This window comes from Mustela erminea, chromosome 2 (assembly GCF_009829155.1).
Source record: "Mustela erminea isolate mMusErm1 chromosome 2, mMusErm1.Pri, whole genome shotgun sequence".
NCBI classification, from domain to species: Eukaryota; Metazoa; Chordata; class Mammalia; order Carnivora; family Mustelidae; genus Mustela; species Mustela erminea.
In genome coordinates, this window is record NC_045615.1 from 10,097,829 (window position 1) to 10,242,007 (window position 144,179).

Sequence of the window (144,179 nt, forward strand, 5' to 3'; positions counted from 1 at the left end):
GGAAAATAAGATTGTTTTCTAAAACTTAACCTTTTCAGGAACACATCAATTTCATATATTCTAAAAATGATTATCCAAATTTATTACTAGTACGATGTATCTTCCTAAAAGATGATGAAAAAGAAAGTGTTTATGTTCTTCATAAAGAATGTATAAATTGAGGGGCACCTGGGTGGCCCAATCTGTTGAACATCAGACTTCTTAGTTTTGGCTCTAATCATGATCTCAGGGATCCAGCCCTGTGTTTGGCCCTGCACTTGGGGAGTCCACTTGAGGATTCTCTCCCTCTGTCCCTCCCCCTACTCCTTTACACTCTCTCTAAAATAAATAAATTAGTCTTTAAAAAAGAAAAGAATATATAAATTATAATCCAGCAAGGGCTTGTGGTTTTGAACAGTACACTTAATATTTATTTCTAGGCTTTTGACTGACAAACTATAAAATGAGATTTGGGGGACAATCTCTAAGGTAACATTCAGCTCTTAAGCTGTATGGTTTTATAATTCTGTGAATATTTGTTCATAATGTGAGAAAATAAATGTTAACTTTTGCTATTGTTAGGTGGTCAAGAGATTATAATTAAAATTTTAAAAGATAAATAATTCAAGATCTAGGAAATCCTTTGGTTTTAAGAATACCAATTAGTTGTGAGCCTACTTGTTTCAAATAGTATTTGTTGAAATAAGAGTTTATAGCTGTTCACATGTAATAAATTATATAGACCAAACTTTAGATTACACAATATTACTCAATCTTCTTAGTCTTCTAATAAAACGATTTAACCAGGGGATTCCCCCTAGATGATATCAAAATAAAATTTGATTTGTCAAACTTTGCCTAAATTCAGCTTCTCACAAATTGTAGCAATGCAAATATTTAGCAATAAGCTAATTCTGGGTTAGGACTGAAGTTGTTTCCAAAGTAGGTCCTCATCCTACATGTATGAATAGTTATTCTGCAGATAAACTGGAATTTATCTATAATGTCAATCTGGCAGGATTGGGTAGAAATGATCTTAGTTGTATCAACTAATGCAATTCTTATTATTTTTTTCATTCAGTTATCCTAAAAATTTGGACTTTTCGTAATCTGATCATCAAACCACATTGGAAAATCCTGATGAAAGAGTATATTATATATCCTTTTTTTGGTAAACTACCCCCCCCACACACACAAAGCAATAAATAATAAACTCAGTAATTTTTTTTTTAATTTCTTGATTAACTCTTATAGTTAGCTAAGATACTCTACATAAGATTAGGTACATATAAGATCATTCTTTTTCTTTCAAGTTGCCTAGTTAATGTAAAAAACTGAAAACCGGGGCACCCGGGTGACTCAGTGGGCTAAAGCTTCCGCTTTCGGCTCAGGTCATGATCTCAGGGTCCCGGGATCAAGCTCCACATTGGGCTCTCTGCTCAGCGGGAAGCCTGCTTCCCTTCCTGTCTCTGCCTGCCTCTCTGCCTACTTGTGATCTCTATCTGTCAAATAAATAAAATCTGTAAAAAATAAATTAAATTAAAAACTGAAAACCACTACCCTGCACACATATTAGTTTCTCAAATATTAGTCTTATATTGAGATTTAATATTTTTAGGTTGTTTTTAAAGGCGTAGGAGGGCAAGGATAACCATACTAGAGCATTATCAAATAGGCACATCCACTTGTGGGGAGACCACTGGTTCTGAGGCCTAACTATATACTAACTCCAGAGATTCAATGTGGTGTAGTAGTATTGTACTTAGTGATATAATTAGTGATATAGTTCAACAGTACATTTCTTTTCTTTTTTAGGATTTTATTCATTTGACAGAGAGAGAGAGCGAGGGCACACGCAGGGGGATTGGCAGGGAGGGGAGAAGTAGGCTCCTTGTGGAGCAGGAAGCCGGATGAGGGTCTGGATCCCAGGATCCTAGGATCATGACCTGAACCAAAGGCAGATACTTAACCGACTGAGCCACCCAGGCACCCCTCAACAATATATTTCTGAAGAAATGAAAATGCAGATTAAGAAAAAACAAAAACCTTTCATTCTACTGCTAGCAATTTCAATGAAAAATAGTAAGAAAAAGTTATTCTGTTTTTCTTCAAAAAAAACTATTTTTGTGACTCAATTTGAACTAAATGTCCACCAAAAAGTTATTTACTTTTTAAAAGCCTCCACTGCCACAATCAGGATTAAGAAAATGACAAACTGCAAAAATCATGTTTTTAAATACACTATAGATCTATTAAAGCAATCAAAATAATTCAAACTGAAATTCTGGACAGGTGTGCTGTCTACCCTAGGTGTGCTGATGATATTTGAGAAGAATTTATAGGTGAGGAATAGAGGATCAGTTTTGTCCCAGGTAAAAGGACCTTCACAAAGGGAAAGAGAATCAGCAAGCTTTTGGTAATTGTGCGGGGTTAAAACAACCAGTTGGAAACTAGGGGACCCCTAGATATACATAATGATCTATTTTCCACCTACATGGACTGAATTCTGAGGTGGTATAAAAGGACAGAAAATTGTGCCAGAAAAGTCTAAACACAAAGTGAAATCTCCCAGGGTTTCATGGTGCTTAGTGGACAAAGTCTGGCTGGAGGGAGAGGGTCTGTCACAAACATAAGACTGATCGCTTCCTGAAGATATTTCCCATTTTTTGAAGCTGTGTAGATGGAAATGTAGAGAAACGAGCTCAAAACCATCAAAACGCTGAAATGAATCTTCTATAATCTTTCTGGTCTAAGGAGACAGAGACAGACCATCAAGCCCTCAATCAAAAACCCATCAAACAGTCTCTGAAGAACAGGAATGAGCCAGAGGTGAACTGGGTCTTACTGAAATTTTACAGCCCAGCCTGTATACACACAGCTCATTCCTTCATTGGATTAAGATAAGTCCTTATCCTTCTACCTATTAAAAAGGGGTTGATTCTGCCTAATAGAGGAAAGGTCAAGTCCTCTCTGGTATAATATATCATCTGGAGCACATCATAATACAAAAATTTGAAAACTAAAGATAAAGAAAATCATAAAAGGACCAGAGAAAAAAGACATGGTAAATTTTAAAAAGCAGTAAGTGAATGCTGACCCTTCAATAGAAATATGAAATCCAGAAGGCCAAAGAATGACATCTTTTTTTTTTTTTTAAGATTTTATTTATTTATTCTACAGGCAGAGAGAGTTGGAAGCAGGCTCCCTGCTGAGCAGAAAGTCCATGCAGGGCTGGATCCCAGGACTCTGGGATTATGACCCAAGCTGAAGGCAGAGGCCTTAACCCACTGAGCCACCCAGGCATCCCAAGAATGACATCTTTAAATTGCTGAAGAAAAAACAAAAACAAAACTGCTAACCTTGAGTTTTATATCCAGGGGAAAAGCTTTCAGGATCAAGGTAAAATAAAGATGTTTTTGGACAAACAAAAGCTGAATGAAGTCATGGTCGCAGTCCTGATAAAGGAAAATGATCCTAAATCTGCAGAAGGAAAAAAGAATAAAAGCCAGGGTAATTATGTACATTTTAAATGACTATTATTTGTTTAAAATTACAATAATAATACTGTCTTGTGAGTTTTTATAATGTATAAGTAGAATATATAACAACAGCAAATGGTAAGAAAGTGATTGTTCAGAAAGTTCATTGTTCAGAAAGTGATAAAAGTTAATAATATGTATTAAACTGTATGCCTTGCATGCTATATTTTGGGGTGCTAGTTTTATAGGTATGTTTATATATATACCTACATATGAGATATGTACGCATGTGTGTGTGTGCAAAAACTCACCCTTCTGCACATAGGCTACCAGTTCTTAAATTAGTCTATGATAAAAAACTCAATGATGAATGGCTACTAATCATATGAAATATATTTAACATCATTAATCATTAAGAAAATGCAAACTAAAACCACAATAAGATTACCATTTCATACTCATTAGGATGGCTATAATTTAAAAAGAAAATAGCAAGTGTTGAAGATGTGGAAAAAGTGGAACATTCATTCATTACTGATGGGAATATAAAATAGTAAAGTCACTATATAAAATAGTTTGGCAGTTTCTAAAACTGAAACATATAGGGGTGCCTATGTGACTCAGTGGGTTAAGCCTCTGCCTTTGGCTCAGGTCATGATCTCAGGATCCTAGGATCAAGCCCCGAATTGGGCTCTCTGCTCAGCAGGGAGCCTGCTTCCCCCTGCCTCTCTGCCTACTTGTGATCTCTGTCTGTCAAATAAATAAAATCTTTTTTTAAAAAATTGAAACATGTATTTACCCAGCAATTCTACCCCTAGGCATCTTCCCAAGAGAGATGAATACCTATGTCCACAAAAAAGCATAAAACAAAAAAACCCAAAAAACTTGTATGTGAGGTTTTACAGGAGTTTTATTTCTAATAGCCAAAAACTAGAAACAAACTAAATGTCCACTGTCTGATGAATCAATAAACAAAAATGTGGATATATCCATATATTAGAATACCATCTATTAATAAAAAGGAGTATAGGGAGAAAAAAAGAAATGAACACTGATACAAGCTATAATACAGATGAACCTTAAAAGCATGCTAAGTAAAAGAAGCCAGACACAGAAGACAACATATTTTATGATTCCATCTATATGACATTTCTAGAAAAAGCAAATATATAGACTCAAAGCAGAAGTGTTTTGCTCTAGGGCTAGAGGTGGGAGCAGGACAGACTGTATAGAAGCATGATGGAAAGTCTTCAGGTAATGGAAATGTTCTAAAGCCAGTGACTTATTTTTCCAGTTGGAGAGCACTGTATCAAAATGGTCAACAAATTAGACTTTAACAGTGAGAGCTGCAGAATACGATATGAAAATATAGGGATCGCTTGAGAGGAAGTGAGTATGACTTTTCTATTTTAGGAAATGGTAGTTAAGCAGCTCTTGAATTGTAATCGCATTGCTTGGCCCATATTTGGTTGAGTATCTATTGTTCTCATGCAGTAAAAAAATAATCCTTTTGTAGATTCTTTTCAAATTATCTAATTTTTTTGTAGGTGTTTCCACTTAGAGTAAATCCGTGGTATATTAATACTATACTGATCTTATATATAGCCAAAGATAGTTTTAATTTTGGTAATGACTAAAAATTTCAAACTCTGATGTAAATGTTAATATGAATATAAAGGTGACATAACTTTGTCCTCTAAATAATTTTGTTATTATGCTTAGTAGTTTGTATTTAAAAAAAAAAAATTCGAGGGACACCTGGGAAGCTCAGGCAGTTAAGTGTCCATTTCTTGATTTCGGCTCAGGTCTTGATCTCTGGGTTGTGAGTTCAAGCCCCACACTGAGCTTCATGCTGGGCATGGAGCCTACTTTAGATAGACAGAGAGACAGATAAGAAAGGAAGGAAGGGAAGAAGGGAGGGAGGGAGGGAAAGATATTCAAAAGCAATATGAGATTTTCAGATGTACTTTTACAAATACCCATCTAAATTTAAAGCCTAGAATTCTAATTAGACTAAAAAATACACTTACGCATAGTTGAAAGTTGGACTTATAAAGAAAAAGAAGTACAGATTTCCCTATTGTCCAAAAGTAAAACATTTCTATAAGACCTTACATAAGCTGAAAAGGCATACTGGGAAGAGTATCCCTGACTTTCTGAAAATTCAAGTTACACTTCACTTTTATGAAAGGCCTGTGGTATAGTAATGGCTTTTTTTGTGAAGCAAAAATCCTCTTTGGGTTTCTTTTGCTCAGTGAAAACAGGTAGTGATACAGTTCTTTCCTAAAAGCAAAGTTGTGTAACCAACTTTTTGGAAACCGAGGGATACCTGTATAAAACATGTGCCTAGTAGGACAAGCTGAAAGTGTACAGGACAGTAAAAATTGACATGATCTTAGTTTGTGGAGAACTTCAACAATCATTCTAGGAATTTCTGTGACCAGTTCTCTGGACAATGATCCAACACTTATATAGACACCGCAGTATTCTCTTTATTCAGTAAACTGAATAATTTATTCAGTATTCTAGGTCTAACTCATTCCCACATTTTTTGTTTTGTTTTGTTTTCTGGAAGGTTTTGGTCTCTAGGATCTTGGGAATGGAGTAACTGTAACCCGAAAATCTGAATCGGCTTTCCTTATTGAGTATGAAATAAAAAACAGCACTGTTCTCAAATCCCTAAATTGTAACCAATGAAAGAATTCCATACAAATGTAAAATAATCTTACTGTGGACAAGATTTAGCCAAAAGAATCTGTATTTCTCAACATTTCTGGTACACAAGGTCCCTGACATTCCACTCTGTAGATTCAGGATTTGTCTTCAGGTTCTCATGCTAGTCTTCCACTGCCAGTGCTGCTTCCTACCCTGCATACCCTCTCTCACCACTGCACATCCTACAATACAAAACTTCATAAAAACATTGAAACCTATGGGCCTCCAAAATGTCTGTGTCTAAAGCAAACGAGAGAAAAGGACACTGAAAAACATACATGCTGATTTAATGACAGAAGAGATGCAAAAGAAGATATGGCATAGAGGTCACAGGCAGGGAAATGATAGCAATAAGCAGTAAGGACAAGAAATGGTGGGGGAGGCAGGTGACAGAATGTGACAGATGTATGGAGAGGGACATCAGATTTTATAAACTTAATGGCTAACACCATATGTATTTAACAACAGAATATGATACATGATACCACTTACTTAGCAAACATAGTGTCTGCTTTGTGCCAGGCACTGTTCTAAGTACTCTAAAAACATTAGCTCATTCAATCTTAATAATGCCAATGAGACAGATTACTATTTTCATCTATCTTCATTTTATAGAGGAAGCTACTGATGCAAAAATTACTTGCTCAAGGTCACATTATTAGTCAGTGTCCAGTCAGGAAAAGAAAACCACTTTGGGTATTTCAGAGATAATGTATCACCTCTATTGTTGAGGGAATCCTTATCTGGAGGAGCAAAAAGGAGGAAGGTATAATCCAAAGGGAACTGCAAGCAGAGCCAGCATCCTAGCACTGGAGGAACAAAAGAGAAAGCAGTGTTATCCAAAACCCACAAACACTGTGCATCAGAAGCTTTTGGAACTTAACTATTGCATTATTAGAACTATTACTGCTACCTGTTTTGCAAGAAGCCAGCAGCCTTCAGAGGCCCCCCTCCCCACTATTCCTGGAGCCTGAGTAGAGGAGCACAGTGTGCCCAGGCCACTGGAGCCTAAAGAAAGGAAAAATGCCTCCCATCCCCTTCTTTCTTTTTAATCTCCCATTAGCAGAATGGAACTGGTGACCACTTGGCAAGTGAATCTGGGGAATGATTTTTATGACTCCAGAACCCTTATGATACAGAGGAGAGGGTAGAAGGAGCTGGGAGGCAGTGGACATAATTAGCATAGTCAAACAATTGGCAACTGGCAGAGCTTAAATCTCAGGTAGTCTGGCTTCTGAGTCCATGCTCTCAACTGCTATACCATGCTGTAGCACTGTGATCTACTATAATAAGAGTATTTTATATGTCTTAAAATTAAGATCTGCTCATAAATACAGTTGGCAGTAAAGAAGTTATAGGAATTTTATTTATTAAATATTCAGCAAATATTTAGCAAGATCCTACTTTATGCCAGGCACTATTCTGAAAATACAATGATGGAGAGGACGAAAAAAAAAAGAAAGAAAGAAAGAAAAGGGGGAAGAAAGCTCCTTTCTCCCTGTTTCAGACTGAACGAAATTCCCTGGGAAGGATTCCAACTGGCTTGGCTTGAATCATGTGCCATGCATTGAACTAAGCATTTTAGCTGAGGCGTGGGTATTGGGGAAATAACGGGGTGGAAATGCCCACTATAATCCTGAGACAAGGATTTGAGTGCAGGTAGTTTATCTGGAGGATTCAGGAAACATCGGTAAGAGGTGGGAAAGTAAGACAAAGAAGGAAGGCAGTAAATAAAGGGTGCCTTATCAAGCCAGCAACCACACTGGTAATGACTGGAGCATAATCCCATGGGAAAACTCTAGGAAATGATATGAAACACATTCCCCAAAGTTAACCACCTGAGGGTCAAGAGGGCTGGGGTATCTATATAATAAATCCCATCAGTCCTTTGGTGAGTGCTGTTGAGATGGGAAGTTAATAATTCTCAGGCATTTGTAAATTGCGCTGACTACACAGGGCCAGAGCTGCCTCCCGTGCTTGGGAGAAAAGAGGTGCAAGTACTGGTAGCTAGAAATCTGCCTGCGAATGCTGTAGCGGTAAAAGCCAGAGAGGTATAGGTGGGAGTCTACAAGGCCTACTACTCTTCATTTTTTCATCAGATAAAAATTTTCCTTGTACATAGTAGTTCTGACTTCAAAAGAAATAATGCCTTTGCAAGAGTTATAATGAAGAAAGTATAATACCAAGAATTATTGTTTAGAAGTTTCCTGAAGACTGGGAATGGGTATCATGTTTTATATCTCTCACAGAACCTAGCACACTGCTATATATATGTCCTAGGCTTAAATAGTCACTGAGTGGATTTGTCAATTTAATTACTACCTGAACATATTACTTTGTAGGTTTACGAAGGTAGAATTATTTTTAAACTGTCATTATGATCAAAAAGTCACGTTTTCGTCTGTTTCAAGAATTTGTTCTGTTCCTTCTTCTATCATTCTTCTTAAATCTAGACCATTGTAGATAATCTGTTAATTGTCTACCCAATAACCATTTTCTTCTTCCATCTTCCTTTAAAAAAATATCTTGATTACAAAAAGGGTATTGATATTGCTGGTTCAAACCAATCATGAGAAAGCTACTCTGATTAGTATGACGAAAGGCAAGAAAACCATAGATGCCAACCCTGACACTGTTGAACTACTGAAGTGATACCAACAGCAATCTTCCTTCAGCCTTTCTTATTACATCAGAAAAATAAACTCCTATTAATACTGTTAAACAGGGGTGCCTGGGTGGCTCAGTCCTTAAGCGTCTGCCTTCAGCTAAGGTCATGATCCCGGAGTCCTAGGATCGAGCCCCGCATCAGGCTCCCTGCTCAGTGGGAAGCCTGCTTCTCCCTCTCCCACTCCTCTGCTGTGTTCCCTCTCTTGTTTTGTCTCTCTCTGTCAAATAAATAAATAAAATCTTTAAAAATATATTTTAAAAAATACTGCTAAACCGGCAATCTGTTACACATAGCTAGTGATTCATAACTGTTTAAATAGCAATTTTTTTCCCTTTTGCATAGCAACCCCAAGACAAAGTCATTTTATTTCTGGAGTAAATTATTTAAGATAGTAACTCATCAGAAAACCCAAAAGAGCAGCAGGTATTTGGGCACACTAGTTTTAATTCTTCTGGATTCCCCTCTAAGGAAGGATCCTGGTATTCCTCACAGCTCTCTACCTGAGCTCTACCCTTCAATATTAACTTTGATGTTTTAAAACTTACATTTAAAGAAGCTCAGGAGGGCTGTATCACTGAGAAAGTTGTCATGAGATGATGGCCCTTCAGATATGACGTAATGTAGCATAACCATTTATGCATGATCTCCTCCTACACAGCCACTTTGCTTGCTCAGCTATATTTAAAAAAACACATTCTCTTTTCTCCCTTCAGAATATATTCTGAATCTCTCTATTTCTATCTCTATTATCATCACACAAGTTCACAAGTTCAAGTTCAAACAAAGTAATTTCTTACCTAGAATATAGCAACAGACTCTGAATTAGTGTTCCCAATTCCAGGAATTCTTGCCCTTAACAACCGATCCTCCATGGAATTGTAAGAATGATCTTCTCAAAATATAAATCAGATCAATTACTTCCCAGCATAAAACCTTTTGATGACTTATCATTTACATAAGAGAAAATCTAACAGCTTATCATTGCACACATTGTTCTGTATGATTGGCCCTCTCCCCATCTCTTTACCTTCAGCTACGACCACGCTCCCTCTCACTCACTATGCTATAGCTGTATAGACAATCTTTCAGTTCCTCAAACATATCAAAGTATTTTTTGCCTCAAGGCCCATGCACAAGCTGTTCTTTCTGTCTAGAATGTCCTGACCTTTTTTTTCATCATGGCTGGTTTAAGCTTCAATATAAAGTCACTGCCCAGGCACCTGGGTGGCTCAGTTAGTTAAGCGTCTGCCTTCAGCTTGGGCCATGATCCCCAGACCCTGGGACTGAGTCCCACATCGGGCTAAACAGATTAGAGAGAGCTGAAAACAAAATTAACAAACTGGAAGTTATTATTGAAATTACCTAGAATGAAGCACAGAAGAATGAGAGGAAAATATAAATTACGAAACTGAGAAAGTTTGAAAATATAACAGTGCTCATCAATATTCCAATATGGTTAGTCCTGGGTAGGGGAGGGAGAGTAAATCACAGAATGGTATTATTTTAATTTAGTGGCTGAAGTTTTAAACAATAAATGACATGAACTTAAAATTAGGAAGCATAAGGTAACTCAAGTAGTTTAATAAAAAGATACTGTATAATATCAAAGATTAACAATTTTGAAAGAAACAAGAGAGGAAAGACAGCTTACCTACAAAGACTGATAGCAGTTCTCAATAATAACAATGGAAGACAGTGAACTAACACCTGTCAAGTGCTCAGAGAATGACTGTCATCCTAGAACTGCACAACCAGCAACTTAAGTTTCAAGATAAGGGCAAATAAAAATATTTTAAGGTTAAAGAAAATTGTGGAATCAGTAGACTAGCTCTAAATGGACTTCTAAAGTATCTACCATAAGAAGAAGGAAAATAATCCCAAAGATACAGTATGAATACAAGAAAATATAATGAGCATTAAAAAAAGGGGGGGTGAACAGAGTTGCCAGTATGAGAAAAAGAAGATAAGAAGAAAATAACCAGTCGGGAGCACAGAGAGAAACAAGGGAAAATGTAAAACAGAAAAGAGCATGAGAGATAAATGTAACAAAGTGAAAAAGCTAACATTCATATAACTCTAGTCTTGGAAGGTGAAGACAGAAAATGGGGGAAAGGTACATCTAAAGACATAGTAGTCAAGAATTTGCACAACTGATAAAAGACACCCATATAGGTTTAAGAAAAAGAATGAACTTCAACCTAAGTGCCCCACCTTACACCCTTACAGAAAAATTAATTCATTTTGGATAACAGAATTAAATGTAAAATGTGAAACCATAAAACTTAAGAAAAAAAAAAGGCACAAGAAAATCTTTGGGATCTAAAGCTAAACGTTCTTAGAGTTAACACCAAAAGCACAGTCCATTAAAGGATAACCTGATCAGGCGCCTGGGTGGCTCAGTGGTTCAAAGCCTCTGCCTTTGGCTGAGGTCATAATCCCAGGGTCCTGGAATCCAGCCCTGTATCAGGCTCTCTGCTCGGCAGGGAACCTGCTTCTTCCTCTCTCTCTGGCTGCCTCTCTGTCTACTTGTGATCTCTGTCTGCCAAATAAATAAATAAAATCTTTAAAAAAAAAAATGATCAACTGAACCTCATCAAAACTAAAAAGTTTACTCAGTGGAGAACATAAAGACAGGATGAAAGGCAAGTTACACACTGGGAGAAAATATCTGCAAACCATGTATCTGACAAAAGACTAATATCTATATTACATAAAGACCTCTCAAACCTCACCAATTTTTTTTTTTTAAATCCAGGTAGAAGATGAAAGAGATGAACAGGAACTCATCAAAGCAGGTATTCGGATGGTGTACAAGCAAATGAAAAGAGATGTTCAACATGATTAGCCATTAGGGAAATGCAAATTAAAACCATAATGACAGATCACACTACATACCTATCAGAATGGCTAATATAAAAATTGTGAAAACACCCAATGTTCATAAGAATATGGAGAAGCTGGATCACTCACACATTGTTGGTGACAATGTAAAATCGTACAGCCACTCTGAAAAACAGCTGTAGTTGTTAAAAACCTAAATATGAAACTACATACAGCCTATTACACAGAAATGACTTTGGCCCAGAAAAATGACTTGTGTTCACGAAAAACCTATACACAAACGTTTATAGCAGCTTTATTTATAATAGCCCCAAACTATAAAGAACCTAGAGGTCCCACATCTGGTGAAGGGCTAAACAAACTGTTCTACATCCATACTATAGTACTCAGCAAAAAAAGGGAACAAATTATTGATATATGCAACAACCTGAATGAATTTCCAGAGTATCGTGTTGAATTAAAAAAAAAAAATTCAGGGGCACCTGGGTGGCTCAGTGGGTTGGGCCTCTGCCTCCGGCTCAGGTCATGATCACAGGGACCTGGGATCGGGCTCTCTGCTCAACAAGGAGCCTGCTTCCCCCTCTCTCTCTGCCTCTCTGCCTACTTGTGATCTCTCTGTCAAATAAATAAAAATCTTAAAAAAAAAAAATTCCAAGTGTCACATCTGTATACTTCCATGTATTTTTGTATATTTTGTTTTGAAAAGATAAAATTATAGAAATGGGGAAAAGCTTGGTGGTTGCCAGGGGTCAAGAAGTATGTGGCTATAAAGGACAAGATGAGAGATTCCTGTAGTAATGGTGATGGAAACATTCTGAATCTGACTGTAACAATGTCAATTCCAGTGGCAAGGTTGTACTACAGTTTTGCAAGAGGAAACTGGGTAAAGGGTACACAGAATCTCTCTGTGATAGATCTTACAACTGTACCACAATCTAAAATTACCTCAAAATAAAACAACTTCATTTTAAAAGCTATAATAAGCTAATGGAGGGGGAAATGGAATTATAAATATTAAATTGGTTAGAAAAAGGCAAGAAAGAAGAATGGTAGCATAGAACAGATGGAACAAACATAAAGATAAGATGGTAGTTTTAAATTCAGAAACATTTAGGAAATGTACTAAATGTTTCAGTTACAACACAAAGATTGTCAGACTGATTACAAAAGCAAAACCTAATCATATAGCTTAAATAGACACTGTAAGTATGGCACATAAAAAATGAAAGTAAAAGGATGGAAAAAGATATATCATAAAAACCTTAACCAAAGAAATCTAGTATAGCTACTCAAATGCCAAAAGTCAAATTTGTGTTAATATTACTAGAAGTAAAAAGAACATAAGAATTGACTTATCAAGAGATTATAATGATCCTACACATTAAAATATAAGAAACAGATGGCCAGGGCACGTGTATCCATTAAGCATCTGCCTTGCACTCAGGTCATGATCCCGGGGTCCTAGGATGGAGTCCTGCATCAGCCTCCCTGTTCTGTGGGGAGCCTCCCTCTCCCTCTCTCTCCCCTTGATCGCCCAACTCCCTGCTCATGCTCTCTCTCTCTCTCTGTAAAATAAATAAGTAAAATCTTAAAAAAAAAAAAAAAGAAAAGAAAAGAAAGAAAGAAAGAGAAACTGCATGGCCAATCAACTTGAAAATTTATATGAAATGGACACACTCTTTGTAAACATCCTAACAAAACTGACAGGAGAAGAAATAGAATATCCAAATGTTTATCTATTAAATAACCTTAGTCTGTATTTAACCTTCCCATGAAGAAAACTCCTGGCACATATTGTTTCACCAGTAAAGTTTATCAGGCATTTAGGAAGTTCACAAATTCCTCCAAAGAATACAAAAAGAGGAAACATTTTTGAACTTGTGAAGTAAACAAAACCTTGATAGCTAGGGCTCCCCAGTTAATCCAAATTTCAGATAAACAATGAATGATGTTTTAGTGTAAAATATTGCACAGGATATACACAAACTAAAAAAATATATATTGTTTATTTGAAATTCAAATTTAACTGAATGTCCCATATTTTATTTGCTAAATCTGGCAACTCTATTGGTAACAGTACTTTGATAAGGGCTTTCCAAGAAAAGTAACTTATAGGTCAGTATCTCACGAATATACAGGCAGCAATCCTAAACAAAATACTGACAAATTAAATCTAGCAACACATAAAAAGGACCATGTCCTGATCAATTTGGCATTCTTCCACAAATACAAGATGAGTTTAATGTTGGAAAAAAATAAGTAAAAGAACTAGAAACAAATCTAACATGTAATGTATAAAGTAAAATTTTAAATATTGTTTAAAAATCCAAATTGAGGGCGCCTCGGTGGCTCAGTGGTTTAAACCTCTGCCTTCGGCTCAGGTCATGATCTCAGGGTCCTGGGATTGAGTCCTGTATCAGGCTCTCTGCTTGGTAGGGAGCCTGCTTTCTCCTTTCTCTCTCTACCTGCCTCTCTGCCTACTTATGGTCTCTCTGTCAAATAAATAAATAAAACCTTAAAAAAATCCAAATTGATTTGTAGATTCAACACAATGGCAATATAATTCCCAGCAGGGTTTCATAGTGAGAAGCCCTAGCACTGTTTTCTTAGGTCCCTCAAATTCTAAAAGTATGGTTTCAGACATAAGATGGATATGGTAGGTGAACAGCACAGATGCTTTAAACAGTATGATTTGTTCTGGGTGGCTGGCCAATATAGAAACATTGTGTAATGTGAGAAAAATGGTATCAAAGAAGCTACAGAGACAGGGGCGAGTATATAAAAGGTTCAGATTTTATGCTGTAGGTCATGGGAAATAATGGGGGTGGGGAGAAGAGTTTGAAGCATGGGAAGTGATCAAAGGCAAAGATGTGGATATAGTAAGTGTACATACACCACTCTTTAAGGAGCTTGACTATTAAGGAAATCAGAGCTTAGATAAGTATCTAGAGTTAAAGGAGGGTATTGTCTTGTATGAGGTGTTTGTTTTAATAAGGGAGAAACTTGCAGCTTGTAGAAAGAGGCTGAAGATATAGGAAGGAGGGAAAGATAATGGAACAAAAAAATTTGGGAGACAAGAGGTAATAAAGTAAACAAAATAAAATAAAACAAAGAAGTCTTTGTGAGTTTTGTTGAGAATGCAGATTGTTTTGTTGGTAGGCACAAGACAACAAGGGAATTTCTGACAGCATCATTTTTCTTTGTAAAATAGAAGACTGGTCTTTGGGTTAAAATAAGAGGGGAGATGGTGGGATGGGAGGTCAGATAAAGTACTGACAATTCAGTATTAACTAGAGATGGGCAGAAGAAGGACCTACAGTGAAGCACTCTGGGGGAAGGACTCTGCAGTCAACTAAGATTAGATGGAAATAGGGTTGATTTTTGCTTAGCAGGTGAGAAGGGAAGTTTTCAAGGGAACTGAAGACACTGAAAGTGGCTAAAGTGAGAGAACACAGGGTAAGTATAGGAGAAAAACCTGAAGAATGTTACTTTCTCATTATGTCCATATCCCGAAATCACTGTTGCTAGGTATAGGAATAACTTTCTCTAGTTGTTCTGAATTGTATATTTTACATACTAATGGCAAAAAAAGACATAATTATTTTGTCTTTCACCTTATCAAAACAGTATCAATTTGCCCTCATTTTTTTAAAACAGGAAAAGAGGCTTTTCTATGGACCAAATATATTACCTAAATTAAATATAACATAGGATTAAAATAAATGGAGCAAGAACTATAGGTATTACAAGCAGAAATTCACAGAGGTACACAAATAGTCCACACATAAACCCATCAGGGGCTTTTTTTCTTTTTATGATTTTATTTATTCACTTGACAGAGAGAGAGAGCACAAGCAGGATGACCAAGAGAGGGAGAAGAAGACTCCCCACTGAGCAGGGAGGCCAATGCAGAACTCGATCCCAGGACCCTGGGATCATTACCTGAGCCGAAGGCAGATGCTTAACTGACTGATCCATCCAGGCATTCCAACAGGGTTTTTCTGTATAAACACAAAATATACTTCATCGCTAGGCATGACTTACAATATCTAATGTGTTTTATGGCCAAACTTCAAAGCTTTCCTGCAAAATTAGGGAAGCAGTCCTTATGAGATCAACCTCACTTTGACACCAACTTCACAGTTTAAAGTTTCCCAGGATCACCCTTAGATTTAATAATCTACTCAAAGGGTTCACTGAAAGCTGTTATACTCACAGTTATGGTTATAGCAAAAGAATACCAGATAAAATTAGCCAAGGGAATTGGTACACGGAGCTTCCAGTTGTCATGTCCTTGTCCAGTTGTGGACATTGTTACCATCCCAGAACTTATGTGCAACAATACACAAGAAACACTGCTAACGAGGGAAGCTTATCTGAGCCTTGGTTTCCAGAGTTTTTATTGGGACCCAACTACGTAGGCATGGTTGGCTGCCCTTCTGGCAGTTTTAGCACCCAACCCCTCTGTGAGTAGAGATGAATCCATGTGGTCCAAAGCCCCCATCATAAATCACATTGTTAGACTGTAGTGTGGCCCAAAGCCTCCAAGTAAATAAAGCCACCCTTTTGGAGATCACCTCCTAGAACGTGAAGGCAAAGACCAGACCTCTCTTTGGGTAAGGTTAATTCTTTACTGTGCATTCCTAAAATGTCACAATCATCAATTCTCTGATTGCATTCTTATGAAAAGTAAACATTAATAACCTGTTTTCTGGCTCCCTGCTACCTCTTATATTACTTTTTTGATTTTTAATTCACGGGATGATTGCTTCAGTTAAGTTTCTCAAATTCATGTTGGGATGCAGAATCACAAGTTTCATTTATGATAACAATTTTTTGTTAAATTTTTATCTTCCAGGGGCGCCTGGGTGGCTCAGTGAGTTAAAGTCTCTGCCTTCAGCTCGGGTCATGATCCAAGGGTCCTGGGATCAAGCTCCGCATCGGGCTCTCTGCTCAGCGGAGAGTGTGCTTCCTCCTCTCTCTCTCTGCCTGCCTCTCTGCCTACTTATGATCTCTTCAAATAAATGAATGGAATCTTTAAAAAAATTTTTTTTTCATCTTCCATAGGAATATTATCTACCCAATTTCAGTTTTCTCACTGTATTTTTGAGTGGATGTTGTACATATGACTTTCATAATCTTCATATTTGAATGAGTTGAATTTTCCTGGACTAGAACCAGGAGTAGAAAGGCCAGGGTAGCTTTACAGAATTCATCTCTCATGGGTTCTCCTCTGTTGCTATAGCAAAAGATTACTTCTTTAAAATATGGCAACTCTATGAAGCCACACTTACTCTGCTTCTCATTACCTAACCTAGTTCTGAAGAGATTATACACAGCATCCTGGACTTCCTGATTTATGCACAGGCCACAGGGAGACACAATTTGCCTTCAAAGATACTATTTCTTTTAGAAAGTTACTTTACTGGTGCATTCTAAGGTCTGCTATCTCTGATTAGTCACTTTCTATCCTTCTCTCTCTCTCCCTTGTCAGTGTTTGGACTCTGTGCAGTCTCCGTTCTTTCTCAAAATGTTCTCTTGATTTCCAGTATGGGCTTCCTGCCCAGTGCTTCTGGTCTCAGTTGCCTACTGTAGCACTCACATGTGATTTTGGAGTTTGGGGGATTTTCTTAGTCAACTGCTTGCTGAAAATTCAGTTTCTTTGAATTTATTTCCATTCTCCTTTTTGCTCTCAATCAGTCAATGGAAAATGAATGAAAAAGTTTAGGACTAAGCAGACCCTGTGTTCTTACAGAATGCTAATATACTTAATTTTTCTCCCACGTTTCCAAAAGATATGAAGAAATTCTCTGAAAGATTACTGGCTTCAGATAATGAACAAAATTTTATAGTTGTCAGTAGCCAAATTGAGCTGATTATTTAGATGTTCACATCTGCTATGACATTAAGATTATGTACAGAAGTAATGCAACAAAGTAGTTTTAATGAAAAAACATCTGAGGCATACAATGAAGAAAAAAAAATTAATGGAAGCAGCTCAGAGAGAAGCATCACTTTATTCTGCTATGTTTAAAAGAGAATTTTTAGTGAACTATTCTTCCTGAACCCACACAACTAAAACATTGTACAGGAACATTTGAGAGGATCTTATTGGATTATGGATGAGGGGATGTCCCAAGAATGCTTTTCTGATCCTGGGGATTTAAAGCTATGTTCAGATTCTTTTTGATGGTTAATATCATTGCATCTTGGTGATCAGCCACAGATAGTTTTCTACCCAGAGCAAGCTCCAGCATTTTCTGGGTACTACATTGATTTTTATATGCTTCACATTCTGATGAGAGGAAAATCACAGTGGAAGAAGCAGAGATATGACAACCAAAATATTACACTCCAGACAGTATCAGAATGTGAATGTTATTTTAACATGAACAGTACTAGTTATAACCAGGCAACTTAACAAAGGAGGTGAGAGGAAAAACTGAGCATTTGGCAGTCAGTTGGACATAGGGCTGGAATCCAGGATGTATTAACCCTAGTGAAACACTCCCACCCTGCGACAGGACCCTAAGAAACAGCCCAAAAGTGAGGATATGGACTGGAATCATTTGATTGGATCAGAAATCCTCCAGCATTGATTTGGGACTACTGGCACCCTTTTTATGGAGATGAGAGAAGGAAATGAAACTCTTCTCTGGAGGGACCTAACAGTATCCAATGCTTCATATTATTTCTATCATTAATTTTTAAAATAACATCCAGAGCAAACAATCAAAGATAATAGAATGCAAGAAGAATCGAGTATGAGCCAACACCAGTAGAAACAACAGACAAAAGACAAACATAATCTAAAAACCACTTTGTTCGCTATGGTCAGGGAAGTAAAAGTCAGGCTTATAAATTCTGTCAAGGAACTAGAAACTACAGAAAGTGATACATTTTAATCAAAGATAAATTATAAAATGAAGAGGATAACTAAAAGTATAAAAATTATGGGTGAATCCTAGAGCAGATTTGGCATACCTAAAGAGAATGAATAACTGAAGGTAGGCTAAAAGAAACAGTCCCCAATGAGGGAAGGAAAAGTAAAATAAAAAATATTGAAGACAAAGCAAGAGACATAGAGGATACAGTGGGATGGCTTAATATATATTGGATTTCCAGAAATGCCATGAGAGCAGAAATTATGTGTGAAGAGATAATGGCTGAGAATTTCTGAAAAGTGATTAAAATATTCATCTATAATTTGAGAAGCCTAGTGAAGTACAACAGGATTCTTTAAAATAAAAAGTATATTACTGAAGTGAAACCACAGAAAATCCAAGAGAAAAACTTAAAACAAGCTGGGGGAAGACATCACCCTCAAAAGAATCTTGTACTTTGTGGAAAGAAAAGAAAAGACTAATTAATTAATTAAAGAACAGCAAAGTAAAGTAAAGATTAATATTGGACTTTTAAAAAGTAAGGATGTATGTTATACATTTTAGGATCAGAAGAATAGAAAAAGAATTTATAACTTCCAAACTAATTTCAAGGAAACTGAACTATTTTAAAATACCCTAAAAGAAAACAAAAAAGGAAAATAAAACAGTGTAGGTACAAAAAATAGAAAGCACAAAAGATTATGAATAGTAGGTGTAAACCCAAGTATATTAGTAATTCATAACTATAAATAGACAAAATGTCCTAGTTAAGACACAAAGATTACTAGACTAGATTTTTTTAAATGCAAAATCATGTGTCCTACAGACACTTTTAAGTTTCCAAAATACAGAAAGGCTGAGAGTAAAAAGATGGAAAAATTTGGTTGATCCTTGAACAACATGGGTTTGAACTTCACAGGTCCAATTATATGGAGACTTTTTTTTACAGTACAGTACTGTAAATGTATTTTTTCTTCTTTATAATTTTCTTAATAACATTTTTTTCATCAGTTTACTCTACTGTAAGAATACCCTGTATAGCATATATAACATACAAAATATGCATTAATCAGTTGTTTATGTTACTGATAAGGTAAAGTTTTGGGGGAGTCAAAAGTTATACCTGGCTTTTTTTACTGCATGGGGGGTATGGTATGCCTAAAGCCCACAATTGTTTAAGGGCCAGCTGAATATCATGCAAACACTAAGTAAAAGCAGGTGGTGTAACTATATTAATACCAGCCAGAAAAAATAGAATTTAAGGCTAAAACCATTACAGAGATAAAGAAGGTCATTTCAGAACGCTGAAATATTCAGTTCCCGGTTCATATAACAATTCTAAATTTGTGTCAACTAAATAACATGGTCTCAACGTATGTAAAGCAAAAATGGACAGAATGAAAAGGAGAAATAAACAAATTTATAAGCCTGTGTAGGATATTTTAACTTACCAATTTATAGAACATGCAGACAAAAAGTCTGTGAAGATACATAAATGTGAACAGCACAGTTAATAGGACCCAATAGACATAAATAGAATACTAACCTAAAAGGAGAATATGAACTGTTTTTAAACATAGAATATTTTAAAAAATCAACCATGTTAGGGGCACCTGGGTGGCTCAGTCAGTTAAGCACTGGACTTAGGTCATGGTGTCAGGGTCGTGAGTTCAAGCCCCTCCTCCTGCTCCATGCTTGGCAGTAATCTGTTTGAGATTCTCTCTCCCTTTCTCAACTTGCACACGTATCCCCTTTCTTTAAAATAAAAATCAAACATGTTCTTCGCTCAAAAGCAAACCTCAGTAAATTTTAAAGGATTTAAATATATATTTCTGTAACAACAGAGCAAATGTGTTGGAAATCAATAAGGGTAACAGATCATCTGCATATAATTGAAAATTAAGAAATGGACACCTAAATAATTACGCATCAATAATAATCCTGAGGGAATTTAGATAATATTTTGACCTCAATGATAATAAGAATAACACATATTAAGACTTGTGGGTGCAGGCAAAACAGTATCCATAAGGAAATATACAGGTTCTAATTCCCTTATTTGTAAAGAAGTTAGTAAAACAGCAAAATAAAAATGAAGGAAATAATAAAAAAAGAAATAGAAAAAAGTATAATAGAAACTAAGAATAAAACTAATATTTGTCCTTTAAAAGGTCTAATGTAATTGATAAAATACTCTGGTGAGGTCTGATCCAAAAAAGAGAGAAGGTACGAATAATTGAAATCAAGAATGAAAGGAGAATCAGCAGTACAAATCTGACATACATTAAAAACACAAGAGGATATTATGAGCAAGTAAACAGTATAAGAAACAAAAATATCTGTCATAAACACTACATATAGTGGTGAAACATAGAAAGTCCTTATTTTGAGACTGGGAACAGGACAGTAAGCCTGCTAATACTACTTCTCTTCCAACACTGATCTGGAGTCCTAGCCATATAGCAGAGTTAGAAGGAAAAGTAAATAAATTAGGAATAAAGGAACAAAACTCAATATTTTCAAGTGATGTGATTGGGTGTTTTGACAATCCAAAATGAATACAGAAATAAATTATTGTGAGTAGGAAATTTTATAATAGGGAAGTTACTGAATTTAAACATTATTTTGGGGAAAAAAATCAGCTTAATTTCTATATATTGGCAACAAAGAAAACGAAATATTAAAAAGATGCTATTTATAATAGTATCAGAAATATCAAGTATGTATGAACAAGTCTAATAAAAGATATGCAAAACTTCTGCAAAATGACAAACTTCTGTCAAGAGACATTACAGAAGATCTGAATGAATTGAAAAATACATCATGTTCATGGATTAGGAGTCTCAGTATTGTAAAGGTACCTGTTCTCTCCTAGTTTGGATCCTAGTTGAATACTATGGATTCAATGCAGTATCAACCAAAAATCCCAAAAGGTTCTATTGTGGTTGTATTGTTTATTTTTTTTTTCTGCACTTGCGTAGCAGTTACGTAAATGTTTGTTTTTCCATAACTACTGAAACTGGACACTTATGTTTTATGCACTTTTGTATGCTTGTTTTATTTTAAACTAGGTAAAAAAAGCACAGTGTAAAACAGTGTAATAGAATTATTCATATATAGAGATGTATATACTAACATAAACAATTTTTTTCTAACAGGAAATCCAAGAAATTGTTAACATTGGTTGCTTTTAGGGACAGGGATTTGAGAAGATCAACGGAAACAGGCTTTTTTAAATATTGAATCTTTTGTATTATTTGAATTTCCTAATCATGTTCATGTTAGGATTATGGGTCAATTTGTAAATTTTTATGAATTAAATAAACTTATTTAATTACTTATTTTAAAGTAAAACCAGAAAAATTAAATCATGTTAAAAGCTCCAGAGGGAAGCAAGTCAGGGAAAAACACTTTTTAAAGAATCATATCATAATCATTTCAGAAAGCAAATATTTTAATGACATCAATAACCTCCCTATAACTTAGGTTTCATAGATCTGTGTATCCACACTGTCTACTCTGAAGTAGGATTACCATGAAGCTAATGGATTTAAGCTCCAGAGTTCCTCATTTGGACAGGCCCTTTTAAACGCTTGTGCCTAATTTTGTATTTATAATTTTAAATAGTTTTTCTTAAAGAAGACTCCTCAAATTATGTAAGTTTGAAGCTCCCCAAAGCCTGATTCCAACATAGGTTGTGAATCGTCTTAAAGGAAGAAATTCTTGCCTGCCCTGAATATGAAGATTTGTAGAAATAATGTAACAAAAATTTCTTTGTCTGAACAACAGATTCACTGAAGATAAACTTTTATCAGGCATTGAGAATTCGCAGTTCACCTACTCCAGGAATGCCTTCTACTTACCAGAGGTGAAACACCACCTCTTATGCATAAATCTGTGCTCTTTCTCTAATTTTACTGAGGCATGTATTTTAGTCTATTTGGCTTATATAACAAACACCACAGACTGGGTGGCTTATAAGCAACAAAAACTTAGTTTCTCACAGTTCTAGACACTGGGAAATTCAAGATCAAGGCACTAGCAGGTCTCTATCTAGTGAGTCAGCTTTATAGTTCATAAACTGCTATCTTCTCACTTGTGTTCTCACATGGGAAAAGGAGCAGGGGGACTCTCCAGGATCCTCTTTTACGAAGGTACTAATCCCATACAAGGCCTCCATCACCTTCCAAAGATGCTACCTCAGAATACCATCACATTGGAGGATTAGGTTTCAACATACAAATTTGGGGAGGACACAAACATTCAGTCTTTTGCATTTATAGTGTGTACAGTGTGCTTGTTAAGCTACTCTACTACTAAACAGTGAGCTACAAAATTGCTAGGACCCTGTTTCAATTATTTTTATACCCCAAGGCCTAGAAAAGATCCCATTATGCAATAAATGTTTAATTTGAGCTTCTTAAAATACCATAATGTGTGTAAAGGAAGCCTAACCACAATTCATCACTTTAGTAAAATTCATATGAAAGAGATACATTGCTAAACCATACACATATACATGAAGTAATTTGGTCACATTTTGCATGAGATAGATTATAAACTTTTAAGACCAAGGACCAAACAATATTATGAATCGTTTTTAAAACAAAAGTATAAAAAATGTGAAAATCCAACATCCTAACATGACATTTGTTTCAATTTTTTTTTTAATAAATAAAAACTTACACACATAACAGACTCCAACCTTAAAACCATTCCCTTATAGTATCCCTTGGCCTCTCTCCTGAGAGATGAACCCCACCCTTAAGTTGGAGTGTATCCATCCTGTCCATATGTTCTCGTTTTTAACCACTTAAGAAAATATATGCACAAACAACGGATACCAGTATTCTATGTTTAATAGATTAAGCCAGCATTTTCTACTACAAACACCTGAGTCACATGTTTAAACATTTAAAGGTCCTCATAGCCACATTTAAAACAATAGAAACAAGTAAACTTTATTTTTTTTTATTTTATTTTATTTTATTTTATTTATTTATTTGAGAGAGAAACAGTGAGAGAGAGCATGAGCGAGGAGAAGGTCAGAGAGCGAAGCAGACTCCCCATGGAGCTGGGAGCCTGATGCGGGACTCGATCCCGGGACTCCGGGATCATGACCTGAGCCGAAGGCAGTCGTCCAACCAACTGAGCCACCCAGGCGTCCCAACAAGTAAACTTTAATGTTATATTTCATTTAAACCAGCTCAAAATATTATTTCAACATGTAATCGATATAAAAATTATTAATGAGCCATTCAATATACTTTTTGAAAAATTTCTGGTACTAAGTCTTTGAAATCCTGGGTGCCTGGGAGGCTCACTGGGTTAAGCCTCTACCTTGGGCTCAGATCATGATCTCAGGACCCTGGAATTGAGGCCTGAGGCCCAAGGCCAGAGGCCCAAGGCCGCATCTGGCTCTCTGCTCAACCGGGAGCCTGCTTTCCCCTTCCCCTGCCTGCCTCTCTGCCTACCTGCAACCTCTCTCTGTGTGTGTCAAATAAATAAATAAAATCTTAAAAAAAAAAAAAGAGAGAGAGAGAGAATTCTAAATCTTTGAAATCCTGTTAGTTCATACAGCACATTTCAACTTGGATTCTAAATTTATATTTCACAAAATTTAAATTGAAAAAATATATTCATATATTCAAGTTGTTCCAAACACACTTAAAGGTTTTCCAATAACTGAAATACGTTTTTTAAAATTTAGTTAAAATTAAATTAACAATTTAGTTTTTCAGTAGAAATAACCATCAGACACCCTACTGGAGAGCCCAGCTTTAAAAAGTAACAAAATACTCACCATTCATTATCTTTCTTTCGCCCATTCAATTTATGTAACATTTTAATGTTTCTTTTTTTTTTTTTTTTCCTTTGCCAAATCCTAGAAAGGACAAGCACAGAAGAAATGGATGCCTTTGAATTTCAGGGCAGATGACATTTACGCTTTTTTTTTTTAAAAAACCCATCTATCACTAAATCCACTCAGCAAGTCTAAACTTTTAAAAGAACCAGCTCGGTATTTTTGCTTCAACAATGGGATTACTAAACAAGATGCGTCTGATAAAAACAGTGACGCGCTGCAACCAGCAAAGGTGCAGCTTTCGTATCAGCCGCTCGCATTCTTCTACCCCGCCCTCCACAAGCACGCGCCCACCGGCACGCACGCACACACACGCAAAGGCGCGCACACACACGCACTCTACACGCACAAGCACACAAGCACTGGCAGGCAGCCAAGGAAATGCAGTTTCTTTCTTGCCTCTCATTCCGTAAAGAGAATGCCAGGAAGTTTCTGACGAGCACTCGCGCTAACTTGGTATTGGTAGGGTTCCACGTCCCCTTTTATAGGATATTGGACTCCGCCCTTCTCCAGGTCCATTAGAGGAGAAATTGTAAATGTTGGAGGTGGAAGCGGAAAGCAGCCCTGTTATAACCAGTCAGCAGCTCCACCTCAGGAAGCGACCAACTCTGCGCACCCAAGAATAAAACCTGATCCTCGCCGCAACGTGCAAGGATTTAAAACACGGCCTCACTTGGGTCACGGTCAGGTTCCGGATGGGCGTTTTTTTGCCTAAGCAGGAGCCCCGAAACAAGCTGGTGCGTCAATGAATGTAACTAGTATCCAGCGGCCTTGTTAGCAGCAGAACCTGCAGGACCTCCAGGGCCCGAGGAGCGCCAGCTCTACTGAGTTGCACTTGGTTTGGGTTTCCCACAACAGCATGGCCACACCAAAAATTCTTTTTTCACAGATAGGAAAACGGCTCCGAAACTTTTTTTACCCCAACACCTTCACTCCCGTCCCCTCCTAGGCCCCGCTCGGCGCATTTTGCCCTTCGCCTCAGGAGCTGAGTGACCCTTTCGTCTGGAATGCCAACTCTGCAAAATTCCGGTAGCCAAACATAAGCCAACTTCCCGGGAGAAACAAGAAGCGAGAAACATCACAACCCCCAACCGCACGCTAGTGTTTTCCAAAAAAAAAAAAAAAGGAGCCCGACCCATTGCCACGCCATGCATGCTAGGATAAGTAGTTCCTCCAGTCCCCAAGGCGCCGAGTCAGAGAGGAACTCAGGTTGATGGTACCCGCAGAGAACTACAATTCCCGTGGTGCCCCGCCACAGTGTGGAAGGGGCGGGACAGGAGAGAACGCATCGCGCTTGCGCAAGTCGAGGGGCCGGAGGGAGGCGGAGGCGCTCGGGTCCAACTGCTGTAGCGTCTCCATGTGACAGTGAGCGGGGTCTTAACTCCTGGCGCCGCCCCATTCTGGTTCTTGACCGAAAGCACTGTCCCCTGTCCCGGCGCCAGCAGACAACAACAGTCTAGGACGCTTGCTGTCTGGCCGTGCCGCCGGAGGAATTGCCTCGGCAGGGTCAGGTGTGTCTGAGGGATCCTGCGGAGACACCGGAGTCTCCCGAGAGAGGCGGAGCGGGGATTCCTGTCAGCGCCGGCGTCCCAAAGCGCGGAGACATGAACGGCTTCACGCCTGAGGAGATGAGCCGCGGAGGGGACGCGGCCGCCGCAGTGGCAGCAGTGGTCGCCGCCGCCGCGGCTGCCGCAGCTTCAGCCGGGAACGGGGCAGGGGCTGGCGCCGGGGCTGAGGTGCCCGGTGCCGGGGCCGTCTCTGCTGCTGGACCCCCGGGAGCGGCTGGCCCCGGCCCCGGACAGCTGTGCTGTCTGCGGGAGGACGGTGAGCGGTGCGGCCGGGCGGCTGGGAACGCCAGCTTCAGCAAGAGGATCCAGAAGAGCATCTCCCAGAAGAAGGTGAAAATCGAGCTGGATAAGAGCGTAAGTGACGGCGGGACGGCTCAGCCCTGCCCACACCCCCTTGGGGCTCCAGGAGCGGTGCCCACATGGATTGTTGGGCGGAAGGTTCAGGGTTCCCCTCGACCTGGCTGCAGTGCGAACCCGTTGTGTGGGCTCTGGTAGGAAGCAAACAACAAAGTCGCTGCAACTCCGACCGCCACCCCCAACACACACATACTTGCACGCCGCGGTTCCGCTCCTCCCCCACCCCCACCCCGACCACTCCTGTCCCCCCACCCCCACGGTCCTGAGTCCGTTCTGCTCACTGTCTAACCCCTTCCTCCTTCACTGAGATCGGGAAATGAAACAAAGGGGACCGTCGCTCGGAGGGCCCGGAGTAGTTTTCTTGCAGCCCGGCAGCTCCTTCTGGAATGGAGGCGCCTTCTTTGTTTTGCTGCCCTAGCTGGCGTGTGGCCGCAGGGAGTAACTACCCTCGCGTAGGCAAAAGTGGAGTCCTGCAGAGACCAAGGACCTGATACTGCGTAAAGAAAGACCCCTTTCCTCGTTCGCCCGAGTACGGAGTGAGGGAAACCGAGCTCGTCCCGCGCCTTGCTGGGAGCCGGGATTGGGAACGATGTCAGCATGTAGCGCCGCTGCTCCGAACGTGGGGAGCACGTAGCCTCTGCGGTTTTGCCATCCCTTTGGCAGCCATCGGGATTTCTTTTTCCGTCCTTTTGCGCGTCTGTTTTTGTTTTTTGTTTGTTTGCTTTTGACCATTCATGAGGTTTTTAGGAACAACCATTGCCTCTTTTCCGAGCTCTGGCTGGCGGTAAATGAATAAATAACAAGATGCAAGAACCTAGCACATGTCCTGCATAATTTTAACTTGGATTTAGTTTAGAAGTTAATTTAAAAGCCTTAGTCTTTAGTCGTTTCGTTTTTTAAAGGAGTTTAATTGTGTTAATATATGCAGCCCAATATTTAAGATGTTACCGTACAGCTCTCAAGACTACATTTAATTGAAGCTTTTGCGAAGTTCGTGATACTTTATGCCTGTTAAAGGCATGCTTGTGATACTTTATGCCTGTTAAACAGTTCTTCAGTCATGCTCATAAGAAACGTTTCAAGCAAACTTGAATAATTTCACATTGCTTTGGTTGGAAAAACGTAATTCAAATAAATACATTTTTTAAAGGCTCAGAAGTTTATAATTCAAATTTATATACAAGTAGTATATGAAATCAGCTCATGTGTAGGAATGGATAGTTTTGTATCTGGATTATAATTTGAATGTTGAGAAAGAATAGGAAGCATACATCATGCTGCTAAAATATGATCTTTAGGTAGAGAAAATATTATCGAGTATTTTGTGGGGCAACATCACCTTTCCCCTTGTTAAAAAACAGCATGACCTACCAAATCTAGTTCACCTTCACTGCAATTTAATGACAAAATCCAGAGTTGGAATTTCTCATTCTGCTTCTCTGCTTCCCTTCCTCCCTTCCAGCCCCCCACCCCCACCCCAATCCTCTTAACGGTATTGCCGGACTTGTTTGTTCTAACTGAATACAGGATTTAAGCATAGAAACATGGTTTTGTCTTAACAATGGCTGTTTTGACTGTTTTTATTTTTAATAATTCATTGTGCTCTATGTATTTTACTAATACATGGACACATTACCTAATTATAAGTAGTTTGTGAAACTTTTCTGTTTCAGGCAAGGCATCTTTACATTTGTGATTATCATAAAAACTTAATTCAGAGTGTTCGAAACAGAAGAAAGAGAAAAGGGAGTGATGATGATGGAGGAGATTCACCTGTTCAAGATATTGATACTCCGGAGGTAAAGTTTCTGTATGTTAAATGTAAATTCTAAGTATTCCATTCTGAAACTTATATTGAAAAATATAAATTTTTAAAAAGGAAAAATCTGAAAATGAAAGCAAAATTAAATATAGCCAGTTAACAGGCAATTGTAGTTTGACTTATGTTTTCAATTGACAATGCTTATGGCTCTATTGACTTATAACTTCTTTTTTGCTCCCAGTTGTCAATATTTATCTTAAAAAGATTAAAGTGTACAATATATTTAGAGTTTTGATTCTGTAAAAGGAATAATAGAATTCATTAATGTAACTTTTGTTATTTAGTAATGGAATTACAGAATTACATTTTTACTGTGCCAAAATTGAAATGTTATTATATGTATCAAAGATAACTTTTAAACATTGCACAAACTAATTCTAATTCTTACACCTTTATTTTTTTCTAGGTGGATTTATACCAATTACAAGTAAATACACTTCGGAGATACAAAAGACACTTCAAACTATCAACCAGACCAGGACTTAATAAAGCACAACTTGTTGAGGTATTTATGAGTTTTAAACTATACTTTAAATGAGCCTGTTTATACAAAAAAGAGTCATAAAAGCCTAATGAAATTGTTAACGTAGTGTATATAACAGTACATTTTAGTTAGATAGATCAGTGAATAAAAAATCTATTATGGAAGAATCTAGTTTCTTAGAAATGTTTGTCTACCTCTTAAATTCCTTTATGTAATAAACACTCAATGGATTGTATGTAATCTTCTAAGCATTTTTAAATACTGGCTTTCAGTATTCAGTATTTCTGTTGGCTTTGAAATTCCACTTAGTAAACATTTATTGAACACTTAATTGAGGCATAATAAAAGAAATTGATAAACTTTGTTGTCTTTATTAGAATTTTTTTAAGTTTTTGACAGATTGGGCCTACAGATTAGCCCCTAAATAGTATTCCTATAACTTGTTGATTTAACTGTTTGAGAATTTGTCCTTGTTGATGTTAGTTTGTTTTAGTTGAGGCATCTGTGCTTCGTCACATCTAGAAGATGCAAAGACTTTCATTCAAGACGTTACTTAGTTTGCTTTGATATAGGACTTCTATTTCTTTCTGTAAATTTTGAAATATGTGCCTTCTCAGGAATTAATAGAACCAAAAAATCTGTGAATCATATTAAGGCATTTATAGACTTATATATTTATACTTTAATCATTTTGAGTAAAAATATTTAGTCTATTGGAATATAAATTAAATATATAAATCAGTTTTCTCATATTTTTCAGCTTGGGTTTAGTAATGCAACATTTTTTCTAACACACGCTTATTGAATAAGGTAAAAGATACAGAAGGTACAATTCTTTGGCAGAATGCTTTTTTAACATTGTTAAGAGCTTATATATTGACTTTTTTGCCAGAATTTCTTCTTTTCTTTTTGCCTAAGCAACAAAAATTCAGTTTTTCTTTAAATTTGATTTAAAAGATCCAGTCCTTTTTAGATTGTATAGTATATTAATATAATGTAAACATAGATATTATCTACCATAATAAAACTGTATCCATATAGACAGATACTCATCAAGTGGAAGTTACCTTTGTTCTGGGACAAATGAGAACCAGAGAACTGATTATTATAAATGTTACATATACTGTGCAGTTGACCCTTGAACAACACAAGAGTTATAACGGAACATAGTCAAAAGTCTGCATATAACTTTTGATTCCCCAAAAACTTAACTACTAATAGCTTACTGTTGACTGGAAGCATTCCTGATACTATAGTCAGCATATTTTCTATGTCATATGTATTATATATATTCTTACTATAGTCTCAGTAAAGTAACCTAAAGAAAAGAAAATGTTGTTAAGAAAATCATATGGAGGAGAAAATACATTTACAGTACTGTACTGTATTTATTGAAATAAAAGTGTGTAAGTGGACCCTCACAGCTAAAATCTGTGTTATACAAGAGTCAGAAGTATGTATCTCTTAAGTGCACCTGAAATATTTGATATTTAAAATTTACATTATTTCTAAAACTACTTTCTTCTTTAGAAATGAGAAGAAATTTAAATGGCAATGAAAGTTATAATTTATTTAGGCATGATTCCAGAGTTAGGTGACTGCCCTTTTTAAATCTCTTAATTATTGTATGAGTAACATTTTCTTTAAGAAGTTTTGTCTTCCACATTCTAGATTTACAAAGCAACACCCCAGTTTAGTCTGTTGTGTTTCTCTTGGTTGCTGTGCATCTAGATGTTAGATAAGCAGAATGAAAAGGCCAGAAAATAAACATTCTTCAGTGAACGTCTCTCTTTCCCTTCTCATTTTCCATCCATAATCTTTATTCAGAAAAACTTTCAAGGAACCTTAAAAAAGAGTACTGCCAATGAATGAATGAATATAAGTTACAGCAAATATATTTGTAAGATAGTTTATAATTTGTATAGTACCAAAAGTTTATCAACTTCTGTATCCTTTTTCTGTGGGAGTAGGGTCTACATTCTATTTTATTTCATTGGTACTTAAAATTGAAAAATATTTACCTCCTAATGTAGATTCTAGTTATAAATTTAAATAAAAGGAAATAATTTCTAATTAATGTATATTTAATTGAATGGATTAGAGGGTCCTGTGAAGTCACACTGTCTCTTGTTCATAACATCTTATTCTTACATGCTTTTCATCTTGTTGGTATTTTCTTTTTCTTTTGATGAATGTATATGACATCTGTCAATATCTATAATTTCAGGTGGTTTTTTTGTTTGTTTGTTTTTGTTTTTATAGATAGTTGGTTGCCACTTTAGGTCTATTCCAGTGAATGAAAAGGATACCTTAACATATTTCATCTACTCAGTGAAGAATGACAAGAACAAATCAGATCTCAAGGTTGATAGTAGTGTTCACTAAAAAAGATGGAATTGAGACTAAGACTTGGATGTTCCAGTGTTAAGACTGTTTACTCTTTTTTCACATGTAGAAATGTTCCTTGTGTATTTTTTTACAGAGGATTTTCTCTGGTTTTATTTTCTTTGTTTCTGACTCTAATAAATTAGTTGGAAACTCGTGTAAAATGAGCTTTCCTAGATTGAAAAATATTTTAAATAAAGCTGATTACTATTATAGTTGCTTCGGTGTATTTATTTTGTGAAATTTGATTTTTATATTAAACTGCCAAGGTACTAGCTTTAATTGAGAGTTTAAAGATCATTTTGTTACACCCCCCCTTTTATTTTTAATTCCAAGAAATTAAGGTCAAGGAGAAGTAACAAACAGCGCATTTGTGGGGCGCCTGGGTGGCTCAGTGAGTTAAGCCGCTGCCTTCGGCTCAGGTCATGATCTCAGGATCCTGGGATCGAGCCTCGCGTTGGGCTCTCTGCTCAGCAGGGAGCCTGCTTCCTCCTCTCTCTCTCTCTCTCTCTGCCTGCCTCTCTGCCTGCTTGTGGTCTCTCTCTGTCAAATAAATAAATAAAATCTTTAAAAAAAAAACAAACCAAAAAAAAAAAACAGCGCATTTGCTTTCTCTGGGACAAGCTGATTTGGAATTAATATCCTAATGCTATAAGGTGCTTTTTGGTGCTAATGGGTTTGAAAAATAGACTTCCTTTGGGGTGCAACTTCTTTTTTACTTCCTTTTTTACTATTATTATTACTTGATAAAGTATTAGGAATAACAACGAGTTTAATTTATATGCCTTTCTCCTTCCAAAGAAGACTTAATATGCCAGCAAAGATAAACACAGTGCTAAAAGTTGAAATAACATAGAATTAGCTTTATTTGTTTCTTAAAATTTTGTCTTAGGGAAAAGATGTTTATATGGCATGAACATAGAAAGAAGTTCTGTAGTGCCCTTTAATTTTCAGTCATGTCCTGTACTGTTTACATTGCAGATTAAAACTTAAGTTGGAGAGATTTAAAAATCTAAAAAGAGCTTTAAATTTTGGTCCATACATAGCTCTAACTTGATTCATATTCTGCTTTTTTTTACATTTCATTCACTATCAGTTTTTGATTAAAGTTCTCATAATTGCAAATCAAATTTATAGCTTATGACATCAAAACAAAACAACAGTTTGAGTTAATGTTCTTGATTATGGTGCAGATTTTAGGCTGGAAATGGATCAGAACATTAATGTAGCTTAAGGTTTCCCTCAAAGGTCAACATTTGGGCCTGATAATTCTTCACCAGAGGAGACTGTCCTATGTGGTGTTGTAGCAGCATCATTGCCGTCCACACTAGTGCCAGTGGCACTCTGAAAATGTGACAACCAAAACTATCACTAAATGCTGCCAAACATGCCTGGGTAAGCAAAATCACCAAAGGTGAAAAACCACTGATGTAGCTAAATCTAAAATAGTGGTTTATTATAAAGTCTTTGTATTTTTAAGTCCTCTGAGTGTATTAACAGCTGGAAAATGTGAAAAATACAGTACTGGTCTTTGTTCTTGCTATACCATTTAAAGATTTACAGTTTGATCCTTAAACAATGAAGGGGTTGGAGCACCAACCACCACAGAGTTGGAAATCCATATACAACTTTTGACTTTCCCAAAACTTAATTACTAATAGCCTACTGTTGGCTCAGTCCTCTCCAATAGCATAAACAGTCAATGTACATTTTGTATGTTACATGTATTATATACTATTATAAAAGTAAGCTAGAGAAAAAATGTTTTTGAAATCATAAGAGAAAATACATTTGCAGTAATACACACCATAAAGAATCTGCACGTACTGGACTCACACAGTTCAAACCCATGTTCAAGGATCAACTGTACTTTACTGATGAGCAGAGACTGTGATAATTGGTATTAAAAAATCCTCTCATTTTTGGCATTCCAGAAATCTCTGCGAGAAATTTTTTCTTAGCTGTCTGAAAATGAACCACGAAACTACAAGATGTAGTGGTTGTTTATTTGGAGAAAGTATTCCTTCTACAAATTTTTATCTAAACCTATAATCTCTAAAAACTTCATTTTTTAATAACACTTGACTGTAGGCTTACTTTTTCCTAGAAAAACCCTCTGTTCTTGTGAAAGAAGCTTGAAACCATTTGCTTACATTAAATTACCTGTTTATGGATATAACCTTTGACTAAGAGTGTGATTTCATAGTTAATTATTTGCATAAAATGTAGTTGAATAAAAGTGAAAATAAGAGTTCTGGGTGTTAGTTATCCAGTGAAATTAAATCCTTGTTAGAGCAATTTAAAACAGGAAAAACTGAGAGAACTTCATCAAAGCTCAGGAACTCAAGATGCTACAATGTAAGTTTTATATAAAATTTTTAATTATTTGCTCTTAGGTATGAAAAATTCACTAGAAATCTTTTTTCCTGTTTATCTCTGAACCAAAAAAAGTAAATTTAAACTCTTAGCTCTAAAAGGGTATAGATTACTTATAATATTACAGCATCAGAAGAATCTGAAATTGACAGAGATGGAAGGAAGAAAACACAATGAGTAGCAGATACTCAAGAAATAAGTCCTGATGGTTTCCTTGTCAATGAGTTAAATAAATCTTTGACATATGCTCACTAAAAAAAAAAAAAAAAAAGTCAGTTATTTGATAAAACTTTTATTAAACATTTAAGAAAAGGCTAAAAATACCTGAAATAAAGTTCTTTACAAAAACAAGCTCTATATTATTTTTATGTAAAGATTTTTTTTAAAAAGATTTTATTTATTTGAGAGAGAGCATAAATAGGGGGAGGGGCAGCGGGAGAGGGAGACAAAGTCTCCCCCTGAGCAGAGAAGCCAATAATGGGCTCTATTCCAGGACCCTGGGATCAAGACCTGAGCCAAAGGCAGAGACTTAACAACCTGAGCTACCCAGGCACCTCTTACATAAAGTTTTTTTTAATTGACCATTTTAAGCTGTAAAATTTTCAGGTAAATATTTAGTGTATTCACAATGTTGTAAAACCACCAGTTCTAATTTCAACATTTTTCATTACCCCATAAAAACACCCATAAGTAATCACTCCCAATTTCTCCTCTTCATCCCCTGATACCTCTAATCTGCTCCCTTTCTCTATGAATTTGCCTATTATGGATATATCCTATAAAGGAAATCATACATGTCCTTTTGTGTTTGGGTTTTGTTTTTAGCACACGTAGCATATGTAGCATATATGTTCAAGGCTCATCCAAGTTGCTGCATATTTACCAGTACTTTGTTCCTTTTAACAGCTGGACAATATTCCATTGTGATCACAATTTTTCATCCATAGATGGACATTTGATTTCCACTTTTAGCGATTAATAATAATACTATGAACATTTGTGTGCAAGTTTCTATGTGGACATGTTTTCCTTTCTTTTGGGTATATATGTAGGAGTAGAATTTTTTAATCACATTGTATTCTGTATTTAACTTTTTGAGGAACCTCCAGATTTCCATAGTGGCTGTATTATTTCCATTCCCACCAGCAGTGTACAAGAGTTTCTGTTTCTCCAAATTGTCGATTCTTGATTTCCTTTTTTTTTTTGGAATTAAAGCCTTCCTGCTGGGTGTGAAATGGTATCTCATTGTGGTTTTGATTTGTATTTCCTTACTGATCAATGATATTGTATGTCTTTTCATGTGCTTATTGCTGACTTGTATGTCTTCTTTAAAGATTTTATTTATTTATTTATTTGATCGGGGCAGGAGTGCAAGTAAGCAGAGCGGCAAGCAGAGGGAGAGAGAGAAGCAGGCTCTCTGCTAAGCAGGGAGCTCGATGTGGGGCTCGACCCCAGGACCCTGGTATCATGACCCGAGCCGAAGGCAGTGCTTAACCAACTGAGCCACCCAGGCGCCCCTGTATGTCTTCTTTAAAGAATATTTATTTAAATCCTTTGCTTATTTTTCAATTGGACTGCTTGTTGCAGGAGTATTTTTTCTTGATATGAATATTAAGTCCATACTTGATACATCTTTCCTCCATTCTGTGAATTGCCTTTTCATATTCTTGATAATGTTCTTTATTGCACAAAAGTTCTTAGTTTTTATATAGTCTAGTTTATTTTTTTTTTTGTTACTCATATTTTTGGTGTCAGATCTAAGAATTCTTTGCCAAATCTGAGGTTATGAAGATTAACCCCTATTTTTTTCTGTGTGTGTGTGTGTGTGTGTGAGAGAGAGAGGGAGAGAGAGGGAGGAAGAGAACTTCAGCACTTAATTCAGCTCACTGGCACATTTTGAGTCAATTTTTGTATACAGAGTGATGTAGAGGTGTAACTTCATTGTTTTGAGTGTGGTTATCCAGTTGTCTCAGTAACATTTGGTAAAGACTATTCTTTTTTCACTGAATGGTTTTGGCACCCTTGTCAAAAATCCATTTGCCGCAGATGATTGGGTTTATTTTTGTATTCTCAATTCTATTCCATTGGTTCATATTCCTATTCTTATGCCAGTACTAAACTCCTTTGACTGCTGTAGCCTTGCAGTAAGTTTTGAAATCAGGAAATGGGAGTCCTCCCACCTGTTTTCGTTTTTCAATATCATTTCAGCTATCTGAGGTCCTTTGTAGTTCCATACGAATCTGAGAATCAGCTTTTCCATTTTTGCCAAAAAGGCCATTAGAATTTTTTTTTTTAAGATTTTATTTATTTATTACAGAGAGATGGCAAGAGTGGAAACACAAGCACAGAGGAGCTAGAGAGGAAGCAGCAGTCTCCCCACCAAGCAGGGAGCCTGATAATGGGGCTCCATCCCCGGACCCTGGGATCATGACCTAAGCTGAAGGCAAATGCTTCACCACTGACCCACCCAGGCACCCCAACCATTAGAATTTTTAATGAAGGTTTTATTGAATCTGTTGATCACTTTAAGATTGCCATATTAACAATATTAAGTACTCCAATCTGTGAATATGGGATATTTTTCCATTTATTTTGGTTTTTAAAAATTCCTTTCAGCAATGTTTTATAGTTTCTAGTATGTAAGTCTTTCACCACCTTGATGAAATTTATTTCTGATGCTTAATTCTTGATGCTACTGCAAATAAAATTGTTTTCTTGGTTTCTTTTTTGGATTGTTCATTACTGCTGTATAGAAACACAACTAATTATTGTATGTTGAATCCTTAAAACTGTGCTGAATTTTTTTATTACCTCTAGTGGTATTTATGTATATTCTATGAGATTTTTAATGTGCTGTCGGATTTGGTATATTAATAATTTTTTAAGATTTTTACATCTATATTCATAAGGTATATTGGTCTGGAGCTTTCTTGTACTGTCTGTGCCTGACTTGGTATCAGGATAATGCTGATAGAGGTTTTTATTTGTAAAATTCTTAGATGATAAGGGCTACATCTATGCCACATATTCTCTCCAGGTATACCACTCTGTAAAGATGAGCCCATTATGGTGATAAGAACTCTGTAGAAGTAAAAGGGGGAAATTAAATCAGTGTCAATTTATTATGATTTTCCTTTTTTAAATATTTTGTTTATTTTATTTTATTTTTTAAAGATTTTTATTTATTTATTTGACAGACAGATCACAAGTAGGCAGAGAGGCAGGCAGAGAGAGAGAGGAGGAAGCAGGCTCCCCACTGAGCAGAGAGCCCGATGCAGGTCTCAATCCCAGGACCCTGGGATCATGATCCAAGCCGAAGGCAGAGGCTTTAACCCACTGAGCCACCCAGGTGGCCCTATTTTCTTTATTTTAAAGAGAGAGTGGGAGTAGAGGAAAAACAGAGGTGAAGGGAGATACGGGAGAAAGAATCTCAAGCAGACTACACACTGAGTGTGAAGTCCAATGCTGGCTGGGTCTCAAGACCCTGGGATCATGACCCGAGCTGAAACTAAGAGTTAGACACTTAACAGATTGAGCCACCCAGGCACCCCAATTTATTATAATTTCCTATTATCAATTTCTCTTCAAATCTTTGAGAGAAAAGTTTAGGCTTAGGCTATTATTGCAAAATGACTCAGAAATACATGACTTTGATTATTTTTTCTTTTTGGGAAAATTATTTCAAAACCTGTAATGCTCTGTTGATGGAATTATTTAAGTTTTAAAAGCACCGGTCATAATATTTTGCAAAAATGATTTATTTTAGAAAGAACTCATGTATACCTGTTGACAACTATAAGAAAGTTAAAAGTTTCAAGATCTGTGAATGTTCTTATCTGTCTGTCCTTCCCTACCTCCAGTAGTTGTTGCTCGTTATTTGGGTTCTCCAATTCTCTAATAATCTTTTATGATTAGTACTTAATCCCAGCAAACAAAATTTTTCAAGGCATTCTGACAGATTTGATGAGGTAAAGAAATTTTATCAAGAAGAGATGAGCTGTTAGTATTACTCTCAACTCTGTGCTCAGATTCATAATATGGAAAAGGATATAAAACATCTAAGATAAAAATACAGAAATTGTTAATTCAGTAAGCATTTAGCTTATACGAGCTAGCTGAAGTGTACAATCATGTGTCCCATATCAGTAAAGGTTTGTTTTCCTAAAAAGGAAATAGATTAGATGATGTTCCTAAATAACATAGAAGTTAAGATTCTAGATGCTAGAGTAAGACTGGCCCTATTCAAAACCTGGCACTAGTGCTCTGATAATGTAACCTTACGCTCCTTAATCTCTCTGAAACTTGGTGCTTTGGCAATAGAATCGGATGACAGTACCTACTACACTCACTTCTAAGACAGTGTTAAGAAAAATAGTAAATTTTTAATACAAGCTTAATTATCTTTTCTTGTAGCTAAAAGCTATGAAAAAAACAAAGGACATAGTTATTAATATAACTAAATGAAGTGTTTGCTTTTAAAAATATATTGATGTACTTGGGAAAAGTTACATAAGGTAAGTTACGTGAACATTCATATTTGTATACCTATTTGATAATATACAGAAGAATGTGTGCTTCTGTTATACATTCATTTCTAAAACAATGTAACTTAATCTCATATTACAAAAGTTATTTCCAGAAAGGGGAGTATACAATGAAGAATAATCATAATAATCTATAAAATTCCATTAAATATTCAGCTTTTTTTTCAAATACAATTTTTCTCATCAGTTTTTGTTTTACAGTAATAAGGGAACATTTCCTTCAAAAGGCACTGTTGCCTCACAGATGCTCTCACACTGATGTGTCATTTACAAATAGGGATACTGAATCCTTAACACTTTTTTTTTTCCCTCAAAAGCAGTCTATACCAAGTAAAAAATGAAGCAGGTTTACTGATGATTTTCTTATTTATCTGTTCCATGCACTGTTCTAGAAAAGATATGACTTAAATTATTTCATCTGATTTTAATACCAATTAATTCACTGAAGAAAAAAGCCCAATCAAACCATATTACGTTGATGAAATAATGAATTAGTTTTTTTTTAAACAATTCTTCTTCATGTATTTTTGTAGGAAGTCATACTATTTGAAAAACATATTCTAACTTATATTTGTGTAGATTTTAAGAGGGACTAAATACTGACTACTTCAGAATTGTTTGGTCTAGCCCATTAACACTTACTGGATATTGAATAGACTACAGGGACCTGCAAGTATGTATTTTAATTAAATATTGTCACTTTTTTTTTCTTTTTTAAAGAGAGAGAGTGTGACTGGGGAGGGACAGGGGAGAGAGAATCACAAGCAGGCTCCCTGCCCAGCACAGGCCCATCCTGGGGCTCAATCTCACAACCCTAAGCTGAAATCAAGAGTTGGAATCTTAACCAACTGAGCCACTCAGGTGCCCCTAAATAACGTCACCTTTATTGACAAAATGTTATCTCTTGGTTTACTACAGGGTATGGTACTTCTCAAACTTTCCCCCTTAATAATACTTTGTATAGCCCTCTACATGTCCCCTTTTAAGCAGTGTTCACTTTTATAAATAAGTGTTTGTAATTATTACACTTTTGTTAGAATACCCGTTCCAAGAGGACAAGTCCATCTTATTACTGCATCCCCTAATCTAAATCATAGCTGGCGCTTAGCAAGCATTTATTACCTTTTTATAGCATGAAGGACTTTCTGAAATTACCTCTGATGGCCACTAGTCCATGCATACCTCCTAAGATATGGGGCATAGTTCAAAGCAGCCTCTATCAGAAAATATCTTTCAAGGGGTGCCTGGGTGGCTCAGTTGGTTAAGCATCTGCCTTCAGCTCAGGTCATGATCCCAGGTCCTGGGATTGAGCCCTGTGTTGGGCTCCTCACAGGAAGTCTGCTTCTCCCCTCTCCGACTCCCCCTACTTGTGTTCCCTTGCTCGCTCTCGCTCTCTCTCTCTCTGTCAAATAAATAAATAAATCTTAAAAAAAAGAAAAGAAAATACCTTTCAAGACATCTGTATTATTTACTTTTAACATTCATGTGACTTTAATCCTGATCCATTACATATTTCTTTTAATATATGTTATTCTAAAGAAGAACTGATACATCACAGATAAACAATTTTAAGGATACAGCTGTGCATGAATGTACTGTATGGGCTACATTTGATTTTTAGCAAATATCTTAAGCTTAAGTTAGTATCTAAAAAATGGGTTTAAGAATACTTACCATGAAGGTTTTTATTGTTTTTTGAGAGAGCAAAGTAAAAATGCACTTAAAATACTTGGCATGCATAATAAGTACTTAAATATGGGCTCCCTTTATCTTTTTTTTTTTTTTTTTTTTTTTAAGTAAACTCTATGCCCAACATGGGGCTGGAACTCAGGACCTGAGATTGAGTTTCATGCTCTACCAACTGAGCCAGCCAAGTGCCCCAGCCCTTTTACCCTCTTATTAGAAATCCTCTAGATTCCCTTATAAGAACCTCAATTTATATCTGATTCTTCCCATTAAGTGTACATGGGCAATAACTGTCAACTAAGAAGTAAAAGTTCTCAACCCTTGAGCAAGAATTATGGCTAATCAACTATTTAAAAATCCTGAACCTACTGAACACCTCATAGATGAAAATTTTTTACCCAAAATTTTTAACCAGTGCCAGCAATGTCCACAGAGAATTTAAATTGAATTAATTTTTATTACTACTTATACTTAACACAAGTTTACTGTCTTAGACAAGTAGGAATTTATGGAATCTGCTTTATTGCACTGGACAGAAACTTGAAATGTAGTTATGTCGACATATTGTAATTTGTGGGAAATGAGAGATGACGTTCTCTGGAATACATGAAGATTCTCAACGATTGTTGCAAGGAATCACAAAAGAGATCTTTGGTCCAAAGAAGATATCTCTGAAAGAAAACAGGACATCAGTTAAATTCTGCTGAATACGAAGATATCTATTAGTGTTTACTGGGTTAAAAATGGACAATGATTTCCAGGATTTCAGACGTAATTATTCTTTTTTAGGGAATAAAGTACAAAGAGAATGCGTGGGAGGATTTGCCACAGGAGCAACAAAGACCAAGAAGGTAATCAAGTTTCCTACTTTCCTCCCCTTTGCCATTGATATTATGCTTTCATTTATCCATTAGGAAAAGGAAAAATTAAATGATTTCAAAACCTTATGGTCATACCAAAAGTATTATTTCTCTAATATAAGTTGGGATGGGCCATGAAGTTTAAATCCATAGATAAGAAACAGAAGGTTAAAAAATTCTTAGAAAGTCAATAAATAAATTTCTACATTTTATAGGAAAAGGACAAATGTTAAGCTATTCAACTCTACTGTTATTGAAAAGATCACATTAGGTAAAGTATAAAAATGCATGAAAATAATATAAAATTGTATCATGATTATGGCTCATTAAAAATATACTTAGTATGTAAGTATAGTTTGTAAGTATAGTAAGTATATATAAGTATAGTAAGTATAGTATACCCTGCTGTGTCATATATTTGAAAGTTGCTAAGAGAGTAAATTCTACAAGTTCTCATCACAAGGATAAAAAATTGGGGGTAACTAATGAAGTAATGGAGATTAACTAAATTTATTATGGTAATCATTTTGTAATATATGTCTGTCAAGTTATTATGCTGTATACCTTAAATATAAACAGTGCTCTATGTCAATCATATCTCAATATAAATGAGAAGAATATAGGATGGCAAATTAGAATTTTTGTTTACAGGGGTAAAAAAGGAAATATACATAGTAAGATAAATCTATTGGTACTGGGGAAAGGGTAACTAAAATCAGATAGAAATTACTTTTGTGTATCCAGACCTCTACTACCCATTAACACAGATGGTCAAAAAATTATATCATAAATTAAATAAAAGTGCTTCTCAATAAATTGGCTTCAGGTCTTACAATTACAAAAGAGCAAGCATGGTATTTTAATATTAAAAAGCATTTCATTTATGTAGTTTGGGAAAAAGTAAGTCATTTTAATGGAATCATTTTACTCATGTTCTTGATATCATTTAGTACAAGCGATTCTTAAACTTTATCATGCATCAGAATCACCTACAGGATTTGTTAAACCATAGCTGCTATGCCTCACCTCCAGTCTTTCTAATTCAGTAAGTCTGGCCTACGGCTCGAGGATGGATATTCGTTTTTAAAGAGAACTAGGTGATATTGAAGCCGCTGATCTGGGAGCCATATGTTGAGAACCAACTGCCTTGGTAGGAAAAATATTTGGTCCATATCAGAAGACCTGGATTTTCGTTTCAGTACTGATATTAGCGAGTTGTGTGGGATGATGCTGGTCATTTTACCTCTCTGCACCTTTCCTTGATAAGATGATTCTGTCTTTCCTATCTCATATCTCACATAGGAAAACATGATGACATATGTTGAAAGTAATTTGAAAGAGCTAATTTCAGTATGAAATAGCCAAGATCATACTATTTGAAGCTCTTCAGTAACCAGAAGAAGATGATTTTAAAAAGAGGAAACAAACAAACAAAAATACTGATTTATCTGCCATTGTATTATACTTAAAATGCATCTATTTTCCAAGTCAGTAGATACTTTTTATTTAGTTCATTTCTGGTTAACTCATACATAGAGCTAGAAATTCTTTCTTTGACCATGACCACTTCTTTGTCCAATTACTTGGCCCTGCTTACTAGGATCTTTTATCTAAAGCTTTTTATTGGTTCTCAAATTGATTTAAGATATCAACCTTGAAGCTGACCTTTCCCACTGGTAGATTTGTGTGTGTGTGTGTGTGTGTGATAAAAGTCAGATAGGGAATTTAGAATTTAGTATATTGGAGTGTTATTAATTTTCTGAATTATATTTAGTTTTATTAAAATCTGCCGAACTCTGTTTCTTAAATGAAAACATTCAGTTTCATACACAATGGTGATGATCCTAGAAAATAGCTGAGATTTAAGTAGGATTTTACTAAAAAAGGAGACTAATCTCAGCAAACATTATAAAGTTATCTTAAAAAAAAGACTTGTTATGCATACATTTCATACCCATATACTTTGTAATTACATTTCCTTACTTTGGGCAGCAGAGCAATTCGCTGAAGTTGCAGTAACAGATCATTTCACATCCCTTTCCATCCCAGAAGTGATCCTGGACGTTTACATCGATCTTTGTCAGGTCAGTTACTCCCTCTGGAAGGTTGTGACAGTTGCGATCTTTTAGTGTCTTTCTGTAGCAAGAGAGGCGATTGGCAGGCATGGCATGGACTCCTAGCAGCAAAGCTAGCCCAACAGTGACAGCAAGTACTATAAATTTCATTTTGGCTTTTTGCCCTAAGATAGAAGAGAAAGCAAAATGTGTTAGTGTTTGTTTTTTAAAAAGATGCAATTCATCTGAACATAAAGTTCTGTAGCATTCTCATAAATATTTGGAAAGAAAGATTGGGAGTTGACCTTTCCTACTCTCTTCTTTGTGTTTCTCAAAGTGTAATTTTGTGACTGTTGACAATAAAAATCCCTTAGAATAATTGTTAAAAATCAAATGCCTGGGTTCCACAACAAAATATTAAATAAATGCTGGGGATCAGGAGGAGATGATAGTAAGACCCAGAATCTGCATTTTTAAGTACCCAAAGTAATTTTTTATTTTTAGTATATTCAGTAGAGAAAAACTGCTTTTTAAGGTGGTAAAACTCCAGTGAATTTCTAGAACATATACCGTCAGCAAGTTCAGTGGTTCTTTTTTTTTTTTTTTTTTTTGTCAAAGAGAGAGAATGCAAAAGCACCCATAAGCATGGGGAGTGGAAGGCAGAAGGAGAAGGAAAATCAGGTTCCCTGCTGAGCAGGGAGCCTGATTTGGGACTCAATCCCAGGACCCTGGGTTCATGACCTGAGCCAAAGGCAGATACTTAACCAACTGAACTACTCAGGTGTCCCAAGTTCGGTGGTTCTTGATTTGGATATCCTAACAAAAGCAATGTCAAAGAACTTGGGTTCCACTCTAACAGGAACAAAAAACCTATCTATTATGACATTGAGAAATAATATTCTATACATATAGTTTAATTAAGTTTTTGATACCTACCAGAAATATTTTGGGGTTAATTTTTCTTGCAAATTTTTAGTAATATTGTGTATTTTTGTCCCATGTAGTTTACTTCATTGAAAACAGAGGCTTGAATTTCCCCTAATAAACATTTAGCCTGTTCTTGAACACCTACCATGCCAGGGAGATCATTATTGACTAAATCAATATATTCTACTGATGCAGTTCTAACATTTCCCTGACTGTAAAACATTTTATCTGTAGCTTCTACCAACCAGTCCCAGTTTGAGCTCTTGGGGTCATACCAGACAAATGTTTTTCTCTTCCAGGGGAGTATTTGCATACAACTGTGGAATATTCATCATCTACTTTCCCCCCACTTTTTTTCATCATCTGTTTATTCAGGCTTCTCTGGCTTTCAGGTTAGACTTGAAAAGAATGGGGGCTATTTTAGCAAAGGAAAAGTGGCAAAATAGTGGAGGAATCAGAATCAGAACCCTCAGCCATTCAGATTTCATCTTGTTGACAGATGCCAAAAGATCCTTCCTACCACGGAATATTAAAAAGAGGAGAAGACACATACGTATATTGTACTTTGAAAGAAAACAATGTTGTTGGAAGGAAATTTTTGTGTGAAGTTTTCAGTGACTAGATACATCTCAAAGGTGAATTAATTTAGGCAAGATTATGGATTTTTTAAAAAGACAATTATTTTTAGAGTAGTCTTTGGTTTACAATAAAATTGAAAGGGAGGTACAAATTTCCCACATACCCTCTACCCTCACACATGCATAGTCTCCTAAATATCAACATCACTCATCAGAATGGTAATTTTTTTTCCAAAGATGAACCCGCATGGCACATCATAATCTCCCAAAGGCCATAATTTCATGCACGGTGTTGTACAGTCTGTGGGTTGGACAAATGTATAATGACATTTGTCCATCATTACAATATCATACAAAATATTTTCACTGCTGTAAAAATCCTTTGTGATCTGCCTATACTTCTCTACCTCCTTAAGTTCTAGTAAACTACTGATGTTTTTTATTGTTTCTATAGTTTTACCTTTTTCCGAATGTCATATAGTTATACATACAATACGTAGTCATTTCAGACTGGCTTCTTGCACTTAGTAAAATGCATTTAAGTTTCCTCCATGTATTTTCATGTCTTGACAGCTTGTTTCCTTTAGTACTAAATAATATTCTATTGTCTGCATGTACCACAATTTATTTATCCATTTACCTACTCAAGGAAATCTTGGCTGCTTCCAACTTTTGGCAATTATGAATAAAGCTGCTGTAAAGATCCATGGACCAGTTTTTGTATGGTCATCAGTTTTCAGCTCCTGTGGATAAATACCAATGAGCACAATTGCTGAATTATATGGTAAAACTATGTTTAGTTTTGTAAGAAGCTTCTAAACTGTATTCCAAAGTGACTGTACCATTTCACATATCCACCAGCAACAAATGAGTTCTTGTTGTTTCATATCTTCATCAGTATTTGGTGTTGTCAGTGTTCTGGGTATTGGCCATTCTAGTAGGTGTGTAGTGATCTCATTGTTGTTTTAATTTGCATTTCCTTGATGACATATGATGTGGAGTGTCTTTTCATATACATATTTGCCATCTGTATATATTCTTTGCTGAAGAATCTATTAAGGTCTTTGGCTTATATTTAAAATCAGGTTGGGGGAACGCCTGGATGGCTCAGTGGGTTAAGCCTCTGCCTTAGCCTCGGGTCATGATCCCAGGGTCCTGAGATCGAGCCCCGCATCGGGCTCTTTGCTCAGCAGGGATCCTGCTTCCTCCTGTCTTTCTGCCTGGCTCTCTGCCTACTTGTGATCTCTGTCTGTCAAATAAACAAATAAAACCTTTACAATAAATAAATAAATAAATAAATAAATAAAATCAGGTTGGTTGTTTTCTTATTGTTGAGTTTTTAAGAGTTTTTTTGTATATTTTAGCTAACAGTCCTGTATTAGCTGTGTCTTTTGCAAGTATTTTCTCCCAGCCTATGGCTTATCTTCTAATTCTCTTGACATTTTCTTTCACAGAGATATTTTAACTATAATAAAGTTTAACTTAACAATTATTTCTTTCATGGATTATATCTTTGGTGTTGTATCTTAACAGGCATAACCATATCCAAATGTTGATTTTATTCAACAGAGTTTTATAGTTTTTCTCATATAAATCTTCTAAATATTTTGCCAGACTTATACCTAAATAATTTATTTTGGGGGGTGGTGCTAATATAAATGGTTTTGTGTTTTTAATTCCAAATTTCACTCATTCATTGCTTGTATGTTGGAAAGCAACTAATGCTTGTATATTAATCTTATATCCTGCAACTTTGCTATAATCACATACTAGTTGCAGAAGGTTTTTTGTTGATTCCCTTAGATTTTCTGTAGAGACAGTCATGTCATCTGAAAAGACAGTATTATGTCTTCTTTCCTACTTTATGTACCTTCTGTTTCCTTTTCTTGTCTTATTATATAAGACTTTTATATAGGACTTTCAGTATGAATTGAAAAAGAGTGGTGAGATGGCACATTCTTGCCCTCGTTCCTGAGCTTAGTAGGAAAGATTTAAATCTGTCGCCATTAAGGATGTTAACTGCAGGTTTTTTGGTAGATAGTCTTTTTTTTTTTTTTTTAAGATTTTATGTATTTATTTGAGAAAGAGAGAGCACAAGTCAGGGAAAGGGCAGAGAGAGAGGGAGAAGCAGACCCCTTGCTGAGCAGGGAGCCTGATGCAGGGCTCGATGCAGGGCTCGGTCCCAGTACCCTGGGATCATGACCTGAGCTGAAGGCAGATGCTTAACCAACTGAGCTACTCAGGCACCTATAGATACTCTTTATCAATTTGAGAAAGTTCCCTTCTATTTCTCGTTTACTGAGAGGTTTTTTTTTTTTTAATATTTTATTTATTTATTTGACAGAGATCACAAGTAGGCAGAGAGGCAGGCAGAGAGAGAGGAGGAAGCAGACTCCCCGCAGAGCAGAGATCCCAATGTGGGGCTCGACCCCAGGACCCTGGGATCATGTCCTGAGCCGAAGGCAGAGGCTTTAACCCACTGAGCCACCCAGGCGCCCCTCATTTACTGAGAGTTTTTATCATGCATCTGTGTTAGGTTTTCTCAAATGATTTTTCTGCATCTATTGATACTATCATGTGAATTTTTTTAGTCTATTGATGTGATGGATTATATTAATTAACTTTCAAATGTTGAACTAGCCTTGCAGACCTTAATCACACTTGACTGTGTTATATCATTCTTTTTATACTTGTTTGGATTCAATTTGCTAATATTTTGTTGGGGATTTTTGTATTGATATTCACGAGAGATATTGGTCTATAGCTTTCTTTTCCTGTAACGTCATTGTCTGGTTTTGGTATTACAGTAATGCTGGCCTCATAGAATGAGTTAGGAAGTATTCCCTCTGCTTCTATCCTCTGAAACAGATTGTAGAGAATTGGTATAACTTCTTCCTCAAATATTTCATAAAATTTAGAGGGGAACATATTTGAGCTTGGTGCTTTCTGTTTGGGAAGGTTATTAATTATTAACTCAATTTCTTTAACAGATATAGGTCTATTCAGATTGCGTGAATTTTGGTAAACTGTGTCTTGCAAGGAGTTGATTCACTCATTTAGTTTAACAGATTTATGGGCACAGATTTATGGTTCAAAGTATTGCTTTATTATCCTTTCAATTTCAATGGGATCTGTAGGATGTTCCTTCTTTCATTTCTGATATTAGTAATTTGTGTCTTCTTTTTCTTAGTTTACCTGGCTAGAAACTTATTGATTTTTTTAATCTTTTTGAAGAAACAGCTTTTGGATTCATTGATTTTTCTCTATTGATTTCCTGTTTTTAATTTAACTGATTTCTGCTCTAATCATTTTTATTAAGACATTGATTTTTATTTTCTTTTTATTGTAAAAAACTTCAAATACATACAAAATAGATATAATGTTTAATGAACCTCAATATACTCATCTGTTAGCTTCAATTTTATCACTGTATAGCTTCCCTTTTTCACCTATACCTCCACTTTTTTTTCTCCCTCAATATTGATTACTTTGAAGCCAATTCTAGTCATCTCATCTTATCCACAAACATTTCAGTATAGTTCACTAAAGGTAAAGACTTTTAAAAATCATAACACAATGTAAAAAAATGTAATGTAAAAAAAATGCTAAATCATAACACAATGGAACAAAATGCTAAAAAAAGTTAATAATTTCTTCATATCATCAAAAAGCCAGTCATGGTTTGAATTCCTAGCTTTCTCCTCTTATTTTTTGATTGAAATATAGTTGACATATATTAGTTTCAAGTGTATAACATAGTGGTTTAGCAGTTATGTACATTATGAAATGCTTTCCATGATAAATGTAGTTACCATCTGTCATACAAAATTATTACAATATTATTGACTATATTCCCTATGCTGTACTTTTTCATCCTTGTAACTTATTTATTTGATAACCAGAAATGTGTACCTCCTAATCCCTTCTACCTATTTTGCCGATTCCCCAATCCCCTTTCCTCTGGCAACCACTGGTTCTCTATATTTATAAATATTGTTTCTCATTGTTTTTGTTTGTTTTTTAGATTCCACGTATAAGTAAAATCATATGGCATTTGTCTTTCTCTGACTTGTTTCACTTATCTGTTCTAATTCTTATTACTCCTTTTCACCTGCTTACTTTGGAGCAAATTGAATTTGTTCTAGCTTCCTGAAGTGGAAACTGAGATAATTGATTTTAGATATTTCTTCTTTTCTAATATTTGCATTTAATGCATTCATAAATTTCCCTCCAAGCACTGCTTTTGCTGCATCCCACACATTTTGATAAGTTGTTTTCCTTTTCATTTAGTTCAAAATATTCTAAATGTTCTCTTGAGATTTCCTTTTAGCTCCAATGTGCTATTTAGAATTGTGTTAATCTCCACCTATTTGGGGATTTTCCAGTTATCTTTCTGTTATTGATTTTTAGTTTGATTCCATTATGGTCTAAGGGAAGAAATTGTATGATTTCTATTCTTTTCACTTTGTTAAATCATGTTTTTTTTTTTAAGATTTTATTTATTTATTTGACAGACAGAGATCACAAGCAGGCAGAGAGAGGCAGGCAGAGAGAGAGAAGGGGAAGCAGGCTCTCTGTTGAGCAGAGAGCCTGATGCGGGGCTCAATCCCAGGCCCTGAGATCAGGACCTGAGCCGAAGGCAGAGGCTTTAACCTACTGAGCCACTCAGGCGTCCCATGTTAAATCATTTTTTTTTGGCCCAGAATGTGATCTGTCTTGATGTATGTTCCATGTAAGTTTGAGAAGAATGTGTATTCTGCTATTATGGGGTGAAGTAGTCTGTAGATCTCAATTATAACTGGTTCATTTATGGTGTTGTTGAATTCTACTATGTCCTTACTAATTTTCTGCCTGCTGGATTTGTTCCATTTTTGTGGAGTGTTGAAATCTATGATATATGGATAGTGAACTCATCTGTTTTTTCTCACAATTCCATCAGTTTTTACCTAATGCAGTTTGATGCTCTTTTGTTAAGCACATACTTGTTAACAATTGTTATGTCTTATTGGAAAATTAACCCCTTTATCATTATAGAATATTTTACTTTATTCTTGATAACTTTCTTTTGAAGTCTATTCTGTCTCAAATTCATATAGCTACTCCTGCTTTCTTTGGTTAGTGTTAGTATGGTGTATTTTTCTCCATACACTTACTTTTTATCTTTATCTTTTTAAAAAGTTTTTATTTTTAAGTAATCTTTATACCCAATGTGGGGTTTTAATGTACAACCCCAAGATCAAGAGTCACACTCTCCTCCAACTGAACCAGCCAGGTGTCTCTTTATGTGTCTTTATACTTGAAGTGGGTTTCTTGTAGATAACATATAGTTGGGTCATGTTTTGTTTGTTTGTTTGTTTGTTGTCCTTCATAGTATCATTCTCAATTCTTCACTAACACCTATAATAACTCCCATAACAAGATGCCACAGATTGGGTCGCTTAAACATCAGAAATGTATTTGTCACAGTTCTTGACACTAGAAGTCCAAGATCACAGCAGATTTGGCCTACCAGATGGCCCCTTTCTCACTGTGCCCTCATGTTGCTTTTCTTCTGTGCATATGGAGAGAGAAAGAGAGAAGTGTCTGGTGTTTTTTCCTCTTCTTCAGTCCTATTGGATTAGGATCTTGTGCTTATGACCTCATTTAGCCTTAATTCTCTCCTTAAGGGCCCTATATCTAAATACAGTCAATTAGGGGCGAGAAGTTCAACATAGGGATGGGGGGGTGCAATTGAATATTACTCAGCAATAAAAAAGAATGAAATCTTGCCATGTGCTACAACATGACTAGAGCTAGAGAGAATAATGCCAAGTGAAATAAATCAGTCAGAAAAAGACAAACACCACATGATCTCACTCATATGTGGAATTTAAGAAACAAAATAAATGAGTAAAGGAAGAAAAGGGAGAATGAGAAACCAAGAAACAAATTTCCAACTACAGTGAACAAAATACGGTTAAGAAGGGAGGTAGGTGGGGGAATGAGTGAACTAGGAAGTGGAGATTAAGGAGTACATTTATCCTGATGAAAAAAATATTTTAAAATTCCTTTAAATTATAAAGCACTATATACATAGTTTAACATTGGGTCATATTTTTTGAACTACTCTGATGATCTATCTTTTAATTGGGACATTTGGACCATTGACATCCAAAGTGATTATTGATATATTTGGACTAATAGCTATCATATTTGTTTTTGTTTTCTATTTGTTGCCCTGTTCTTTTTTCCTATTTTTCTCTTTGACTTTTCTTTCTGCCTTATTTTGTGGTTTTAATTGAACATTTTATATGATTCCATTTTCTCTCCTTTCTTAGCATACTGGTTATACTTTTTTCCCCACTTTTTTTTTTAAGTGGTTGCCCTAGAGTTTGAAATATACATTTTCAACTAATCTACATCGCCTTTCAAAAAATGCTATAGCTTGGGGTACCTGAGTGGCTCAGTCAGTTGAATGTCTGACTCTTGATTTGAACTCAGGTCATGATGTTAGTTGTAAGATTGAGCCCCATGTCGAGCTCCTGGCTCAGTGGGGTGTCTGCCTGAGATTTTCTCTCTCCCTCCTTCTACCCCACTCTGTCTCTCTCAGATAAACATCTTTATTTGAGTGGGGGGTGTAGCAGGAGAGGGAGAGAAGCAGACTCCCTGTTGAGCATGGAACCCAACTTGGGGCTCAATCCCATAACCCCAAGATCATGACTTGAGCCAAAATCAAGAGTCAGTTGCTTAAAAGAGTCAGAGCCATCCGGACACCACAATAAATAAATAAATACACACACACACACACACACACACACACACACACACACACAAATACTATACCACTTCATGGCAGTGTGAATATCCTGTAACAACAAATTATCTTAATTCCTTCCTTTCGTTCCTTGTATCATAACTGTCATTTGTTTCACTTGTATATAAACATACATTTGCATGTATATGTGATCTATACATAAACATGCATAATTGAATACATCATTGCTATTTTTTTATTATTGCTATTATTTTGAACAAACTGTTCTCTGTTAGATCAGTTAAGAATAAGAAAAATAATTTTTTCTTTTGCTTTTACTTATTTCTCCTTCCATGCTCTTCCTTTCTTTATGTAGGTCTGAGTTTCTGACCTATATTACTTTCTTTCTCTCAAAAGAACTTATTTTAACATTTCTTTTAAGGCAGGTTTACTAGCAACAAATTTCTTCAATTTTTATTTGAGAAAATCTTTCTTTTTTATGTTTGAAAAATAAGTTTGCAGAGTACAGAATTCTGGGTTGAAATTTTTTTCGGTCAACAGTTTAAATATTCCATCCATTCTCTTCTTTTTTAAAAATTTAAATTTGATTAGCCAACATATAGTGCATCATTAGTTTCTGATGTAGTGTGCAATGGTTCGTCAGTTGTGTATAACACCCAGTGTTCATCACATCATGTACCCTCCTTAATGCCCAGTTTCCACATTCCCCCACCCACTTCCCTTTCCACAACCTTCAGTTTGTTTCCCAGAGTCAAGAGTCTCTCATGATTTGTCTCCCTCTCTGATTTGCTCCCATTCAGTTTTCCCCTCCCTTTCTCTATGATCCTCTGCGCTATTTCTTATATACTCCATTCTCTTCTCGCTTGCATGGTTTCTGAAGAGAAGTTGGATATAATACTTACCTATGTTCTATATAAGTAAGGTGTTTTTTACCTCTGCTTTCTCTAAAGGTTTTTTTTTTTTTAACCTTTGATTTTTCTGTAGTTTGAAAATTACATATCTGTGTGTAATGTTTCCGACATATATCCTGGTTGGTGTTCTCTGAGCTTCCCGAATTTGTGGTTTGGTTTCTGACATTAATTTGGGTAGATTCTCAGTCATTATTGTTTCAAGTATTTTTTCTGTTCCTTTCTTTCTTTTCCTTCTAGTATTCCCATTAGGAATTTTGTAGTTGTCCCACAGTCCATAAATATTCTGTTTATGAATATTTATATTCATAATATATGAATATATTTCCCCCCCGTCTTTATTCTGTACTTTTGGAGGCTTCATTTATTATATCCTCTACCTCAGTGATTCTCTCCTCCGCTGTGTCCAGTCTGGTAATGAGCCCATAAAAGACAAACTTTATTTCTTTTAAAGTATTTTTCATCTCTAGCTTCCTTTTTTGGTTCTTTCTTACAATTTCCAACTCTCTGCTTACTTTGCCCATCTGTTCTTGCATTCTGTATACTTTATCTGTTAAAGTCCTTAGTATATTAATCATAGTTTTTAAAATTCCTGGCCTGATAATTCTAACATCTCTGCCATGTCTGGTTCTGATACTCATTTTATCTGTTTTTGGTATGCCTTATAATGTTTTCTTTATAGCCACATATGATGTACCAAGTAAAATGAACTGCTGAAAATAAGCCTTTAGTAATGTGGTGAGATGTGCGGGAGAGGAAGCATTTTATAGGCCTATAACTAGGTCTCAGTCTTTTAGTGAGTCCATGCTTCTGAGCTGTGACTTTCATAAGGGTTTCTCTGGATTTTTTTTCCTACTCTCTTTGGTTGGACAGCTAGCCTAGAACCAGCTGCAGTTGGATGTTTCTCTTTCACTAGGTCAGTTAGGCTCTGATAATACCTCAGCAGGTTAGGTTTTGGTTAAATAGTTTCTCCTGAGGGCAGGCCTAATTAAGAACAGAGTGCTCTGGCATATTTCCTTTCTCCCCCCCCCCCCCCATGAAACCCTGGGAGGATTTTTCTGTTGTTCACTGTGTGTACTTGGTTCACTCCTAGAGGTAAATCTCACAATATTGTGGGGGATCCCCATGACTGGGTCCTTGTGGAGCTGTTAACTCTCAGAGTTGTCCACAGTGAGCCTCCACCAATTCATCGATCATGTTCAGGTTTTTTGTCCGGTGGTGGTTTTGTTTGTTTTTTACCCTGGCACTTGTTCCATGACAGTTTCTACTAATGAGTCTTGGCTCTGGGAAGACTTTAATTCCTATGTTCATCTGCTTGTTTTCCTTATCTTGGGGGCATGGTTTCCCCTGTGTCCTCCCCTCTTATGAATCCAAGAAGAGTTGTTGATTTTTCAATCTGTTCAGCTTTTTACTTATGGTTAAGACAGAATACTGATTTCCAAGCACCTGATATGTGGAATTGGAAAACGGAAGTCTGCTAAAAATTTTGAATAAACATATTCACTGCTTTTTTCTAAACTTAGAAAAAACTTAGAAATTAAAAATATTTCTTTATATTCCAAAGGAGCTTAATATTTTCTTTGTTTCATAATCTAATTTGAATTAGTTATTTTGGGGTTTTTTAATATTTTTTTTAGAATTTTAAATATTTAATTTAATTCCAATTCCAAACATTAGTGGAAAAAAAGACAAACGTGAGATCTATTTCACTTTGTATTTTTTCCAATTTGATAGAGCAAGACAGTGTTGTATTTCATCCCAATCTACTATATAGACAGATAATAATGCCTTCCAATAAACTTTTTACAGATCATAGTTTAAATTTTATATTTAAAAAAATGTAATTCTCTGAGGTGCTCTAGTTCTCAATTACTTCACTTTAGGGCCTACTTTATACTCATTAGATAGGTGATATTTTTTAAAGAGCCATATTTCTTGACATTTTTTTTACAGGTTAATCTTCAAAGAAGGTAAATTATATCCTTTATTCACTGAACATTTACTGTGGCAGGAATCACCACAACTATTAAGCTTTAAACAATATATTAAGATATAAAACAAAATTCTACTATAGTTTTTAAACAGTTTTATTGAGGTAAAATGGACATATAATAAATCATAAATATTTAGAGTATAAATTTTGATAAGCTTTGCCATATGTATATTCCCATGAAACCATTACCATAATCAAACTTATCCCTAAGTTTCCTCATGCCCTTTTGTAGTTCATCACTCTTACCTCCTCCCTTCCCTCCACTCTTATACAGACAACAACTTATTTGCTATCTCCAGAGATAAATTTGCATTTTCTAGAGTTTCATATAAATAGAACCATAAAATATGTACTCTTTTTTTCTGACTTCTTTCACTCAGCATACTTATTTTGAGATTTATATATGTTGTTGCAGGTATCAATAGCTGATTTCTTTTTATTGCTGAAAGGTATTAGTGTTACATTATATAGGCTTCAGATTGTTTATCCATGTACCTGTTGATGGACATTTGAGTTGTTTTATGTTTTGGCCAATGCAAATAAAGCTGTTTTGAACACTTGTGTATGAGTCTTTGTAAGGTCAGAGCTTTCATTACTCTCGAATACCTAGAATAGTTGCATTGAATGATAGGACTATGTTTTACCTCATAAGAAATTGCCAAATTGTTTTTCCAAAGTGATTGTACCATTTTACATTCCCACCAAGAGTGTATGAGAAACTTCCAATTTCTCCACGTTCTCTCCAAGGCTTGGTATGGTCAGTCTTTTTCATTTTTGGCCATTCTAGTAAGTGTCTCATTGTGGTCTTATATTGCATTTCCCTAATAATTAATGGTGTTGAGCCCCTTTTCATCTACTTATTTGTTTATCTTTGGTGAACAGCCTGTTCAAATCTCTTGCTATCTTTTAAAAATTGGGGTGGTTTTCCTGAATTTTAAGAGTCCTTTACAAATTTTGGATACAAGTTCTTTATCAGATTTGTACTTCCTAAACATTTACTCTTTATCTGTGACTTTCCTTATCACTTTCTTAACAGTGGGCTTCAAAGAGCAAAAATTTTTAAAATTGATGAAGTCTGATTTATCAATGTTCTTTTTTTCTTTAAAAAATGCTTTCATTGTCATATATAAGAAAACATTGCCTTATCCAAGGCCACACAAAGTTTTTCTTCTTATGTTTTCTTCCAGTTTTATAATATTAGATATCCCATTTAGTTATGTGATCTATTATAGTTAATTTTTTATTTAGTAAATGGTGTGGTTGAATTTCTTTCTGCATTTTTTTTCATATAGTTGTCTAGTAATTTTAGTACCATATTTGAAATTATTGTTATTTTTCCACTGAATTGCCTTTGCATCTTTGTCAAATATCAGTTTTCAATTTAGCTGTGAGCCTGTTTCTGGGCTCTATTCTTTTTCATCAATTTATTTCTTTATATTTATGTGAACACTATAGTTTTGATTACTGTCACTTCATAATAATTCTTAGAATCAGGTGGAATTAGCCCTGAAATTTTCTTCTTTCACAAAGTTGTTTTGGCAATTATAGGCCTTTTGCATTTCTGTATAAGTTGTATTATCAGCTTCTCAATTTCTACAGAAAAAGCCTTCTGAAATTTTGATTAAGATTGCATTGAACCTATAGATAAATTTGGCGAATAATGGCATTCTAATAATATTGGCTTTTCTGACCCTGAATATATCTTTCTATACTTTTATTTTTACTCATTTTAGATTTCAAATATGTTCTTAGAGGTAGTCTATCATTTGGTCTTTTTTTTTTTTTTTTAAAGATTTTATTTATTTATTTGACACACAGAGATCACAAGTAGGCAGAGAGGCAGGTAGAGAGAAAGAGGGGGAAGCAGGCTCCCTGCTGAGCAGAGAGCCCAATGGAGACCCTGGGATCATGACCTGAGTCAAAGGCAGAGGATTTAACCCACTGAGCCACCCAGGTGCCCTGGTCTTGTTTTTTTTTTTCATCCAAACTGACAATCTCTGACTTTTAAGTGGAACATTTAGGTCATTTACATTTAATGTGATTATTGACATCATTAGATTTAATCCACTGAGCCACCAGGTTCCCCTACATCATTCGGTTTAAATCTATCAACTTGGATTTTATTTTCTATTTGGTCTACTTGCTCTTTGTTCTTTCTTTCCTCTTTGTATGTGTTTTTTTGGATTAAGTGAACATTTTTGTGTGTGTGATTTCATTTTACTTCCTTTGTTGGCTCATAGCTATAATTCTTCATTTTGTTGTATTAGTGGTTCCCTTAAGATTTATAATGTATATACTTTAACTTACCATTTCCCTTCAAATGATATTATACTTTACAAATAGTATAAAAATTTTACAATTGTATACTTCCATTTCTCTTCTCCCATCTTTTATGCTATTACTGTTATGTATTTTACTGATGTATATGCTAAAAAATCAAAATATATTATTATTATTGCTTAAACAATTGTATTTTAGGGCATTAAATAATGAGAAAAAATCTTGTGTGTTTATCCATGTAGTTTCTATTTCCAGTGCTCTTCATTTTTCTGTGTAGATCCACATTCCATCTGATATCATTTTCCATATGCCCTATTGATGTCCTTTAACATTCTAATAGTGTAGGTTTTCTGGTGAGGAATTCTTTAAATTTTTGCATGTCTGAAACTGTCTTTATTTTCCTTTTTTAAAAAAAATTTCTGCTGGTTATGGTGTGGTAGATTGATAATTTGGATTTTTTTCAGCACCTTAAAAATGTATCTGTTTTATTATCCTTTGCTACTGCTACTAATACTAACAAAAGTGTCAATTCTGGGTTGGCTTTAATTGATAGATTATTCTAGTTATGAATTATGTTTTCCTGCTTTTTTGCAATTTGGTAGTCTTTGATTAGATTACAGACAGTTTAAATTTTGCATTGTGGGGTGCTGGATATTTTTGTATTTTTATAAATATTCTTGTGCTGAGATGTAACTAAGTTACTTGGAAACAGTTTGATTTCTTCAGGACTTGGTTTTATGATTTGTTCGATGATTGTAACTCAGTCAAGCTAATTATTCCTACTACTGAGACCATTTCTTCCTGAGTATTCTACCCAATGGCCAATGAATTACAAGCTTTTTTCAATTTGTTTCTGTGAGTAAGATTGACTTTTTGTGAGTGCCAGACACTCTGTTCTCTAATCCTCTCAGATTTTTCTCCCTGGCCATAGATAGTTTTCTCATTTGCATGCACGAACCAGTTCTCTGAATATTTCAGTGGGGCCCTCTGCAGACATCCAGCATTTTCTATGTATCTTTCTTCTCTCCAAACTCTGTTCTGTGAATTGTGGCTGTTTTATTCTCTCTGACATTCAGCTCCATTTTCTCAGTTCAGGGAATCTGCAGGATTCTGTGTTCCCTCTCCTTGAAAATTATACCTCATTTGTTTCCCATCTCTCACAGGACGATGTCCTTCCTTGCTTGAAATCCAGTGTTTTGACAGAGGTTGTTTCAAATGTTTTGTTTGGGTTTTTTTTGTTGTTGTTGTTAGTTCAGAGGAGTGAGTAAATCTAGTTCTTTCTACTCCATCTTGGGTGGAAGCAAAGCTTTCTATACTACTATTACAATTTGCACCTATTTTTGGAGGAATATGAAGGAGAGATTCCTAAACTACAAGTTCTAAAAATGAGCTGCGTGGTACTCTGGTAATTTTAATATTTAAGCCAAAGTCTCGGAACTATGTTTTTCCTTTCCACAACCTTTCCTAAATTGGATTATGTTGCTCTTACTCCGATCTCTTGGATAGGGTAAGAGTTATAGTGTTCCAAAACACAATAAATAAGACCCATTATGGTTTGCACAAGGAGCCATTCAGTCTGCCCTTCCAATTTCTGGAATGATGCTTGTGTAGTTTGTTCTAGTTGATATAGCCTGCTGAAAAACAGCCTGAAATCATTCTTTTATCTTTGGGCCCAAGTCTTCACATACTGCTTCAGGTGACTTAGAATTCCTCTGCCCATACCAAGACCAAGCTGGCAAGAGTATTCAGGAGAAGAGCAGCCAATACTGGGAAAGTGAGGGAGTCAAAGAATAGCACTGATGTAGGACTCACTGATAAAGTGATTAAGTAATTATGTGTGACAGAGAAAAACAGGAGCAAGGTGGTTTAATTCGGTTCAATGTAACAGACATTTTTTAGTATTTCCTCTATACCAGGCACTGTCCTAAGTACCAACAGTGCAAAGGAATTAAGAACAATATTAATAACTACACCTATCCTCTTCCAATCTCTCCAATAACTTCAATTAAAGCTAAAGTGATTGTGGTGGCCTCCATATGCAATCTGGCTTCCTGCTATCTCTCTCTCTCTGAAATGATTACTCTTTCCCTTGTTCTTTCTCTTCTAGCTAATCCTCAAAAATACTAGACACATTCTTGCCTTAGTGCCTTTGCTCTGGTTAGTTCCTCTGCTTGGAAAGCTCTTCCAGCAGATTAACTGCATGTCTGCTTTCCTCAGCCTCTTCAAGTTTTTGTTCACTTTGCTCCTCAGTAAGATATATTCTGTTTAAAATTGTATCTCCCCTCACATACTCTCAATCTGCCTTAGTTGCTCTACTTTTCCATGGCATTTATGAACCTCTAAATTGTTTAAAAATATTCTTATTATGTCTCCCAGAACTTGAATGTAAGCTTCAGGAAGACAGGATTTTGTCTGATGTGTATTCCAAGCACCTCAAACAATGCCTGGCATGTTAGTGAAAGAATAAATAATATATCCTAATCTCTAGATGCTTATATAGAGTCAGAGAAGGAGGAATTTCTCATATTTCTAAACTCAATATCAAGTTGCAGGGAACGATTTCGTATGGGAAGATGTTAGTGAGCTGTCAAATTCTTAAATTTGGATATCATCAAGTACTATTGTTTTGATTAAATTGCATTGTATTGCATTTTTTCTAAATAATCTGACTTTAAGATGTACTTCCCAATTTCTGGTTTGTTTCCCTTTTTAATCAAAACTGTCATTTATTCTAGTCAGCTCTTACCTGAATTAACAATATATAGTTATAGGGGAACCCAGTTGCCTCAGTTGGTTAAACATTGATTTGATTGCAATTCAGGTTATAATCTCAGGGTCATGAGGTTGAGTCCTGGGTTGGGCTCCGCAGTCACTGGGAAGTCTGCTTAAGATTCTCTCCTTTGCTCTCTCTCTCTAGTATAAATAAATCTTAAAATGTGTGTGTGTGTGTGTGTGTGTGTGTGTGTGTGTGTACTTTTATCAGAAGATTCAACAACAGCAGAGACCCCTCCCCTTTTCTCTAACCTCCCTTACCAGATTACTGTCTATCAAAAAATTGAGTTTAGGGAGAGGGGTGGAGAGAGAGTTGTAAATTCTTTGTAACCTTTTTACCAATTGTGTTTGAAGAATTTTTGTATTATATTAGTCAATAGCATTTTTCATATATTTTACAGTTTGGGTCTCCCCAGATTTATTTGTTTGTTTGTTTGTTTTCACTATGCAACCATGTTGTTCTTATTTTTAGTAATTAGCTTAATTTTATCTTAATTCTTGTGGCTTTTGGAAAAAGTCATGCATTTACTAAGCTTGGACTCTTATTACTTTTTATATGTTTCCTGCATATAAGTGTAGTTTTGAACTCATTTCACGACTCTTAACTGCTTGAGCTTTCTTTCCATTAGATGGTTCTAATTATAGCCAGAAGCCTGATTGGATTTTTTAAAAATACTTTTTTAAAAAGTAGTAACACTCAGTCTAAAACAAGGATCATACAGAAAAGAATAGATAAATAAAATACAGCTAGTTTCCATCTAGAGATTAGGGTTGTTAGCATTTTGGTATATCTCTTTTTGGTATGCATAAGGCGAGGGTGTTAAGGAGAACTTGAGATGGCCAGGGACAGAACATTGGGAAACTAACATTTGAAGACTGGGCAGAAGAAAAGTCAGAGAAAGATGTTGTACCAGCGAAAGTTATTAAGAAGGAAGTATAGGCTTTTAAGATAATGAGAAAAGGGGAAAAGGATAAATGGGTGAAAAGCTGAGGACAAACTCATCCCAAAGATTTGTATTAACTGAGGTATATTCCTTAGAGTGTCTCCACTACACCCTGCTACGTAAAAGCAGGTAAGTTCAAAATCCATATATCACCACTTCCTGACCTCTTTTATAGTCCTGTGTCCCTGATTATATACATGATATTGAAACTCAGATGATATTTAATATTGTTAAAATATAATTGATAAAATGCAGGATACTCAGTTAAATTTAAATTTCAGATAAATAATAAATAATTTATAATATAAATATGTCCTAAATATTACATAGTTTCTATCTCTTGTTATTTTTGATAATGTGTTTTTTGTTAGAAGATAGCTCATCTGACCCATTTAAAAAACATATTGCAATAAAGATACATAGAGTATTTCCTTATAATTAAATAGAAATCTTTCTTCCTCCATTAAGATTTTTATATATGCTAGAAGGAATGTGCTTTACTTTCCTGGCTTATTCTTGACTTTCAGTTCTCAATTTAAATGTCATTTTTTCAAATGCTTTCTCTGACCATCCAATCTAAAGTAGTTTCAACTTGATTCTTTCATAGTGCCTTCTTTTTTCTAATGATATTTATCACATTTTAAATTATATATTTATGAGTTTACTCATTTGATGTCTATCATTCCCTTAAGACAGAAAGCTTCATAAAAGCTGTCTATTTTGTTCACTACCACATACCCAGTGGCTAATACAATGCATGGCCCCTGTATGTGGTATTACATGAATGATTCTCTGAAAACACTTTTTTTTTTTTTTTAAATCCTGAGGAAGTTCCTGCAGTGGTTTCATGGTATCTAAAAGATGGTCAACTTCCTAAGGCTAATCCTAAGGCCTTCCTTCCACTTCTCCTCCACATCTATCATTCACTATTGCTCAGCTAGTAGTCATCTCTTCAGTCATCTCTTCAATCCTACACATATGTCTTTGCCTTATTATTCCCTCTCACCTCTTCCCTTTATGTTAATTTCAGACCAAACCATCTACTGAGGACAAACCTCAAACTCATCTCTTCTAAGAAGCCAGATCCAGCCTGCTGTTCTTAATAGCTCCCCTGTTCTATGTGCCTATAGCACTCATGTGTAATCTTTTTTTATTTTTAAGATTTTATTTATTTATTTGACAAGGAGAGACACAGAGAGAGAGAGAGCACAAGCCGGAGGAGTGGGAGAGGGAGAAGCAGGCTTCCTGCTGAGCAGGGAGCCCGGTGTGGGGCTCAGTCCCAGGAGCCCAGGATCATGATCCCCCTGAAGGCAGACTCTTAACAACTGAGCCACTCAGTTGTCCTGTGTAATCCATTCATTAAGAACTGTGAATTTGACTGAATAATGCCTTGTAATTGTCAATATTTTTCATAAACCATTTAAGGATAGAGAATATGGCTACAGTTGGGAATCAGAAATTCACCAAAAGACATTTATTTGGCCATTGAGTAAATTTGTCGTTCTGAGTATTTACCTAGAATCAGGAAGGAAGATATGGAAATGCCATAAAGGGTCTTATAGAACATGATTAAGAACTTGGATTTTATTTAATATATTAGGAAGCCATTGTAAGATTTTTGATAGAATAGAAACACGATCTGATGAACGACTTAAAAAATAATCCCTGACTGCTTTACAAAGATGTGTTGTGGTGGGACAACATTGGAAGAAGAAAAAGGCTATTGGTGAAAGTTGATGGAAGATAAAAAACAAGGATGACTCTTAGGTTTTTGACATAAGTGATATTGACGTTTTTTGAGTTGAGGAAGAATTAGATGGGGTCAATTTGGGGAAAATTTAAGAGTTAAATATGAGACAAATTAAGTTTGAGGGGCCTACTGGACATCCAAGTGAAGATGTTGAGTAGGCAGTATGTGTCTGAAGGTTAGGGCTAGAAATAAAAACTTGATGGGGCGCCTGGGTGGCTCGGTGGGTTAAAGCCTCTGCCTTCGGTTCAGGTCATGATCCTGGGGTCCTGGGATCAAGCCCCGCATCGGGCTCTCTGTTCAGCAGAGAGCCTGCTTCCCCTCCTCTCTCTCTGCCTGCCTCTCTGCCTATTTGTGATCTCTGTCTGTCAAATAAATTTAAAAAATTTTTGAGAGACTTCAGGATGTTTATTGATCATATTTATAGCTATGGGACTAGCAGGGTAGTGAGAATAGATTAAGAAGAGAAGTGACAAAAGACTGAGACCTGGGGCAAGCTGATATTCAGAGGATTGGAAAAGGAGATGCCAGCATCATTAAGGCAAAGACTATAAATTCTTTTGCATCTCTCAGAGTGCCTGCTTTAACGCTGGGCTCACAGTAAATGTTCCAAAAACATTCACTGAAGGAATGAACAAATAAATTGCTGGAAAAGTGGGTATGTTGCCATACCATGCACCTCTTCTGAATATGTCCATGCCAGAGCACAAAATACTGTTTCTGTCACAGTCTCAGTCACATACTAGGATGGAAAATTCCACACCTGGCAAGAACTTACTGGTAGTTTTTTTTTTTTTTAACACTTAATAAATTACATGTTTGAAATGAAGTTTTCTCTTCTTCTTTTACTTGAGTGCGGCAAATGGAAAAATATCTCAACCAGTATGTTCTAATGATACATTGATTATTTTTTTCATTAGAAGACACCAAACTTAATCCTTGGCAATCCATCAAGACCATATATTTTCAAGTGCCAGTAAGAGTGAGATGACTTTGGCAAATCTGAAGCAAATTGCTCTATTTTCTTTTCTATTTCAGTTGAAGTACATGCACTTAAAATTCCTCCTGGAGTACATCCAAATTACAAAAGGAAACAAAGCTAAAATCTGAATATCGAAAGGAATAAGCAAGATATCCTTAGATAGTTATCTATTGGTTTTTTTGGATTCAAATTTATATAATTAATATTGTTCCTAAAACTGTATGATACCATTCATATTCGAATAGTGGCATAATTTTCAAAGGATCAAAGCAGAGGATATAGAGTCATGGGCAAGGTATTTCCAACACCTTGTACCATCATAAAATATAGAATTGCAAATTTTGATTATGGGAGGGTATTTGCGATCAGAAGGCTTTTGAATCATTGAGTTAAATGAAGACTTAAAAAGAAAAATTATCCCATTTAATGGCCAAAACTAACAGGGCTATACAGTTTAAGTGTTCAGAGATTTATGATGCAATGCTCATATAGGCAACTGATGTCAATTCTGGGAACTGGTATTAAGAGCAGTGGAGTGAAACAGAGTTGATGAATTAGACAGAAAGGGCAGTTCATTTTCAGATTTCTTTCAAAACACAGCAAGAGAGAAGCAAAGGCTGCAAAAACAAATGAAATTTCCAGCCTAGACCTTGACATGTAAAATATCAAAAATTATAGTTGAAAGAGATTAAAATTGCCATCTAGCCTGTGATGTTTCCCATTCATCTTTCTTGGGTGATGAAAAAAAGAGTCATTTCAAAAAATTTCTCTTTCTTACTAACTGTTGTTAGAAGAGGTTTGTGATAGAAAGCACCGTTAAGTAGAACTTCTTAAAGTGTGTGTTACAGAAGAGGTGGTACGAGAAAGTGGATAAGCCTTTCAAACATCATTAAACCAGGCAAGATCCACTCAAGTACCCAAGAGACGTTCATCAGTGGAAACATGAAGTTCACATTTTTCCTGAAAGTAATCTTCCTTCAGAGAATGCATTCAGAGAATGCTGTAAGATGATATGAATATTCAGTCTTGTATCATTCTACTTATTTTTCTGGCTATAAAAGATCATCAGCATTGGAGAAAAGGACAAGGATTTGGGGGAGATTTTCATAGCTTGCATAACTAAGTTAAGGAATCTTAAAGAGGAATTTTTATAAGCCTGAAAGGGAAAAAGTATTCCCTTTATCTTAGCAGCACAGACACTGTAGTGTGTTCTATGGTGGGGACACCAAGGATGAATTCAGTGAATTCCCCCTTTGTATTGCACATTTATACCAGTTCCTTTTTAGGAATCAGGATTTTAAGAGCAAAAAAAAAAAAAAAAAAAAAAACCATTTCCTTTCTTAGACATTGCAGTTAACTTCACATAGAATAGGTAATATAGAGATATATCTACTGCATTGAAAGACTAACTTTATATACTTCATTATTCACGTATGATTCTGAGAGTTGGAATAATAAGGTCTTATTACATGGGATCAGATTCAGAGTGGCCATAGGCAGTAATCAGGAATCACAGTGAGGGAGCTGTCTCTTTTTAAACCTATGATTAAGTGACTCTCCCAGTTAAGGAATGTACATTTTCTAGTCCCTTTTAATCTGACTATTTTCTTTTATCCTAGGAAGCATTATCTTTTTCAAAGTACATCCATCTCCTTAGAGAATCCCTTTCTCTTCTGATTCAACACATAAATACATTTCTGCTCTAGTCTATGGCAAAAATTTGTAATAGAATAAGTGATACAAAATGATATTTAAGAAAAAATACATACCCTTTCTTCTCTGTTCTTTTTGGTCTTCTTGGCAGAGGAATCTTCTTAAATGCTCCAATTCACTGGGTGAGTTTGGGCAAAAGGAGAAAAAAGGAGGTGCTAGAAGGAGGTTCTTTACAAATAAACCTTTGTCTGCCTTGTCTCTTGCCTGGGATTGACAGACTCACTGATCCAGCCAGGACTGGGGAGGAGGGGAGTGGAAAAGAGACAGGCCTGAAAGAACTGCCTCCCTTGGATTCTTCCAAGCCAGGCAAGGCAGAACTGAACAGCTTCTTTACAGAGGGAAATAACTAGTCTATACAAGAACTTCAGGGAGGCAGACTCTTGGAGCAATAAAATGTAAAACCTGAGGGATTTAAAAAGAACACAGAGTAGTTTTAACCTTAGGAGAAGTGTGTGTGCGTGAGTGAGAGACAGACAGACAGACAGACAGAGACAGAGACAGAGACAGACACAGAGACAGATAGGGACAGAGAGAGGAGAGAGAGAAAAAGAGGCGAAGGAGAGAAGGAGGAGAAATGGCTAATGTGATTTTAGGCAAATAGCTGAGCACTTCTTCCTCTTTCACAGTTTCTTTGTGATTTTTCACTCAGTTTTCCTCACCATCTAGATCTCTTATTATAATATTGTGGCTGAATATATGTTCAAACTCTCCAAGTCCTCACCCAGTGAGTAATTACCAGTCAAAGGAAAGTAGAAATAAAATGACTGAGAAAAGAAATCCGTGTCTCAAATAAAGGCACAAAAGGAATTTCACTCTGTTTTGAGCAAACTGCACTGGAATCGTAGCATCTGCTAACTATCCTTTAATTGTTGGTTAATTTTTAAAAATTCAATTCGGAGTAACATGGAAGGAGTTGGAAAAATTAGAATCTGGATTATCTAGACAGAGAATAAAGGGAAGAGCATTCTAGGTTGTATAAAAAAAGGCAGGAAGGTGAAGGAGAGGGGAACAACTCTGGGGTGACTCAAGTAGTTTAGTGTAGCTGGATCTAGGGACAGCAGAGGAAACAGAGAACTAGAAAGAAGCAAGCTGATGAAGTACCCCATATGCTACATTGAAAATTTTACTCTGAAAGCCAATGGAAAGATGAGAAAAGTATTAACAAGGACGAAAGCCCTAACTGCAGTGTGAAAGAAGATGATGTAGGAAGAAGGAAGCTAGCGTCAGAAGAGGGGCCCTTGTGGTAACCCAGAAGGGAAGATAAGAAGCAAAGCTAAAAATATTTGGCAATCAATTAGGTTTTTATGTTTAAGGTAGAGGTAGTTGAAAGAAGGGAAGGAGACTTCATTAACTTGTAGGAGCTTTGAATGGATAATGCATTATTCATCTAGGGAAAAGAATACAAAAGGAAGAACAGTTTTGGTGGAGCAGGAGAGGAAAATAGAAATGAGTGAGTTTATTTTTTATTGAGTTTCAAGTGTTCTTATTTTTTATTTTAATTCCAGTATAGTTAGCGTACAACGTTATAGGTATTTCAGTTGTACAGTATAGTGATTCAACAACTCCATACATCTCCTGGTTTTCCTCATGACAAGTGCACTCCGTGATACCCATCTCCTCTTACCCCCCATCCCCCCTCCTATCTCCTCTATGGGAGCCATCACTTTGTTCTCTATAGTTAAGAGTTTGTTTCTTGGTTAGTCTCTCTCTTTCTCTCTCTCTCTCTTTTTTCTTTTGGTTATTTGTTTTGTTCCTTAAATTCCACATATGAGTGAAATTGTATGGTATTTGTTTTTCTCTGACGAACTTATTTCACTTAGCATTATACTCTCCAGCTCCAATCATGTTGTTGCAAATGGCAAGATTTCATTCTTTTTATGGCCGAATCATATTCCATTGTGTATATATATATATATATATATATATATATATATATATATGCCACATCTTCTTTATCCGTTCATCAGTTGATGGACACTTGGGCTGTTTCCATATCTTGGCTGTTGTAAATAATGCTGCTGTAAAAATAGGGGTGCGTGTATCTCTTTGAATTAACATTTTTGTATTTTGGAGGTAAGAACCCAGTAGTTCTTACCAGGGCAGTTCTATTTTTAACTTTTTCTTTGAGACTTTATTTATTTGTTCATAGGGACAAAGAAAGAGAGAGGGAGGCAGAGGGAGAAGCAAACTTCCCATGAAGCAGGGAGCCTAATGCAGGACTCTATCCCAGGACCTCGGGATCGTGAACTGAGCTTAAGGCAGATGTGAACCAACTGAGCCACCCAGGAACCCCTATTTTTAACTTTATGTGGAAACTCCTTACTGTTTCCACAGGGACAGTACCAGTTTGCCATTCCACCAACAGTGCAAGAGGGTTCCTTTTTCTCTACATCTTTGCCAGCACTCATTGTTTCCTCTGTTTTGGATTTTAGCCATTCTGATAGGTGTAAGAAGATATCTCATTGTAGTTTTGATTTGCATTTTCTTGATGATGAGTGATGTTGAGCATCTTTTTAAAAAAATATTTTATTTATTTATTTGAGAGAGAAAGATAGCATAAGCGGGGGGAGCAGCAGGCAGATGGAGAATCAGACTCCCTGCTGAGCAGGGAGCCCAAAGCGTGACTTAATCCCAGTACCTTGGGACAATGACCTGAGCCGAAGGCAGATGCCCAACCAGCTGAGCTACCCAGGCATCCCTATTGAGCATCTTTTCATGTGGTTGCTGGCCAGCTAAATGCCATCTTGGAGAAATGTCTGTTCAGGTCTTCTGCCCATTCAAAAATTGGATTATGTGGGTTGTGGATGTTGAGTTTTATAAGTGTAAGAGGAAAACAGAAACTAATAGAAGCTATTCAGCCTTCACTCCATCTTAAGAGCTGTTCATCTTGTTTCCCCCATGTCAGTCAATCTAGACTAGAAGTGTAATGCCAACCCAAATTGCTTTTCCTATAAACAGGTTCTCTCTTTTTCTCTGTTTTACTGTTCTTTCCCTGTGTGTCTGATTCTTTTTTATTTCCTTTATTGCATTGCTCATTTTGTTTCCTTGCATTTATTCCATAGCTAGTGAGAATTGTTGACTCATTTTTATATTCAACAATATTCAAATCCTAATATGCCTGCCGCCATATTTCTTACATGCCTGTTTCAAGTGATGCCAGTAGCTCGAGACAATGAAATGACTACCTAATGCCTCTGGATCATGTTCCTAGACACTTAGGAAAGATTTCCCCGAAACAACACATTTTGATCTTGGCTTCCTAGTCCCTTGTTGTGTCTCAAACATTTACTTATTACTTTCTAGACACCCCACCATTTCTAGGGAGAATTATTGAATGTTGTTAAATTTAAAAACATCTTCTGTTATTTATCCTGATGTCCTTCACACAGATTTGCCCATTTGAAAAGCAATGGAATTGCAAACCAAGGCCTGCAATTGGAGAGGTTGCCCTTGTGACTTTTAATTTGGGGTTCAAATCTGAAGCCACTATTTATCTTCTTATATGCAGCATTTTGTTTGTTTTTGTCTTCTCTCCTGACTATCAGTTACTAAGACCTTGTCAAACCCTGATTTATGTTGTTCTGGAGACCATCTCTCTTTTTGAGACAGTCTCTGGGGCCTCCCAAAGTAAACCTCTTAAGTGTGGTAGGTTAGGACATTTAAATATATTGTCCACATTTCTAGAAAATATGTTCTGCTAGATTTTCATGTGATATTTACTACATGTGTGTGTGATTTATATAGGTTATGTTATCACCCTTATGTCCAATCAGGTTTCTTACCAATAGAAAATCCTGTAAATTAATGACAGAGTCTTTTCATGAGTAGAGAAACATTTGATATAGAACTTAAGCAATTATGTTAAAAGTATTGTTTTTAAATTTGAAAAGCAAGCTGAGTAGTATTTTATAGACAAACAAACAATAACAACAAAATCCTTCCAATCAGGTGAAGTCTCAGGAGATGTCTTAAATACAAATAATTTTAGATGTTGGACGTCCTAAGCTTATGAAGAAAATGGGAACACACATAAGCTCTCCCTCTGGTTTCTAGTTGGGAGCTCATGCATATGTCCTGATTTAGAATCTGCTGCTCCTCTGTTCCGTAATTGACCCCTTTCTCTTATCTCCCTCGGGCCCAAATCCTTCTGGAGTCACTAAGATTGGCAGTGTGGGGAGAAGCAGCAGCTGGTTTCAACCTTCACACGTTCCTCCTAAGAGAGAAGTAGGACCTTTTTTTCTGACTATTCTTGACAAAAGGAGTTTCAAAATAATTATGCTAGTTGAAAACGAATCCTCAGTCTGCTTGTTGCAATGATAATGAGCCACAGATAAAACGATCTTTGAAAATTCCTTTAAAATCAGTTAAAAAGAAACAATTAACCTGCTGTGTTAACTTAATTATTTTTGAACCCTGTAAAAGAGTATTCTTTTTGATTAAAACTATTTAAAGTTTCCTTTAAGATTGCCTCTGAAGTTGGAACATTTGTGCTTAGAATGGTTTTTGCAACTGGGTTGTACAAGATAACCTCTATTACTCAAACTTAGCTTTCTGCCACTGAAGTAGAACTTATGAAAGCAGACTCTACTGAGCAGCGTCAAGGGAGGCCCTGGAGGAGGCAGCAGAAGTACCAAGGAGCTGTTGTGGGAGGTGCTGAGCTGGTGCCACCACGACAGGCAGAGAGCACTGTTTCCAAGAGGCAGTCTCAGAGGGCTGATGTCTTCAGGAACTGCTGGGATTCCCCCACAGGCAGTCGGGGCTCTAATGGGAATTGGAGAGGGAGACTTCTTGCTCAGACACTTCTAGTAGAATAGCAAACACAAGCTCTCTTTTACCTGGGCACGGAGAGGGAGGCACCCTCTGGGAGGGCTGGACTTTTTCTCAGCATTTATACATAGAGGTGGTAAACACCCCGAGTAATGTGATCTTTAAGTATGATAGAAATAAAGTAAAAAAGATAAACATCAGGAGAGAAATTTATCAGGAAAAACTTACCCACTTTTAGGGAGCCCATGGAATATTTAGAATGGATGATAATGTTAACATGAAAACAAACTTGAGCAGGGAAAGAGGCCAAGAAGGAAAGGAACTTGAAAATAACCCCTTTAGTTCCTTAGCAGTCTAAAAGAGGCACTGGACTGACAGTAAATAAAGTCATAGCCCAGATCCCAACAATAATTCTGTGGTTTGTTGGAAACAACCCACTTATTAAATCTAGAAAAATCAAAAGGTTAAGTGTGCCAACATGTGTTCTTTGTAGTTCCTGAGTTATTGCCCTAAGTTATTTCAGAAGTACAAGCATCTGGTTGGTTGGTAAAGATAACAATGATACTAATAATACTAGTAGTAATAATGTCATTGCCAAGTGTGCTAAACACTTTAGAAATGTTGGTTTATTGAAACTAAGCAACATTCTTTTATGAGGTAATTTTTCAGATGGGGGAACTGAACCTCAAAAAGATTAGGTAACTTGGCCAAGATCACACAGCTGAAACTGGAAAGCAAGACAAAACTATACTCTTAGCTTATTGCCTCAGTAAGTAGTAAAAGGAATAGAATGGGAGATTGGAGATCCTAATACTATTCAAAAATGCTGTAGCCCATAACTTGAGTGTGAATGAACCACACATATTCTTTGTGATTCCTAAGAGCCATCCTTCTCTTTTCATGCCTCCTCCGTCTATTTCCTGTTAATACGGGGCTTGAAATAATTCTTCCTTGGACACTTATAAACTTGAATCAGCTAAATAGAGTTTCCTACAAGGTCAGATATGGAAAATTGCCAAAATGACATTCCTTTGGTAGAGTTTCTAAGAAATTATAGTTCCAGGAGTAAAATTATGATACCAGACACTCAGCAAATTTGTTGAATGAATGAGTTAATAAATAAACTGAATGGACTAAATACTTGGGTAGAGGGTAGGTTTTTGGAAATTATCCACTATTCAGTAATTATTTATTGAGTGTCTATTATGTGCTATGACGAATATTATAGTGTCACTGAGGGCAAAGTTCAGCAGCTAGCCACCAATGTTTATTTAAGGCCTTTTCCAAAGTGCAGGCTATTAAGTTCTGCTATGCACCCTGTTCCCTCCCATATAAAACAGAGGGTTTAACTGGTGATTTTTTATGGTCCCTTCCACTTTCCACTTTCTATCTTTATGATTCTCAATATTATTTTAATAAAGTTCTAAATTTTGGAATAGTTTTAGATGTACTGAAAAAAAATGGTAATATACAGATATTTCCCATATGTGCTATACCCCGCAGTCTCTATTATTTAACATTTTGCATTAGTGTGGTGTGTTTGTTGCAATTAGTCAATATTAATACATTATTTTTTTTAATGAAACAGAAATTAAAACAAACAAACAAACAAAAAACCCAGAGCAAATCAGTATTTTAAATTTGAGAGGTTTTTTTTTTCGGTATAACAGTATTCATTATTTTTGCACCACACCCAGTGCTCCATGCAATCCGTGCCCTCTATAATACCCACCACCTGGTTCCCCCAACCTCCCACCCCCCGCCGCTTCAAACCCCTCAGATTGTTCTTCAGAGTCCATAGTCTCTCATGGTTCACCTCCCCTTCCAATTTCCCCCAACTCCCTTCTCCTCTCTAACTCCCCAAGTCCTCCATGCTATTTGTTATACTCCACAAATAAGTGAAACCATATGATAATTGACTCTCTCTGCTTAACTTATTTCACTCAGCATAATCTCTTCCAGTCCCGTCCATGTTGCTACAAAAGTTGGGTATTCATCCTTTCTGATGGAGGCATAATACTCCATAGTGTATATGGACCACATCTTCCTTATCCATTTGTCCGTTGAAGGGCATCTTGGTTCTTTCCACAGTTTGGTGACCGTGGCCATTGCTGCTATAAACATCGGGGTACAGATGGCCCTTCTTTTCACTACCTCTGTATCTTTGGGGTAAATACCCAGGAGTGCAATGGCAGGGTCATAGAGAAGCTCTATTTTTAATTTCTTGAGGAATATCCACACTGTTCTCCAAAGAGGCTGCACCAACTTGCATTCCCACCAACAGTGTAAGAGGGTTCCCCTTTCTCCACATCCTCTCCAACACATGTTGTTTCCTGTCTTGCTAATTTTGGCCATTCTAACTGGTGTGAGGTGATATCTCAATGTGGTTTTAATTTGAATCTCCCTGATGGCTAGTGATGATGAACATTTTTTCATGTGTCTGATAGCCATTTGCATGTCTTCATTGGAGAAGTGTCTGTTCATATCTTCTGCCCATTTTTTGATATGATTATCTGTTTTGTGTGTGTTGAGTTTGAGGAGTTCTTTATAGATCCTGGATATCAACCTTTTGTCTGTACTGTCATTTGCAAATATCTTCTCCCATTCCGTGGGTTGCCTCTTTGTTTTGTTGACTCTTTCCTTTGCTGTGCAGAAGTTTTTGATCTTGATGAAGTCCCAAAAGTTTATTTTCACTTTTGTTTCCTTTGCCTTTGGAGATATATCTTGAAAGAAGTTGCTGTGGCTGATATCGAAGAGATTACTGCCTATGTTCTCCTCTAGGATTCTGATGGATTCCTGTCTCACGTTGAGGTCTTTTATCCATTTTGAGTTTATCTTTGTGTATGGTGTAAGAAAATGGTCGAGTTTCATTCTTCTACGTATAGCTGTCCAGTTTTCCCAGCACCATTTATTGAAGAGAATATCTTTTTTCCACTGTTAATACATTATTATTAACTAAAATCCATACTTTATTCATTTTTTTCTTAGTTTTTACCTAATATCCTGTTCTAGGATCCCCTCCAGGACACCACATAATATTTACTTGTCCTGTCTACTTAGGCTTCTGGCTGTGATGGTTTCTTAATCTCTTCTTGTTTTTTTTATGATCTTGACAAGTTTTTTTTTTTTTTCCCAAGTAATCTCTATACCCTACGTGGGGCTTGAATTCACGACCCAGAGATTAAGAGTTACATGCTCTATTGACAGCCAGCCACACACCCCTGATCTTGACAAGTTTTGAGGAGTACCGGTTAGGTGTTTTACAGAATGTTCCTCAAATGAAATTTGTCTAGTATTTATTATATGATTAAATTTGGGTTATACATTTTTGGGAAGAAGACCACACAGTTAAAGTGCCATTTTCATCACATCATATGAAGGGTACATACTGTGAATATGACTTATCACTGTGGATAGTAGCTTTGGTCACCTGGCTGGGGTAGTGTTTGCCAGGCTCCTCTACTGTAAAGCTATTCTTGTTCTCCCCCTCTCCATACTGCACTCTTTGGAAGGAAGTCATATGTGCATGCAGCCTATACTGAAGGAGTGGGGAGTTACGTTCCATCTCCCTGAGGACAGAGTATCTCCGTCGATTTTTTGAAATTCCTCTGTATATGAGATTTATCTATTCTCCCTCATTTATTTATTTATTCATTTATTTGTTTATTTATCTCAGTATGAACTCATGGATATTTATTTTATACTTTGGATTATAATCCAGTATTACTTTTCGAAAATGTTTTGTTGCTCTAATTATTCCAGCTTTGGCCACTGGGAGCTCTTTCAGCTATATCCTGTGTCCTTTTGATATATACCCTCGTCAGGTGTTTGGGTTTTATTGTTTTTTTCTCCCCCCCCCCCCAACATTTATGTTCTGCTACTCCAAGGTGCTCTAGGCTGATCTTGTATATTTCCTGTCCTAGTCTCAGAATCAACTATTTCTCCAAAAAGCCCTGGTTTCTTTTATTAGACAATGGATTAGAAACCAAGTCTAATTACTAGGGAGGCTCAATGCTACTGGTTTGTTATAACTTCTAGGTCCTGCCAGCTCACAGAGCAAGGAAATATATATATTTTTTCCTTGTGTATACTGATCTATATATGTACACATACCTATACAAATTTCTCTATGTAACTATTTTATCTGTATCAAGCTAAACATGAGTTTATACTGATGTCTCCAACTTGAATCCATTACTGCATGAAATGTTCTAGTCTCCTCCCTTTGCTTATCTGTAACCTCCTCCTACCCAGACAGTGAGAAGCCTGTCCTTTACCATCTGCCATTTATTCAGTTGTTAAATTACAGTATGCATGTATAGCAGTATCAGAATTATCAATCTGTATCCTGTGATAAATAATTTTATCAAGTAGAGTACAGTACTTATATATAGTATCTTTCTTTTTAAAGATTTTATTTATTTGTCAGAGAGAAGGAGAACAAGAAGGTGGAGAACAGCCGGCAGAGGGAGAAACAGGCTCCTGCTGAACAAGGAGCTCAATATGGGACTTGATCCCAGGATGCGGGGATCATGACCTGAGTCGAAGGCAGACGCTTAGCCGACAGCCACAGAGGGGTTGCTGTGTAGTGTCTTTTTGCCTTCAGTCTTATAGATTCTACTTCCAAAGTTACTTAGGTCAGTACCTTTCCCTCCACCACACCCTTCAGTGAGGGTTTTTTTTTTTTTTTTTTTTTTAACGTGTTAAATATAGTTAGAATGTGTTGTCACATTCTGCATTCCATCCTGGGATACCCCAGCCTCTTTATATTTTTATTTGCATGCTGTGCTATAAAAGTCTATGATGCTATATCCATAGCATCCTGTATCCATCATCATTACATTATGATACAGAATAGTCTCACTGCCCCAAAATATCTCCCGTGCCTTATCTACTCGGCCTTCCCCTTGTTCGGAACTCCAGGCAACCATTGATCTTTTTACCATTTCTAGTTTTACCTTTTCCAGACTCTTATATAATTGGAGTCATATAGTATGTAGACTGTAGAGACTGGTTTCTTTCATTTAGCAATATGTATTGGAGAGTTATCCTCATATATTTATGGTTTGATAGTTGATTTCTTTTTAACACTGAATCATATTCCATTATATAGATATGCCACAGTTTGTTTATCCTTTTGTCTGTTAAAGAACATCTTAGTTACTTATAACTTTTGCCATTGTGAATAAAGGTGCTATATATATTTATGAGCACGTTTTGTTTGGACATGAATTTTGAAATAAGTTGATCAATATCTTTTTGATATTTATTTTTCAGTTTGTTGGTTTGTAATCATCTAGCTTTTATATGGCTTCTCAAATATAGTTACTTATTTGTTTATTTATTTACTTAATAAGATTTTATTTATTTATTTGACAGAGGGAGAGAGAAAGAGCATAACACAGGGAGTGGAAGAGGGAGAAACAGGCTCCCCACTGAGCACGGAGCCCAATGCAGGACTTGATCTCAGGACCCCAGGATCATGACCTGAGCTGAAAGCAGTCACTTAACCAACTGAGCCACATAGATGCCTCTTAAATATAGTTATTTAAAAAATAGTGAATAGTTGCACATAAAAAAATCTGTTCAGAATCAGGTACCATCTTTTATAAAAATATAAAAAATGAACCAATAAATATTTTATGGAATAAGAGAAGTTTAAATACAGGGCAATTTAGAAATATTACATTTAATGTTTTTTAGAATATGAGCAGACCTGTGGTCTACCAAAGCCATTTTTTCATATTACAGATAGGAAATTTATAGGTGTTGAATTAGCTGCAAAATGTTCCTTTTATTGCTCCCTCACTAACAAAACATGTTGAAAATTACATGTTTGGAAATCCAAATACAGACCTTTGCAACTTGAAGTAATAAATACATCACCATATTAGATAAGTACCCAGCTTCCTTTTTGTGTGTGCATGCCAGATAGGATACATGAAGTACCAAGAAATAGTAAGCAATGGAAATATTTTCCCTGGACATTTCATTTTTAACACATGATATGTTTTACATATAGCATATTCCTATTAAAACATAACTGTGGTTCTATAGGATATGGGTATACATTAGAGTGGGAAACAAGTATGTTCACTAGAATTTTAAAACATGGTAGCAGTTCTACCAAAGGAAAAGGAAAAAAGTCTTCGGTAACACTGTCTTCTGTGAAATTGCAAGTTAGTCTTTGCCTTTAATACTAGTATTCAAAGGTTGTTCCTTCTTTGTGGATGCATTAACAAAAATTGTCCCCACATTGTTACCACCTTACAGAATTTTCACTGTATTTTCCCACAGTATCCAAGTGGCTTATGCTGATTGGTCCAGCAAAGCTCGAGTATAAAATATCCTGGCATCAAGAAAGCTTTAACATTGAATGGTACATTTTATTTTGTGTATTTAGTTACCTGACATAAAATATTTGAAAAACCGGAGAAGACCAAGTACCAGTGAGAATGAGGGGCTTAAGAATATACTAGTTCACTGGGTGGCTCAGTAGGTTAAGCCTCTGCCTTCAGCTTAGGTCATGATCTCAGGGTCCTGGAATCGAGCCCTGCATCGGGCTCTCTGCTCAGCAGGGACCCTGCTTCCCTCCTCTCTCTCTTCCTACTTGTGATCTCTCTCTGTCAAATAAATAAATAAAATCTTAAAAAAAAAAAAGAATATACTAGTTCAATATATGCCATTTTTAGTACCAGAAAATTGATGATTCTAAAGCCATGTTGGCAAATGCTGGCATTCCCTGACCTAAAAGGTTCTGGGATTTCTCTCTTAGGAGCTTGACTCACTGAGAGTTGAGGACTGATTTTCCAAGAAACCTGGAGGATTTGAGGGCTTTAGTTCAGTGGAAGGAATTTAAGAGAGAATTCGTGGGAGTCTGATTCTCTCTGAAGCAGAACATACCTCATGATGTATTACATGGGTGCTTCTGTAGATTGACATGCACCCTTTAATGTACAAAAAATAAAACAGGGAAAAATCTCTTTCTTTCATTTTCTCTTCCCCATGTAAGAGGGGGCCCTTCAGATGCCTAATTACCTTCAACTTCCTAGAATCTCTTTCTACTCTTTGTTCCCATTAAAATTTATAAGTGACAGGCTCATACACTCCCATATTTTAGCTACCTCTCAAATAGGGCCAAACTATTTACAACCAATAGTTTTTAAGTGTTCCAACTTCCCAGAAACATTCACAGTGATTTGAAACTTCGTTCCTTTGTTTGTTTAGGTGGAAAAGCAGCAAGATGGAATAAGATGTTTATTCCCTGGATCTTCTTTAATAGGTCCCTGAATACTCTTAATTATGCCAATATGAGGTAAATCGATATATATGTCTCTGAGGAAGGGAAAATACAGAGATTATTCTTCCCAGTATCCCCCTGATATGCTAAATTAAACTTAACTAAAGCCAAAGATCCTCCAGGAAGAAATGGCTTAAGACCCTATTCCCTGTCCTTTGGAGATTAGAGCGTTCTGAAGGGCTGAAAAAACCCTGACAGAGATCCCCTGGTAGCAAGACCCATTGAAGTTCCCCCAAGAAGAAATAAGGAATCTGGCATAGTGATTTAGGATTAACACCAGGCCCCAGAGGTTTGTGGGGACGGTGTGTTCTAGATACAGAGTGTAGCTGTGGTTAGAAACCCAATTATGCCTGGCCACTTTGGCAAAGCTGTCATGTTTGGGGAACAGTGGCTGATTCTGTGAGTGTAAAACCAGTAAGCTGTCATTTTGGGAGTCCATGTCCTCAGTGCCACTCTGCTGCCTGCGCAGGGCTCTACAGCTGAAAGGACGTCCTTATAAGCAAGTCAAGGACACATTAAAGGCTTAGGAACCAGTTTTTAATAATGACACAGTGTAGAAGTGATGAAAATCAGAACTTTAAATGGACTGATTATTTCTTCCCACGTGGAACTTTGAAATAATACAGCTCCTTTTGGACTAAGTAACTTCCCAGGGTTCCTGGACAGTTTGAGGAACAGTGAGTCCTTGAGAGAGGGAGATACAGAATCGCGTACAATGAGGAATGGAGGCTTAAGCAAGTAATTAGAAAAATAAAGAAGATGCCCCATTTTGCAATCCAAACTGATGGAGGTCATGCAGATTATATGTAATGTTAGTTTATTGTGAATTTCCAAGAGATGAAGTGTTTGTCAAATTTATTTAACCACCAAACATTTTTTTTCTCTAAAATAAGCATCTTGAGGGACTAGATTCCGTGGAACGCTTGAAAAATGCATCTCAAATGGTAGAATTTTAGATACTAAAAGGAGCAACACACCTGGACAAGGACCTTTTCCTGGCATCCACTCAAATGATTGTTAACTGTGACAGACTGAGTTCCACAGTTCTGTGATGCTAATGACTGTATTCTAGTAACTCTAATTCAAGGAGGGCAGAGTGCACAGGGAGAGGGTGCTAAAAAGAAATCATAGCTTTCTCCTTGAATCCATCTATCCTTTGCTTTTGTATAATGACCACCATATGCAATCTCTTGTTGGCTCCATGAGTAAGGATTTTGTTTTATTGTGTCAAGTATCCTCAGTGCCTAGAGCTCTGCTTGGCACCATGTAAGTGTTTAATAGCTATCTGTTGAATGAATGAACTTCTGGCCTTCACTGCACTGGCAAAGTTATTAAAAACTTAACATGGCTGGGACACCTAGGTGGCTCAGTCAGTTAAGCATCTACCTTTGCCTCAGATCATGATCCCAGGGTCCTGGGATCTAGTCCCACATCAGGCTCCCTGCTCAGTGGGGAGCCTGCTTCTCCCTCTCCCTGTTGCTCCCCCTGCTTGTGCTTTCTCTCTTTCTCTCTGACAGGTAAGTAAATAAAATCTTAAAAAAAAAAAAATTAAACTAAAAAACGAAAACAAAACAAAAAAAACTTACCATGGCCTTTTTTCTTTTTTCTTTTTTTGGTCTTTCCTGTGTGTGTGTGTGTGTGTGTGTGTGTGTGTGTGTGTGTGTGTGTAGTTTATACCTTGCAGCTGCAGAGCAGATCCTTCTGAAAATTCAGGAAGTATGAGAAGAGTAATAACTGGGAAATCTTGGCTAGGTTTGGTAGGCTCAATTCTCTGAAACAAATGGAAAATAACATTTCATTTAAAAATCAATTGAAACCCACATTTGCCCAAGTCAAACCAACCATTTCAAACTCCACCAGCTGAATCACTATTCCCCAGCTCCACTCTGTGCCCAATCTAAGGACAAGTGTAACACATTTAACAATTGTAAGTTGTATAAATAAAGTGAATTCAATAAATCAGTATATAGGTAAAACATTAAAAATATTTCCTTTCTGCTGTCTAAATTATCATTAAACTACTTACCATGTGGTATAAAGCAAAATGGTCATCAACTCATTCTAATGATTTCTTAAGTCATTATTTTTTAGAAATTACTTGTGTAGTCTTATGTTTGATAAGCAGTCACGAAACTAAATGTTGCCTGTCTCTAAGCTATGGTTTTACAGAGGAAACTGCACCAAACTCTTTCATTGCCTTCCTCATGAAATTGATGGTGGTTGATTCTGGCACCAGGCACTTGCTGCAGTGTGAGGGTGACTGGGTAGGCTGTCCATCATGTTCTAGAGCCTATACCAGGGGGGCCTTTGCTTCTGCTCCTGCCTACAAAACTGCTCCTAGCAGGCCTGTTCCACACTCCTACCGAACCTTGGTCCCTCCTGGGCAGCAGGCAGGGGCTAGATTCCTCCCAGCTACCATATTGGTCTGCTCAACTCATGCCCCAATGTCTAGATGCACTAATCCCTTTACCCCCTACTTAGCGGCCATCAGATGATGTCTTTCGGTAATAAATGGTCTAATTTAAGCTACTTACCAACCATTAGGTCAGTATTTCTATATTTTAACCTGTAAGAATGCTGTGCCAGTGTGTATTAGTTGAATTATCAGCCGTGGCCCAGTTTCTTCCTAGTAGTTCAGAAAATCTCAGTCTTCTCCGAAATATGTTGTTCTTGCCAATGCTCTACCTCTGAGCTAATGCTGGGAAAAAAATCCCCTTCGTTGCCTAAATTGCCCAAGGTTACCAAACTAAGGCCGCTTTACTCTCTTGGTGATTTACTCCTATTACAACTCAGAGTCTCTGGATAACTATATCATAAAACAACCTGAGCCTCATACAACCCTCAGTTTGTTTTGCCTCCCATAGATCGCCATTTTTTAGATTAAATTTGTACATTTCTTTTCTGTTTTATTGAGATGTAATTTACATACATCACTGTATAAGTTTAAGATGTATAGGATAATGACTTGACTCATGTTTATTATAAAAGTTTTACTACAATAAGGTTAGTTAACGTGCATTACTTCATATAGATTTAAAAAAAAGAAAAAAAGACATTTTCATTGTGATGAGAACTCTTAGGGTCTACTCTCTTAACAGCCTTCAAATACATCACACAGCAGCGTGTAGTAATCATGTACCTTACATTCTCAGTACTTATTTATCTTGTAATTGAAAGTTTGTACCTTTTGACCACCTTTATCCAGTTCTTTCCCCCAGAGCCCCCACCTCTGGTAACCACAAGTCTGATCTCTATTTCTATGAGTTTGGTGTTTTATTTCTTTTCTAAGATTCCACCTGTAAGTGAAATCATACAGTATTTGCTTTTTTCTGTCCACCTACTTCACTTAGCATAATGCCTTCAAGTTCCATCTATGTAGTCACATGTGGCAGGATTTCTTTCCTTTTTTTAGTGGATGAATATTCAATTGCATATATACATATACCACAGCTTCTTTATCTTTTCATCTGCCTATAGACATGTTGTTTCTATGTCTTGGCTATTGTAAATACTACTGGTATGAATATGGGGGTGCAGATTATCTCTTTGCCACACTGTTTTCCTTTCCTTCCCATATATTCCCTGAAGTGGAATTGCTGGATCATAGGGTAGTCCTATTTTTATGGAATGAAAAGTAGAAGCTTGTCCATTTTTTAATTGGATTATTTGCTTTTGTTATTGTATTTTGCTGTTGAGTTGCATGAGTTCTTTATATATTTTAGAAATTAACCCCTATCAACTACATGATTTACAAATATTTTTCCCTTTCTGTAGGTTATCAATCATTTCTTTTGTTGTGCAGTCTGTAGATGTTGACACTCATTTTGTCCTAGATAATTTCTCCCCAATAGCTTGAGAGGTTAGGTAGAGATCTTTGATCCCTAGTGGTTTAGGAGAATTGTTCTCAACATGGCTGGGCCTCAGAAGCAGTTAGTTGTGTGGGACCAAGCCATGAAAACTGAAAATTCCATAGGTCAGTTGGCTCTGCATCCAGGGTTGGAAACCCTTAGCTTAAGGGGTCTGTTTTGGCTCCAAAGCAAGTACTCACTTTTCCCCTCCATTTATTAGGCCCACTGCCAGATGTACCCTCATGCCTCAACAGGATTAATTCTTAGGAAATTCATAAACAGTTGGGTTACTTTGGGATTCCTGCCACTCTGTGAGCCACTCCTATGAACATTGATGCACAATTTCCTTTATGGCAATTCCATAAGTTACATTAAAAAAAAAAAAAAAAAGCCCTGACATCACAAGGAAACCACTTTTAGTTGCTCCATTTCCTGGAGCCTACAGCTGGCAAAATGCCTGGGACAAGATGTATTCAATTCTACTCAAAGCAGAGCTGTGTTAGGAGAAACAGATGGCCCACCTAAGGTGAAAAAATTACTTTCTTGGGGGGAAGGCAGGGTGGTTTATTCATCTCTTCCTCTAGGAAAGCAAGTAAGTGTGGAGGCAAAATAAACAAAACACATTACAAACACATTCCACAGATGAACAGAATAAATGGCGCTGAACAAACCTATGGGAAGCATCTTCCTGCCCCCAGGCAGGCTGTAGGAGCTTGTCATATGATTATTAAAGTGCCCCCAGCTCTTGAAATTCATTCTGTCAGAGGAAGTAATAAGAACCAAAACATAATTGAAGAGACAACCCATCATTAACCTTCTCTGAGAGCTGGTAATGAGGGACTGAGACAACTGGGGATAGTCAAGATGAACCAGAAACTGGTTCAGGAAAATGACTGGATATAAAACAAAGCAGTATAGGTCATCTGCATTTGTTTAGAACAGGGGCAACCACTCAGTGAGAATTTGTTGCTGACCATCTCACATTTTCTGGAGGAGAGGGACCCCTTTCCTGGAGGTTACCAGTGTTCAGATCACTGGGAAAGCACATTCCCTTCAGAAAACTTTACTACTACCAAGATGAAAGACTCCTTAAGTTTATCCCACTCTTTTGTTCTAGATATTCATTCAACAAGGAACATTCTGATTATGAATTTGGTTTCTCAGTTACCATGATAATGGACAGTATTGAGGGAACAAGTTTGGAGGTCACTGGATAGATTTATTATACACCTGTTACAAATAAATACATTGTGTCAATCTTTTGAGGGTTTGGTTAGCATAAGTTAGTTCTGCAACCTAATTTCCTAACAATGTGAACAAAATCCACTCTTTGGACCTACACAGCTGAATGTCAGACCCCACAACACCGGGACCACTGCTCCCATATTTCCATCCTGTAGACTGTACCCAAGCAGCCCTGGGCCACCTTCTGTAACATCTGTGCCTCTCTTTAAATTCAACACAAACTATCCCCAAAAGTCATCTCCTTACTTGCTTCTTTAAAAATCAGCAGAAGATAATTCTAAATTATGTTCTCTGTAATGCGTTCTAGAGTCTCATAGCCCTGAACCTCAGGAAACAATTCGTATTATATGTGACCATGTAGTTTGACTGAGTACACTGTAACCACAGAATTTTACCAAGTAGCAAACTTCTAGCTTCTGGTGGTCCTTGCTTTCCTCTTCATCTTGAGAGGGTCGGCCAGAGTGAGGCCACATGATGATGTACCCAAGGTCCTTCAACCAGCGGGGAGAAAGGAAAGGTTACACTACCAAACACAGTTCCTATGCAGACCCCCTCATGTGATCAAGTAAAAGGGACAAGTAATTTGAAAGGGAACATAAATGGGTTAAATGAAGAAAACAGGGAGTGTTCTCATACAAAAGAGCAAAAGTCAAAGTGTACTTGCTGCCAGCGGTGCTCACTGGAGCTGTGGAGAGTGCGGCACTTTGCCCGTTTCTCTCCAGCAGAGGGAATGTGTGCTTCTATGACTCATCCTGGCATTCTCATCCCCGACTCTTATAAAAGTGGAACACCATTAAAAAAAAAAAAAAAAGTGGAACACCAACACTTCAAGTACTTTTGCTTAGTTGCCTCCTTCCTAGGGAGTAAATGGTTGGCACTGTGTACCCCTTGGTGGATACTGTATACTTGTTTGCTGTTGTCTTTTGGTGATAAATTATTTTTGCCCATCTCCAAAGTGAGATGGAAGCAGCAATGTAGAAATTATCTATTAGTCTTACATCCCAGAAATTGCCCTGTATTCCTTGAAAAGAGCAAACTACCTTCCCTTTAAATGCAAAATAGAAATAATAGTGTTGCACATTGATTTCTTCTCCTATACTGGAGAGTTGGCTGAAGGACTAAGGATGACAACTATTGTGAAACTTCTCTCAAAATATTCATTTCATAAATAACACAAAAGATACAGTCACTGGAACTGAGATTTTTAAGGGTTCTGTGAGGTGACAAAATGGGGTTTGCAATTCAGGATGTTTATTGCTCTCGGGGGCTATGGCTAATCTCTTATGAAGCAAAGTTTCAGTTGGGTAGAGATTGAGCAATTAGAACACAGATGCATTGTGTAACTCCTTCTTCCTCTTTATTTACTGTGGAACAGTGAAGATCTTAAGTCTGAAGCTATAGGCCAGCTTCATAGATTTAATTTTTTGAGTATCTGGGATCCTGAGAACTCAGCATTTCTTATAAAAAGTAGCTACAGGTAATCAAAGCTGTGCTGATACTGAATTTATCTGACAGAGTTCACATAAGAACGTCCTAACAGTTTTTTCTTTAAAGGGAGAGAGAATGGACATTTATTGATTCCTTACTCTGTAGCCACACTACCTTCATTGACACATCTCAGAGATTGATGCTCTTTCTCTTATATTACAAATGGGATTGAGACTCAGCTTCAGCAATTTATTGAAGACAATAGAGTAACTTAGATGATGATTTCTGGCCAATTTTATACAGAAGTACAGTGATAATACTGTAGAGCTGGCCTTTAGGGTTTAAACCCAGTCTCTCCCATCCCTAAACCACTGCTCTTTTCATGGTACCATGTTGCCACATTAACATACAAGAAGCTAGAGAATGGCCACAGAATTTGTTTGTTCTTTTTTGAATTTTACTGGGTTTTTTTTTCAATTTTTTTTTTGTGTGGTAAAATACACATAACATACAATTTACCACCTTACCCATTTTTAAGGGTACAGTTCAACGGTATTAAATATAGTCATAATGTGCAACCATCACCACCATCCATCTCCATAACTCATCTTGTAAAACTGAAACTTTATTTCCATTGAACAATAACAGCCCATTCCTGCCCCCCTCCCCACTCCTTGGTAACCATGATTGTACTTTCTGTTTCTATGAATTTGACTAATCCAAAAACCTCACATAAGTGGAATCATCCAGTAACTGTCTTTTTGTGACTGCCTTATTTTGGCATAATGTCTTCAAAGTTCACGCATGTTGTAGTATATTGTAGAATTTCCTTCACTTTTAAAGCTGAGTAATATTCCGTATATATACATCCCACATTTTGCTTATCCATTCACTTGTTGATGGACTCTTGGATTTTATCTATTGTGAAAAATGCTGCAGGGAACATAGGTATACAAATATTTCTTTGAGACCCTGCTTTCAATTCTGTTAGGTATATATCTGGAGGTAGAAGTGTTGTATCATATGATAAATCTATTTTTAATTTTTGAGGAACCTTTATACTGTTTTCCGTAGTAGCTGTTCCATCTCATATTCCCACCAACAGAGCGCAAAGGTTCCAGTTTCTCTACATGCTTGCCAGTAGTTGTTTGTTTGTTTGGTTGGTTGGTTCATTGTAGCCACCTTAATGGGTATGAGGTGGTATCTCATTGTGATTTTGATTTGCATTTCCCTCATGATTAGTGATGTTGAACATCTTTTCATGTACTTACTGGACTTTTGTACATCTTTGGAGAAATGTCTATTCAAGTGCTTTGCCAATTTTTGATGGGATTGTTTTTTTTTGTGTTGTTGAGTTTTAGGAGTTGAGTTCTAGATATTAATCATGTTATTAATCAGATAAATTATTTGCAAATATTTCCTTCCATTCTGTGGTTTGCCTTTTTACTCTGTTGATGGTGTCTTTTTTTAAAATTTTATTTATTTGACAGACAGAGATCGCAAGTAGGCAGAGAGGCAGGCAGAGAGAGAGAGGAGGAAGCAGGCTCCCCGCTGAGCAGAGGGCCCGATATGGGGCTCGATCCCAGGACCCTGAGATCATGACCTGAGCCAAAGGCAGAAGCTATAACCCACTGAGCCACCCAGGCACCCCTATGGTGTCTTTTGATATACAAAGTTGTTTAGTTTTCATGAAATCCAATATGGTATCACATCTAAAAAATCATTGCCAAATCCAGTGTTTTGAAGCTTTTGGTTATTTTCTCCACAGAGTTTTATTGTTTTAGGTCTTACATTTAGGTCTTTAATTTATTTTGAGTTAATTTTTATATATAATATTAAGTAAGAATCCAACTCCATTCTTTTGCATGTGGATATTCTGTTTCCCCAGCACTATTTGGAAAGTCTGTGCTTTCTCCATTGAAATGGTCTTGGCACCCTTATCAAAACCCAGTTGACTATATATGCAAGGGTTTATTTCTGGACTCTGTTCTATTCCGTTGACATATATATCTGTCTTTCTGATAGTACCACACTCTTTTTTGATTATTGTAGCTTTGTAGTAAGTTTTGAAATCAGGAAGTGTGAGTCCTCCAGTTTGTTCTTCTTTTTCAAGATTGTTTTGGCTATTCAATGTCTTTTGAGATTCTGTATAAATTTTAGAATGGGTTTTTCTATTTCTGCCCCAAAAATGTCATTGGCATTTTGAGAGCAATCACAATTAATCTGCAGATTGCTTTGACCTGTATTGATATCTTAACAATATTAAGTCTTCCAATCCATGAACACGGCGTGTGTTTCCATTTGTCTTCTTTAATTTCAAGAGTTTTATATTTTTCATTGTACAAGTCTTTTCCTTCCTTGGTTAGCTTAATTCCAAAGTTTTTTTTTTATTATTCGTTTTCATGCTATTATAAATGGAATTGTTTTTGTAATATTCTGTTTAGTTTGTTCATTGCTACTATATAGAAACAACTAATTTTTTTAAAAAGATTTTACTTATTTGTTTGACAGAGAAAGAGACAATGAGAGAGGGGACACAAGCAGGGGGATTGGGAGAGGGAGAAGCAGGCTTCCCGCCAAGAAGGGAGCTCCAATGTGGGGCTTGATCTAGGACCTTGGAATCAGGACCTGAGCTGAAGGCAGATGCTTAATGACTGAGCCACCCAGGTACCCCACAGTGCAACTAGTTTTTGTGTGTTGACTTTGCATCCTGCTATTTTGCTGAGTTTATTCATTCTACTATCTTTTTTTTTTTTTTTAAGGTGTGTGTAATCTTTAGGGTTTTCTACATATCAGATCATGTAATCTACAGAGCCATTTTTTTTTCTTTTCCAACTTAGATGCCACTTACTTATTTTTCTTGCCTAATTGCTCTGACTAGAACTTTCAGTAGTATGCATAGTAGAGGTAGTGATAGGTATTCTTGCCTTTTTTCCTGATTGTAGAGGAACAGCTTTTAATCTTTCACCATTGAGTGTGATGTTTACTGTGAGTTTCTCATATATGCTTTTTATTGTGTTGAGGTAGTTTCTTTCTATTTCTAGGTCTTTGGAGGGTTAGGGTTTTGTTTTGTTTTTGTTTTTGTTTTTTACCATGAAATGGTGTTAAATTTTTGTTATGTTCTTTTTTGGGGGGTATCAGTGGAGGTGATCATATCCCCCCCCCACCCTTTATTCTGTTAATACGACATATTACACTGACTGTTTTTTGTATGTTGAACTATCCTTGCATTTCAGGAATAAATCCCTTTTGATTATGGGGCATAATCCTGTTAGTATACTCTTGAATTTGATTTGCTAGTGTTTTGTTGAGGCCCTTTGCATCAATGTTCACAAGGGATATTAGTCTTTAATTTTCTTTTAGTGCCTTTGTCTGATTTTGGTATGTAGATAATTCTGGCTTCATAGAAAGAATTAAAAAATGTTTCCTGGGGTGTTTGGGTGGCTCAGTGGGTTAAAGCCTCTGCCTTCAGCTCAGGTCATGATCCCAGAGTCCTGGGATTAAGGTCCATGTTCGACTCTCTGCCTTGCAGGAAGCCTGCTTCCTCCTCTCTCTCTCTCTGCCTGCCTTTCTGCCTACTTGTGATCTCTGTCTGTCGAATAAATAAATAAAATCTTTAAAAAATAAAAAATAAAAAACAAAAAATAAAAAGTGTTTGCTTCTCTTCTTTTTTTTTTTTTTTTTAGAAAAGTTGAAAAAGGAGTAGTATTAGTTCTTTAAATGTTTGGTAGAATTCACCAGTAGAGCAATTGAGTCCAGGGCTTCTTTTTGTGAAGAGATATTTCTTATTAATTCAATCTCTTTATGAGTTATAGATTTATTCAGATTTTCTATTTCTTTGTGGCTTAGTCTTGGTTGGTTTTGAATTTCCAGGAATTTGTTCATTTCATCTAGGTTATCCAATATGTTGGCATACAATCGTTCATAGTACTTTCACATACCTTTTTCTGGCCGTGGAATCAGTAGTAATGTCTTCATTTTCACTTCTGATTTCAGTCATTTGATTCTTCTCTTTCTTTTTTTTAGTACCCCCCCCTTTTGTTTGTTCATCAATTTTGTTGATCTTTTTGAAGAAACAGCTTTTGGTTTTCTTTTTAATTTTCTCTATTATTTTACTATCATCTATTTCATTTATCCCTGCTCTAATCTTTATTATTTCCTTCCTTCTGCTAGCTTCTGATTTAGTTTGTTCTTCTTTTTCTAGTTCCTTAAGTTATAAAGTTAGGTTGTTGATCTGAGGTCTTCTTTGTTTTTAATGTAAGCACTTACAGATACAAATTACCCCATTAGCACCACTTTCTCTACACCTCATAATTTCTGGCATGTAATGGTTTTGTTTTCATTAGTCTCTAAGGACTTTTAAATTTTCCTTGTAATTTCTTCTTTGACTCATTGTTTGAAAGTGTAGTGTTTAGTTTTCACAATTTTGTGAATTTTCCAGTTTTCCTTCTGTTACTGATTTCTAACTTTTACCCATTGTGGTTAGAGAGGATATTTTGTATCATACTTACCTTTAAAAAATCTATTGAGACCTCATTTGTGGCCTATTATGTGATCAGTCCTGTGAAATATCCCATGAAAACTTCAGAAGATTGTGGTATGCTGTTGTTGGGGATAAGTGTTCTGTATGTTTGTTAGATTGAGTTGGTCTATTGTGCTAATGTTTATTTCCTTACTTATGCTCTGTCTAGTTTTTTGTTTATGATAAGGGATATTAAAATCTCCAACTATTGTTATAGAACTTAAATTTTCCATCCAATTCTGTTAGTTTTTACTATATATATTTTGATGGTCTGTCATTAAGTACACAAAGGTTTATAATCATTATATCTTCTTGCTATATTGAAGCTTTTATTAATATATAATGTACTTCTTTGACTTCTTGTAAACCTTTTCAATTTAAATTCTATGTTGTCTAATAGTATATCCACCTGTGCTCAATTTGGCTTCTATTTGCAAGGAATATCTTTTTCTTCCTTTCACTTTTCATCTATTTGTGTCTTTAGATCTAAAGTGAATCTTTTGTAGACAACATATAGTTGGATCCCTAGATTGGGTTCTGCCAATCTCTGTCTTTTGATAGGAGAGTTTAATCCATTTATATTTAAGGGAATTACTAATTAGGAGGTTTACTTCTGTTATTTTGCTATTTGTTTTCTAAATGCTTTATAGACTTTTATATCCCTCATTTTCAACATTACTGTCCTCTTTTGTGTTTAGTTTAATTTTTATAGTAAAGTATTTACATTCTTTCCTCATTTCCTTTTCTTAATATACTTTAGCTATTTTCTTTGTGGCAACAAAGGATATGGTTAATATCCTAAAGTTATAGCACTATAATTTGAATTTATTTTTAGAAAGATTATATTTATTTATTTTAGAGAGACAGAGAAAACATGTGTGTGCGTGCTCATGAGTTGGGGGAGGGACAGGGGAGAGAGAGAATCTTAAGCAGGCTCCAGCACAGAGCCCTTTGGGGGGCTCAGTCCCACAACCCTGAGATCATGACCTGAACTGAAACCAAGAGTCAGACATTCAACTGAGCCCCCATGCATCCCTATACCAGCCTAACTTTAATACACAAAACCTCTGCTCCTCTATAGTTCCATCCCACCTCTTTCAGCTATTAATGTCTTAAAAATCCCATCTTTATACATTGTGTGCCCCAAAACATAAACTGATAATTTTTTAAATGCATCAGTTTCTTAAAAAATATAAAAAGCAAGATTTGGAGTTACAAACCAAAGTTACAATAATACTAGTTTTTAGCCTTAGAATTTTTCTTCTTTAATTATATAAGTTTTTTCATGTAGAAAACAAAAAGTACAATTACAAACCATTGTTATAATAATATTAGCTTTTATAATTATTCATGCAATTATCTTTATTTCTCAGTACAGCTTTGAGTTATTGTTATGGCTTCAAGTGTCTTTCCATTTTACCTTGCAGGACTCCCTTAAACATTTCTTTCAGGGCAGGTGCAGTAGTAACAAATTCCTTCAGCTTTTTTTTTTTATCTTAGAATGTCTTAATTTCTCCTTTACTCTTGAAGGGTATAGAATTTTTTGGATATAGGATTCTTGGTTGACAGGGTTTTTTTCTTTTAGTACTTTGACTCTATCAGCCCAATGCCTTTTGGCCTCCAAAGTTTCTGACAAAGAATCTGCTTATAATCTTATTGACGGTCACTTTTATGTGATTATTTGCTTCTCTCTTGCTGTTTTCTAGATTATCTTTTTGGCTTTGGCATTTGAAAGTTTGAATATAATATGTCTTGGTGTGAGTCTCTTTGAGTTCATCTTACTTGGAGTTCATTGAGACACTCTGATGTCTATTCATGTCTTTCATCAAGTTTGGAAAATTTTCAGCCACTATTTTCTTTCTGCCCCTTTCTCTCTCTTCTCTTTCTTGGACTCCCACAATGTGTATGTTGGTCTACTTGATAATGTCCCACAGGTCCTTTAAGTTCTGTTCATTTCTCTTCAATCTTTTTTCTTTCTGTTCCTCAGATTCAATCATTTTCATTGTACATTCTTCCAATTCACTGATTCTTTCTTCTTCCTCTTTAATCTACCTTTGAATTCCTCTAGAGAATTTTTTATTTCATTTGTTGAAATTTTCAGCTCTAGAATTCCTTTTCATTTCTTTTCTCTTCTTCTTCTTCTTCTTCTTTTTTTTTTAGGTTTTGTATTTCTTTTTGCTATTTCTAGTTTGTTCATACATTGTTTTCTCAACTTTCTCACATCCTCCTTTAATTTTTTGAGCAGCTTTAAGATAGCTATTTTAAAGTTTTTGTCTAATATTTCTGTTATCTGGTCTTTTTTAGGGTCAGTTTCTTTCTTTCTTTCTTTCTTTTTTTTTAAAAAGCTTTCATTTATTTGTCAGAGAGAGAGAGAGAACACAAGCAGGCAGAGTGGCAGGAAGAGGCAGAGAGAGAAGCAGGCTCCCCGCTGAGCAAGGAACCCCATGCGACACTCAATGTCAGGATCCTGGGATCATGACCCGAGCTGAAAGCAGTGGCTTAACTGACTGAGCCACCTAGGCATCCCTTAGGGTCAATTTCTAAAGATCTATTTTTTTTCTTTTGATCTTGCTTGTTTCTTTGTATGCCTTTTGTTTTGTTTTGTTGTTGAAAATTGAACATTTGACTCTAATAATGTGGTAACTCTGAAAATCAGATTCTCCTCCTTTTCCAGGGTTTACTGTTTTTATTGTTGCTGCTGTTGTTTTTATTGTATTTGTTTATTGTTTTTGTTTTTGATTCTGTAGGCAGTCTCTGGGCCAAGATATAAATTTAAGGTCTTCTTAGATCTTTTCTAAGCCTTTCTCTGGGTGCCTGGTTACTTTCTGAGTTTCCCTATATATACAGTTGCTTTTTAATGTTCTGGTCTTCACTGTCTGACTATGAAGGGAAAAGGAAAATAAAAGGGGTATAGAAAGAGTGCTAACCTCTTAAGTCTCCTGGATGTCATTTCACCCAGATGGGAAGAGATTTGCTTAATGGGGGGAGGTGCAACAACAATGGCTGCCTGCCTCTTTGTCTGCACCTCTGTGATCAGAAGCAGCAATCAATGATCAGAGCACAGATCCCTGATATTTGGAGGATAGGTCCCTTTTTGCCTATCATAGCTCCTGCAAGCTGTATGCAAGCTGCTTAAGGAGCATGTGAACAGCTGCCTGCCTCATGGCTGGGGGTGGGGAATGAGTAGCTGCTACTGTGCTAAGGCCCACAACTGAGACCAAAATTAACTGTCCAAGTCTTCCCCCAGACATTAAAAGCTTTCAGTATACTGTCCAGAGTTCCAAAATAGTTACATAAGACTAATTTCACCAGTGCCTAGTAGAGGGGACAGATGCTCAGTGCTTCCTACTCTACCATCCTTCCAGAATCCTTTAGGATTTTAAAAAATAGATTTCATTTTTTAGAACATTTTTTAAGTTCACAGCAAAATTGAGCAAAAGACAGATTTTCCATATACCCCCTGCCTTACATGCCCAGCTTTCTCCATTATCAATAGAGAAATGCCTCAAGATTTTAAATAACCACCAATAAAATGGGTAAAAAACCATCTCTTAAGAAAATGCCAATTGTCGTGTGGGAGCCTTTCAATGCTCTCCACAGCAGGCAAGTCTGGCCCTTTTAGGACCAGCGTTTGCATACCAGGGGGTGGCCTCAGTACCTAATAGGCAGAAACACTCATGGTTTCTTCTCTGTTTATGAGAAGTACAGGAATAACAACAATACTGACAACTCAGAGTCATTCTGCCACTTTCTGTCAGTGACTCTACCATTTACCTAGTTTTCTAGTAGTCATCTTTCAGAATGACTTTTCCTACTTAAATCTTCTTTTTTTTTTTAATTTTTGTAGAAGATTTTATTTATTTATTTGAGAGAAAGAGAGATAGTCAGAGCATGAGCTAGAGCCAGGGAGAGGGAGAAGCAGGCTCCCCACTGAGCAGGGAACCTGATGCAATATGGGGCTCCATCCCAGGACCCTGGGATCAAGACCTGAGCGGAAGGCAGATGCTAACCTGACTGAGCCACCCAAGTACCCCAAGGATTCTTTATTTAAATAGTTGCAAAGTCCTAAAGATTCGTTCACTGTAGCACCTTAGCATGTCTATTCTCACTCCTACTACTCTATTTCAGATCCTTGTATGTGGATTCTGGTCTCATATGAGTCTCCTAAATAATTCTCTCCCTTGACAGACACTCCTTCCTCCCGTAACATGGCTACTAGATGTATCATCCTAAATCACAGCTCAGAGTATCTCATCCTTCTGCTAAGAAAAAAAGAAGCTGACAAATTCCCATGTGGAACCCTAGAAATTGCCTGGGGCAGTCGCTAGGTTCCTGCGGTCCTCTCCCAAAGTATAAGGTCCTAGGTCTTGAATGTTTATTTTCGTTTGGGATGCCATTTCCTCAAAATGATGCCTTCTGAGGCTGTTTTATAACAAGAGTTCTGTTTTATAACAATCTATAAGAAAATAATAGTCTAGAACTCTCCAGTCTTCACCGCAAAAAAAAGCCTTTGTCTGCTTTCATTAAGTTGTTGTCTAGCGCCACCTTGTGTTAGAACTAAATAGTGGCTCTAGAGACAAACCACCTGCTGTACACATTTCATATTGCAGAACTTTAGCAGAAAGGAAATCTAGAGATTATTTAGACCGCTGCCTCATTTTATAGATTAGTAATTCATTCAGGATTTGGAGGAAGAACTGAATCCAGATTTCTTGAATTCCATGCTTCTCAATTTTCTAACACAGTCTCATAGCCTTTTCAACCTCCAGCAGAATTGGGCCAGAGTGATGATGCCACCTTTGGAAGAAGACAAAAACATAATAATTGATTCCTTACCATAATCCTGTTATTATAATAAATACATTTAGAAATATCTCATTTATTCTTTACAGGTAGTCTGTACTTATTTCTGTTTCACAGATGGACAAGCTACGATTCAGAGATGTTGAGGAACTCATTAAAGTTATATTGTATTATTTGTTCGCAATTATTCATTCCCTCTTTGCCCTTGCCATACTTCTGTGTACAAGCCAGAGAGATACTCTCCTGTCCTTATTGACTTGGGGCTTGGCCAATTCAACTTTCTTAGGTCAACAGAATATGAATGTACTTGATATCTGCCACATGTGAGCAGAAGCTTTAAGTTTTGTGGTCTGACTAGGTATATTTCAGCCTTGCCTCCTCGGTGAGAGCAACATAGCTTAGAGAGTGTCTGTTGCTTCAGTTGTGGCTTCTGGAATGAGATGATACATGGAGCTGAGCTAAAGCCAGATGAGCTGACTCGTCAGAGTTGAGGCTGACCCACAGCCTGCAGCCCTCATAAAACATGAGCAAAAAATAAATATTTGTTTTGTAAGCCCATTGGGAATTTGGTTACTGCAGCAAAAGCTGACCAATACCAGGTTTGAACACAAATCGGACTGACTTGAAAATCTCTCTGGAAACTATGTAAAAAAGAACCCTGCTCCTGGGGTGATGTTTAATTTAACTAATTTGAGAACCTATGTGTTAGGTCTTAAGTTGCTGAGGTTCTCACCTCCTTCAAGTCTGCTTCGTTCTACCCTCTGACACTTAGTCTGAACATCTGATTTAATTTTGCAAATTGCTTCTCTGGCTCTGCCTTTGCAGTGCTTTTGATTCCCTTTACCTGATTTATCTTTTCTCCTTTTAAAATCACTCATAACAGTGTTTTTATTTACCTTCCAAAATACTCTACAATTTATTTATGAATGTAGGTTAGATGTCTCCCCCATTGAATTTTAAGAGGGAAGGTTTTTTTTTTTTTAATCTCTTTTACTGTCCTTCCTTAGACAGTGCCTGGTACTCATTTGTTAAATGAGTGCATGAAAATGTGAAAGTACTTCTGAAAGAATGGTAGATGTTGTATTTTAAGAAGATGACCAGTAGAGGTCAGAGATGAGTCCTTTAAATACCTTGTTAGACCAGCAACCAGTTTTATATCTGTGTTTATACAAGGATCTGTTCACCCTGGATGTCTCAGGAATTAGTGTTGATTGCTACATAATCAATATAGTGGTGGCAATTGGCATATATCATGAAAACCACTGAAAGGTAAAAGCTGATAATGCCTCGGATTGGTTTCTCCCCCATATATGACCTAGTCTTGAGAGCCAAGTGTGGGGGATGGGGGGGCAGGTGGGAGCAAATAGAAATAGAAAATAGGATGCAAGGGGCTTCTGGGTGACTCAGTTGGGTGCTGGATTCTCGGTTTGGGCTTAGGTCATGATCTCATGGGTCTGTGGCATCAAGCCCTGAGATGGGCTCCCCAGTTGACAGTGGGGAGTATGCTTGAAGATTCTCTCCCTCTGACCCTCCCCCCACATATGTGCACTCTCTCATTCTCTCTCTCTCTAACTAAATCTTAAAAAGAGAGAGAGGTAAAAAGGATGCAAGATGGAGCAGAAAGTGTTGGTTTCAAGGTTATGTTTCTTTATATAAATTGCTTGTAAATAAAAGTTACATTTGGTCAAACAGCCAGAGAAGATAGTAAATGCTTATTTTCAATGACAAAGCCATTGCCTAGATTAAGAACACAGCTTTCCAGAAGTGTGTATGTGTGTGTGTGTTTATGGATATAGCCTATTAATACTAGAACACTTGACTGACTTTTCCTCTCCTCTTTTACAGCACAAAATGGCAAGCTAAGAATCACAAATCATGTTGCTGCCAGAGTGTGTTTTAGTCTCCCTGGCTTAATAGCTCAGGCCTAAATGTCACAGTATGCATCTGCATAGAGGAAGGGTTTAAAGGAATGATACTGGATTGGAAGCAAATCATTTTCTACAGTTTGCATATTGGTCTGATTGATTAATTCAAGGATGAAAATTTGTGGAGGAAGGAAATTTGCTGTTATTGGTTACCTCCCACATGTCAGGTCTTGTGATAAGTAGTTCTACTTGTTAGCTCACTCACTCTGTGAAGTAAACAATGTCAAAGATAGCACCTAGAATTTAGTAGAAGCTCGGTACTGCATATATGAACGAGTAATCACTTTTAGGCAAAGGAGCTCTTTCTCTGTTTTGCTTTAGTTTATCTGAGAGGGTTGATTTGTTGTGTTTCCTTGATAGAACTAAATCCAACTTAAACCCGGGATGTGGGTACATTTATCTTCAGTGTTCCTCTTTTGTTACGTGTGTCCATTTGGAAAATATGCATACAGTGTGGTTCACTAAGATACTGAAAGGTAGGCATGGATAGAAAGCTAAATTAATTGGATGTTAATTCTGGTCCTGCCATGAAACGTTTCCTTTCCCATAGATTCTGCACAATGAAAATAATAATTACATAATTCCCACCTTTCCTACTTTACAGCATGTCCTGAGATAAATATGAGATGCCATATATGAAAGGTTTTGAGGTGACTAAAATTTGGAGGGCATAGATGGGGGCCTGATGAAAATTTTTCTATGATGTCCTTTGTGGAGGGAATATGACGGTGCTCTGGCTGTCTTTGTCTAAATGAGGGGATGAGCAAATCAGAACAATAATCTCAAGATCATATATCACCTACACCTCTTCTGCCTTTAGGGGTGGTGTGGATTTCCAGACTGAAGAACTCCACTGGGTTTGAATATTAGAGATGAAGGTTTTCTTGAGTTTTGTGTTGGTCAATAGCCAGAAAACATAATTTTTTTCTGAGGCTTGTTGGCCAGATACATACAAAGGTAGATTCTCTTAAGATGGTCATATGAAAGAGAATACACAAACTACTCAAAAATATTTTTAGTAGGGGGCAGGTCGGATGGGCAGATGGGCCAGAGTGGCCACTGGAAGAGTTTTCTCTAAGAGTTTATGGAGGTTCATTCTCACTCCAACAGAAGTGAAAAAGAACTTTCTTCCTCTTCTCTCTCCCTTCCTCCTCCATTGCACTGAGAGCTCTAGTTGACTGTTAAGCATGTAATATATTCATTGCAAGCCTAATCACCACAAAGAATGTAAAGATGCCAAGTACACATGAACAAATTAGAGGTTCTTAGTCAAATCCAAACAAATATATACCTGATAATGGCTTTGGCTGAAATATATTTTTATGTTTTATAGCATGTTCACATTTGCCAGTGGTTAGCAAAGATTAAGCTTGCCAAACTTTAATGTGGTACAAATGCCATGTTCAAGGCAAAGTAAGTGGACTGTTACAGGATCTGGCAAATCAAAAGCATTATCAACAGCTGTGGTTTTCATATGCTTTGTGAGACTGGAATAATAAAGCACATGTGCATTTAGAGTGGGTATTAATTCTCACATTAATTTTTTTTTAAAAATATGACTTATGCTCACTGGTAGTTTCATATGGTATTAAGTTATAATCAACTTCTGGTTAGATATGGTAATAACCAGAAGGCAAAATTGATTGGGTTTTAATTAATTAACTAATTAGTTAATTAAGGATTTATTGAGAGACTACTGTGTTCAGGGTCAATCCAAGAGCTTTACATGTGGAAGAGGAATTCTTCCTTTGGGGGCGCTTGGGTGGCTCAGTCAGTTAAGCATGTGTCTTCTGCTCAGGTCATGATCTCTGGGTCCTGGGACTGAGCCCCTTGGCGGGGTCTCTCCTCAGTGGGACTCTGCTTCTCCCTCTCCATACCCCCAACTTGTGCTCTCTCTTGCTCTCCTTAGCATTCTCTCTCTCAAATAAGTAAAATATTATTATTATATATATTTTTAAAGCATACTTCCTTAGGTCTAGCTATCAACACTCCTGAGCCATCACTTCCATGCCAGTGGGGGCAGGGACCCCAAGCTAAAAGTTCTCCCCAGGTAAGGTTGCCAGAGTTCACAAATAAAAATACAGAAAGCCCAGCTAAATTTGAATTTCAGATAAACTGGGGGGTGGGGGCAAAACAAAACAGTGAAAGTATATTCCAAATATTCCTGGGGTGGAGGGTACTTACATTAAAATTATTTATTGTTTATTTGAAATTCCAATTTGACTGGACTTTCTGTAGTTTATCTGGCAACCCTATCTGGGAGGCTTCCTGCGCTGCCTCTGTGGGAGTGAGCCACAAACCCGGATGTCCTCCAGCTTCTCCACACCCGTGCAGGTGTTTGAGGTTCTGCCCAAGGCAATGAGCACAGAGAACAAAAACACTGCTGTATGACTTCCTCTTCTCCTCCCCTTTCTTACTCTGATTTTCAACTTCCTGCACCTCATATCCTCTTCCTCATTACTCCAGGTATAGGTAAAACTCTATAATCTCGTCAGTCAGTCATTGGGTTTGCTAAAAAACCACCTGGGTTTCACAGATTACTATCCGGCTGCAGATTTAGAGGTCCTATTTGGATGTTAGCAACTAAATACTCTTTAAATCATTTTGTGTTCCAGCTCCATTACTGTATCTCCTCCCCAACTACTTGATAGATAAATGGCTCTGAGAGGATACCAAGGAATGCAAAAGAGAAATCCATACTGATGTATTTGTGAGGGGAGAAATTTTGTCTATTAAATTATACCTATATTTTAGCTTCTTGTCTGTCTTTTCCCTTTCCTCCCACCCCAATCTAGAATTTTTTTAAAAGATTTTATTTATTTATTTGACAGAGATCACAAGTAGGCAGAGAGGCAGGCAGAGAGAGAGAGGGGGAAGCAGGTTCCCTGCTGAGCAGAGAGCCTGATGTGGGGCTCGAACCCAGGACCCTGAGATCATGACATGAGCCAAAGGCAGAGGCTTAACCCACTGAGCCACCCAGGCACCCCCCCAAATCTAGAATTTAATCTCCATAAGAATATGGACCTTGCCCTGGGAATATTAAAACAATACCAGGCACATAGTAGCCACCTAGAAAGTATATGTTGGGTGAATGAACAAACTTGCATTTTCCAGTGAGGAAAATGAGACTTAGGAAGTTAATTGGCCCAATTTGCACAGCAGAGCTGGGTCTCATATGTAGATCTTACCAACTGGTGAGCCCCAGCACTTCAAAATTTAATCTGAAAAAAGGAAAAGTAAGAATTGTATTTCTTTAGTTCTCTAGCTGAAAAATGGGAACTTTCCCATAATAGCAACAACAACAACACCAAAAACTTCAAAAGAAATAAAGTCTCAAAAGCATAAAACTATTATGTTTATATAATACTATTTTCTGATTCTACAATAACCAACAAGCTCTGTTCTACTCCCCAGAACAGAGGAGTGATCTGAGGGTCTGATATAAATGCTCTGATGTTGAGGTAATGATTTCTTGGGCCGCAGGTAACACTTACAATGCCTTTGTGTGAATTAGAAAAGGATGCTCCTTTTGCTAACAAGGCACAGAACAACTCCATGGCAGACAGCTTGGTAGGGGGAATGCAGACTGAAATTCAGTCCCCATTTGCCACGTTGGCCAGACACCTTCATGGAGTGGACAATCCACTCCTCCATAGGCAATAGCTCCTTTCTTGGCATAGCTGGCCATTGGTCCAGAGTTTGGCTGGAGGAGCTGTTACAAGTTGGGAAATTCTTCTTTCCTCTCAGATCTTTGTTTTTTAACCACTTGCCCTCTGGGTATCTTACTGCGTGTCCCTCTCAACTTGAAATGGGGCTCTGTCCCAGGAAAATTAATCAAAGATTTCCTTGTATTCCCCATATCCAACCTCAATTAGTCAGGAAAGGACAAAGTCTCCCACCATCCTAATGCCCTCCCACTCATAACTTTCCAATTGCCAATTAATGTCCAGAGCAAGGTGACTGATGCCCTTAGCACCAGTGAATAATCTTGCCTTTCCCAGACCAGGTCAATGGTTCTTCTACATCTTAAGCTTTCTGTAGTAACTCCTGAAACATGGTGAAATGGTCTTCAGCAAGTTCTCCTCAGGAAAAACAATATAGAAATACTTTGACTATACCATTTTAGGTATAGTCTGTAAGTCCATATACAATGTGTGTGTTTGTGGGTACTTTCTTAGATACATGGATGAAAAAAAGTAGCTAACAACTTAAATTTGGAGACAGCGTGATATAGAGGAAAGGACCCAGGCTTTCGAGCAAAGCAGAGCTTTGTTAAATGACAGCCCAGCTCTTACTGCCAGTGTGACTCTGGGGAAGGCCTTAATCTTCCTAGTCCTCAGTCTCCTTGTTTACAAAAAGAGCCTAAGACTTGAATTGTAGGGTTGTGCTTCAGTTTTCCAGGGCTGCTATACAACAGTACCACAAACGGGGTGTCTTAAATGGCAGAAATTTATTCTCTCACAGATCTGGAGTTTGCAAGTTTGAAATTGAGGTATTGGCAAGGTTGAATCCTTCTGAGGGCTCTGAAGGAAGGATGTGTCTCAGGACTTCCTCCTCAGACTGTGGATGTCTATCTTTATATTCACGTGGTGTTCTCCCCATATGTGTGTCTCTGTGTCCAAATTTCCCCCCTTCCATAATCATACTTGTCCTAATGGGTTAGGACCCATCCTAATGCCCTCACTTTAACCCACTTATCCCTGTAAAGATCCTATGTTCAGGTAAGATCACACTTTGAGGTCGTAGGAGTTAAGATTCTAATGTATCTATTTGGAAGGAATCCAATTCAACTCATAACAGGTTCCTAAAGGAATGAAATATGGTAACTTATATAAAGTACCTAATGGAAATCTTTGGTTGTGAGAAGTACTTAAGTAGCGATTGTATACTTACTATTGATAGTTTTACCTTTTGTTCTTTGTGATGATCTTATAAATACATGGTTACTCTCTGGGATTAATAGACCTATAAAGAGAGGGTCTATATGGGGAAAATGTATGAATATATAGTATATGTATAAGATATAAGATATAGTATATATATATATATATATATATATACTTATATATAGTATATATATATACTTATATATATGTATATAAGTATATACATATATATATAAGTATATATATATACTATATATAAGTATATATATATCTTATAAGATATATATGTATCTTATAAGATATAAGATATAGTATATGTATATAAGTATATACATATATATAAGTATATATATATACTATATATAAGTATATATATATCTTATAAGATATATATGTATCTTATAAGATATAAGATATAGTATATGTATAAGATATAAGAATCAATTATTGAGAAGAAAAGGCTTTATATTTATGCATGTATTTGGGGTGGAGCTGGGAAAGAGCAGGGATATAGGTAGATGGTGAATGAAGGGCATAGAATTTAATTATCCAGATTGATTGATTTTGAATTGATTAACGCTGGGTTCTACCTCACTTTGAAAACAGAGTTAAAGGGAGATACAGAATGAAAGTTTACCCTTGAACAATATAATTTGTGCCAGAAACAGTCTGAATTATTATGTTTGTAGAGCAAACAGAGTCATTAGAGAATCTGCCACATTCTGATGACAGGAAAACACAGAATATAATTTTTCTACAAACAGTGTTAGTTGGAAAATGTTTACTATAGTAACATTTTCAAGTCTCTATGGGATTTAAAAGTGATATATTTTCTGTGCACGTTTGGTTTTAGAGTGTTATTTGAAGAGAAATTTTCACTGTTAATAAAACTAGAAAGGAGAAAATTGTATTTGCTCTTTCATGAAGAGAGACATCTCGTTTGATCTTGAACTTTTCCCTTCAGGATATCCTCCATGGCGGCTGGGTAACTAAGACAATGCAGTGGAATGCATGGCTGAGAGGGTGAGTCTTCAAGAAGATGAAGGGTTATTATGTAAGAATCTGGTCTCCATTAAGAGTAGAACAAGAGGAAATATGTTTGATTTGCAGAAGGAAGAATTTAGGCTAGATCCAAATACTCTCTGTATTGGTAATCAGTAAAATAGATGCCCAAGAAAGGCTAAGTAATACCATTCCTAAGAAGATCTGTAAAATTATGACAGCAATTGCATTGCTAACAGTTTTCAAATTCATAAGGACTTATGGATATTCTATCCAGCAAATGAGATTTGCATTACCCTAGGCAATTTTTCAAAATAATTCTTTTCTAAATAATCTTACTCAGTGTGTGTGTGTGTATATATATATATTTAATGGATGGTTGAGTTTGATTAAATTGATCAATTTGGAAGTTAATTTTAGAGTTATAAAGACATGGTCTTATAATTTTCCCACTCAAAGATTTCCATTTAGGTCAAGCCAAAGAAAAATTGAAAATGGAGAGAGTTTTAAATCTTAGATTTAAGGTCTAAATCCTGATTTTCCCAGGAAGAGCATAGATTTTTTTGCAGATAAGAAATCTCCCCTCCTGGGCACCTGGGTGGCTCAGTGGGTTAAGCCGCTGCCTTCAGCTCAGGTCATGATCCCAGGGTCCTGGGATCAAGTCCCACATCGCGCTCTCTGCTCAGCGGGGTGCCTGATTTCCTCTCTCTCTCTCTCTCTCTGCCTGCCTCTCTACTTGTGATCTCTCTCTGTCAAATAAATGAATAAAATCTTTTTAAAAAAACAACAAAAAAAGAATCTCCCTTCCTTCCCTTTCTGTCTTTCTGTCTTTCTTTCTTCTTTCTCAAAGCTGATTCCAAAGAACCTTTCTCATAAGGAAGCATTCATTATATCTGTTTTGTTTTGGAGAGTACCAGAAAGCTTAGGAACAATATTTGTGAGAGGTGTACAGAAAGGGGTGCTGCACTCTCCATATTGTTTCTGTTGATAGAGGCCAGCAGATAACTGCAAAATCTTTTCATTTTGCCTAAGAAGATATAAGTCTATAAGGGATCAAAAGTGGTTACCAAGCAAATCCGTTTTCAGAAGTGACTTCTTCTTGACTATTCTGGATTTATTTTTTTACCAGTCTTGTTTTTTTGTTTGTTTGTTTTGTTCTGTTTTTGTTTTTGTTTTTTAGGATTCCATTTATTTATTTTGACAGAGAGAGATAACAAGCAGGCAGAGAGGCAGGCACAGATAGTAGGGGAAGCAGGCTCCCTGCTGAGCAGAGAGCCCCATGCGGGGCTCTATCCTAGGACCCTGAGACCATGACCCAAGCTGAAGGCAGAGGCTTTAACCCACTGAGCCACCCAGGTGCCCCTTTACCAGTCTTGTTAATAATGTGTTTGAGTTTTAATGGCTATGAAAGTACAGGAGACACATTTTTGGGTCTATGAAGGGCAGAAATTTGGATCAAAGACTGTAAAGAACACTTGAATGACTTTATCTGTGAAAGAGAACTGAAAATGTTTAGCTTCTCCCAAAGGGAGGTTTAAAGCAAATTCTTTTGTTTAGCCTGATCTAATGGGGACGGGGGAAAGGAAGGAAAATCCTGAGACTATGAAGAAAAATCTGAAGACCTCAGGCTCCCCTCACGCAAATTTGAGGTTAGAATTTACACCTTCCGAAAGGCCTACATTCTCTAACAAATAAAAACAACCTCAGGCTAATAACAATACCCGTGCCCTCAATAAAAATAACTAAAAGTCTTCTCTAGAAAGACATATTTTCAACACTGCACAGGATTCCTCTAGATAAAGTGCCACCAAACACGAACTCACAGTTCTAAATTACAAGGAACATGAAGCAGCAATCCAGAATCCTTAATAGTAATCACAATCAATTTCTTAGACCCTAAAAACTTCAGAAATAGATTACAAAAATTTAAAACTATTAAGGAGAAGAAACAAACACTATTAAAATATTTATTAAGGGTAACTTTTTCTGGCCTATCAAGGGGTTAATTTGTGTGTTCTTTTGCAGGATGTTTTACTTATGAAATAACCCAGGACCAGAGTTCTGCTTATGGGTAAGAGGGGACTCCATGTTATTTTCAGAATATTCCTTCTTACGAGTGCTGGGTCTCCATGAGCAAGCCTCACTGGGAAGGGGCACAGCTGCTAGCCTTCAACTCCAGGCCAGTGTGCAAAGGGAAGTTCGAATTTGTATTCCAGCTGAAGTCAGGTTTGGAAAGCAGACTAATTCCAAAAGGGTGGAAAGAGTGAGAACCAAATAAAAGGGAAGCAAGAGAAAACCAGTGAATTTAGGAGGTGAAGGTTGTGGTGTTCTTTAAGGCAAGAGAATATAAATGGGAGATGGAACCCTTTGTATGTCACCTTCAAAGGGGACTGCGATTTGGGGCAGTATTCAGAAATGTTGTTTTGGCTATGAAGTGAAGCAAGATACAGTGAAAGAAATGTAATTTCAGAAGGAGAATGTGTCTGCTAAGATGTGAATAAGAGATCTTATTTTATTTTATTTTATTTTTAAAAACGCTTTATATTTAAGTAATCTCTATACCCAACATGGGACTCAAACTTACAACCCTGAGGTCAAGAGACACACACTTTACCAACTGAGCCAGACAGGTGCCTTTGTAGATTTTAATCCCTAGAATTGTACATTTTTGACTAGGCTTGGTTTCTCCTTTCTCTGTCTCAAGAACATCTGTCCTATGTCATGTTGTTGTTGGAGACACAACTATCAGAGTCTTCTGTCTCAACTGATCAGCTTCCAAATGAATGGGACAGAAAAAACTTTCTCAGAACCAGAACTGGGTCTGAATATCATATCCTATTATGATTGAATATCATGTCAGATCTGTAGATAGCACGTCACGATGCAAGGAAGTGTGCTCAAGTCATGTGGTGGCTACTGACATTCACAGTCAGTTGCTTGGAACATTTTGGGACCTGTTTCAGGGATAAGGAATGGAATAGATAGAATTAATTTAAACTGCTTTTGCTTAAGAAATTTCCAGATTTCCAGACAAGAATCAGCTGTCTTCATGAACAAAATCCAACTCAAAGGTAAAAGCCAGAGTAGCATAACTTGAGGAGACACTCATATTAGTTGGACATTGTGGTGTTATAGAATGAAACATTCTAGTTAAATAGGGGTAATTTAGAGTCAGTCCCCAAGGAAACTGGAAAATCATCAGGCAGGTATTTTTAATTCCTTCCTTCCTTCCTCTCTCCCACCGTCTTTCCATTCCCCACTCCTTTCCCTTCTTCTTCCCCTACCCTCCTCCGCCTTCTCTTCCGTGGCCTCCTCCTTCCTTCCCTCTCTCTCTCCTTCCCTCTCCCTCCCCCCTTGGCTGTTCCTTTCCTCTCAGCACCCACCTTTGCAGACAGACTTTTCTCCCCACTCGTCTGTATCCGCCACCTGGTGGCCTCAGACCCACGCCCAAAGTTGACCGGGCTGTAATCTGTGCTTCACACTCAGTCTGGGTCCGGGGTTCCAGTCAGACGCCTCTTCCAGCCAGAGGCAGACATGGGCAGCGTAGAAATAACCATAATCCTAAAAGGAACAGAGTTTCTTTTTATCACCTTAAATACAGAGTCGTTCTTTGCCCCCGGGGTAATTTTCCAGCTACCCTGTGTATTTAAGGGCAGTTGGTATCCCAGGGCTCTTGAGATGATTCATACAGTTTCCTGCAACACTCCCCTGTCTCCTTCAGATTTTGTTGAGGCTGGTGGTTTCTGTTACAAGTCATAGTTAGTGAGTCTTCTGGGGGTTGAGTGAGGAATTCTTTTCCTAACAGTTTGCTTAAAGGCGGAGGAGGATGTTCCTTTTACGGATATCAGGAAACATGAAAGAGAAGTAGATCTAATCCTTTACAGATAGAATTCTATTTGTCTTCCTATTTCACTTGGATGTGTCCTTTTTTTCCCAGCTTTAGAAACTAACAGATAAGAAAACAGTTTAGACTTAAGTAATGCCTTTTTTTTTTTTTTTTAGAGCAGCATTCACAATCCAGTTTGTATGTTCTGAAGAATCTTATATCTGAAAAAATAAGGCATTCACACTAAATACACTTTAGGAATAGCTAATTAAACAAAATAAAGCAGGTTTCTTTACTGCAAGACTTTTCAGTTCCTTTAATATACTAATGGGCATTGTGACACTTCAAGAGTGGATTATACTTTTCTAAAAATTATTTGACCAGTTTGTTTTGGAAACAAAAACTTTTAAACTTGTTCCTGCCAATGCAAGTTTCACGGCTCTCGACTCAAAAGGGATTGCTTGTTGGGGTGCCTGGGTGGCTCAGTGGGTTAAAGCCTCTGCCTTCGGCTCAGGTCATGATCCCAGGGTCCTGGGATCCAGCCCCGCATCCGGCTCTCTGCTCAGCGCGGAGTCTGCTTCCCTTCCTCTCTCTCTCTGCCTGCCTCTCTGCCTACTTGTGATCTCTGTCTGTCAAGTAAATAAATAAAATCTTTAAAAGAGAAAAAGAGATTGTTTGTTGCTGTGCTTGACTACCATACTATCCCCCAGCTCCAAACCTTCCCTACTCTACTCCACTTTGTGGTGCAGGGCCAAGACCCTGGAGAGCACAGTTTTCTTTAGTTCATCTGGCTTCCTTTTGGGATACCCTTGAGAGAGACTGGGCAGCAGGAGAAAGGGATAGGGCTTTTCCTTCTTCCTTTCTGTGGGCTGTTTCTAGATACCACCCTATCAGTGGCCTTTCACTTGGCACCAGTAATTCATTGCTGTCTTCACCTTCTCTCCACACTCGCAGAGCCTCATTGGAGTCTGAGGTGAGGTAGCTGTGGCTCTAGGTAGGGGCCCCCTTCTGAGTCAGAGCTCCAAATCCAAGAGGCCTCTCCTCAGAGCACCCACATAGCAAGAGTGGCTTGTCAGGGCCCCACCCTAAGCCCTGGGTCCCACCTCCATGGGGCTCTCCCCCAACTTCCAGCTCTGGAAATTCCAGCTTCTTCCCCAAGAGTAGAAAGCCGCTGGCCACCTAACTCTGTTATCTTAGTGTTCCTTTGTGCTGTTTTTGAGCTCTCCAACATCTGCAAAAAAAAATTCCCATATCAAATTCTCTCTCTTAAAACATCTAGTGTGGTATCTATTTTCCTGACCGGACCTCAGTGGAAAAAAGAATGCCCATGAGAGCTTCTCCTCCACAGGAGTGCCTTTGGAGATGGAGGGAGGCTGGGAGAGTGGTTAGAAGAGGCAGTGGAGGTCTTGCCTTGAATCTAAAGCAGTGGTTTTCAGACTTTAGAAATTCAAGGGAACTCAAAGAAGTTTCATTTTGAAAATTTCATAAGTACCCCTTGAAATAATAGGATACATTCTGGGGTGTTATTAAAATAGAATTATGAACTCCTTTTTTCATCTATTAAGTTACTCAGCAATTTTAGTAAAAATGTAATGAAATGCAACCTTTCTGCAGGGCCATATTTGCCATAATTTTAAACACAGACGAACCATTCCAAGACACTGGAAAGAGATAGTGTGACTTGGTAGGGTATTGGAATTAGAATATTGAAAATGCAAGCATATGTTCTCGTGGAATCTCTAGGGATACATTTAAAAATATTTGGTTTAAAAAAAATAACTAAATCTCTGTGTCTCAAATTTGGCCAATCATTAGAATCATCTGGGAGGTCATTAAAATTTCAGATGGCCAAATTTGACCCCAGGACCAGGGATTCAGACTCTACTGGGTTGGGCTCCTGGCACTGTTATTTTTGGAAAGTACCATATGATCAAGAGATTCTGATAATGGACATTTAGTATCCATTATTATATAGAATACAAATGTTCTAATTTGTTTTTAGAACTTAGATTCAAAATCCAGTGTTTGGCTCCCCCCCCCCCCCCCCCCCGCCCCATAAAAAGTCTGAGCTAGGAGCCTTGGTGCTGACAGCTCTCTATCCTAGCAGGGGGCAGCAGGGAAACCCTGGGCTGCAAGAGACAAAAGACAATGGAGCTTCCCTCCACGGCTGATTTTTAAGGGCTTTTGATCATCTCCACCCAGTGTCCAAATCAATCATGGAACCTCAGAACCAAGGCAGTTCTGACAGGTTGTTTCCACACCACGACACCATTTCTGTCTGCTTGTGAGGGCTCCAGGGTAGGGGGGTTGGGGGGGGGCTGCGGTCAGGGTGCTGCGATTCTAAGTTACAAGTGGGTCTTTCACAATCGGTGCAGAGTTTTCCCCCAAGTCGTTACCTTCCTGGGATTCTAAGAGACAGTGGCCAGGCATCTGACTTCTGAAATAAACAGCCATCCGTGTCCACAGGTCCTGCCAGGAGCTTCTCAAGTAAATGGACAATGAAATAAATGAAAGAACATAGCCAAGGTGAGCAGCAAGAGTCTCATTTAACTTGGCCTCAGTTTTCTTGCTTAGAGAGCTTCAGTATTTTATTTTATTTTAAAGATCTTATTTATTGATTTGACCAAGAGAGCACAAGCAGCAGGAGAAGCAGGCAGAGGGGATGTGGGAAGCAGACTCCCCACTGAGCAGGGAGCTCAAGCAGGACTCCATCACGGCGCCTTAGGATCATGACCTGAGCCAAAGGCGGCCGCTTAACTGACTGAGCCACCCAGGAGCCCCTGGGTGAACATCAGTATTTTTAAAAACGTTTTGTAGAAAAGGTGAAAAAGGGCATCTATCTGGCCGTGCAAGTCCTTTCTCCCTCCCTATGAGCCTCCTAGTCAAAACTAGCAAAGTTGAGGAAATCAAGAACTTTTTGCTCAAGGCCAGGAGAAAGGATGCAAAATCCGTTAAGATGGAGAAAAGCAAGGATAATGTCGCATTTGCAGTTTAGTTAGTACAGCAGATACCTTTACACCTTGGACAGAGGGAAGACAGAGAAACTGAAGCCTTCCCTGCCCCTAGGTTGCACAGCGAAGGAACGGAAGTGAACCAGACATGCTGATTTAACTGTATTGCAATTTTTTAAAAACTTATACAAATGAATAAATAATTATTTAAAGGGGTGGAAGGGATACTTGTTTTTCAGCTGCTCCAGTTGGCCAGTTGCAGTGACATCCAGTTTGGATGAATATTGTTGGGTTGCTTGGGATGGTGGGTCCTGGATTTGATCAGGGAACTCACCAGTCTTGTGGCTTTTCAATCGTGGAATCTGTTGACACAAAAAATCCTCAGCACTTTGGGTGATTCAAGTGCACTTTCCTAATTTGCTCTCTTTTTACCCTCTTTGTTATTTCCACATTCCACAAGAATCCATCACTCCCCTCTGAATTATGTGCTGCTTAGGACTGATGCTTATACCACCCACTCTGGGAGGGCAACCTCAGCTTCTTGAACTCACAGAACCTATTGTTCCTTCCCTTTCTTACCCAGTGCTGTCACTGCAGCCCTCTACTCCAGCTGGGAGGGCATGGAAATGACTCCCCAGAGAGCCATTCATCACAGTAATAAATGTTCTGTGTTTTACTAAGTTCCATCAAAGTTCACCTCCACACCGAAGCACAACAATTGTTCTCTGTGCGTTCTTTTCTGTGTCAAAGCATAGCATTCCCAAAAGTGCACAAGCTATTTGTATATGTGTGGTAGGTCAACTTGAAGTTGCGTACACATCTGTACACAGACCACTTGTGGATGTGTTTGTTTTTCAGTGTATTTGAGTCCTGGTGAGAGACTAGCACTTACAGGACCCCTCATAGCTGGGCTGAACCACTACCTTCACAGGCTTCATGTAGATGTGACAACTGCTTTGATGTGCGCATTTTCAGTATTGTTCTCCAGTTTGCTTCTTAGCCTCCCAGTTGTGTGTGTGTGTGTGTGTGTGTGTGTGTTTAATTGCTTCACTTATTTAAACATCTCTAAAGACTGCTAAGTTAGTTAGCGGTACAAGCCTGTTGCTGGCTTTCTCTTCTCCCTTTTTGTTTTGTTTTGTTTTGTCCACATGCCTAAATTAACTAGAAACATTCATTGCTCAGTCATGAGGGTGGAATTCTTCTCTGTAGAGTCCAGGAGGACATAAAAAGCAGCCTGTCTTTATGTTAACATAGACTGTTTTCATTGTCCTTTTCTTACCAAATGCTCTCTGCCGACTTACTTTAGAAAAGAAGCAAACACTTCCCTTGCTTCTCAGAGTATGCAGTCCTGTTATTCCGCAATTTTAGAACAATTTACTATGTAAGCCATCCAAAAGAAAATAAACAACACACACACACACACACACATACTCCATGGCAAAACAGAACAGCTTGGACATTCTTTCCTTGTTTTTTAACTTCATTTGCTCAATAGTGTGTTTAATAAGATATATACCAACTTATATTGTCCAGCACTATTTAATGCAATAACCTCTACACACAAAAAGGCCTAAGCATTTAGCCACACATGTCATCAAATAAGAGATTTGGTAATAATGTTCTGTAATTTAACATTTAGATTTTAAGTTGTGCCTAGTTAAGAAAAACAAAAGGGCCTATTAACTCACTTGCTTTTCTTGTTAACTCTATTTTTTAACTGCCTGAGCAAACATCCAATTAGAGGGGTAACTTGTTAGGGTCATACATTAACTAAAAAGAAAAGAGGGAAAAAAAAATTGTAGCAGAAGCCAGGAATTTCCAAAGACTTATTTTGTTTGAGTTAGGATATGATATCTTTTATTATTTTTATTTATTTTTTAAAGATTTTATTTATTTATGGGAGCCTGGGTGGCTCAGTGTGTTAAAGCCTCTGCCTTCGGCTCAGGTCATGATCTCAGGGTCCTGGGATTGAGCCCCACATTGGGCTCTGCTCAGCAGGGAGCTTGCTCCCCTCTCTCTCTCTGCCTGCCTCTGCCTACTTGTGATCTCTGTCTTCAAATAAATAAATAAAAATTTTTTTAAAGATTTTATTTATTTTATTTATTTATTTGAGAGAGAGTACAAGTTGGGGGGTGGGCAGAGAGAGAGGAAGAAGCAGGCTCCTCACTGAGCAGGGAGCCCGATGTGGGGCTCCCTCCCAGGACCCCAGGATCACAACCTGAGCAGAAGAAAACCATTCAACCAACTGAGTCACCCAGGGGCCCCAAGGATATGATATCTTTGAAGTAGGCTGATGACAATCTGTCCCTTTACATATTAAAGATAAATGATTTAGACATCCCTGTCTGGCTACTTTAATCTTAATTGCAGGAAAAGACAAAGTGGAACACAGATTAAACGAAGAAACAAAAAACAGACTGTGCAAATGAGCATAAGGAAAGCACAGTTCCAAATTTTGTGTTGAATTTAACTTTGCCTCAGTTGATACATACAGCCTGCTATCTCACATCATTCCAAGAAACACGAAAACCTCAGGTTTTGATACGGATGCTATCAGAAGTTCAACTGGTTTAATCAAAGTTATGGTTCTGCAGACCCACTCATTCTTAGAGCAAAAGTAGGTAACCAGGTTACCGGTTAAAAGACAAACTTTTTCTAAGGACTCAGAAGTGAATAACCAAATCCCACATTAAAATCTGTCATGTGTTACATTGACATTACTTTAAATTCTAAACCTTTTCCCCTAGTGTTTTTTTTGAGAAGTAATTGACATACGTCACTGTAGAAGTGTAAGGCACTCGACATGATGGTTTGATTTATATATACTGTCATTACTACAGCAGATCCATCTTTTACATAAACATAATAAAAAGAAAAGAGAAAAATTTTCTCCTTGTGATGAGAACTCATAGGATTTATTCGTTTAACGATTCTCAACTATGTATCATCAGCAGTGTTAGCTCTAGTCATCATGTTATACATCGCATCCTTAGTCGTCATCTGTTTTACGGCTGGAAGTTTGTCCCTTTTGACCGCCTTTCTCCAATTCCCCTTCCCCACACCTCCCACCTCTGGTAACCACAAATCTGACCTCTTTTCCTGTGAGTTTGTCCTTTTTGTTCTTTTCATTTTTTTCTTTCTTAGATTCCATATAAGTGAGATCATACAGTATTCGTTTCTTTCTATATGACTATTTCACTGAGCATAATGCCCTCAATGTCCATCCATGTTGTTGCAAATGGTAGGATTTCCCTTTTTTTTTTTTAATGGCTGAATAGTATGTCATAGTGTGTGTGTATGTGTGTGTGTGTATGCACACCCACATATATACATTATAAAACATACATACATACATGGGGGTGCAGATGTACTTTTGAGTTAGTGATTTCATTTTCTTTGGATGCATTCCCAGAAGTGAAACTACTAGATCATATGGTATTTCCATTTTTAAGTTTTTGAGGGTGCTCCATACTGTTTTCCATGGTGGCTGCACCAGTCTACAATCCCACCAACAGTGCACCGGGTTCCCTTTTCTCAACATCCTCACCAGGGTTTGTTCTCTCTTGTCTTTTTCATTATGGCCATTCTAACAGGTCTGAGGTAATATCTCATTGTGGTTTTAATGTGCATTGCCCTAGTGATATTGAACAAGTGATATTGAACATCTTTTCATGTACCTGTTGGTTTTCCATATATCTTCTTGGAGAAATGTGTTTTCAGGTCCTTTGCCTATTTTTTCACTGGGTTATTTGGGAATTTTTTTTTTTTTTTTTTTGCTATCGTATAGGCTCTTGATATATTTTGGGTATTAACCTTTTATCAGATGTTTGCAGATATTTTTTCTATTCCATAGGTTGTATTTTTACTTTCTTGATGATTTCTTTTGCTGTGCAGAGCTTTTTAGTTTGATATAGTCCTACTTGGATTTGGCTTTGGTGCTTGTGCTATAGGTCTCATATCCAAAAGATCATTACCATCACCTATGTCAAGGAACTACATCCTTATGTTTTCTTGTAGAAATTTTATGGCTTCGCATCTAACAATTAAGTCTATAATCCACTTTGAGTTAATATTTTATTAGTGGTGTAAGGTATGGATCCAGTTTTATTCTTCTACATGTGAATATCTAGTTAGCCCAGCACCATTTATTATAGAGACCATTGAGTATTCTTGACTCCCTTGTCAAATATTGGTTGACCATATATGATTGAGTTTATTTTGGAGCTCTCAATTCTGTTCCATCTGCTCCATTGATCTATTTGTCTGCTTTTATGCCAGTGCCATACTGTTTCAATGACTATAGCTTTATAGGGTAGCTTGAAACCAGGAAGGGTGATGCCCCTCATGTGTTCTTTCTCAGGATTTCCTTGGTTCTTCAGAGTTTTTTGGTGGTTCCAAATAAATTTTAGAAGGTTTTTTCTATTTCTGTAAAAAATGTCATTAGAATCTTAATAGGGATTCAGTTGAATCTCTGGGTGACTTTTAGTAGTATTGGCATTTTAACAGTATTAATTCTTCCAATCTATGAACATGGGATGCATTTCCATTATTTTGTATCTTCTTTGATTTCTTTCATCAATGTCTTATAGTTTTCAGAGTACAACTCTTTGACTTTCTTAATTAAATTTATTCCTAAATATTTTATTGTTTTTCATACAATTATAAATGGGGACAATGTCTTTATTTCTTTTTTGGATAATCAATTGTTAGTGTATGGAAATGTTACTGGTTTTTGTATGTTAATTTCATATCTTGCCATTTTATTGAATTTATTGTATAGATCTAACAGTTTTTTGGTTGAATCTTCAGGATTTTCTATATATAAAATTATGTCATCTGCAAATAGAGACAGTTTTACATTTTCTTTTCCAGTGCTGACACTTTTATTTCCTTTTCTTGCTTGATAAGCCTGGCTAGGACTTTTAATACTATGTTGAATATCAGTGGCAAGAGTGGGCACTCTTGTCTTGTTCCTGACCTTAGAGGAAAAGCTTTCAACCTTTCACCATTGAGTCTGATGTTAGCTGTGGGCTGGAATTTTATCAAATGCGTTTTCTGTGTTTTGTGTCCCAGGGGTAAATCCCACTTGATTACAGTATATGATCCTTTTAATATGCTGCTGAATTCAATTTGCTAGTATTTTTAAGAGAATTTTTGAATCTTTTTATATTTATCAGAAATATTGGCCTGTATTTTTCTTTCTAGTAGTGTTCTTTTCTGGTTTTTGTATCAGGATAATGCTGACTTTGGGAGTGTACCCCCTTCTTTGATTTTTGGAAGAGTTTGAGGAGGATTGGTGTTAATTCTTTAAATGTTTGGTAAATTTTACCACTGAAGCCATCTGTCTGGGCTTTTCTTTGATGGGAACATTTTGATTACTGATTCAATCTCCTTACTAGTAATTGGTCTATTCAGATTTTCGATTTCTTCCTGATTCAGTCTTGGCAAATTGCATGTTTCTAAGAATTTTTACATTTCTTCTAGATTATTCAGTTTTTTGGCTTATAGTTGTTCATAAAAGCCTATTATGATCCTTTGAATTTCTGTAGTATCAGTTGTAATATCTCCTTTTCACTTATAATTTTGTTGTTTGGGTCTTTTGTCCTTTCTCCTTGGTTAGTGTAACTAAGGTCTTGTCAATTTTGTTTATCTTTTCAAGGAACCAACTCTTAGTTTGGTTGATCTTTTTTATTATTTTTCTGTTTCACTTTGTTCCTCTCTAAACTTTATTATTTCCTTTTTTCTGCTAACTTTCAGCTCAGTTTGTTCTTTTTCTAGTTTCATAAGACATAGAGTTAGATCATTTATTTGGAATCTTTCATGCTCCTTAATACACGTATTTTATTACTATGAATTTCCCACTTAGAATTGCTTTTGCTGCATCTTATATGTTCTCGTATGTCCATTTTAATTTGTCTTAAGAAACTTTTTATTTACCCTTTAATTACTTTGAAGAAATTGGTTGATCTATTGGTTGATTAAGAGAATGTTGTTTAATTTCCATGTGTTTATAAATTTTCCAGTTTTCCTTTTATTAGTGATTTCTAGTTTCATGTCATTGTGGTCAGAGAAAATACTTGGTATAATTTCAATCTTGAATTTGCTAAGACTTGTTTTATGGTCTACCATATTATCTATCCTACAGAATGTTCTATGTGTGTTAAGAGGAATGTGTACTATGCTGTTTTGGATAGAATGTTCTGGATATGTCTTTTAGGTTTATTTGGTCTATAGCATTGTTTAAATTCACTGTTTCCTTATTGATTCTCTGCCTGAATGATTTATCTATTGTTGAGAGTAGGATATTAACTATTATCATATTACTGTTATTTCTCCTTTAAGCTCAGTTTTTGCTTTATATATTTAGGTGCTCCAATGTTGGGTGCATATATAGTTATAATTATTATACCTTCTTGATGTATTGAACCCCTTATTAATATATAATGAATTTGTTTGTCTCTTGTTATTACTTAGGTTTAAAGTCTATTTTGTCTGCTATACATATAATAGCTCCAGGTTTTGCTGTTGTTGTTGTTACTGTTACCATTTGCTTGAAATATTTTTTTTCATCCCTTCATTCTCAGTCTATATGTATCTTTAAAGTGAAAGTGCATCACTTGTATGCAGCATATTTTTGGATCTTATTTTCTTCTTGTTGTTTTTGTTTTTAATCCATTCATCCACTCTCTATGTCTTTTAATTGGATAATTTAATCCATTTACATTTAAAGTAATTACTCATAGATAAGGACTTACTGTTTGCCATTTTGCTTACAGTTTTCTGGTTGCTTTGTAGAACCATTGTTCTTTTTTTCTTATCCAGCTGTCTTTTTGTTTTGTTTTGTTTTGATGTTTCTTGGTATCAGTATCCTTTGACTTCTATATTGTGTTCTTTTTCATAATTACTATAGGATTTTCCATCGTAGTTATCATGAGATTTAATATCTTAAACTTACAACACTATTTTAAATTGATCCCAATTTAACTTCAATAGAACTTATAAACTTTATGCTTTTATTTCCCCACTCCCTCACATTTTAGGTTATCACTGATACAATTTATGTTTTTTATCATATGAAAATAATAACAGATTATGGTAATTATGGTTATTTTTTATTACTTTTTTTAAACTTTTAAACTATTATTGTAAATGAATTACACACCACTATTACCATATTGCAGAATATAACTATGGCTATATGTTTACCATTACTGGTGAGATTTATGGTACCTTTTTATACTTTTATGATTTTAATTAGCATTGTTTTATTCCTACTTTCTGTCCCTTTCTTTTACTCTTCTCCTTCAGGAAGTCCAATAATGCAAATATTGTTTTTCTTTGTGTCCTGTAATTCTCAGAGGTTGCTTAACTCTTTTAAAAATTTTTATTTAGCTTTTCCTCTTATAGGTAATTCCAGTGTCTTATCATCCAGGTTACTGATTCTAGGATTTCTATTTGTTTGTTTTTATGCTGAATACAGACTTCAGCCTGTTCTACCAGGAAATGTAACCCGAGCATGTGGAAGCTGCGTAACCCATTCAACACCCCTACATACAGTGACACTTAAACAGAAAGCACAGCCAATGATGTCCCCCATCTGCAGAGCAAAACTGGTGGCCTCACCTGACCAGGGAACTCAATGCACACTGTGGCCTGATTTAGGCCTCCAAATATTGAGCTGTATAGCTCCTGGGTACTGTTCTGCTGGTCTGCCAGGGAAAGGAAGTTAATTCATAGTCCCACCTATTACTGAGTATAGTACCCAGTCCTAGCTAGTAAACCTGACTGAGATCCACATTCTTATTTAGATAAGGAACCAAGTTTCCTGGTCGAGTGTGCCCATGACACAGTTGGTTCTGCAGATGAGCAAAACTACTGGTTGGGATTACTACTTGGGCACTGCAGGTATGAACTCTGCCTGCCAAGATCTATGTGCTGGTTGTTAAAAGACCCTTCTCTCTCTCTGTCAGAGTTAGATTCCAATGGTTGAGCCCTGCAGATTCCCCTGCAGTTTCTGTAGTGTGAGATCAGAGAAAGAGCTCCTGCAAAGCCATCCATAATGCTAAAGGTGGCTGATTGTTCCCCCTGGGTTCTCTTTTCCCACTGGATGAATTGAAGCCTTCCCTGAAGGCTCAGGGAAGACCTCTCCATGTGGTGCTGCACTGGTCTAGGGGACAGGCAGTTTGGTCAATATGTAGTCACTTCTCTTACCCTTTTAATGCAGTGTGTCTTGGTCTCTGTGGTACAGGGAGGTGCTTCAGCCTTACCCCCATGTTCTAGGGTTCTCTCAGTGCTGTCTTGTTCTTAAAGAGTTATTAGTTCTGCTTGTGAGAGGGAATGAAGTCAAGAACAAAATATGTCGCCATCTTGTGACATGATTCCCAAAATTCTAAACTTTGATTGGAGAGGATAAGGAATACACACACACACACACATAAAATAATGGAATCTAAGAAATATATTGATTAGTCAGTGACTAAAATATTAATCACAAGCTTTTTTAAAAAAGATTTTTTATCTATTTATTTGACAGATTGACAGAGAGAGTGCACTGGTAAGGCAGAGCAGCAAGCAGAGGGAGAGGGGGAAGCGGACACCCCTAGTGAGCAGGGAGCCTGACTCAGGGCTCAATCTCAGGACCCTGGGATCATGACCTGAACTGAAGGCAGATGCTTAACCAACTGAGCCACCCAGGCGCCCCTTCTTTTTTCTTTCTTTTTTTTTTTTTCCCTAAGTTTGTTTAAGTAATCACTATACCCAATGTGGGGCTCAAACTCACAGCCCCAAGATCAAGAGTCATATGCTTTTGCAACTGAGCCAAACAGGCCCCCTCAATCACAAGCTTTTTAATAAAACATCTAGAAAAAAAAGTGACAAAACCTTAATCCAGATGTTTGACTGATGGATTCTAAAGATCTATATACCTTGTTTTTGTCAGTTTATGTTTTTTCAATAAATCTTTTAATTTTTAGTCTAACTTTTTCTTGTGATACTTCATCATTATATTTTGCTTCTTTTGATTTAAGACCTAAACTTTTTTGAAATATTGTAGTGGGAGATAATTATCAGTGGTAAGACATGGACTGTTGGTTATTCACCAAACCAGATTCTTTTCTTACTGAGCTCACACATGGTTTCCAAGGCCCTTTTGCTATTAGACATGGCCCTAAGCCTGTCCTGAGCCAATGGAATGTATGCAGAAGTTATGGGGAGCTTCTGGTCTTCTTCCCCTGAGAGCTTCTGATGAGTAGATCTCTATGCTCTTTCTTTCCTCTTTGGCCATATTAAGTGCAAATAAGTGCAAGACCCTTGGAAATCATATACTGAAATGAATCAATACTGAAAATGGCAGAGACAAGAAGGAAGGAACTTGGGTACCAAAAATTACTGCTTGAAAGAACATTTCCCAAAGGACAAGAATACCCATTATGTGATCAAGGAGTAAAACTTTTTGTGCCTTAAAAGATTTTTGGCTAGGGCACCTGGGTGGCTCTGTGGGTTAAAGCCTTTGCCTTTAGCTCGGTCATGATCCCAGGGTCCTGAAATTGAGTCCCACATCAGGCTCTCTCCTCAGCAGGGAGCCTACTTCCTCCTCTCTCTCTGCCTACTTGTGATCTCTGTCAAATAAATAAATAAAATCTTAAAAAAAAAAAAAGATTTTTTACAAAACACAGAAAGTTCTCCAGCACTTAAATCCTTCTTATTTGGGGTAAATATGTAGTGACAGGTCTTCACATACTACCACAATAGCTGAAGTTAGATATTCCTTGTCTCTTTCCTTCTGTCAGGAAGAACATGGTATGTGGCATTCGCCTTATCAATTAGATGCTCCTGCCAAGGCTTTGGTACAGAATGATGTTCTTAATTATTATTTCTTTGTTTTGAACAAGGACACATGACACTGTCTTCACAGAATTGGTTTTCCTTGTAGGTTTCATATGGATAGTTAAATTCTTTTCTGGCTCTTACTTCAACTAATCAGCAAGTAAACATCTCTAGGTCAAGTTTCAGAGAAATTCTGAGATGTTAGAAGTATTTCTGCAAAAGATATTTTGATATTTCTGTCAAAATTAGGAGATTTATGTTTTAGTATGTACTTAAATGAACTTCTTAATCTCTCCCACTTTTGCTGTCTGGCAACTGGTAAACCTTATATGTTTTGTATTTGTTAATACTCTACGGCTTGGGCCAGTTGTTTTTGGCATGTCCACCATGGAGAATTCCCTTTCTAATGTTTGCCCTTTTCAGAATCTATGTAGATTGAAAGATTTTAGATCACTAAAGACTTTTATTAAGTGACAATAAATTTGCCTTTTTATATATTTTTAAACGATTTTATTTATTTGAGATAGACACAGTGAGAGAGGGACAAACAGGGGGCCTGATGCAGGACTGGATCCCAGGACCCTGGGATCATGACCACAGCAGAAGGTAGACACGTAACCACTGAGCCACTCAGGTGCCCCACCTTTTTGTATTTTGTTACTTTTCTCCTACTTCTCATTCTGGAATAAATTATAGGGTAAGGTGGGGCCTTTCTAAGGAGTGGGGATGGCTTTAACTTGGGCTAGTTTTTAATTTTGGCAGACATCAGAAATTAGGATTTTTTAAAGATTTTATTTATTTTTTTGACAGAGAGAGATGCAGCGAGAGAGGGAACAGAAGCAGGGGGGAGTTGGAGAGGGAGAAGCAGGCTTCCCACTGAGCAGGGAGCCCTATCTAGGGCTTGATCCCAGGACTCTGGGATCATGACTTGAACCGAAGGCAGACGCTTAATGAATGAGCCACCCAGGCGCTCCAGAAATTAGAATTTTGATGGACATTTAAAATTAGCAATCATATTCCAATTAGTTCACTTTAATAACATTTATTTTTCCAGGTATTATGTGAGTGCTAAGGACACAGAAATGAGTAATTTGTGCTCTATGTTCAAGAAATCATAACCTTGAAGAGGAGACATATACACAAAAAAGAAATATCCAAAACAGTGTGGCAGCCTTGTATGTAGGTGAATATAAAAGGAAGAGGGTTCTTTATTAGTCTCCTAGGACTGCTGTAGCAAATTACCACAAACTGAGTGGCTTAAAAAACAGAAATTTATTCCCTCACAGTTTTGGAGACTAGAAGTCTAAAATCAAGGGATTGGCAGGGCCATATTCCCTTTGAAGTCTCTCAGATAGAATCTTTCCTTGATTCTTCCAGCTTCCGCTAGCTCCTGCTAATACTTGTCACCCAGTGTCTTATAGATGAGTTGCTGCAGTCTCTGGCCCCTTCTCACATGGCCTTCTCCTCGGTGTCTGGGTCAAATTCCCTTCTCCTTGTAATGATACCAGTCATATTGAGTTCAAAGCCCACCCTAATTCAGTATGATCTCATCTTAATTTGATTATGTCTGAAAGAGCTTATTTTCAAATAAGGTCCCTTTCACAGATTCCAGGTGGGCATGAATTTTTGAGGGGACACTGTTTAATCCAGTACCAGCTTCCAATGCAAGTCAGAAAGATGATCAAAGGGTATTTCCTAGAGGAAGAAGGAGATGAGAGCTGAGTCGCACCTCGAGGGGTAAATGGAAGTGAAAGTAGAAATAAGACGGTTTATCACCTAAACATGTGTGTTACCACATAAAGCAGATTTTTTAGAATGCCTTCTACACAGAAAATTTTATTCTAGTCCTTATTTTAATTAAGATGAGGTTCAGTCTCAAACACTTACTTTGTCTTTCTTTATAGTAATGTCTCCTTCACTGCTTTAATCCAAGCAATCCTACTTTATTCTCAGCTGTGAAATATTTAGAATCCATGTGCTAAATACATATCACATTAACACTCCCTAGTGCAAGAATCTCTCTGTAATCCCAGCCTCCTGGCCTCATTCCAACTGTAAACATGAAACACCTGTAGGCCTCTCATTTTCCTCTGATTTGGAGTTTGAAACTATTCTCACTCATAAGGAAATAGAAAAGATGCCTGCATTAGGATCAGACCTGAGTTCATTCATTCATTCATTCATTCAATCATTCACTCCACAGATTTTTTTTTTTTGAGTACTAACTGTGTGCAAAGCACTGTGCTAGGTATGGAGAAGATTAAAAAGATAAATATAATATATGTCCTGTCCTCCAAAAGTCTACAGTTTAATAGGGAGAAAGAAAACATAAGTAATATACATCATTTGTGGCTCACAATAATAACTCAAGAGGTATTTAATGTAGTGAATAAAAAGATTTAAACATTGTGGGGCAGAAGGAATTATTCCTGACCTTAAACTTCTTGAGAGCTGGATTCTGGGAACTTGCCTGCTTAGATTTTTTTTTTTTTTTTTTTTAAGATTTTCTTTACTTGGGGCACCTGGGTGGCTCAGTGGATTAAGCCTCTGCCTTCGGCTCAGGTGATGATCTCAGGGTCCTGGGATGAAGCCCCACATCAGGCTCTCTGCTCAGCGGGGAGCCTGCTTCCCCCTCTCTCTTTCTGCCTGCCTCTCTGTCTACTTGTGATCTCTGTCTGTCAAATAAATAAAATCTTAAAAAACAAACAAACAAACAAACAAACGAGAAGATTTTCTTTATTTGACAGAAAGAGAGAGAGGGAGAACAAGCAGGGGGAGTGGAAGAGGGAGAGAACCAGGCTCCCCATCAAGCAGGGATGTTGACACAGCGTCTGATCCCAGGTCCTCAGGATCATGACCTGAGCCAAAGGCAGACGCTTAACCTTAACCGACTGAGCCACCCCTGGCTTGGATCATTTAAATGTACTTAATTCCTTAAGCCATTAAGTCATTGCCAGCTTTCAAATTTAGTACTTAACCCTACTGGGTCCCTACCATCTTGTTTTATTTCCATTCCACCCTCCACCTATTTTAGGCTTAAATAGGTGTGCAACTTTCTAGAAACAACCATTTCTCAGATGTGTCTCTTAGAGCTTCCTGCTAATAGCTTGAGAGTCACTGCTGGGCAAACACACCGTTGACTACTGGTGGGACAGATGATGAAGACCTTTTTCTTTCAAAGTTGCTGTGACTACTTCCCACCTAGTTCTTCACCAAAATGAAACTTATGAGAAATCTGAAGCTATCACCTTAACTTCAAACTTAGTGTTCTGAGGGGTCCTATAGGACAGATGGGATGGGGATTTGAAGAATATTTCTTCATATGCTTAGGGTATTGCTGGATCATATGATTGTTCTATTTTTAATTTCTTGAAGAGTAACCATACTCTTTTCCATAGTGGCTGCACAAATTTACATTCCTGCCAAAAGTGTATTTCCTTACCAACCCTTGTTACAATTTCTTGATAATAGCCCTCCTAGCAGGGGGGGATAATATCTTGTGGTTTAGATTTACAGTTCCCTGATAATTAAAAAGAAGTTGAACACTTTTTCATGTGCTTCTTGGCCATGTGTACATCTTCTTTGGAAAAACTTCTGTTTGAATTCTCTGTCCATTTTTTAATCAAATCATTTATTTTCTTGCTGTTGAGTCATATGAGTTCTTTATACATTTTGGATATTAATTGCTTATCAAATATATAATTTGCAAATATTTTCTCCCATTCAGTTGGTAGTCCTTTCATTTTGTTCGTGGTTCCCTTTGTTGCAAAGAAGCTTTTAGTTTGATATAGTCCCATCTGTTTATTTTTGCTTTTTTTGCCCTCTCTTTTGGTACCAAGTCTTAAAAAATCATCACCAAGACCAATGTCAAGGAGTTTACTGCCTATGTGTTTTTCTAGCAGTTTTGTGGTTTCAGGTCTCACATCCATGTCTTTAATCCACTTTGAGATAATTTTTAGATATGGTTTTAGATAGTGGTCTAGTTTCATTCTTTTACATATAGCTGTCCAGTTTTCCCAACACCTTTTATTGAAGAGACAGTCCTTTCCCCGTTGTATGTTCTTGCCTCCTTTATTATAAATTAATTGACCATAAGTGTATGGATATATTTCTGGGCTCTCTTCTGTTCGGTTGATCTGTGTGTCTGTGTTTATGCCAATACCATACTATTTTTGTTACTATAACTTTGTAATAAAGTTTCAAATCAGAAAGTGTGATAACCTCTGGGTTTATTCTTAAGATTACTTTGTTTGGGGTCTTTTGAGGTTCCATACAAATTTTAAGAGTTTTTTTCTATTTCTGTGAAAAGTGTCATCAAATTTTACTTTATTTTTCATTTTTTTAAATTTTGTTACCATAAATGAATGTTGAATTTTGTCAAATGTTCTTTCTGCATCAATTGAGATGATTATATGCTTTTTATCCTTTGTTTTGTTAATGTAGTTGATCACATTAATTTGCAAATGTTGAATCATCCTTGCATCCCTGGAATAAATTCCACTTGATCATGGTATATGATCTTTCTCATGTATTGGTGAATTCAGTTTGCTAATATTATGTTGAGGATCAGTGGAGGATCTAATGGAGACACTCCTAGGCCTATTAATTTTTATATATTATTAATTACAAAAGTCATACATGATTTTTTAATTTTAATTCAGACAATACAGAAGTAAAAAGTAATGGCTCCCTTTTCATGAACCAAAGGATACTACTATTTATTTTCTTCTTTACGATTATCCTGTAGCCCATATAAAGATACATTAGGAAATCCATGAGTTCAAAGCCATTTTCACTATAGTAAGACATTATTTGCCTTTTTCACAAGGCTGATGTTTGCACTGATGGTGCAAAATCAATGATATGTAAAAACTGCTCATGTCTGAGCATGAAACAAGACCATGGTACAGTTCTACCTGGACCAGAGTCACTGTATTCTTCAATGCCATGCACTCACAGGAACAACCACAAAAAAAGGCCTCTTTTAATCAAGAATGTGCTTGCAGGGCATCTGGGTGGCTCAGCTGATCAAGTGTCTGCCTCTGGCTCAAGTCATGATTCCAGGGTTCTGGGATTGAGTCCCACGTTGGGCTCTCTGCTCAGCAGGGAGCCTGCTTCCCCCCTCCCTCTGCTCTTCCCCCTGCTTATATCCTCTCTCTCAAATAAATACATAAACCCTTAAAAAAAAAAAGGAAAGTTCTTGAAAAATCAGTAAGAATGATTACTTTTATTAAACCTCAACACTGAGTATATGTATTTTTAATATCCTGTGAGACAAAATGGGGCACACAGATCAAGCACTTCTGCTGATACCAAAGTATGAAGTTTGTCTGGAGGAAAAGCACTTGTGACGTGGGTGTTGTAAGCCGAGCTAGCCTCCCTTTTCATTAAAATGTCATTTGTACTTGAAAGAACGACTGTCAGACTATGGTTATTCAGACTGAGTTTTGGATGATGTTTATTTTTATTTTTATATTTATTCATTTTTAAATTTTAAAATTTTTATTGTGTTATGTTAGTCACCTAAAATACATCATTAGTTTTTGATGCAGTGTTCCAAGATTCATTGTTATTGGACTGGAGGAGATTATGCTGAGCAATATTTAGTTTTAAATAAAACAAGTGAGCCAGTCACTGAAAGAAATGTTGCCAGTGATAAAATTTAAGCTTTAAAGTAAAACTTGAGGGGCGCCTGGGTGGCTCAGTGGGTTAAGCGTCTGCCTTCAGCTCAGGTCATGATCTCAGGGTCCTGGGATAGAGCCTCACATCGGGCTCTCTGCTCAGCAAGGAGCCTGCTTCTGCCTCTCTCTCTCTCTGCCTGCCTGTCTGCCTACTTATGATCACTCTCTTTGTCAAATACATAAATAAAATCTTTTTTTAAAAAAAAGTTCAGGGTGGAATGCTTGGGTGGCTCAGTCAGTTAAGCATCTGCCTTCAGTTCAGGCCATGATCCCAGGGTTGTGGGATTGAGCCCTATGTTGGGCTCCCTGCTCATCAGGGAATCTGCTTCTCCTTCTCTCTCTGCCCTTCCCCCCACTTGTGGTCTCTCTCTCAAATAAATAAAATAAAATAAAATAAAATAGTGCAGGGTGGACCAATGGATTTTAGTGAAACAGAAACACAGCTCGTTGATATGGTTTCAGATATCACATTGTAAATAATCTTCAAAAAATTACCACTTGTCTAGTTGTCTAGTTGTAGTATAACATCAAGGAACAGCTACAGTTATCTGAAAAGGCTATTTAAATACTCCTCCCTTTTCCAACTTCATATCTGTTTGAAGATGGAATTCTTCATGTATTTCAACCAAAATGACATATAATGGTTTGATTGCAGAAGAAGATATGAGAATCCAGCTGTCTTCTATTAAATCAGACATTAAGGAAATTTGGGAATGTGTTAAAATAACACTTCTTCATTTTTTTGGAAAATATAGTTATTTTTCATATAGAATATTGTTAGCATGAAGTAAATAATATATTTTTAATTGCTCCATTTTGATTTCTAATATTGTTAATATCAGTAGATACAGCTAGCTTGAACAAAACCTCTTTGGGGAACTCAGTAATTTCTTTTTTTTTTTTTAAGATTTTATTTATTTATTTGACAGATCACAAGTAGGCAAAGAAGCAGGCAGAAAAAGAGTGGCAGAAGTAGGCTCCCTGCTGAGCAGAGAACCTGATGCTGGGCTCAATCCCAGGACCCTGAAATCACGACCTGAGCTGAAGACAGACGCTTTAACCCACTGAGCCACCCAGGCACCCCGGAACTCAGTAATTTCTAAGACTGCAAAGGGTCCAGAATTAGACACTGATTAAGAAGAATACTTAATGAAACATGAAAATAGTGATAATTCAATGTCAAAGAGTAGAAAACAGAATATAGAAATGTCAACTTTAGGGTGACAGCTAAGTAAAAAATATATGTACACAGAAAAGAAAGAGGATGACACACAACAAAAAGAATAATAATTTAGGTAATTCAAATTTCTTTTATTTTCATGAACTGTCCAAGTTTTCCACAACAAGAAAATTTTCAAATCGGGAAGAATAAATTCAATTGCAACCACAAATCATTTATTTGCATTATAATAGTGACAACTACCAAAAGAACATTATGTTTTACTTTTATTAGTTATGTATAAGGATTTCATACATCTGATTATAGAACACTGAAGTTTTTAAATAAAGAAACTTCACAGAATTAAAAGAGTGTATTTCTTCTTCATATTTCCCCTAGAAGGCTACTTGCTTATTCAAATGATGTTTTTTTGGAAGCCTTACTGAAGAATTATCTGTAAAGAGAGTCAGCCACAGAAGAAATTAATCTTACATCCTCATCAAGATATGGCATTCTCTCTCCTGCCCTCCTCTGCCAACTTAAGCTAACAGTGTGAGCGGTGGTTGATGTTGAACTAGAGAGGTGTTGAGAGCAGCGAGGCAGGGCTGCAAGGCCACAGGCAGAGAAGCAGCATGGGAAACTCCCTCAGTCTCCAAATAAAAGCAAGTCTATCTGTGTAATGCAAGATCCAATAGCGGCTAGCATAGATTTACTTGGCTGTACTCTACAAAGGTGAATTAAAAGAAAGTGAGGAACTGATGGCATTTTTCCCTTTTTTATCCCTACCCTGTACACAAACAATATTAAGCACAAAACAAAGGTTCAATTAATGGATATTAACTGGGGCATCTGTGACATTCTACATGGTTCTGGCTGGGGTCTAGATTGTTAATATCGACTTGGTATTGAACTTATTTAGACTAATGGGTAATTGAGGTGTTCTGATTAGCCTATAACTTGCTACTTACCTACCAGGGTGACTAGTAGAGTGACCGCTACTATGTTTGCCTAGGATTTTTCTAGTTTTAGCACTAAAACCCATTCATCCCAGGAACCCCCTCAGACCCAGGCAACACAGGACCATTGATTACTCTATTCTCCAGTGATCCAACGTTATAACTATGCAACTTTATTTGAATTTGACCTGGCTTCTCCAGCCAAGTATAGATACCCAAGGTCAACCAAAGCTGGATGGAAGCATCTGTAGGCGCAGCCTTCTGACCTGGAGCTGTGGGGCTTTGTCCTGCAGATGAACAAGATGGAACAAAGGGGCTAACTGCACAGAGATGAGCACACAACTTCCAGCACGGTTATGATTCTCCCGGGAAAGCCTTGGGTCCCGGCTTACCCATCCATTCTTTTGAAAGAATGACTGCTTTTCAGGTTGAGTTACACTTCTATTTTGCCCTACCACTTACGCAAAGACAAACGAAAGAGGCTGAAGTGAACATCCTAAAAACGAGGCTTAATGCCAGGATTTGACATGCCAGAGAACATGCATGAGAACTTGCATCTCTGAAAAGGAACCTTAGCCTTAAGGCAGCAGAAATAAAGACTTATTTTTATTTTTATTTATTTTTGCCTACCGAGAGGAATGGCGATGTCATCCACACGCGAGACACATATCAGTCTGTGGATTTTTTCTTCCTTACCTCTCCTCATCGGATGAAAGAATGCTGCTGCTGATTTATGGATCGCCAGGGGTGCCAGGCATCATTTTAAATGTGCACAGCTGCTCTGCAGTAGTTTAACTTGGCAGATAGTATTAAACCATTGAATTGTGTCATTTATTTGTATATGCATACAATAGCCTCCTTGTGCAGGTTCTTCAAAAATCCTTGCAGGCGTGGTTTGGACTGGGCATTTAAGGAGTCTTATGGAATGATTTATTCCCTTGGAAGGTTTTCAAAGTTTCCAGAATGAAGCATGAGATATCATTTTATGCCATTGATAAGTTCCCGAGGGAATCACAGAGACAGCCTAAAGTGGAGAGGTTGCAGAGTGAGAGGTCTCAAGCTTACATCTGGGAACTCCAATTTCAGTGGTCATCCAGGCAATGTAGGACATGTTACTGCTGACAACAGTCTCGCTTTCATTATGACATGTCACAGGGAAGCAGCTAAAAGAGGGGGCTGATCTAATACAAGGCATCGCAGCATAAATAACTTGAAAAGCTCTGTTGACAATAGAAAATCTGGCATTCATGGTAGTTAACAATGCTATCTTCAAATTCAAAGGGCCCTGAGATTTGTCACTGTTGTCCTTTGTAGTCAAGGATGACACTATTGACACTGGGGTTATCCCTGTATGCAAGTGTGGCTGAAAATACCCGAGTGTGACAGATGATAAGGCCTTTCTGCAGAGTGTACATGGAGAACACTTTTTTTTTTTTTTTCGGTTTGTGTCTGTTGGCCTCCCAAGCACATAGCTCGCCTTGTCACAGAGTCATCGTGTCTCTGTCTGCAGCAAACCAAGCTGCTCTGGTTACAGCCTTTTGACTCCAGCCTTCTGCAAATGTCTCCTTTGCTTGGGCGTCTTTCCCTGGGCGTCTTGTGGTGATTATACCTCCTGCCCCATTTGCTTACCATCTCCCATGCCAAAGCTAGCCAGGCGGGCTCGTGCCAGGCCTCCTTCCTAGGCTGCGGCTTATGAGAAAATCACTTTGAGGTGGGCTGTGTTCCTCGTTAGCTTTAATTGGTGATTTTATTTTGCCACTTGAAAATTGAATGTGTTCAACTGGAAAGATCACAGAGGCTGAAATAACTTGTTTCCCCTTTCTCAGTGTTACCTGTCTTAGGCCGGAAAAAGTAGAGGAAATGCTTTTGGGGAAGCTATGCCTCTCCCCTAGGTAGACTAAGTGAGCACTTATGCAGTTTGTTGCCTCAAAAAATGGTTCCATAGCAGCCTATGCTCCAAATATTTTTTTTAAGGGTACGGATTCCAAAAAGGTCATCTCTAAAGCCGAATGACGGTGTCCACAAGCCACTGAAAAAGACCTGAAACGCTACTCCTTGCTGACTGCTCTTGTGACTTGGCCTTGGGCAACGGTGATGGGGTCGCAGTACAGCAAAGGTGATCTCACGCTGATAGCAAGCAAGTTGACTGCTCATTCCTTTACCTCTTTGGCAAATAAAAATCTTACATGTGGGTTCAGGATAGGGGTGAGGAAGGAGAGAGAAAGGTTTTCTTTATGGCATTTGAGCCTTAAAATCTCCTCTAGGAGGAATTTCAAATAGTCTTAGGGGAAAAAAAAAAAACCCAAAACTCAAAAAACTAAGTTATTTAGCCTCATAGTGAATTGTCTTATCAGATCTTCTTTGAGAAGAATCTTACTTGAGAGTAGCTTTTTGCATAAGAAATTTGTTATGAAGATGGTTGTTAAGAGTTATGAAAGCTGAGACCCAGCCTGGGTCATTGGGCTTCCCCAAAAGGGAAAGACTTGACCCAGAGCCCACATGAGCAACAAAGGGATACGGGGTGTCCAGGAAAAAACATCTCATCAGGACAGAGAAAGGGCCTGAAATTCAGAGTGGGGGAGGAACTGAAATCATACTTTGCCTACTTCGCAAGTTGACCTGTCTTTGGTTTGAGGTCATCCAATATAGTGCCATCTTTTTTTTTTTTTTTTTGAGTCGTTTCTCCAAGAAAAGTCTCTGACAGCTTTAATCTCGTCTTTTATGGGCACCAGAAATGAGCACAGACTCCCCAGTACCTCAGTGCCCGCAGTCACAGTCTCTGATCTTCCAGTTATCCTATTTTTTTCAGAGTAACTAAGAGAATGGGATTGAGAATAAGCAAACATCTAGTACAAAGAAAGTTTTATTATTCACTTAATAGATGAAGAAACTGAAGTTCAGTTACTGGACCAGAACCATATAAGAACTAAGCCACAGAACTGAAATTTAAGCTGAGAACTGTTTACCAGAGGTGAGCAGGTACAAAAGTGAGCTCAGTTCCCAGAGCTCCCCAAATTTTACTTTTCCAACTCTGTCTTATAACTGTAGGGTTCTTCACTAAAATTTTGACCAAGAATTTCATTAAGAAGACAGCAAGTTCAGGGCTCCTGGGTGGCTCATGGGTTGGTCATGGTCTCAAGGTCCTGGGATTGAGTCCCACATTGGGCTCCTTGCTCAGCGGGGAATCTGCTTCTCCCTCTACCTCTGTCCTTTCTCTCTGCTTATGCTCTCTCTCTTGCTCTGCTCCCTCTCTTCAAATAAATAAATAAAATCTTAAAAAAAAAAAAAAAGACAACACGTTCTTATGATGTTTGAGAAACCACTAACTGAAGAATGAACTTCAACTATATACCTGATGGCCTGTTAAAATAGTAAATAAATAATAGCATTGCTACGATGGTGAACATTTAAAATGCCACCATCTGTCCCTTGGTCACTTTGAAAATACCGTGCAAAACCTGCTGTTCTAAGATCAATATCTAAGTTATTTTATTAACAACCTTACTTGGTTTGGTGAGTTAAAGTAATGTCCTTCACCTCCACTATGCATTTTGGACAAGAGGTCAGAAGGAAATATAATTTGAGCCTTCAACAACACAGGTTTGAATTGTGCAGGTCTGCTTACATGAAAAATTTTTTTTCCAATAAATATGTTGGAAAAATTTTTGGAGATCTGTGACAATTTGGAAAAACAGACAAATTACATAGCCTATGAATACCAAAATAATTAAGAAAAAAGTGATACCTGAATGAATAAAATATATGTAGATGCCAGTTTGTTTTATCATTTAACTACCATAAAATGTTTACAAATCGATTACAAAAGTTAAAATGTATCAGAATGTATGCCCACGAATATAGACCTTACCTGGTGCCATTTTCAGTCTAGAGAAATAAAGATGCAGTATCAAATCATTACTGCATAAAATTAACTGCTGTGCATATCGCATGTACTATCACAATAATTTTGTAGCCACCCACTATTGCCATTGTGGTGAGCTCAAGAGTTGCAAGTATCTACTTAAAACACTGTGAGATGCTAATCATCTTCATGTGAGCGGTGCCTTTCTCCAGTAAATTGCATATTGCAGTAAAAAGTGATCCCATGAGATTTTTTAGTGTTTTTCATCATGTTTAGTGCAATACTGTAAACCTTGACTAACACCATGAGACTCTTACAAAGTCCCACTAGCGATGCTGGAAGCACTCCCAAGAAACAGAGAAAAGTCATGATACCACAAGAAAAAGTTGAATTGCTCGCTATGTATCATAGACTGAGGTCTGCAGCTGTGGGCACCTACCGTTGAAAGATAAATGAATCTAGTGTTAAGAACCATGGTAAAAAACGAAAAGGAAATTCATGAAGCCATCACCGCAGCTATGCCAGCAGGTGCAGAAACCCTTGCACTTTTTTGCAAAGTACCTTTTTATCTCCTATAAACAACATGGCTTTTATGTGGGTACAGCATTGCCATAAATAAGGCGTACTGCTAGACTGGAATATGACTTAAGTCAAGTCATGATATGACAACTTAAAGCCAAGGGAAGGTGAAGGTTCTAAACCTGAAGAATTTAATGCCAGCAAAGCGTGGTTTGATAATTGTAGAAAGAAGCTTGGCTTGGGGCACCTGGGTGACTCAGTAGATTGAGCCTCTTCCTTCAGCTTAGGTCATGGTCTCAGGGTCCTGGGATCAAGCCCGGCATCAGGATCTCTGCTCAGCCTCTCTGTCTGCCTGTCTCTGTCTGCCTCTCTGCTTATTTGTGATCTCTGTCTGTCAAATAAATAAATAAAACCTTAAAAAAAAAAAAGAAAGAAAGAAAGAGAGGAAGGAAGGAAGAAAGGAAGGAAGGAGCTTGGCTTAAAAATTGTCAAGATAACCAGAGAAGCTGCTTCTGCTGACCAAGAGGTAGCAGACGAGATCCCAGACGCTATTAAGAAAATCACTGAGGAGAAAGGATGTCTGCCTGAACATGTTAACACAAACTGTCCTATTCTAGGAAAAAAAAAATGTCTCTTAGGACATTAATTAATTAGGAAGAAAAGTGAGCACCAGGATTTAAGGCAGGAAGAGATAGGTTAATTCTGTTTTATGCCAATGTTGGGTTTATAATGAGGACTGCCCTTGTCTATAAAGCAGCTAACCCCAGAGTCTGGGAGAGAAAGACTTCTGGTTGGTCATCAAGAAAGCTTAGACAATTTTAGCCATTCTGACTGGTGTGAGGTGATATCTCATTGTGGTTTTGATTTGTATTTCCCTGATGCTGAGTGATATGGAGCACTTTTTCAATGACAGATGCTGGCGAGGATGCAGAGAAAGGGGAAGCCTCTACACTGTTGGTGGGAATGTAAGCTGGTGCAACCACTCTGGAAAACAGTATGGAGTTTCCTCAAAATGTTGAAAATAGAACTACCCTATAACTCAGCAATCACACTACTGGGTATTTACCCTAAAGTTACAAACGTAGTGATCCGAAGGGGCACGTGCACCCGAATGTTTATAGCAGCAATGTCTACAATAGCCAAACTATGGAAAGAACCTAGATGTCCATCAGCAGATGAATGGATAAAGAAGATGTGGTATATATACACAATGGAATACTATGCAGCCATCAAAAGAAATGAAATCTTGCCATTTGCGACAATGTGGATGGAACTAGAAGGTATCATGCTTAGCGAAATAAGTCAATTGGAGAAAGACAACTATCATATGATCTCCCTGATGTGAGGAAGTGGTGATGCAACATGGGGGCTTAAATGGGTAGGAGAAGAATCAATGAAACAAGATGGTATTGGGAGGGAGACAAACCATAAGTGACTCTTTTTTTTTTTTAATATTTTATTTATTTATTTATTTATTTATTTATTTATTTATTTATTTGACAGACAGAGATCACAAGTAGGCAGAGAAGCAGGAAGAGAGAGAGGAGGAAGCAGGCTCCCCGCTGAGCAGAGAGCCCGATGCGGGACTTGATCCCAGGACCCTAGGATCATGACCTGAGGTGAAGGCAGAGGCTTTTAACCCAGTAAGCCACCCACGCACCCCCATAAGTGACTCTTAATCTGATAAAACAAACTGAGGGTTACTGGGGGGAGGGACTTGGGAGTAGGGGGCAGTGGGGTTATGGACACTGGGGAGGGTATGTGCTGTGGTGAATGCTGTGAAGTGTGTAAACCTGGCGATTCACAGACCTGTGCCCCTGGGGATAAAAATATATTATATGTTTATAAAAAATTAAAAAAAAAAGAAATTTAAAAAGAAAGAAAGAAAGAAAGAAAGCCTAGAGAACAGGAACCTTTTTTCTGGATTGGTTCTATCAACACTTTGTCACTAAAGTTAGGATGTACCTTGTGAGTAATGGACTGCCTTTTAAAGGTCATTTGGTACTGGAAATGCTCCTGACCACTCAGAGCCCCTTGAATTCAACATGAAAGGTACTGAAGTGGTCTCCTTGTCCCCAAGCCCAATGTCTCTAATCCAGCCTCTAGAACAGGGAGTTATAAGGGCCTTTAAGGTTCATTATGCACGACATTCTGTGTGAAGTATTGCCAACACAGAGGAAGAGAACCCTGACGGAGAGACCATCATCGAAGTCTGGGAGGACTTCTCCATTAAACATGCCATCATTGTTTCAGGAAAAGCCATGAAAGCCTTCAAGCTTGAAACAATAAATTCCTGCCAAAGGAAAATGCGTCTACATGTTGTGCATGATTTCACAGGATTTATGACCAAGTCTGTCCAAAAAATCATGAAAAAGATTGTGGATATGTCAGAAAAGGCGAGGCATAAAGGAATTTAAGATGTGGATCCTGGAGAAATTCAAGAGCTAATAGACACCAGGCTGGAGTAGCGACCAGAAGATGACCTGACGGAGATGAGTGCTTCTGAACCAATGCTGGACGAGGGGGAAGAAAACAGAAACGCAGCAGAGCCAGAAAACAAAGTGACTTAGACAATCCGTCCAAAGGGTTCCAATTATTCAGCACTGCTTCTGACATCTTTTACAATACGAACCTTTCTATGATATGGGCACTGAAACTAGCACAGATCGCAGAAGAAGGATTGGTACCATGTACAAATAATTTTGGAGGGAAGAAAAAGTGGAAAGGCGAGATAGACGTTGTGATGTATTTGGGTAAAGTTACCCTGACTGTACCTGCCTCTCCTGCCTCCCCTTCCACCTCGTCCACATTTTCTGCTTCTGCCATCCCTGGGGTGGCAAGACCAATCCCTCCCCCTCCTCGTCCTCCTCAGCCTCCTCAGAGTGAAGACAATAAAGGTGAATACCTTTATGATGATCTCTTCCCACTTAATGACGAGTAAATAATCATCCTGCTGTACAGTTAACTAACTCATCTGTGGTGCAGGTGGATGCGGGAATTTGTGTGAAAATCTAGGAACTATTTGGCAAGAACTGCGTGAGACATTTTTCCTCACCAACGTCACCTAAGTTTTCATCATGCCGAACATTGTATGCAAGACTTGTACGGAAGGGGAGAGCCTCTCCTTTCATAACCATCAGGTGGGCGATAGTTAATATAAAATTAGTAATGTGTTAGTTTTCTTAGTTTTTAAGCTGTTCTTTCAAAGAATTACATAAGCGTCCGGTACGCTCCTCTCTCTCATAAATAGAGAAACTGCTTATCAGCCTATCATGACAGGTAAGTGTTTTTTTTCCCCAAAAAATGTAACAAAGTTCCCCAAACCATATGACAAATATGACTATAATGCTGTGTGCCATAAAAAATTTTATAATGATTCATTCACTAGCATATAAGGGAGGTTACGGAGAATCAATCATATCGATTACACTAGGCTATCATAAAGCAATTATGTTGCTGTTCCTTCATTATCAGTGCATGAGTTGTTATACCTGTAAATAAATATGCATTTGTTTTTCACATTTTCTTTTCATTTTTGATGTCTGTGTTCGTAATGTATATAACATCTACAGTGTTTTGTATCATAGAGACATTTTCATGTAGGTCCTGATTGATTCACCTTATAAACAAATAATGTAAACTTAAAATGTCAATAAATGCAGTACAGTACTGTAAATGTATTTCTTCTTCCTGATTTTCTTTTCTTTTTTTTAAAGATTTTTTAAATTTATTCATTTGATAGACAGAGATCACAAGTAAGCAGAGAGGCAGGCAGAGAGAGAGGAAGGGAAGCAGACTCCCTGCTGAGCAGAGAGCCCGATGCGGGGCTCGATCCCAGGACCCCAGGATCATGACCTGAGCCGAAGGCAGAAGCTTTAACCCACTGAGCCACCCAGGTGCCCCTTCTTCCTGATTTTCTTAATATTTTCTTTGTTCTAGCTTATTTTATTATAAGAATACAATGCATACATGTAACACACAAAATATGTGTTATCCTCCTGTTTGTGTTATTGGTAAGGCTTCTGGTCAACGAAAAGCTACCAGAGTAGTTAAGTTTTAGAGAAATCAAAAGTTACATGTGGATTTTTGACTGTGCATGGGGTCAGTGCCCCTAACCCCCACTTTGTTCAAGGGGTAAATGTAGTTACTCTGAGCTAACTCTTGCAAGATCCTAATAGGTTTGGACTGATAGACATCCAAGAAGTTACTAATTATAAGGACTGATTATCCCTCTAAAATTCATGTTTGTCCAGTCAGATTATCCCTTCCTTTTCCAGTGGATTTCCTTCCAGTGGTTTCCCTTTTTTCCAGTGGTTTCCTTCCTTTTTTTTCCAGTGGTTTTCTTCCTTTTCCAGTGGATTTCCAAATGTTGGGGTTTCCTATCTTCATGAGCTGAGGCATACTGAGTTTACAAAGCTTCTAGTTTACAAAACTCTCTTTCTCATAAATTGTTTCAGGAAACCTCAGGGAAACCCAAGGAAACAAGCAAACCCTAAATATCATTCCTTTTCTATCAGGTGAGGACACTGAGACCAAAACTGCCATACCCCCTGAAGGTATCAGAGCGAGTACAGGAGAAAGCTGGAACTAGAGCTTAGAACTCTCTCTAGCATCCTCAGTATTGCTCCACCACGCTCCCTTCTCCACTTCACACAGTGTCGATGGAGGATCAAACACTCCAGAAAGCAGACTGATGAGCAACAATGGTCATTGGAAGCTGAGATCTCCGACTGCCAAGAGGATAGGGCGAGACCAACTCTTGCTTTGGCATAGCTTGGGTTTGGCCCTAAGGACTTAAATCATGGCGACCATCAGACTGGGGTATGGAAGGAAGGATCCTGGGGATGGAAGCTAGACCCAGCCCGACTCTGGGCAGCGCTGGTGGCACTCAGGGTTATGAAGCATTTTCAAAGTAACTCTGACATATTTTTTAAAGTGATGAAATCTCCTCTTTCCTTCTGCTTAGATCTCATTGGCAAGAACCCAGCGATAGGGTCACCTCTGGCTTGAAGGCAGGCTGAGATATGTGGTCTTTTAGTTAGCCATAATATTTCTCAGCTGAAAAAAATTGCATTATTTTTTACAAGGGAAGGAGGGTTGAGTGATATTTGGAGGCAATTAAGAGTCTCTGCTACAGCTGGATTCTTGAACTTATTCCCCTCATCATCTTCTCTACGCTCTCCTTCCCCACCCTCTTTTGCACACATGCATTTAAGACCCTACTGCTAGAAAACCAGGGGCCTTACAGAGCAGAAACGATGAGTATCGTTGAATCTGAGTCAAACTAGGGATTTTGGGGCTATGGTTATTTTACCTTATTATCAATATCGTTTATGTCTTCATCAATAAAACTTACTGGATACTTAGAATGTATAGGGGAGGGGCGCCTGGGTGGCTCAGTGGGTTAAGCCTCTGCCTTTGGCTTGGTCATGATCTCAAGGTCCTGGGATCGAGCCCCACATCGGGCTCTCTGCTCAGTGGGGAGCCTGCTTCCCCCTCCCCCTCTGCCTGCCTCTCTGCCTACTTGTGATCTCTCTCTCTCTCTCTCTCTCTCTCTGTGTCAAATAAATAAAATCTTAAAAAAAAAAAAAAGAATGTGTAGGGGAAAATGCCAGGGGCATTAGGAAATATAATATAGGTTTACACTTTCTAATCTTGATTTTCTCATTTAGGGGAGATAAAGTCTCCATAGACAGAGTTTCCACAGAAAGATGCTGTGTCAAGAACTGTGAAGGGTCCGAGATTTTCCTCTACTTGTAAGCTAAAAAGCCACACTCCCATGGTGTCATGGGTGCTGGCATAAGACTCCCGGGTCAGAGATAAAGGGCTTTATTATAGCAATAATCAGAGCGTCAACCTTTACTTATGCAAGTACCCCAGGCCCCAGTTTCCATAGGATGACACAAATGGCCGCATAGCAAATGAACATGCTGTGGGTTTCATTACAGGAGAAGAACCCTGAGCTTAAGGAATCAGAGTCTTTTATAATGGGCAGGAAGCCTGCCTGCTCTTTTCTCCAGAGGGAAGCACTGCCTCTGTATTTCAAAACTATTAGCTATATAAACATCCTATAAATACAACCCATCCAGAACAAAGGTGGTGAGTGTGCTTGCAAGATGTTCGGAAACATGAGAGACCCATGGAGAATCGTCTCTCCCCAGATATAAGGCAAGGCATGCCAAGTGTCACCCAACTACCAGAAACACTACACAGTACCGGTGTGCCCCTCATGAATGAGAAGCAAGCACCAGGGCCTATGAAATCTGGGACAGCAGCTAGACTTTGAAAGGAAGGGAGAACCTGGACCAAGAGAGGAGAGAGAACTTCTACTTATGCATTCAGGCATGGAAACAGGAATGTGACGACGTGTTGGCACACTCACAAAAGACCAGCTTGGTTGATGGGGAAGTTCATTTAGGAAACCTGTGGGAGGTTGGAACTGGTCTCTGGAGGGCCTGAAATGCCCAAGAAACTTTTCCACAGTAATGAAGAGGGACAGTAACGCTGCTCACTGGATACATGACCTGGGATGGGCCAGAGTGGAGGCAATTAGAGATCAAGGCAAAGAGTCTATTAGGAAATTAGTGCAATGGCCTAGGCCTGAAATACTGAATACTTGAAGGTTTGCCACCTGGCAGGGGAACACACCCATATATTTATTCAATTTCGTTTCCTTTACTGTAGAGCATCAAAGCAAATTTTCTAGGTCGCTTTGTATGTGTAAGGATTGATTTATAACTTCATTCACATCTCGATTATCTTAAGGGGCACTTTCACAGACTTTCTCATTCAAGAGGGTATCATCTGAGTGTGCTTGGTGCCGGATTCTCTCATGCATTTTGGGATCAGGCCATTCCCTGGGGTTAGGGGTCAGGTCCACAGGAGTTTGGGGGATCCTTCCTGGCCAGCATCAGGGAGGGAGGGCTTTGGTGTGGGGACAGATGGATAGAAATGACATCTGTTGTACAGGGGTGACCAGTTACAATACCAGCCCTGTCCTCCCAAATTGGAGAGCACTAAACAAGCAAATGTCTTAAACAGCAGGGCCCCCGTAGTAAAATAAATGCTAAACACCCAAATCTTTAACCCTCGGTTTGGAGAGTGCAATTCTATGTGTCCTGTACTGGTTTCTTATTATTCTTATGTAATAGTCTTGGCTCCTTGAACACGTTGCAAGTGACATGAGCAGGTCTCACACCTGCCTCTCCAGAGATGAATGAAGTGCCACCTTAAATGTTCCCTGGGCTCACATCATCCTCTGCGGCCTCCCACAATCCCAGGTCCTAGCAGCTCCATAGTGAGGCTGCTAGAACATCAGTGAAGGCTTTGGCAGACCACCCTGTAAGCCGACTTCTAAATAATGTTAACAGAACCCTGGCTGACAGGAGTCAAACTTTATATATTAAGAGCGTATTAAAAACACAGCATTTCCAATAATTTATTATGCACATGCTTATAAACACATTACACTTGTCACAGAACATATACTTGTTGTAGACCTTCCAGAGGGGAATGAATAACACTTACCTAATGAGAAGGCAGATGTCAAGTGCACCAAGGTTCCATAATTGAAGCAATATCATGATTGACAATCTTTGCATAGGAAATCCCCTGACCATTGGCCACCTGGGGTGTGCAGGCCACTATTTGGGAACCACTGAACTCAGCAAAGGAGCAGTGATCCCTATGGCCTTACTCAGACCCATCATTAAATTGTTCCCTGAAAGTGAGACTGGAAGTTTTCACAACTAGTGACCAATGTGAGACTTCAAAACGAACTGGAGTGCATGTTGAGGGCTCTTGTCAAGAAAAGCAGTCTGTCAGGGCGCCTGGGTGGCTCAGGGGTTATAGCCTCTGCCTTGGGCTCAGGGCATGATCCCAGGATCCTGGGATCAAGTACCCCATCAGGCTCTGCTCAGCAGGGAGCCTGCTTTCCCTCCCCCTCCTCCCCCCCCCCCACCCCCGCTCCTCTGCCTGCTGCTCTGCCTACTTGTGATCTCTGTCTGTCAAATAAATAAATACAATCTTAAAAAAAAAAAGAAAGAAAGAAAAGCAGTTTATCATAAGTGAAAAAAGCCATCAAAGTGCCAAATTTTTGACAGAAAATTACTAAACCCAAAGCATTGTGTCTTACTGTGGATACCACACTTGGGGAGGAATGTAAGCCAAAAAATATGATAAATCACAGGAGATACATTCAACCAGGTTGGTGAAAGGACACGAAACCATGCCACATTTGGAATAAACAAAGAAAGAGGATCCATGTGGATAGGAGAAGACTTAAGAGGACACGCTAACACAGATACTCAAATATTCCTCAAATACTCTGAGGGTTGTCAAGAAGAAGGTTCTCCCAGGGGCACGAGAGGTAGATACCAGTGATTAAGGGGAAAGGCCATGAAAACAGATTTAAGCTTAAAAAAATGGGAGATAAAAGGGGTGTACTTTCTGATAGAGATCTTCAAAAATGGACTGGATAATTTGGGAGATACGAAGTCCTCTACCATTTGAGACATTAACTGATTGAGCTATGTAGATGTCCTGGCCATGTTAAAGTAATAAAATAGAAAAATCAGGCTGCTTGGGTGGCTCAGTCATGATCTCAGGGTCCTGGGATCGAGCCCCACATCGGGCTCTCTGCTCAGCGGGGTGACTGCTTCCCCCTCTCTGTCTCCCTGCCTCTCTGCCTACTATTGATCTCTTTCTCTCTGTCAAATAAATAAATAAAATCTTTATTTAAAAAAAGAGTTTTCTCATAGTTCAAAAGACTCAGGGGAGTGAGCCAATTCCTTATGTTTCTTTGTGGTTATAGGAAGAAATATATATATTACTTTTGGGTTGAGTTTGTCTCTGGTTTTCACGGAGAGACAAAACATTGTGTAACCATCCTTATGCATTAAAAACGTAACGAGGATACCTGGGTGGCTCAGTCCTTAAGCATCTGCCTTTTGCTCAGGTCATGATCCTGGAGTCCTGGGATGGAGTCTTGCATTAGACTCCCTTCTCAGTGGGGAGTCTGCTTCTCCCGCTCTCTCTCTCTGTCTCATTCTCTCACACACACACACCTCTCTCTGGAAAAGAAATAAATGAAATCTTTAAAAAAAAAAAAAAAGGCATAATGATCCTTGGGTCCTGACCTATAGACAGTCTCCCCCTCTCTTCCCAGTTGAGGTGTCTGTCCTTCCAGTGGGGGCCAGCAAGCCTTGACATCTGTTACTCAATATTCTTTCAGTACTTCACCTTTAAACCAGGATTTATCTATGAGACCTTGCCATTCGCAGTATCATAGGCATATATGCATGCTCAAAAAATAATCCTCCTCTTGTAGTAGTTAAGGAGTGTTTGATTCACAGGTTCTGCTCATCCTGTTTTGCATCCACAGAGGACTGGCCCAGCAAAATGTATGCACAGACGTTGGGACATTATTCAGTCTTAAAAAGGAGCAGAATTCAGATACATGCTACAACACAGGCAAACCTTGAAAACATGCTGAATGAAATATGCCAGAGGCAAAAGACAAATACTGTACAATACCATTTAGACGACGTACCGAAATATTGGAATTCGTAGAGACAGAAAGTTACCGGGGGCTGGAGAGAGAAGAGAATAGGCAGTTCTTGTTTAATGGGTAAAGAGCTTCAGTTTGGGAAGGAGAAAACATCCTGGAGAGGGATGGTGGTGGTGGTTGCACAGCAATGGGGACGTTCTTCATATCACTGAACTGCACACTCAACAACATGGAAACAGTGAAGGTTATGCAATGTATGTTTTGCATAGTTTATATACATGGGGAGTGTGTGTATGTGTGTGTGTGTATACACACTGTACACAATGTCCTGACTTACTTTTTTGTGCGTGGGACAAATGGTCTGTCTTCCCATGTGGGAGTGGGAAAGGAGTGTCTTTCCCCAGGTCCCCCACCCCCCTCCCCAGTCCCGCAGACCCCTTTTGAACAGGGAGGAACGTTCGCAATAGGGGAAGCTTGTCACTAGCTTAGAGCCAGGCCCATTTCCCCTTTGTTTAAACCACATTTAAGGATGGAATGGCCAATCTGAAGTTAAGGAAGAAAAACAAAAAAACACCAAAAAACACAAAAAAACCAGGGTGGGAGAGACAGGCTAAAAAAAGAAGAGGAAGGAAAAGGAGAAGCATCTTTTGACACTTAAACTTGCAGTCGAATGGAACAAGTTTCTTTTTCCTTTGGTACTTTACACTTGCGGTCGAATGGAACAAGTTTCTTTTTCCTTTGGTACATAAACTTGTCCTAAGCAATGTACTCAAAGGGAAAAAATTCCCAAGCAGCAGTGCTGGGTTTGGAGTCATTTGTCAAGTTAATCATGATATATTTTCTTGCTTTGAATAGCGTCAGCAGGAATCTGTTCCATTCCATCCTCGTACAGGAATCCAAGTGAGCTATTCCCAACAATTGTTCAGTCTACAGAGAGTGAAAACCTCATGAGTGTTGACCAGATTTTTTCCACGATCTTCCAGGTGGGGAGACCCAGTCAAATGGGAAAATGAGGACTAAAACCTTACAGAGAGTTTTGGAACCAACATAGTGTTGGGGTTAGAAGAGATGAAGATTCCAATCAGAAGGCAGTGCTGGGTTTGGTACAAGATAGTCACTTAGGAAGAATGGAAAAACTAGTAATTCAGGCCTGATAAATATTTGACACAAATTTAGAGTCCAATTGCTTAATTCAGTCTCTTTTTCAAGTACTTGAAACTAGTGGATGGTCTAATATTGATTAGCATTCAGCCATTTAGCATTCGTTATTTGACGAAACAATGGAGTTAATATGCCAACTGCAAAAAATGTAGTTGATTATTCAGCTGAAATTAATTTGAAGACTCCAACTGATTTAAAATGTAAAACTCTATAATTCTGAGATGTTATGTTCATTTACTTCACTTGAAGAAAAATATGCCAATATTCCATTTGACTCAGAAAACTTGATACAGCCACCTTACCCGAGAATATCCACAGGAATAAAAAATAAGCTTGGCTGGAAACTAGTTTCCCTAGTTTCTGAATGTTCAGCTATGAGTTCTTCTCTCCCTCCTCCAAATTTAGGCCTAACATTACTACAACAGGGGATGTGATATCTAGATATGAAAAGTAGGAAGCTGGGGATTCTCCAAATCATTTGGATTACAAAAGCATTTCTCATGGAATATACGATGAATTAAAGCAATATTTTGAAAGAAAATGTATTTTGGGGGGCACCTGGGTGGCTCGGTCATTTAACCTTCTGCCTTTGGCTCAGGTCATGATCCCAGGACTGTGGAATCATGCCCCACATCTTTGCCTTGCTCTGCAGGAAGCCTGTTTCTCCCCCTCCCAGCTGCTTGTTCTCTCTCTCTCTCAAATAAATAGATAAAATCTTAAAAAAAAAAAAAAAAGAAAGAAAATGTATTTTTCTTAAGTACAATTTACCAAGTTAATTTCCTCTGTTCTCCCTTATTTGAATGTTAGTAAATACTGATGAAAGCTATTTTCCTATGGTACTAAAAAAAATTTTTTTAAATCTAGGTTTTGGGGGCACCTGGGTGGCTCAATTGTTAAGCGTCTGCCTTCAGCTCAGGTCATGATCTCAGGGTCCCAGGATCGAGTCCTGCACAGGCTCCTTGCTCAGCGGGGAACGTGCTTCTCCCTCTGCCCGCCGCTCGCCCTGCTTGTGCTCTCTTTCTGACAAACAAATAAAATCTTAAAAAAATAAAAATAAAAATAAAAACCTAGAGTTTTTTTTGGCATTGGTCTAGAATCTAGACATCTTCTATATTATGTAAACAGAATCACGAGAATTTAACCTAAGTGACTACTCGACGCTTTAGATTAAAGTGAATGAACCCACCCAAGAAACAAGCAAGCAAATGAGCAGAGCAGTCAACTCTTGACATATTGTTGCCATTTGAGTTCATGTGAATGTGGGGAGAGTGGAAAAGAGTGCATTTGTTGACAAAAATTGCTGGTCACCCAAGGCCAGATTTTTTTGCTTTGGATTGTTTTGGGAGAACTTTGCCAACAATTTGGGAAAGATGATAAGTTGGACATTTGTCTGTGACTCGTATAGCATCCCAGCTGGGGCTGACTATCAACATAAAAACACTCATGCTAAAAATGGTCCTCTGAGGTTTAGTATCTCCAGGATAACTTAATCTGCTCCCAATTCCAGTTCACCTGAATCCTGAAAGCTACATGTGTTCTTATATTCCACGGATATTGAGTCGTACTGGGTCAGCCAAACCAGCAAGCTTTGGGAGTTGGAGGAGGAAAACATTTTGAAAGAGTCTTAACAGAACATGCTTTTTAATTATAAAAGGGTGGGAAGTGAGGAGATTTTTCCCCGAAGTAATTGAACCCAAATGGAAACAAGGCTTTGCAAGAATGGAATTATTGAAAAATATCAGTTACAGTGATATCTAGGTATTAAGTCAAACATTGGCTTCTTACATACTTTAGTTCACCTAGGTCCACAAAATCCACCCATTTATCCATCCACTGGTGAAAACTTTTACTGTCTGTTTACTGTGTTTGCCAGGGCCATGGCTGAGTCTTAGACAACACGTGATGTGTTGAGGGAAATGAGCAAAAAGCGCCCCCTGGTTCTGCAAGGAGCGCCATTCTCAGGGATGACTGACTTATGGCATCTAGTCTCTCTACCACAGACATTTTCTCCCAATGCAGAAGGAGGAGATGGCAATTCAGACGGTCTTTCGAGGCATTTCATTAATTACCTTTTGTAATTGACCAGCATCAGGATGCAGAGGCAAATCCATTAATGACACAAAGAATGGCTTGTAAGTGAACTCATCCACGTTTTGAAACCCAGTGAGAAAAAGAAACGTTTTGTCTTTACAGACACAGGGCACAATGACATCACAGTTCAAGAACCCATTCCAACAAAGACCATCCGTTCCGGACATGAGCCTGATTCACTTTTGTATTTTCAGTACTGTTTTGTTCGAGAAGGGGCTCAAAAAATCTTGTTCTATCTAAAGTGAAGTAGAAGCCTTCTGCCTGACAGCATGCATAGTAGAGACCCAAAAGTGTCCCCTGTGCAGTGATCCATGTAACTTAATTTTGCCACCGTGTATAAACAAAGACTGCCCTGAGGTATTTTCATTTCATTTATTTTGGAAGTCACTCAAGGCAGAGTTCAGGATTAAGAAATTGGATATTATCTTGGATACTGGTGATGGGCCATGAAAAATAAATTAGGTCCTTTAAATAGTAAGTATAACAAAACTCAGGAATTAGCCAGGAAAAAAAAAATGAGAAAGCAAATTTTTAAATAAAATTTTTTCTATAACCAATTGAATCTTTTTAGAATTCAGACAATATAATGGACTCAGAACTTTGCCATAAAAATAAAATTGCCAAAATAATGATATGAAATAATGTAGAACACTTCATTTTTATGAATTTGTTTTTCAAAAGAAAACAGAGACTCTGCCAATTTATCCCTCAGTAACCTTCCAACTGTGTAAAGCATTAAAATAATATATGCTATTTAAAAAATTTTAGGGGTCCATTAAATTGGCAAGATCTCAGATTTCATGTATTGAGGGTTTTGCTTTGGTGGGAAGCAAATGCTATAAACTCCCTATTGGAATGAGATATTTTTGGATGTGAGTAGCAGTTTTCTTCTCGCTGGAGGGGAAAACGCTGTATAAATAAGAGTGAATAGTCCATTTTCAACTGCCGAATTCTTTCAGCATCAGACAACAATGAAAGAACCTGCAGGAAGGAAGAAGAAACCATCCACCCATCATGGATTCTTTCAGAGGATTTAGATATGCCAAGGGGAAGAACTGTTCTCCAGTGACTTCTAAGTTGATGGCTGCCTCCAGGGAGCCTTGTTACTGCTGGCTTTAGAGCCTGCATGAGGCCACTGATTCTACTGGTGGCACAGCGCATCTCATAGTGCTGTTCTGTAACTACCCAGGCTCTGCGCATGCGCACACATCTCTCCAGCCAAGGAATGAATAATAGCCTTTCTGGGGTCTTACCTTCTGTTGGGAGGCTGAGCATCTGACCCAGCCAGATGCGGAGCTCAGAGTCAGGAACAAGGATATAATTTGTATCAGTGATCTACCCCTTCCATATCCCTTTCCCGCCCCCCTTCTCTCTCTCTCTCTCTCTCTCTCTCTGTTTTTCACTTATCATTGGTAAGCGCCACAATAGATGTCTACCGGGTGGTATAAACTATTATAGAAACAGAAGGTAGTAAGACTTTTCATTGGTGTGGAAACCTATATTGGGCATCTCATAAGCATTCACCGAGAAAGTCATAAAGGATAGAGGCAAGATGAACATGGCATAATCCCTCCCTCTTGGCGTTTACAGTCTAAATGACTGACATCAGCTCCCACTGACTTGGTGTTTCCCTTATACTGATTTGTCCCATAGTCTCTGGTTGCTCAGAAGTGGTCACAAAGACAATGGGGGGGGGGGGAATTCACCCTTCCACTGAAGCAAACTGGAATCCTTGACGTTTTCTGATTTAAAGGCACTTCATATGAACATTTGCTACTTAGATGAGCTTTTGTTTCACATACTATTAAAGAAGCCATATGACTTTTTTTCTTATTTCATTTTATTTTTTTCCTCTTTATTTCTTTTTAACACAGTTCAATGAAGTTATCTGCATTCAATGCCTTGATTTGTTATTTTAAGCATTGTGAGAACTCTCAGAAACAATCATCCTAACTAAAAGCAGTGAAATATAAGTTTTATTTAATAGTTTTTAAAAGTTAGATATGTTCATAGTTTAGTACCCAAAGGTGAATAAAATGAACAAATCTTATGAAATAATAGTAGGCTCTAGGAAATAAGACATTAAAAAAAAAAACAAAAAACCTTTGTGAGCAATAGTCTTTAAATACATTTTCCCCAAAGGTCAAAGAGTAAGAATTAAGAAGAAATAAGGAAAGTCTTATCATTTTTAAACTTTGAAGGTTAAGTATTTATGAAGAAATAAAAACTGAAGTTGTTATATATTTTTTGAACATTAGAAGAAGCATAGTGGGGGGCCTGGGTGGCTCAGTGGGTTAAAGCCTCTGCCTTCAGCTCAGGTAATGATCTCGGGATCCTGGGATCGAACCCTGCATCGGGCTCTCCCCTTGGTGGGGAGCCTGCTTCCCCCTCTCTCTCTGCCTGCCTCTCTGCCTACTTGTGATCTCTGTCTGTGTCAAATAAATAAATAAATAAATAATATTAAAAAAAAGAAAAAGAAGCATAGCAACTGGGTTATGTGATGAAATAATATTGGCTATGCACAAAGAGTTTTTAAAGTCCATTAACCCTGGATACTGAGCTTAGAAATGCAGTACAGAGTTAGAAAAATGAAATCGCTTGATTGATGAGAATAAATGTCAAGTCTATTTGAAGGCAAAGAATTGAAGTCACCCTGTATAATGGCAAACACAAAGTAGGTTCCTGATAAATACTGAGTGCATTTGAGAGAAAACAGTGCATTTTTGGCTTGGAGGGTTAAGAAAGTCTTCT

The 144,179-nt window shown here is 37.5% G+C and overlaps 2 protein-coding genes and 1 long non-coding RNA gene across 6 annotated transcripts; 1 reads left to right on the plus strand and 2 right to left on the minus strand.

The window, feature by feature from the left end:
* Positions 1-5,322: 5,322 nt before the first annotated feature.
* Positions 5,323-25,532, minus strand: LOC116584220. Its single transcript, XR_004283096.1, has 3 exons — positions 25,103-25,532; positions 24,370-24,450; positions 5,323-6,982 (listed from the first exon to the last, which is right to left on the minus strand). It is a non-coding gene; the product is annotated as an uncharacterized LOC116584220 (long non-coding RNA).
* A 193-nt stretch (positions 25,533-25,725) lies between these two features.
* On the plus strand, positions 25,726-101,960 carry SAP30 (Sin3A associated protein 30). 3 transcript variants are annotated; one of them, XM_032332223.1, is made up of 7 exons: positions 25,726-26,351; positions 28,028-28,153; positions 28,583-28,681; positions 40,441-40,502; positions 40,727-40,782; positions 99,852-99,910; positions 101,915-101,960. In XM_032332223.1, exons 1-6 carry the CDS (start codon positions 26,034-26,036, stop codon positions 99,878-99,880), a joined length of 690 nt encoding a protein of 229 aa, XP_032188114.1. In that variant the 5' UTR covers positions 25,726-26,033; the 3' UTR covers positions 99,881-99,910; positions 101,915-101,960. The 3 variants fall into 3 exon arrangements, with proteins under 3 accessions (XP_032188114.1, XP_032188116.1, XP_032188115.1); XM_032332225.1 differs by lacking the exon at positions 40,727-40,782 and having other exon boundaries at positions 101,915-101,946; XM_032332224.1 differs by lacking the exons at positions 40,441-40,502; positions 40,727-40,782; positions 99,852-99,910; positions 101,915-101,960 and adding an exon at positions 30,923-31,260 and having other exon boundaries at positions 25,729-26,351.
* On the minus strand, positions 39,439-64,453 carry SCRG1 (stimulator of chondrogenesis 1). Of its 2 annotated transcripts, XM_032332227.1 has the most exons (4): positions 64,220-64,453; positions 44,715-44,813; positions 42,495-42,750; positions 39,439-40,322 (listed from the first exon to the last, which is right to left on the minus strand). In XM_032332227.1, the coding sequence occupies exons 2-4, from the start codon at positions 44,776-44,778 to the stop codon at positions 40,268-40,270; spliced, it is 375 nt and encodes a 124-aa protein (XP_032188118.1). In that variant the 5' UTR covers positions 44,779-44,813; positions 64,220-64,453; the 3' UTR covers positions 39,439-40,267. The 2 variants fall into 2 exon arrangements, with proteins under 2 accessions (XP_032188118.1, XP_032188119.1); XM_032332228.1 differs by lacking the exon at positions 44,715-44,813 and having other exon boundaries at positions 39,786-40,322; positions 64,220-64,379.
* Positions 101,961-144,179: the final 42,219 nt, after the last annotated feature.

Coding starts and splice junctions, on each gene's coding strand:
- SCRG1 (XM_032332227.1), bottom strand. CDS start 44,778: ATGGATCTTTACAGCAGCTTTATTCATAATTGCCAAAAGTTGGAAGCA. Junction 42,751..44,714: donor AGCAGCCAAGATTTCCTTGA/GTAGGTAAATGG, acceptor CTTCTATCTTAG/GGCAAAAAGCCAAAATGAAA. Junction 40,323..42,494: donor GAATTGCTCTGCTGCCCAAA/GTAAGGAAATGT, acceptor GTTTTCTTTCAG/AGATATCTTCTTTGGACCAA.
- SAP30 (XM_032332223.1), top strand. CDS start 26,034: ATGAACGGCTTCACGCCTGAGGAGATGAGCCGCGGAGGGGACGCGGCC. Junction 26,352..28,027: donor AAATCGAGCTGGATAAGAGC/GTAAGTGACGGC, acceptor TTTCTGTTTCAG/GCAAGGCATCTTTACATTTG. Junction 40,783..99,851: donor TATTGAAAAGATCACATTAG/GTAAAGTATAAA, acceptor TTTTCCCTTCAG/GATATCCTCCATGGCGGCTG.